We start from the raw sequence: 144,179 nt of genomic DNA, 5'->3' as shown, positions 1-144,179 counted from the left end.
ACACAATCATTCGGAGTCCCAGGCTAGAAGAGGCTCTGCCATCTTCAGCATGTGGTTAAGGTCACCTGAGAATTAACATCCAGCCAGCACAAGGCGGGGGAAAATGAAGAAGTATGCCTAGGAGAATTGTTGTGGACCAGGCCTGGTAGTGCTGCACATTGCTTCTGCTCATACTGCATTGATTGGAACTCAATCCATTGGCCACACCTAATTTTACAAGAGAGGCTGAGAAATATGAGCCAGCTGAATACCCAGGAAGAAAAGAACATCAATTTTGGTTAGCAGCTAGCAGTTCTGTTACACAGGATTACAATATATCCTTTTATGATCCCTGCTTTGGAGGACCCATAGTCAAGCCTCATAATGCTAGGACAAAACTCCCACTCTAAAGATAGGATGTAAAAGACTCCTTTTGGCACAGCCCCTCAGTCCACCTCTAACTTCAGCTTAAATTGAACAGTTCCCAAGCTCAGTGTCCAGTGACCCACACTTAGTGGCCTTGTAACTCTCAGTTATTCTGCTCTGTGTTTTTTTTCCCTGAAGCCACAGGAGCTCCCTCAGCCCATATGCTGGACAGCCCAAAAGTACAGGGAGAATTAACACCATAGGGACAAACCTCAACCAAAGATGTACTGCATAAGGCAGGTAAGAGCCAGTTTGTTGGAAGCCACATAAATGTTTCTTATGATTAGGCATAACTGAAGCCTGTCAGTAACCATATGAACCTGTGATCAATTAAGCAGCTGACCAATCGTTACCTCCTCCTGCTTGCTTTTGTTACCCAATAAATACAAAGGGCTGTAGACGCTCAGGGGCTGCCTTTGCTCACTAGAAGCAGGGAGCTCTCTTCTTCTCCATGCAAGCCTTTCCTTAAAATAGTTACTTTTGTTTTTTGTTATCGTTTTTATGTTCGTCCCTTCATTCAGTCCTGTAATGATGATCTCAAGCAGTAACAGCAGTAACTGCTGTAATGATGGTCTCAAGTAGTAGTAGTGGCAGTCAGCCACAAGTGGCGCCCGAAGAGGGACTAACGGGACAGTATCAGGGACAGTAGACCTGAAGGGACCTGAAGAGGCCTGCAAGGACAAGTAAGAAAGAGATAGGGGATAGGGAAGAGATAGGTAGGGGATACGGAAGAGACAGGTAAGGGATAGGTAGGGACTTGCAGGAAACTGACAGGTGCCATAGGGACAGACAGGGATAAAGGCTAGCAAAGATTAGCAATATAAGGTCAGTGCCCTAAAGAGGTACAAAAGTAGAGACTAGCAGAGATTTGCAGGGACAGACAGGGTCCCATAGGGACTTGAACGAGGAAGGACTGCTGGAACAGAAAAAATTAAAGCCCAGAAAAAAACTAAAACCAACCAGATGAACTAGAAACCCTATTAAAAGTCTGCGAGCAGCAACATAAGGTCAGTGCTCTAAAAAGGTACCGGTCAGTGCCCTAGGGGTATGAAGAACACAAAGTTTTTGAATCAGGGTAACATGAGGAAGAACTTGGTTATTTCTTCTCTTTTGTTTGGAGTTTGGTATGTACCATCTTTTTATTTCAGGGTTTAAGAAAAAATTTTGCCCCACCTACAGCACCTATCAAAAGTGGTGAACAGGAAAGGGAGGATGAAAATTGGCTTGTACCATCTTTTGTGGCTACAGAAAGGCTAACTTTAGCTTTGGCTTTCGTGGATTGTAAACATGCACTGGCACCTGTGAGATGTACAGAGGACTTGAGAGGTTTTCTTGGAGCTTGTCAGGATGTGGGAACTGAGCTTCATTGCTCTGCACTATTGACTCAGGCAATGGCTAAGTTGGTAACTGACAGATCTAAAAGAAGCCAAGGGTCAAGCCCTAAAGTGGGAAAGTGTTATAAGTGTAGAAAAATTGGATGTTTCAAAAGAGAAGGCCATCAGACCTCTGGCAAAAAGAGATCTTGTAACAACAGTTCCCCTCTTACAAGAAGAAGTGTCAGGACTTTGCCCTCATTGCAATAAAGGAAACCATTGGCTAGTCGATGCCACTCAAAATTTCATCAAAATGGCACCCCCCTGTTGGGAAGTGAGAAGGGGGCCTGGACCCGGGAACCTCAAACTAAGAGGACATTCCCTGGACATGTCCAGGCCACAACTCCATCTCAGGGGTTGGTTTCCAAAGGCACATTGATTCCCTCTCCCCAACACCTGGAAACGCAGGATTAGCTCTCCTAGAGAACAAATTACGTTAATTGAAAGAAACTCACTAAGATTCACACTGGTATTTAGGGATCTTTGCCAACAAGATACACGGTACCGATTTCAGTAAAAGCTGTCTTAACTTACAGGCCCAGGAGTTGTTGATTTTGATTGTGAAGGAGAATTCAGGTAGTAGTAATGTCATAAGATCTTTGGGTTTTTGAACCGGGAGAGTGTATTGCTCAGTTGTTGCTTATTCCCTATAAATTATACCCTTCTCTATGCAAGAAGAAGCAAGGAGGTCAGGGATTTGGAAGTACAACTACATGGAAGATTTATCTATCACAACCCATAGCATCTCATAGACCCACTTGTGCAGTGTAGATTGAAGAAAAGTTTTGTGGGTTTATGGATATGGGAGCAAGAGACTGGTCTCTCATGGTAATAGATCTTGAGGATTGTTTACAAGAAGGATAAGCCCTGATTTGCTTTTTCTGTGTCTTCTGTTAATCAGAAACAGCCTGTTTCTTGTTATCAATGGAAAGTTTTACCCCGTGGCAATTAACCAAAGAGGCAGAGGCTGAGTTGTAGCTTGTAGAACAAATCCTTCAGCAATGGCATGCTGCTGGCTACAGCCACAAAAGACTTTTGCTTCTGTTTCACTAGATTTACTAATGTGGGATCCAAGGTATGCTTGTGTTTTTGCAGGACATGAACAAACTGTGTGGGTGCCCTCAAGATATGTATGACTATGGAACAGGAGGCTGGAGGGACCCATGGATCCCAACCATGGACCTGGTTCCCCTAGTATGAGCCACGAGCCAGCTGAATCTGAATGCGAAGACGGAATGAGGCCCGACCAGAGTCATGCTGACATGAACCCCTATAACATGGGGACAGATCAAGAAAACCACACAGGAAGCTGAAAAACTGCTGGAGCACCAGGGTTTCACCTTTTGCTGGAACTCAGAGGTACAGTCGATGCTTAATGGACCAATGCTTTGTGACTGAGCTCCTCTCTACCCTGAATACAGGAGACCCTAATAGTTAGGCTGGAATATCATCGCTCCTATTCAGCATGAAGAAGTTGCAGAAGATGGACCTTCATCCTTCTGCAACCCTTAGGATCAAAGGTCCTCTTGTGAAAGGGAAGGGGGAAATATGTAAGACACATTCAAACCAGAGCAACTCCATTTTGAGTAAGGCCTAAGAAAAATGAAGCTGGATCACCAACTGGCAATTAAGGGCTACACAGCCTGCAATTGCCTTGCTCAATTAATTTAAAAACAAAAAGGAGGAGATGTTGGAGGCTGCACAAATGTTTCTTATGATTAGGCATAATTGAAGCCTGTCTGTAACCATATGAACCTGTGATCAATTAAGCAGCTGACCAATCGTTGCCTCCTCCTTGCTCTTGTTACCCAATAAATACAAAGGGCTGTAGACGCTCAGGGGCTGCCTTTGCTCACTAGAAGCAGGGAGCTCTCTTCTTCTCCATGCTAGCCTTTCCTTAAAATAGTTACTTTTGTTTTTTATCATTTCTACTTTCGTCCCTTTGTTCAGTCCTGTAATGATGGTCTCAAGCAGTAACAGTAGTAACTGCTGTAATGATGGTCTCAAGTAGTAACCGTGGGAGTTGGCCACACAGGTTCATCACAGTTTTATTCATATTAGCCAAAGTGGAAACAACCCAATGCCCATCAGCAGAATAGATACATTCATCATGGTATATTCATAAAATGAAATAGGCAATCAATAGAACAAACTACTGAAATACGCAACAATGTGGATGACTCTCAGAGATATTGAGTGAAAGAAGCCAAATTTAAAAGAATACGTACTGTATGATTTCACTCATACATAGTTCAAAAATATGTAAAACTACTCGATGATAGAAGTTGGAATAATGATTACTTCCCCATGGGGTTGGGATACAGACTGAGAAGCAGCAAGAGGAAACGTTTTTAGGTGATGGGAATTTTCAATATCTTGATTTGTGCGGTGATGACATAAGTGTATACACATGCAATAATTCATGAAGTTATTAGGATTGGTGCTTTGCGTGTATGTGTATTATCCATCTAGAAACATTAAAAAAATTACTGAGGGTTCTATTCACAACAAACTTATTAGGTAAGCAAGGAACAGTATTTGTGATACCCACTTCAGGGGGGCCTGAGAACTCAGGATCTTAGTCTTCCTATACTATCTACCTCCGGGGCCTGTCCCACTGACCCTCTGAAGGAGAAGGATCTACAGAGCATGTTCTCAGGACATCTACCCATGAGGCTGGTGGGACTCTTGTGATTGCTACTTGAATTGGAATAATTAGAACAGCCACATGTAAAAGGAATGCAGAAGGACCAGACAGATCTCTTCAAATTTAAGCCTATGACTTAAAATTCAATTTCATGAGCACCGTGGGAGACCTGAGTTTTTAACTGCTGGAGCCAATAGTGAAGACAGATCTGGAAATGTAATTATCTATGGTAAGCACAAACAATCAGAATTTTGGTTGACAACTGGGAGGCCTCCTTTCCTTCCTGCTGTCGTCATCCTAAGTCTACATTGAAATATGTGGTTCCTAAGGTCTTCACTGGTTGGAACCCAGAAATATCTTCTCATGCATTTTATTTGGTTAGCAGTCTTAATTTAAAGCAGCAGGTGAAGACTTTCTCCTATGAAACGTATTCAAAGCCTCTTCTAAATGACTTCCTCCAAAATACAGACCCATCTGTTTGTTAAACACTTCATTTAAACTTAATGTCTATTTCTCCCTAAAAATGTCAGATTGAGGATTTCTGGGTCAGTATTTTACACAAGACTCAATAGAGTCACAAGTCCTGATACTTCATTATACCCTAATGGAAAAATGTATCAGGAATAATAGATTGTTAGTTGCCTCACTTTTTTCTTGAAATTAAATGGGCATAGCTTTAAAAAACTTAAATAAGAGAATTATAGAGTTGGTTTTTCCTGTTTGTTTTTAACTTACCTCTCTTCTGCCTTTAACTCTGGACAAGAATGACTCTAGGGTAAGCTGCCTGAGCGCAGTATTAACTTCCAGTTGGATCTTCATTTTTTATTTTGAGACAGAGTCTTGCTCTGTCACCCAAGCTGGAGTGCTGTGGTGCGATCTTGGCTCACTGCAACCCACCTGCAACCTCCCGAGTTTAACCAATTCTGAGCAATTTTCCTGCCTCAGCCTCCAGAGTCACTGGGATTACAGGTGCCTACTACTGTGCCCAGCAAATTTTTGTATTTTTAGTAGAGGCAGGGGTTCACCTTGTTGGCCAGACTGGTCTTGAACTCCTGACCTTAAGTGATTTGCTTGCCTCCGCCTCCCAAAGTGCTGAGATTACAGGCATGAGCCACCACGCCTGACCTGGTTCTTGTACAAAATCTGCATTTTAACATTTTAGCAAGAGTCAATATCTGCATTCTTAATAATCTGCCTTCTGGTAAACCAGGTAGCTAGATTGAAGGCCCTGAAGCAGGACTGTGAGTCTGACTCCCACATTTTTTCTGATTTTTTTTTTTTAATGGTAAAAACACATAACATTAAATTTACCATCTTAACCATTTTTAAGTGTACAGTTCAGTAGTGTTAACTATATTCACATTGTTATGCAACAGATCTCTGGAATGTTTTCATCTTGCAACACGGAAACTCTATACCCATTAGACACAAATTCCCCCTCCCTGCCTCCAGCCATTGGTAACCACCTTTCTACTTTCTGTTTCTATTATTTTGACTACTTTGTTTTGTTTTGAGACAGTCTCGCTGTCACCCAGGCTGGAGTGTGGTGGTGTGATCTTGGCTCACTGCAACCTCCAACTCCTGGGTTCAAGTGATTCTCCTGCCTCAGCCTCCCAAGTAGCTGGGATTATAGGCATGACCCACTGCGCCTGGCCTTGATTTTGACTGCTTTGGATACTTCATGAGTGGAATCATATAATATTTGTCTTTTTGTGACTAGTTTATTTTGCTTAGCCTATGTCCTCAAGCTTTGTCTATGTCCCCACGCTTTCTTTTTCACAGCTCTTTGAATGGTGGAAAACTGTTGAGTGACCTGGGTTCATTTCCCTCTGCTGGAGGCATGAACTAGGAATGGTTTTAATGTTGCACAAAGTTGAACTTTTCACAATTGGAAGCATTTTGTGGCTTTTTCTATCTGTCGTGAGTGATTGGTAAAAATTTCTTTGAAAATCTTCCATGCTAAGTCACCTCATTCATGCTCTAGAATGAAAAACTAGGGGGACTTGAATTTGTTCAGTCATGGAAGGCCCAGAATAGGCTTGATCATCCCTTGATTATAGGAACTCTCTCAGTGTACCTTTGAAATGAGGTAGATTGTATTTTACAAAAATGGCTGCAATAGTATTTCTAGCCCTACATGTTCTTCTTAACCCTGCCACTTCCCCATGAACACTTGGAATTACATCCCCTTTCCTTGAACCTGGGCAGGCATTTGTACATGCCTCAGTGAACAGAATGTAGTATGAATGCATTACTTCCAAGGATGGGTCATAAAAGATAATATAACTTCTATCTGATTCCCTCTCTCTCTCTCTTGGACATGCACCTTTAGAGTCCTGAGCCACCTTGTAGGAAGTCCGCTATCCCAAAGTCAGACTGCTGGAGAGATCACATGCAAAGACTACATAGAAGTGGAGTTGTCCAAGGAGCCAGTTGTTCCAGCCCCCAGCTGATTGAGTATTCCTAACCTGGCAGCAGACATGTGAGTAAGCAAGCCTTCAGATGATGCCAGCCCCAACCACTGTCTGACTGTAACTGCATGAAAAAAGCTGAGCAAGAACTACCTAGCTGAGCCATGTCAACCCCCACAACCATGAGCGATAATAATGACCACTGTTGTTTAAACCACTAGGTTTTAGGGTGGCTTCCTAGGCAGCAACAGATAATGAAAATAGAGCGCTAGTCATCCACTTATCCTAAAGAAGGTTAGATGACTTATGTTTCATAAAACCTTGTTGTATTAGTCTGTCTTCCCACTGCTGATAAAGACATACCCAAGGCTGGGTAATTTACAAAGAGGTTTAATGGGCCCACAGTTCCACGTGGCTGGGGAGTCCTCACAATCATGGCAGGAAGGCAAAAAGGCACATCTTACATGGCAGCAGGCAAAAAGATAATGAGACTCAAGCAAAAGGGGTTTCCCCTTATAAAACCATCAGCTCTCATGAGATTTATTCATTACCACAAGAACAGTATGGGGGAAACTGCCCCCATGATTCAAATATCTCCCACTGGGTCCCCCCTGCCCACCCCCCCAACACATGGGAATTATGGGAGCTATGAGATGAGATTTGGGTGGGGACACAGCCAATCCGTATCACTTGTAAAAAAATCCCATTTGTTAACTAAGATGTACACTACCACCTTAAAGCAACAACTCAGAACCACCAGGCTTCAAGAGCATAAACTCCAATGATCTGCTCCCAACCCCAATCAAAGGTTGATATGAATTGGCTGTGACCCCACCCAAATCTCATCTTGTAGTTCCCATAATCCCCACATGTGGGAGGGACCAGGTGGAGATAATTGAATCATAGGGGTGATTTCCCACATCCTGTTCTCATAATAGTGCGTTCTCATGAAACCTGATGGTTTTATAAGGGGCTTCCTCCTTCACTGGACACTCATTCTTCTTGCTGCTGCCATGTAAAGAAGGACATGTTTGCTCCCGCTTCTGCCATGATTGTAAGTTTCCCAGCCATGCTGAACTCTGAGTCAATTAAACCTCTTTCCTTTATAAATTACCCAGTCTCAGGTATTTCTTCATAGCACTGTGGGAAGGGACTAATACAAAGGTCTTATTAAGTGAGGTGATCTCACTGGAGAAGTGTTTGAATGACTTGTACTCCTCTGGATTTTCTAGAAGTATTCTTTGATTTAATGACAATTTTAGAAAGTTTCTGTTTTGAGCCATATTTCCTTGGTCTGTGATAGAATTGCTCTCAGTGAGTTGGGCTGTAGGTTATGCTGCAGGTTTCGTGCTGCAAGACAGCTTTAGGAAAGCTCTGTTGCATTTGCTACAGGATATTCTTACAAATATCATTGAGGACACTGTTTACCACATCCGTCAATGTCCCAGATATAAAATTCCATACTAGAAATTTCTTTTAGAGCTAAGTTCCAATAAAAGCTTGAGAAACTAAGGTGGGGAGTGGTGCTCATGCCTGTAATCCCAGCATGTTGGGAGGCCAAGGCAGGTGGATCCCCTGAGGTCAGGAGTTTGAGACCAGCCTGGCCAACATGGGCAAAACCCCATCTCTACTAAAAATATGAAAATTAGTCAGGCGTGGTGGTGAGTGCCTGTAATCCCTACTCGAGAGGCTGAGCCAGGGGGATCACTTGAACCCAAGAGGCAGACGTTGCAATGAGCCAATATTGCGCCACTGTACTATATCCTGGGCAAGAGAGCAAGATTCTGTCTCAAAAAGAAAAAAAACAAAAACAAAAAAAACTTGAGGACTAGAATGTTTTGCCTTTTGCCTTTGTAGTCAAGAGAATTATGATTAACCTTCATTTTCTGCTTTTTCAGGAAAAAACTCACATCCAACTCTGTGGCTCAGCTTCGAAAATTATGTGGAACCCCATTGCTTGTATATCTCATTTTATTCCATTCACTCACTTTTTTTTCCCTAGTGTATGTTTCTCATAATCCTGGCTTTATTATTTATATTTTATGTTTGATCAAATGTATTATTTTCAGCTTTTTCAAATCCCCTGTAGAAGAGAACATAATACTAATTTTTTTTTAAAGGACAGAATCTCACTGAGATCCAGACTGGATTGCAGTGGTGCAATCACAGCTCACCACAGTCTCGATGTTTTGAGCTCAAGCAGTCCTCCCACCTCAGCCTCCCACATAGCTGGGACCACCGGCAACTGCCACCATGCCCAGCTAATCTTTTGATTTTCTGTACAGATGGGGTCTCCCTATGTTGCCCAGGCTGTTCTTGAACTCCTGGGCTCATGTGATCTTCCCATAATGAGCCATCATGCCTGGCCCATAATAATCATAAAGAGAGATGGATGAAGATATGAATAAGTAAATTACCCTCGTGAGACCTCAGCAAATTATAGGCCTCCCATAGGTCTGGTTTAATGATTTAAATGTGGATTAAGGCTGGGTGCCATGGCTCACGCCTGTAATCCCAGCGCTTTGGGAGGCCAAGGTGGGTGGATCACCTGAGGTCAGGAGTTCAAGACCAGCCTGGCCAACATGACAAAATCCCATCTCTACTAAAAATACAAAAAATTAGCTGGGCATCATGGCAGGGGCCTGTAATCCCAACTACTCAGGAGGCTAAGGCAGGAAAATCACTTGAACCCAGGAGGTCGAGCATGTAGTGAGCCAAGATTGTGCCACTGCACTCTAGCCTGGGCAGCAACAAGAGCAAAACTCCATCTCAAAAAAAATTAAAAAAAAAATGTGGATTAAGCATCTACTTTGAACCAGGCATTATATTAGGGAGTCACAGCTGAAAAGATTTTTTTTTAATGCACAATTTTTGCTCTCAGGGAAACAGAATATCTGAGGGTGGTCCAGAAATGTAGCGCTCAGTAGCAGCAGGTAATGATTTCAAATAGTGACATCTTTGAGGTCCCATAGACGTCATAAAACCAGATCTCTTTTTTTTTTTTTTTTTTGAGACGGAGTCTCGCTCTGTCGCCCAGGCTGGAGTGCAGTGGCCGGATCTCAGCTCACTGCAAGCTGCGCCTCCCAGGTTCCCGCCATTCTCCTGCCTCAGCCTCCTGAGTAGCTGGGACTACAGGCGCCCGCCACCTCGCCCAGCTAGTTTTTTGTATTCTTAGTAGAGACTGGAGTTTCACCATGTTAGCCATGATGGTCTCGATCTCCTGACCTCGTGATCCGCCCATCTCGGCCTCCCAAAGTGCTGGGATTACAGGCTTGAGCCACCGCGCCCAGCCCAAAACCAGATCTCTTAATCTGTCTCATAAATAAGCTGAAGGAAGTAAGTGGGGAGCAGATATTAGATGAATATGATCTTTAGGTTTCTGGCCAGAAACTTCCAGAGGCTACCATCTCAAAAATTCCTCCCAGTTTCAGAGAAATTGTTTAAGTTGTCCCTTTGACCTGGATCACCACTTCTACGCTGACCAAGTTGTTTATGCTCTGTGAGGCCAACACTTGTAACTCCCTGGTTTGTGACCTGGCTGCTAGGTTCTACTTGCATACTGATTCTTTGATTCCTACACAGGTCTTCTGTAGTCTTCATTTGTATCAATTAGGTAAACTTTTACGCCTGTCTCTTAGGACGCACCAAGGTGTCCTCCAAACTTGGGAATTCTCGGCTTCTCCTCTTGCCAATGGTGACAATAAATCTAATCTTCCTTGTTAACCATAAGCGTTGGAGTTCTGGCCCATGTCATTATTGCTGACAGTGTTTCTGTGAAAGTTTCTACTATCCTTCAGGCTCTGTTCTCTTGTCTTTTAAAGTTCTTCCTATTACTTAAGATATTTTGCCCTTTTTCTAAGAGAGCTTTTCTTTACGCACTCTGCAACATTCCTGGAAAGTGTGTTTATTAATTCCATTATTCTAGAATCTAGATTCCAAAGCATATGCTTGATTTGCTAATGCAAATATTCATAAATGCTTTGTAATTAAATTAAAAAATCCCTATTGGCTTCTCTAAACGCTGGGTTCCAGGCACTCATAACAAAAATGCAAATAAGCCTGCCCTTCTGTAGGCCCTTGTCTATGGAGTTTTAATAAACTATAGTACTCTCAGCTAAATTTACATAGGTCTACATTACTTTTTAAAAATATTAATATGCTGTCTTCCATCGACCTAATAAGAGATATGTGACCTCAGCTAATTTCCCTGGCAAATCATTTGTCAAAAAGTGTGACTATTCTTCCTGGCAAATAATTGTCATGGCTGTTATTTTTCTAAATGTAACATAAAAAGAGAAAGCGTTTCCCCTTCTCATATATAGGAAAATCATTTAGAGGTGACTTTAGCAACTGTTCTTTGACACACCCACATCATCTGCCACTGAGCATTCTGTGCTCAGTGATTGCTCGAAGTGATTGCTCGAATTGCAGAATAAAACCACATTCAGGTGATGATGGCCCCATGACTTCAACACACCCCAAAGACTGAGGATACCCCTCTCTAATATGGTACCTTTCATCTGCTCTAGCCTTTCAATAATACCATCTACCCTCCCTTCCCCTAACATTTTGTCAAATTAATATCCACCGTTAAGAACTATCTAAATGACTTTCACTGCTGTTCTGAAGGATACAGTTCAAAAACATAATTTGCATCTTCTTGTCCTCCCAGTTGGTTGTATTAAGAAAATCTTAGAGCAAAACCTCCATGCTGTGCTTCTACAGAGAATAATTAGGTCTATCCCACAACCAAAGCAGATTTTATATACAACTCACTGCATTTCTTTAATCGGAACACTCTTTTTCATAGAAACTGGTTCCACATCTGCTTTTTTCCCTGTATCTGTAAGCGCCCCTATTACCTCAGCAACAGGCCATTACCCGTAGAAGCCATAAGTCATTAGAGAAAGCCTGCAGGAAATCTCTGGGCAAAGAGCAATACGTGTTAATTGCTACTGAGCACTAAGAAAATATATTCAAGTGGTAAACATCTAGTTATTTTTCTTATGCAAACATAATTACCCGTGATAAAACTGAGATGACTGGCACTGGGGTTCCTCAAGATCTTAAAAAAAATATTGACTTCATGGCCTACTCTATCAGCCGGAACACTTTGTATTGCAAGTGACAGAAAATCCATCTTTTTTTTTAGACAGGGTCTCACTTTATCACCCAGGCTGGAGTACAGTGGCACAATCTTGGCTCACTGCAACCTCCATCTCCTGGGTTCAAGCAATTCTTATGCCTCAGCCTCTTGAGTAGCTGGTATTACAGGCACCTGCCATCATGCCTGGCTAATTTTTGTGTTTTTAGTAGAGACGGGGTTTCACCATGTTGGCCAGGCTGGTCCCGAACTCCTGACCTCAAGCGATCCGCCCACCTCAGTCTCCCAAAGTAATGGGATTACAGGCATGAGCTACCATGCCCAGCCAGAAAATCCATCTTTAAATGATTTAAATAACAAAGGCAAATTTTTGGCTCATGAAACTCACAGGCTAAGAGCGAGAACTGGTTCTAAAAAGAGGCTTGAGCCTACAGTACAAACCATGTCACCAAGGGCCAGATTTCTCTCTCTCTCCACTCGGTGTTGGCTTCATCCTCCATTTCCACACCACAGCCCTTGGGTGGTTCTAGAATTTTCTTAATAACAAAATGGCTGCAGCAGTTCCAGCACATTCCATCACAGCACACCATCCAGCCAGATGCACGTAGTTTCTGAAGAACTGAGAGGCTTTTCTAGAAGCTCAAGCAGACATTTCCTTGAGCTTCATCAGCTGTATTGAACATGACCATCCCTAAACTAATAACTGGTACCTAGGAAATGAGGTTGGAGCTGAGGGTAGTTGTCCCCAAAGAAAATCAAAATAAGGAATGAATTTGGGGCAGTGGAAACAATGTCTATCAAATCTTCCTACCCTGTGTACATTAACCCTGTTTTCCATAATTTCCTGCTCTACCTGAGAACCCTTGCTCATCTAAACTGATATAATTTTGCTGTTTTTAACTCAGGGGGCCACTTTCACTAGGTCATCTCATCTACTGACAAGGCCTTAAATACCATCCATGTGACGAGGCCTCTTAAAGAAGTCCTTTCAGTCCAGACCTTTCTCCTGAATGTAAAAAAAGATGTTCTCAACTGTCGACTAGATACCAACATTTGTTTTCCTTTTTTTTTTTTGAGACGGAGTCTCGCTCTGTCGCCCGGGCTGGAGTGCAGTGGCCTGATCTCAGCTCACTGCAAGCTCCGCCTCCCGGGTTTACGCCATTCTCCTGCCTCAGCCTCCCGAGTAGCTGGGACTACAGGCGCCCGCCACCTCGCCTGGCTAGTTTTTTGTATTTTTTTTTAGTAGAGACAGGGTTTCACCGTGTTAGCCAGGATGGTCTCGATCTCCTGACCTCGTGATCCGCCCGTCTCAGCCTCCCAAAGTTCTGGGATTACAGGCTTGAGCCACCGCGCCCGGCCCAACATTTGTTTTTCTCAAAAGCATTTCACACTATTGTGGGGTTTTGTTTTCTTTTTGCGATAGAGTCTCACTCTTGCTGGAGTGCAGTGGCATGACCTTGGCTCACTGCAGCCTCAGCCTCCTGGGCTCAAGTTATCCTCCCACCTCAGCCTCCTGAGTAGCTGGGACTACAGGTGTGTACCACCATGCCAGCTTAATTTTTGTATTTTCTTGGTTGAGACAGGGTTTCACCATGTGTTCTAGGCTGGCCTTGAACTCCTGGGCTCAAACGATCTGCCTGCCTTGGCCTCCCCAAGTGTTGGGATTACAGGTGTCAGCCACCATATCCAGCCACCAAGCTATTGTTTTTAAAAAAGAAGCCTTATCTCTTAAAGGTAGATGGTAAAATCTTTACAGAAGAAATGATAATGACAGTTGGGATTTGCTTCAGAATATTTCAGTGGAAGGAGAGGGAGTGGTGTCAGTATGGCTGAACCTTTAGATAAATTGTTGGAGCTGAAGGTGAGTACATTATGATGTTATTAAACTATTCTTTGCACTTTTGTGTATATTTGACACTTTTCATAAGAAACTTTTTTAAAGGCACTTTGAACTCAACATGTTTGTGAAAGTTAAGGTATAGATTCAGCCTGACACAGTGGCTCACACCTATAATCCCAGCAGTTTGGGAGGCCGAGGCATGTGGATTACCTGAGGTCAGGAGTCGGAGACCAGCCTGGCCAATGTGGTGAAACCTCATCTCTACTAAAAATAACACAAATTAGCTGGACGTGTTGGCAGGTGCCTGTAATTTTAGCAACTTGGGAGGCTGAGGCAGGAGAATTGCCTGAACCCAGGAGGAGGAGACTGCAGTGAGCCAAGATCATGCCACTGTACTCCAGCCTGGGCAACAAAAGCAAAATTCCATCTCAAAAAAAAAAAAAAAAAAGATATAGATTCAGCCACATGAAAAGAGACCTCAAATAATACTACACAGTTTTAGAGGAGAAAAGATCTTTTTCTCTCATGTAAAAGTCTAGTATAGCACTCCCCAGGGTCAGGGGCCCAAGTTCCTTCTATCTTGTTGCTCCACTATTCCTTTGGTCTTCATAGTCTCACATCACTCAATATCATATTTTGACCAGCAAGAAGGAAAAGACAAAGCGGGTATGCCACTCTTTTTTTTTTTTTTTTTTTTCAGAGATGGAGTTTCACTTTTGCTGCCCAGGCTGGAGTGTGATGGTGCGATCTCGGCTCACCACCACCTCTGCCTGCCGGGTTCAAGCAATTCTCCTGCCTCAGCCTCCCGAATAGTTGGGACTACAGGTGCACACCATCATGCCCAGCTAATTTTTGTATTTTCAGTAGAGACGGAGTTTCACCATTTGGCCAGAATGGTCTCAATCTCTTGACCTCGTGATTTGCCCACCTCAGCCTCCCAATGCGCCCAGCCTGCCATTGTTTTTAGAGCACAACCCAGAAGTTGCAAACATCACTTCCACTCAGATCCTATTGCCTAGAACTTAATCATGTGAGTAATCTAGCTGCAAGGAAGGCTGGGAAATACAGTTTTTCTAGGTAGACACATGCCAAGCTAAAGACTTCTAATACTAGGAAGAGAAGGGATCTTGAGAGGCAACTAATAGTCTCCGGCCTATTCTGCCCTTTTAGTCACCCAAATATCCATGTGTACCTTCTTTCCACACATTTATTTCCTCTCTTGGGTCAGAAACTGCCAAACCATCCAGTGTTTGCATCGAGCTCAAAGTTCAGTCTCTGGTTAATTCTGTCCTCTTTCTAATGTCTGTATGCAATTCCTCATGTAACTGGTAGCCTGTAAACTGAAACATGAGTTACCTGCCTCACACCTTACTTTTATAAATTGTGGAGTAGAAATGGGATCGCTAATATTTTTTTTTAAAAATTCTTTGAAAAAGAGAAGAATGGGAAACACACAGCAGCCTCAGGTTCATAGCAATCATCAAACCCCACAGAGCAGTATTCAGAAAGACTTCCTGCCCTGGTAGCGGAGGAAGCCCCTAGATAATCCCACCTGGCATTTGTTCTTCCTGCCCCCTGGGCAGTGGTAAATGGGGGAAGCTGAGACTTCTCTCGTGAATCTTTGTCCTTTGCTTTCCATGGCCCCAAGTTTGTCCTATGGGAAGTTCCTTTTCTCCATTCCTCTCTATGGCTGCATCTGAAGTATGCTTTGTAGAATATACCGTACTTGGTGCTGCCCAGTTTTCAAAAGAGGCTTGTGTGGTACAGGTTTGGGGGCCTTCATGCAACTAATCACACAGCCAAAGGTTTCCCCTAAACATTTAAAAAACTTTTTAAAATTTTTTATTTTTGTGGGTACATAGGTATACTACACGTTTCTTAAGTCAGAAGACTGCTCTTTTATGGAAAAGGCATGGAAACAGATTCTCTGAAGGAATAGTCCTGCCAATGCCTCAATTTTAGGCCAGTGAGATCCATTTCAGACTTCTGACCTGAAGAACTGTAATACGTTTGTGTGTGTTAAGCTATTAGGTGGCTGGGCGCAGTGGCTCATGCCTGTAATCCCAATACTTTGGGAGGCCAAGGCAGGTGGATAGCTTGAGCTCAGGAGTTGGAAATCAGCCTTAGCAACATGGTAGAAGCCCGTCTCTACCAAAAATACAAAAAATAAGCTGGGCATAGTAGCATGCACTTGTGGTCCCAGCTACTAGGGAGGCTGAGGCAGGAGTATCACTTGAGCCTGGGAAGCAGAGGTTGCAGTGAGCCAAGATTGTACCACTACACTCCAGCCTGAGCAACACAGACCCCATCTCAAAAAAAAAAAAAAAAAGCCATTTGGCTTAGTAATTTGTTACAGCAGTTATAGGAAACTGATACAAGAGCTTTCTTTTTCTTTTTCTTTTTTTGAGATGGAGTCTCACTCTGTCGCCCTGGCTGGAGTGCAGTGGCCGGGTCTCAGCTCACTGCAAGCTCCGCCTCCCGGGTTCACGCCATTCTCCTGCCTCAGCCTCCCGAGTAGCTGGGACTACAGGCGCCCGCCACCTCGCCCGGCTAGTTTTTTGTATTTTTTAGTAGAGACAGGGTTTCACAGTGTTAGCCAGGATGGTCTCGATCTCCTGACCTCGTGATCCGCCCGTCTCGGCCTCCCAAAGTGCTGGGATTACAGGCTTGAGCCACCGCGCCCGGCCACAAGAGCTTTCTATTAGTCAACACATGGAGCTGTGATACTACCAAACCCGTAGAAGGAGGTGAGTTGGAGAGATGAGAAGAGGCATGTTTGTGACAGCTCTGCCCTGGCTCTTTTTTTTGTTTGTTTGTTTGTTTGTTTGTTTGAGGCTGGGTCTTGCACTGTCTCCCAGGCTGAGTGCAGTGGTGCGATCACAGCTCACTGCAGCCTCAACTTCCTGTGTTCAAGCAATTCTCCCACCTCAGCTTCCTGAGTAGCAAGGACCACATGGGTGCACCACCATGCCCAGCTAATTTTTTAATTATATTTGTAGAGATGGGATCTCACTATGTTGCTCAGGCTGGTCTAGAACTCCTAGGCTCAAACAATCTTCCTCCTCAGCCTCCCAAACTGTTGGGATTATAGGTGTGAGCCACCATGGCTCTTTGAGCACACCTTCTTTTGCCATATAGAGACAAGCACAATAAGTCCAGCAGTAACAACCTCCTACCAGGTATAATTTGGACAGGCCCAGACTCTGGACTCCTCACTGCATCTATTTATTTTTCTCCACTTTTAGATCTCTGGCGTGTGTGTGTGTGTGTGTGTGTTTTGAGACAGGGTCTCGCTCTGTCACCCAGGTTGGAGTGCAGTAGCATGACCATAGTTTATCAAATCCTGTATCTCCCAGGCTCAAGTGATTCTCCTATCTCAACTTCCCGAGTAGCTGAGACTACATGTGTGTGCTACCATGCCCAACTAAATTTTTTTTTAAAGACAATGTCTCGCTATGTTGCCAGGGCTGGTCTTAAACTCCTGGGCTCAAGCAATCCTCCTGCCTTGGCCTCCCAGGGTGCTGGGATTACAAGTATGACCTACTGTGCCCAGCTTGATTCCTGGTTTTTAAATTCCTGAAACAACTCTCTAATTTCTAACTTTATTTTTTTTAAGAGATGAGTGTCATGTTGTTGCACAGGCTGGAGTGCAGTGCCACTACCACACTCACTGCAGCTTCAAACTCCTGGGCTCAGTTGATACTCATACCTCAGCCTCCGAAGTAGCTGGGACTACAGGTGTACCACTGCACCTGGCTTTTTTTCTTTTCTTTTCTTTTCTTTTTTTTTTTTTTTTGGAGACAGGGTCTTGTTATGTTGCCCAGGCTGATTTGGAACTCCTGGCCTCAATCTATCCTCCCACCTCGGCCTCCCAAAGCACTGGGATTATAGGTGTGAGCCACCATAATATCTGCAGATGCCACTTGCCCTCAGGTTGCAAAGATCCAGATTTCTCTTCTGCTCACTCAGCTTAGCTCTCCATATAGCTGTGTTTGGCATGTTCCCTTGATTTCTGTGACTTTTACAGCTTCAGGCAACAGACCTTCTGCCTCACCATCCTTGGTGCTACAGAACTCCCACCAGCCTGGCTGGTCCTTAGGACTAAAGGAAGCAGAAATTCAGGGGAAAATGATGCACTGATTGGGGGATCGTGTTACCAAGGATTTAGCAGGAAAACACACACAGATTTGATCCATGAAATATTCAAAAAGCACATAAACAACTGTAAAAGTCTATGACAACTAAAAATTGTAATATGCTGCTCAAGCCTTATAAAACATAAATAAATGCCTATCTGCATAGATTTCCTAAGACTGACTGTACTATAAAGATTATAGTCAGGCCGGGCACAGTGGCTCATGCCTATAATCCCAGCATTTTGGGGGGCTGAGATGGGAGGATTGCTTGAGCACAGGAATTCAAGCCCAGCCTGGGCAGCATGGCAAAACCCCATTTCTACAAAAATTAGCTGGGTGTGGTGTTGAGCCTGTAGTTCCAGCTGCTTGGGAGGCTGAGGCAGGAGGATCACTTGAGCCCAAGAAGTTGAGGCTACAGTGAGCCATGATCACACCACTGCACTCAAGCCTGAGTGACAGCGTGAGATCTTGTCTCAAAAAAAAAAAAAAAAAAAAAAAAAAAGAATGCAGTCATTGGGAGGCTGAGGCAGGAGGATTGCTTGAGACCAGGAGTTCAAGACCAAACTGGGCAATGTGATGAGACTCCATCTGTACAAATACATTAAAAAATTAGCTGCACATGGTGTCACATACCTGTAGTCCCACCTGTAGTATGGTGTCACATACTTTGAGGTGGGAGGATCACCTAAACCCAGGAGATTGAAGCTGCAATGAGCCATGATCACGCCATTACACTGCAGCTTAGGCAACAGAGCAAGACCCTATCTCAAAAAAAAAAAAAAAAAAAAAAAGATGGATATAATCAGCCCATTACTGGATATAATCAACATTACTAAGTCATAAATTTGACTTAAGCAAATATGCGAAGTACATAAATATTAATTACTAGTTAGACATTCAATTAATGCTTTGCTGGTGGCTTTCTTGTATTTAAAGTAATTCTGAGGAAAATCTAGGAGACCCAAGTTTTATTAAAAGTTATTCTCAAAAATAATTATTGTTGTAGTATCTGTTATGGATTAATGTCCCCACCAAAACTCATATTGAAATTTGTCAGTGTAAAGGTATTTGGAGGTGGAGCCTTCGAGAGGCTCTGACCCCATGAAGAAATTAATGCCAGTGTCCATGGGAGTAGGTTATTTTGCGATTGGGCTCCTGATAAAATAATGGGTTAAACCATGGGATGATCCTTGCCAGATGCCAGCATCGTGCTTTGGACCCAGGCTGTGATATTCTGTTATAGCAGCAAAATGCAAAGAGAGCACCTATAAGTGAAAAATTGTGAACAACCTAAATATCCAACAATAGAACAATGGCTAAGTAAATTTGCATAGATATAAAATAAAGCATTTGATCATTCAAATATATCTTCTAAAAAATCTTAAAAAGTGTTTTATAGTAAATGAAGAAAGCAAGATGGAAAATGATACACAGCATTATTTCAACTTTGAAAAATTATGCATGGAGAGTTAGACGCTGTAGCTTGTGCCTGTTAATTCCATCTACTCAGGAGGCTGAGGTGGGAGGTTTGCTTGAGGCCAGGAGCTCAAGACTAGTCTGAGCAACATAGAGAGACCCTGTTTCTAATAAAAATTTAAAAATTAGCCTACACGGTGGTTCATGCCTGAAATCCCAGCAAGAGTATCACTTGATGCCAAAATTTCAAGACTGCAGTGAGCTATGATGGCATCACTGCACTACAGTTTGCAGGATGAACTGAGACCTTGTGTCTAAAAAAAAATAATACATTGAGAAATATTAGGGTAAACCATAGAATGGATAATATATATACATTAATGTATGTATTAATATTTATATAATATTGATACAGGAAGATGTCTTACATTGCATCACTGGGTGAAAAAGGGACATATATTAGGATGCTTTTTTTTCTTTCTTGAGACAGTGTCTCACTCCTGTCACCCAGGCTGGAATGCAGTGGCACAATCATGGCTCACTGTGGCCTTGACTTACAGGGCTCAGGTGAGTCCCACTTCAGCCTCCTGAGTAGCTGGGACTACAGATGCACACCACCACACATGGCTAATTTTTTGTATTTTTAGTAGAGACAGGGTTTAGCCATGTTGCCCAGGCTGGTCTCAAACTCCTGGGCTCAACCAATCTACCTGTTGGGATTACAGGAGTGAAGTGCAGCACCCCACCTATGATGCTATTTTTAAAAAAGAAAGTACATGTATACATGTGCATCGAAATATCTGAAAGGTTATACATGAAACAATTATAGGATTATTTCCAGGCATAAAGCTAATTTTTATTTCTTTCTGCTTTCAGCATTGTCTAAACTTCTTTATGATTGTCATATATTAATAGATTAGTTTTCTACAGAATTTTAAAAATATATAGTTATTTCCAGTCAGGGGAAAAAAGCAAAAGAAAATATTAAAACAAAATACCCAACATGTTAACAGTAGTTGCCTCTATACAGTAATTTATTTTCCTTTACCTTATACTTTTATATTATTCATGCCAACATTTTTTTCCTTCTTTTTTCTTTTTGAGAAAGGGTTTTGCTCTGTTTCCTAGGCTGGAGTGCAGTGGTACAATCATGGCTCGATCTCCTGGGCTCAAGTGATTCTCCCTCCTCAGCCTATCAAGTAGCTGAGACTACAGGTGGACACCACCATGCAGGGCTAATTTTTGTATATTTTGTAGAGATGGGATTTTGCATAATGCCCAGGCTGATCTCAAACTCTTGGACTCGAATGATCTTCCCACCTAGGCCTCCCAAAATGCTGAGATTACAGGTGTGAGCTACTGTGCCTGTCCAACATTTCTTTAAAGAAGATACATTTAGTTCTTCAATGTAAATATGGTTAAAAAAAAGAGAAAAGAAATATTAATAAAAATGTTATCTTAAATATATTTTTATTAATAATTACTCCTTAAATTTTCATTTATATGATATTACTATGCCTACGCCACCTTCATTTTGGCTGATATTCGCTTCCTACACCCTTTATTTTTAATCCCCTGTGAGCCTTTGGGCATGTGTCATGTAATTTCAAGATCATATTGATTCTGATCATCTCTGTCTTTTAATTGGTGAGTTTAGCTTGATATGCATTTGCTATGTCCCGATGTTTTCGGACACACTCCCATCTTATTTTGTGTTTTCTATTCACATTTTTGTTTTTCTTTTTTTTCTCCTTTTGTGATTCCTGTTAGGTTAACAAAAGGTTTCCATTAGCCCACATTTTTTTATCCTCACTGATGTCAAAAGCTATAAATTATATCTCTGGTTTTGCACGTTACCTTTAATTTTTAAAGAACATATTTAACTTTATATTTTTAAACGATGTCTGACATTATTCAATAGTTTTGTCATACTCCAGAACAGAACCTTAGCACAGACTATTTCTATTTCACTTTCTTTAGCATAGTCGCTTTTGCCTAGATGTTTATTGCCTCACAGTTACAATATGGAGGCTATAACTCCTTTAAGTATCAAGTTTACATGCAAAGCAGAAAAAAGGAGAAGAAAGGATAAAAGTTATATCCATCCCATTGATTATGAAAGCAAAAATGTCCTTATATGCTACAAGTAGATTTCCAACTAGGTTGCATTGGTCAGAACCAAATCAAATGGCTACCCTAACTGCAAAGGAGGCTAGGAAAGGAAAGGCAATGAAAGTGTTTGCCAGTAGATTAGAATTCCACTCCCACTGAGTAAAACTTGAAAATGGTGCATAAAGATGGAACAAAATACATCCCTTCTAATGTCTTACAGTAAGTCACCTCCCTCCCTTGTAAAATTAACACATTGGATTAGATTATCTTTGCTGTTGATACACGGTAATGAGGGCCTGGATCAGAATAATGATAGCAGAATAGAACGTATTTGAGAAATACTGAAAGGAAAATTCAACATAAACTGAGTGAACCCAGGATTTTCAATAATTTGTACCAGCAGTGCTTTACTATTAACCTTTTTAGGATTCAGTTTCCTCTTCTGTGAAAAAAAAAGGGAGGGCTGGGATTATATGTCCTTTTTAGATCTGAAGTTTGTTGATTCTTTTTAACAATTCAATTCAGCCAACATTTATGAAATACTTTATACACCTAAGACATTCTTCCAGATGCTATGGGTGTATAAAGATGGATAGGATATGTACTCTGACCTCAAGGAGTTTACAGTATAATAAGTATGACTTAAAGATTTATCCACATCATCATCAACTACGTTCAGGCCTGCTCACTTCCAAAGCCTATGTGAACATTGTTAGCGCCTAGAGCACAGACATTTTGTAATTTGACCCTAGCTATTTCCATTTCTGCCTCCGTGTAATTGAGGTTAAGAGTTTTTTGGAAGAGAGACAGTATACAAAAAAGGAGTGGCAAGATTGCTTCATTTTGATAGAGAGCCCATGAAAATGCAATGGAATAGGGGATGCAACAGCCTGTTAGTTAGAACTCATGCTTCACAATGGCTTACCAAGCAAGCTCTTGAGTTGAAACATTTCTTGGTTCTGAGTGAGGAAGAGACTTTTTGTTTAAACTTGCATAAGTGCTCCCTATTTATTGAACAATTTAATAACTAAATAGGCCATGTTGAAGGGTTCACCAAACTTGAATAAATCACTTTAATCACATCACTCCTGAGTTAGAATTTAGAATAGGGCAGGTACTGAGGTAAAGCCCAGCCTGGAATGATCCCTTCTCTGAAGTTCTTAGTCTCCAAAAGCGGATTAAAGCTCTTTGATCCCACAAGTGAACATACATGGGAGGTAAGATTTTCTCATTTCTATTTTCTATGCCAGATATTCTGCTCTGCCTCTCCAGATTCATTTCCCCAGCTTCTCCAGCCTGTTCTCTGCCCCAGGGGGTGATCGTTATAAACTCTATCAATGGTTACCTCGTCCTTTCTGACTTGGGTTCAACCAAGGGGCATGCCTATCAGGAGATCTGAGGTCAAGAGGAATAACGTCAGGTATTTACCTCCCAGGTTCTCCCGACTGTGGGGCTCTACTGAAGGCTGAGGTTGAGTCAGGCATCCCTCTCCTACAATTACAGTTCTCCTGCTGGGTTTTGGTAACTGATTGTTCCCTTTGTCTCTTCAGGCTACTGGCCCTTACTTACCCTACAGAGCCTTATCCTCCCTTATTATTTTATCTTAATCCTGCCCTCATCCTCATAAATGGTTACTCCTTCAAATTCTCCATTTTCCCTCTTCTGTGTGCCATCTGGCTCCTGCCAGGCTCTGACTGATACATTTTCCCAGGGAATTTCAAAATAGCGTCTGTGCTTCCAAGGATCACCAGCTCCCTCATCTCCCACACTACATAGAGTTTGCAATTTGAGTAGGTGCTTATGAGGCACTTATCTTAGGGGCTGGTAGATATTACTATATACTTGATAATTGTTACCTCCTTTCCGTTCCTGTCATCCCCAACCTAATACACAATTTAGGGTATTTATTTGTATTTTTAAATTTTTTGTAGAGATGGGGTCTCGCCATGTTGCCCAGACTGGTCTCCAACTCCTTGGCTCAAGCAATCCTCCTGCCTCAGTCTCCCAAAGTGCTGAGATTACAGGTGGGATCCACCGCACCCAGCTGAGGTAGGTATTATTATCCCTATATATATATTTTAAACAGGTCCCATTGAGGTTAAGTAACGCTTGCCCAAAATGCACAGGAACAGAGTGACAGAGTTGGATCTGAAACCAAGATCTATCACATGGACCCTTATCACACCACTTCTCACCACATCATGATGGAATCTTATTTACATTTCTTTCCCTCTGCACTGCCTCCTACAGTGGTCCCCACAGAGTAGCACATTAAAAATATTTGTTGAATAGTGGAATGAATACATTCTGTCATCACTTACACATTTATTTAGTTACTATATATGTTGAGGGAAAAAATAAACAGTATGATTACTAGTTTTGAATCTCATTAGCAAATAAAGGTCAATTGGTGATGTTGAAAAATAGTCCCACTCCTATTAATGTTACTGTGTTTGCTGATGTCCAGCCCTTCACTTGGACGTGACATTCCAATTTCACCTTCAGTAATTTCCAGAAATAAATTATTAAAAACCACAAAGACAAGTATAATTTTACAAAGCACAAAAAAGACCATTTGTAACAAGCAATATGCTTTAAAGTCATGTTAAGAACTGTTTATTTTTCAAACACATGTTCATACAAGTGCTGAAAAAGTATCTTATGGTACAGTACAGAGTAGCTTTCAGATTATTTTATTTTTTAAATCAGGTGTGTGACTTAAATGCCAAGCTCCATCTTGAGTCCAAATGTATGGTTATAATGCATAATAATATACCAAGTCTATGCCTTTTTATTTTAAATAAAGTTACAAAATGTTTAAATTATAAAGCCAATAAATATATATTGTAACAATACTGAAAACATAGAAATGTGTAAATAAATACAAAAATAAGGCCAGATATGGTAGCTCATGCCTGTAATCCCAGCACTTTGGGAGGCTGAGTCAGGAGATTCCTTGAGGCCAGAAGTTGGAGACCAGCCTGGGCAATACAGTGAGACCCTGTCACTACGAAAAATTAGCTGAGTGTGGTGGTGAGAGCCTATAGTTCCAGCTACTCGGGAGGCTGAGGTGGGAGGATCCCTTGAGCCCAGGAGTTTGAGGCTGCCCTGAGTTATGATCACACCACTGCAATCCAGCCTGGGTGACAGAGCAAGATCTTATCTCTAAAAAGAATTTTTAAAAAAATAAAAATAATAAGAAAATAAAATACCTATAATCACACTGCCCAAAACTAATACTAACATTTGGATGTATTTTTATTCAATATTTTCTTCATAAGAAAAATTTTTCTTTTGGCCAGTATCTGATCACCCTGATAGTGTGTACAAGAGCATGTGATATGGGCTTAATGTTCAGCCTCCAACTTAGAATCTGGGAGAGAATGTGTGAAGGTACCAAATTCAGAGTTACATAAAGTGGCTACAGCTGTCAAAGTTGCAGCAGTCTGGCAGTGAGTGACCACAAGTAGTGGAGTACAAAAAAGTGACATCAAGAGTCCAGTGACAAGATGCAAGTAGTAGTTTTCTAAGCAGTTTATCTCTGTGGCATGATCTTGACTCTATTATGCCTCATTTAGTTTCTGCTTGTTTTCCAAGCTTAGTTCTCAAGCTGCTTAGTCAATTTTGTGAGTTCACTCACAAATATATTATTCTATATTACATATTATAATGTATATATAATATAATATTACATATTATAAATATATATTATACATGTATATAGTATATATTATATAATATATTTTTTATATTTATATAAATATAATATAAATATATAGTTTATATATTATATTTATGATCTATATATATTTTTATCTAATATTTAATATTTCTTTATATATATTAACCTATCCATATATCTCTCAATATCTAATCTCTAATATCTCATTCTCCTCTCTCCCCTTTCTCCTCTCTCCTCTCTAGTCTTCTCCTCTCCTCCTCTCCCTCTCTCTTTTCCTCTTTCTCCTCTGCTCTCTCCGCCCTCCTCTCCTCTCTCCTCTCTCCTCTCCTCTCTCTCTCCGCTTCTCTCTCTTCTCTTCTTAGGCTCTCCTCTCCTGTTTCTCTCTCTCCTCTCCTTTTCTCTCTCTTCTCTCTTCCTCGTCTTTCTTCTCTCTCTTCCTTCTCTCCTCTCTCTTTCTCCTTTCTTTTCTCTCCTTTTCCCTTTTTCTCCTCTTTCTCCTTCTTTCTCTCCTTCTCTCTCCTCTCTCCTTTCTTTCTCTCTCTCTCCCCTCTCGCCTCTCCTATCCTCTCTCTCTCTCTCCTCTCTTCTCTTCTTCCTCTCTTCTCCGTGTCTCTCTTTCTTCTCTCCCCTCTCTCCTCCCTCTTCTCTCTGCCCTCTCCTCTCTCTTTCTCTTCTTCTCCCTCCTTCCTCTCTCTTTCTCCTCTCTCCTCTCTCTCTTTTTCCCTCTCCTCTCCCCGCTATTCTCTCTCTCTCTTCTCCTCTGTTCTCTCTCTCCTCTCCCTTTCTGTCTTCTCTTGTCTTCTCTCCTCTCTCCTCTCTCCTCTCTCTTTCCTCCCTTTGTTCCTCTCCTCTCTCCTCCTCTCTTCTCTCTCCTCTGTCTCCTCTCTTTGTTCCTCTGTTCCTCCTCCCCGGTCCTCTGGTCTACTTCTCTCTCCTCCCCTTACTTTTACCTTCTCTAGTCTCACTTTCTCTTCTCCATTCTCCTCTCTACTCTCCTTCTCACTTCTCATCTACCTTGATCTCCTCCCTTCTCCTTCCCCCTCTCCCTTCTCCTCTCTCTTCATCTCTTTCTCTCTTCTCTCATTCTTCTTTCTTTCTTCTCTCTCCTTCCTATCTTTATATCATCCATCGCACTCTTCTCTCTCTCGCCTGCTCTCTTGGCCAAGCATGGTGGCTCATGCCTATAATCCCAGCACTTTGGGCAGCTGAGGCGGGTGGATCACCAGGTCAGGAGATTGAGACCATCCTGTCTAACACGGTGAAATTCCGTCTCTACTAAAAATACAAAATCCAAATTAGCTGGGCGTGGTGGCAGGTGCCTGCAGTCCCAGCTTCTTGAGAGGCTGAGGCAGGAGAATGGCGTGAACCTGGGAGGTGGAGCTTGCAGTGAGCCGAGATCGCGCCACTGCACCCCAGCCTGGGCGACAGAGCAAGACTCTGTCTCAAAACAAACAACCAAAAAGCTACTCTCTCATATGGTTCAACCTAACAGAATTTGGTAACAGGAATTGTAGTGCTTGAAATGTGGGATTGACTGAATCAAGGAGGGTTAGTAGAACATATGATACACTTCTCTGAGCTTAGAATGTTTTTTAAATTTAGCCATAGTAAAATAATTGGTTTAATCAATTGTCTTGAAGTGAGGTATACACATCTATTCATCAGGATAACAAAAGTTACTTGATTATATACTTTTATATTTTTATTTTAAAAATTAAATAATTAGGCCGGGGCGCAGTGGCTCACGCCTGTAATCCCAGCACTTTGGGAGGCTGAGACGGGCGGATCACAAGGTCAGGAGATCAAGGATCAAGACCATCCTAACACGGTGAAACTCCGTCTCTACTAAAAATACAAAAAAATTAGCTGGACGTGGTGGCGGGCACCTGTAGTCCCAGCTACTCAGGAGGCTGAGGCAGGAGAATGGCGTGAACTTGGGAGGCGGAGCTTGCGGTGACCAAGATCGCGCCACTGCACTCCAGCCTGGGTGACAGACCAAGACTCCACCTCAAAAAAAATTAAATAATTAATATTTAATATATGAATTGACACTAATGTCCTCACTCACTGATGTTAAATGGTTTCACATTGCTAAGGGATGAGGCAGATATGAATCTAGGTTTTATGGGGCCTAATATTTCTATCCTTTGGGGGCTTTCTTAAAGAAAAATAATTTTTTAAATGAATACAAAATAAGGTATGAATATAAATAGTTATTTTACAAAGAAAAACAGAAATTTCATGTGATTTTATCACAAAGAGGAAAAAAAGTGATTATTTTATGTGCCCCATTATTTAGTGTACTCCCTCCACTAGAGATTTCCATTTTGAGTGGGCATTAATGAAAACCATATCTTCCACTTACAGTTTTGTATGTCTCATGATTAAACTGCTTTTCCACCTAGTAATATCTGGCTCTAGACATTTTCAACTGTTTCTCCTCCACTGCACACATACTTCTAGAGTCTACCATGTTGGACATACTCAGATCACAATAGGATCCCTGGCCTTGTATCTTTGTATCACAGAAGCTGTGTGAGTCAGTACAGTGGCAGTAAAAATATTTCTGGGAATTATCACTATACCAAGATGGCTAACAATAACACAGATATTTCCTATTAAACCCAAGTAAATGTATCCCTTATTCAAATTCCACTTAGATACAAAAAGATGCTGCTGCCCCTCCAACTCTACCCTACATGAGAGGATTTATGAAAGAAGAAAGTGGAGTGAAAGGAAACAGTCATCTTAAACAAATTGTGGAAGGTACCCATGAAAGTGAGGAGTTTTGAATCATTAACTACTTTAGCTGCCCAGTAATCCCTCCTCTGGTATTTGCACAATTATAAGGGAAGAGGAGAAGTTCTACAATGCAGAGGATTCTCAGGTGATTCCCTCACACAGGCACATAATACACCTTGTTTGCAGTATAGTATGATACATGGCAGTTTATGAGAGTTCACATACTTAGACTTACAGACCATATTTTCTAGATTACCTAAATTAACCATCACAAAGTACCCATGTCCAAGTGTCTTATGAAGATTCCTAAAAAAACATGGTTCAAAGCTAACACCAATAATGAAAGTACAAGTGAAAGACAAAAAAATGGCAGGGCCAATGCTTGTGCTATTTCTGGTAAGAATTTTTATGATCTACATAATAAGACAAAAATGATAATGTAATCAGATTTAACAAGATTTGGTCCCAAAACATCAAAATTTTAAGACTATTTGATAGAGTGGCTGAATGTATAAAAAACAAGACCCATTGATCTGTTGCCTAAAAGAGACACACTTCATCTGTAAAGACAGACATAGACTGAAACTAAAGAGATGGAAAAAGATATTCCATGCAAATGGAAACCAAAAAAGAGCAGGAGTAGCTATACTTATATCAGACAGAATAGATTTTAAGACAAAAACTATAAGAGACAAGGTCACTATATGTATTAGTCTGTTCTCGCACTGCTATAAAGAAATGCCTGAAAATGGATAATTTATAAGAAAAGAGGTTTAATTGGCTTATGGTTCTGCAGGCTGTACAGGCTTCTGCTTCTGGGGAGGCCTCAGGAAACTTACAATCATGGCAGAAGGCAAAGGGGAAGCAGGCATGTCTTACATGGCCAGAGCAGAAGGAAGAGAGCAAGCGGGGAGGTGTCACACACTTTTAAGCAACCAGATCTCATGAGAACTCACTCATTATGATAACAGCAAGGGGGAAATCCGCCCCCTTAATCCAATCATCTCACAGCAGGCCCTACCTCCAACACTGGGGATTATAAATTGACATGAGATTTGGGTGGGGACACAAATCCAAACCATATCACTATATAATGGGGTATATAAAGGGGTAAATTCAGCAAGAGGATATACTCATTTTAAATGGATATGCATACAACACTGGAGCACCAAGATATGTAAATATTATTAGAGCTAAAGAGAGAGATAGACCCCAATACAATAATAGTTGGAGACTTCAACACCCCACTTTCAGCATTGGACAGATATTCTAGACAGAAAATCACCAAAGAAACATTGGACTTAATCTACACTAGAGACCAAATGGATCTAATAGATACTTCCAGAACATTTCATCCAATAGCTGTAGATTGCATATTCCTTTCCTTACCATATGGATCATTCTCAAGGATAGGCCATATGTTAGGTCACAAAACAAGTATTAAAACATTCAAAAAATTCAAATAATATCAAGCACCTTCTCTGACCATAATGGAATAAAACTAGAAATTTATAAGAGGAATTTTGGAAATCATTCAAATACATAAAAATTAAACTATATCCTCCTGAATGACCAGTGGATCAATGAAGAAATTAAAAGGGAAATTGAAAAATTTCTTGAAACAAATGACAACACAAACAACATACCAAAACATATGGGGTACAGCAAAACAGTACTAAGAAGGAAGTTTACAGCTATAAGTGCCTACATCAAGAAAGAGGAAAACCTTCAAATAAACAATCTAACAATGCATCTTGAAGAACTAGAAAAGCAACAGCAAGCTAAACCCAAAATTAGTAGAAAAGAAATAAAGATCAAAACAGAAATAAATGAAATGAAAACAATACAAAAGATCAATGAAACAAAAAATTGGCATTTTGAAAAGTTAAACAAAATTGACAAATCTTTAGACGAAGAAAGAAGATACAAATAAATATAATTAGAAATGATAAAGGAGATATTAGAGCTGATACGGCAGAAACTCAAAGGATTATCAGTGGCTACTATGAGCAACTCTATGCCAATAAATTGGAAAATCTAGAAGAAATAGACAAATTCCTAGATACATAAAACCTAGCAAGATTGAACCAGGAAGAAATGTAAAACCAGAACATATTAATAACAAATAACAAGATTGAAGCTACAGTAAAAAGACTCCCAGTAATGAAAAGCCCAAGACCTGATGGCTTCATTGCTGAATTCCACCAAACATTTGAAGAATAACTAAGAACAATCTTACTCAAATTATTCCAAAAAATAGAGGAGGAGAGAATGCTTCCAAACTCATTCTATGAAGCCAGTATTACCTTGATACCAAAACCAGGTAATCATCAGAAAAAAGAAAAAGAAGCCCGGGCGCGGTGGCTCAAGCCTGTAATCCCAGAACTTTGGGAGGCCGAGACGGGCAGATCACGAGGTCAGGAGATCGAGACCATCCTGGCTAACATGGTGAAACCCCGTCTCTACTAAAAAATACAAAAAACTAGCGGGGCGAGGTGGCAGGCGCCTGTAGTCCCAGCTACTCGGGAGGCTGAGGCAGGAGAATGGCGTAAACCCGGGAGGCGGAACTTGCATTGAGCTGAGGTCCGGCCACTGCACTCCAGCCTGGGTGACAGAGCGAGACTCCGTCTCAAAAAAGAAAAAAAAGAAAACTATAGGCCAATGTCTCTGATGAATATATATGAGATAAACATATATACATAGATATTTTATAAATATATACACACACACACATATATATATTTTATTTTGAGACAGAGTCTCACTCTGTTGCCTAGGCTGGAGTGCAACGGTGCAATCTCAGCTTACTGCAAACTCCACCTCCTGAGTTCAATCAATTCTCCTTCCTCAGCCTCCCAAGTGGCTGGGATTACAGGCATCCACCACTACACCCAGCTAATTTTTGTAATTTTAGTAGATATGGGTTTTCACCATGTTGGCCAAGCTGGTCTCAAGTGATCTGCTCACCTCAGCCTCACAAAATGCTGGGATTACTGGCATGAGCCACTTTGCCCAACCTCTGATGAATATTGATTCAAAAATCCTCAACAGAATACTAGCAAACCAAATTCAATAATACATTAAAAAGATCATTCATCATGACCAAGTGGGATTTATCCCTGTGATGCAAAGATGGTTCAACATACACAAATCAATCAATGTGATATATCAACAGAATGAAGGACAAAAAACATAATCATTTCAATAGTTGCAGGAAAAGTGTTTGTTAAAATTAAACATCCCTTCACAATAAAAACTCTAAAAAAACTGTGTGTAGAAGGAACATACCTCAACATAATAAAGGCCATATATAACAGGCTTACAGCTACTATTATATAGAATGGAGAAAATCTGAAAGCTTTTCTCTAAGATCTGGGACACAACAAGGATGCCCACTTTCACCACTGTTATTCAACATAGTACTGGAAGTCCTGGCTAGAGCAATCAGCCAAATAAAGGGCATCCAAATTGGCAAGGAAGAAGTCAAAAAATCCTTGTTTGCAGATGGTGTGATCTTATATTTGGAAAAATCTAAAGACTCCACCAAAAAAGTACTAGAATTGATAAACAAGTTCAGTAATTTGCAGGACACAAAATCAACATGTAAAAATCGGTAGCGTTTTTTCATGCCAACAGTGAACAATCTGAAAAAGAAATAAAAAAGTAATTCCATTTACAATAGCCACACGTAAAATATAGAAAGATCTCTATAGATCTTTCACTTCTTTGGTTAAGTTAATTCCTGGGTATTTAATTACATAAAACTATAAAAACTATAAAATGCTGATAAAAAAATTAAAGAGGACACCAAAAACATGGAAAAATATTTGATGTTTATGGATTGGCAGAATCAATATTGTTAAAACATCCATATGATCAAGTGAGTGAATTCTCATGAGATCTGGATGAAAGCATATGACACTTCCCCCTTTACACTCTTTCTCATGCCTGCTGCCATGTAATATGTCTCTTGCTTCCCCTTCATCTTTCCACCATGAATGATAAGTTTCCTGAGGCCTTCCCAGACATGCCTCCTGTTTCAGGAATCATGCCACCCATGATTCAATCACCTCCCACAAGGCCCCTCCCTTGACACATGGGGATTACAATTTGAATGAGATCTGGGTGGAGACACAGAGCCAAACCATATCAGAGATGATTGGATCATGGGGGAAGATTTCCCCTTGTTGTTCTTGTACTTGTGAGTTCTCACAAGATCTGGCATTTAAAAGTGTGTTGCACTTCCTGCTTTACTCTGTCTCTTGCCACCATATAAAGACATACTCACTTCCCCTTTGCCTTTCTGCCATGATAGTAAGTTTCCAGAGGCTTTCCCAGCCATGCCTCCTGTACAGCCTGCAGAACTGTGAGTTAATTAAACCTCTTTTCTTCATAAATTACCCAGTACCAGGTAGTTCTTTATAACAGTGTGAGAACAGACTAATATATGGAAAATCAGTACCAGAGAAGCAGACCATTGCTATAAAGATACCTGAAAATGTGGGAGCAACTTTGGAACTGGGTAATGGGCAGAGGTTGGAACAGTTTGTAGGGCTCAGAAGAAGACAGGAAGATGAGGGAAAGTTTTGAATTTCCTAGAGACTTGCTGAATGGCTGCAACCAAAATACTGATAGTGATATGGACAGTGAAGTTCAGTCTGAGGATGTCTCAGATGGAGATGAATAACTTATTAGGAACTGGAGTAAAAGCTGCTTTTGCTATGCTTTAGCAAAGAGACGGATGGCATTGTGCCCCTGCCCTTGGGATCTGTTGAACTTAGCTTGAGAGAGATAATTTAGGGTATCTGGTGGAAGAAATTTCTAAGCAACAAAGCATTCAAGGTGCCACCTGGCTGCTTCTAACAGCATATGCTCATGTGTGTTCACAAAGAGATAGTCTGAAATTAGAACTTATATTTAAAAGGGAAGTAGAGCATAAACGTTTGAAAAACTTGCAGCAGCCTGACCATGCGATAGGAAAAAAAAAATTTCTAGAGAGGAATTCAAGGTTGCAGAAATTTGCATAAGTAAAGAGAAGCCAAATTTTAATAGTCAAGACAATGGGGGACATGCTTCCAGGGCATTTCAGAGACCTTCGCAGCAGCCCCTCCCTTCACAGGTCTGAAGGCCTAGGAGGGAAAAATGGTTTTGCAGGCCAGGCTCAGGGCCCCACTGCTCTGTGCAGCCTCAGGACGTGGCACCCTGCATCCCAGCTGCTCTAGCTCCAGCCATGGCTAACAAGGGTCAAGATACAACTCAGGCCATTGCTTCAGAAGGTGCAAGCCCCAAGACTTGGCAGCTTCCATGTGTTGTTGGGTTTGTGGGTATGCAGATGCCAAGAGTTGAGGTTTGGGAGCCGCTGCCTAGATTTCAGAGGATGTATGGAAATGCCTGGATGTCCAGGCAGAAGTCTGCTGGAGGGGCAGAGCCCTCATGGAGAACCTCTACTAGGGCAGTGCAGAGGAGAAATGTGGGGTTGGAGCCCCCCACACACACAAAGTCCCCACTGGGCACTGCCTGGTGGAGCTGTGAGAAAAGGGCTACTGTTCTCCAGTCTCCAGAAAGCTTGCACTGTACACCTGGAAAAGCTGTAGGCACTCAATACCAGCCCATGAAAGCAGCCACAGGGGTGGAGCTGCCCAAGACCTTGGGAGCCCACCCCTTGCATCAGTGTGACCTGGATGTGAAACATGAAATCGAACAAGATTATTTTTGAGCTTTAAGATTTAATGATTGACCTGCTAGGTTTTGGACTTGCATTGGGCCCCTTTGTTTTGGCCAATCTCTCCCTTTTGGAATGGGAGCATTTACCCAATGCCTGTACCGCCTTTGTATCTTGGAAGTAAGTAATTAACTTATTTTTATTTTACAGGCTCATAGGTGGAAGGGAGTTGTCTTGTGTCAGACGAGACTTTGGACTTGAATTTTGAGTTAATGCTTGAATGAGTTAAGACTCTGGGGGACTATTAGGAAGGCATGTTTGGTTTCAAAATATGAGAAAGCCATGAGATTTGGGAGGGGCCAGGGGTGGAATAATATGGTTTGTGTCTGTGTCCTTACCCAAATCTCTTGCTGAATCATAATCCCCAATGTTGGGGGAGGGACCTGGGAGGTAACTGAATCACTGGTGGGGTCAGATTTCCCCCCTGGTGTTCTCATAATAGTGAGTGAGTTCTCATAAGATCTGATTGTTTAAAAATGTGGCACTTCCCCCTTCACTTGCTCTCTCCTGCCACCGTGTGAAGACCTGCTTGCTTTCCTTTCATCTTTCTGCCATGACTGTAAGTTTCCTGAGGCCTCCCCAGCAATGCCTCCTGTATAGCCTGTGGAACTGTGAGTCAGTTAAACCTCTTTTTTTCACAAATTACCCAGTCTCAGGTAGTTCTTTATAGCAGTGTGAGAATGGACTAATATAACAACCCACAGAATGGGAGAAAATATTTGCAAACTACCCATCTCTATTATCCAAGGATTAATAAACAGAATATATAAGGAGCTCAAATAACTCCATAGAAAAAATCTAATAATCTGATTTAAAAATGAGCAAAAAGCCTAACTAGACATTTCTCAAAAGAAGACATACAAATAGCAAACAGGTATATGAAAAATTGCTCAACATCACGGATCATCAGAAAAATGCAAATCAAAACTACAATGAGACATCATCTCACCCCTGTTAAAATTGCTTTTATCTCAAAGACAGGAGATAACAAATGTTGGCAAGGACGTAGAGAAAAGGAGACACCTGTACACTGTTGGTAGGAATATAAATTAGTGTAACCACTATGGTCAACAGTTTGGAGGTTCCTCAGAAAACTAAAAATTGAGCTATCATATGATCCAACAATCCCATTGCTGGGTATATACCCAAAAGAAAGGAAATTAGTTTATCAAAGAGATATCTGCACTCCTATGTTTGTTACCGCACTATTTACAATAGCTAAAATTTAGAAGCAACCTAAGTGTCCATCACTAGATGAATGGATAAAGAAAATGTGATACGTATATACAATGAAGTACTATTCAGCTACAAAAAAAAAATGAGATCCTGTCATTTGCAACAGTATGAATGGAACTGGAGATCATTATGTTAAGTGAAATAAGCCAGGTATAGAAAGACAAACATTGCATGTTCTCATTTATTTACGGGATCTAAAAATCAAAACAATCGAACTCATGGATATACAGAATAGACAGGTGGTAACCAGAGGCTGGGGAGGGTAATGAGGGTTTGGGGGTCAAAAGTGGGTATAGTTAATGGGTACAAAAACATAGAAAGAATGAATAAGACTTACTATTTGACTAGGGTGAGTATATAGTCAATAATAACTTAATTGTATATTTATAAATAGCTGAAAGAATGTAATCAGATTGTTTCTAACACACAGGATAAATGCTTGACCATTCTCTCCATGATGTGATTATTTCACATTGCATGCCTATATCAAACATCTCATGTACCCCATAAATATATACGCCTACTATGTACACACAAAAATTTAAAATGTTAAAATGTTAAAAAATCAAAATGAAAACTATTCAAAATATGGATTAAATCCACTAATAATAATCTATGGCCTTTATGCATGGCAAGATACTAAAAAATCTCATTTCATGATTTAAAATTTTGTATTTGTACTGTGTTCATGGTGTTAGCATAAAAAATTTTAATAAAATAATGTTTACATTTACATATATTATGGCTGCATGTTTTCAAATGTTATACTGATATAGGTATTTTAATTAAATTTTTTTCTTTTTTTTGTTTTTTGAGATGGAGTCTTGCTCCGTCACCCAGGCTGGAGTGCAGTGGCATGATCTCAGCTCACTGCAACCTCTGCCTCCCAGGTTTAAGAGATTCTCCTGCCTCAGCCTCATGAGTAGCTGGGATTACAGACATCTGCCACCACGCCTGGTTAATTTTTGTATTTTTAGTAGAGATGGGGTTTTACCATGTTGATCAGGCTTGTCTCGAACTCCTGACCTCATGATCCGCCTGCCTCAACCTCCCAAAGTGCTGGGATTACAGGCATGAGCCACCGTACTCGGCCAATTAATTTTTTTTCTTTAATTTTCTTTTCTGTTTTTAGAGAAGAGGTCTCACTTTGTCACCCAGGCTGGAGTGCAATTGTGTGATCACAGCTCACTACAGCCTCAAACTCCTGGGTTCAAGAGATCCTCCTGTCTCAGCCTCCTGAGCAGCTGAGATGACAGGTGTAAACCACTGCGCCTGACTAGAAGAAAGTATTTTTTAAAGTTTGGGGACCACTGGGCTAAACTATGGCCCGTAGTATATTGGAATGCAAATCTTGTTCCTATGGATATTATGGCATTGACTTGTTTGGCGTAAATTGGAATGATAGCAAGTGTAAAATATTCATGGATTTGCATTTGTCTTCCCTAACCATGATGACTTTATATATTGTCGTCTAATAAGTAGAATGTGTTAGACATTCTTTGAAATGTCTGTCTGGCTCAAAGCTACCATCTTTTATGGAGAATTCTCCACCAATTCCTGACTTACAGGGTAGGATTTGTCAGCCATGTTTTTACTCTGGACTCCATTCCCTTTAAAAACCTTGATTGGCATGGGAGTAGAATCTCATAAAAATTGGGTTGCAATCAGTTCCTTTTTCCCTAGTTTTTTTTTCCAGCACAGAGAACCTTACTTTGACATTCCTTAGATTTTGTAATTGAAACTAAGACTGCTGAATATTTGTTTAAATAGTGGTTGTTTGAACCCTGGAACTTGCATTGAGGTTTCATCATTGCATTGCCATGCACACGGAAAAGAAGAGAAAGTTCTTCTGTATAGAGAAAAAGCAGACATATGGAGAACCTTAGAACATTACCTGCCTTCCAACCTCTTTCCTGCTCTTCTTAAATATTTGAGTTTACATTATTTTGATTGCTGGAAGTGAGCCACAGTCAGAATATATAACACATAGCAATCCCAATGGAATTCCAGATATGGGAATTATCAGAGACCCCAGATTGTAAACCAATGATGCCTACTATATTCAAAGAGATGAAAGCCAAGACTGACAATTTTGGCAAATAATTAGATGCCATAAAAACGAACCTAAGAGATTTTTAAAAGAATCAAGTAGAAATTCTATAATCGAAAATTATAAAAAACACAAAATTAATGTCTCAGTAGATGAGATTAACACCATAGGAGGAAGAATTAGTAAACTAGAAAATATATCAGAAAAATGAATGAAGCATGGAGACCTACAATGAAGCATGGAGAGACAAACGGATGGAAAACTTTTAAAAAGAGGGTAAGAGAAATAGTGCATAGAATAAAAAGATCTAACATACACACACATATGTATGTATATGTACATTTTATACTAAAATATATATAGCATATATTATATATTAATATGCATAGCGTATATATGTGTATATATATATTTTTGAGATGGAGTTTCGCTCTTATTTCCCAGGTTGGAGTGCAATGGTGCAATCTCGGCTCACTGCAATCTCTGCCTCCCAGGTTCAAGTGATTCTCCTGCCTCAGCCTCCTGAGTAGCTGGGATTACAAGCATGCACCACCATGCCTGGCTAATTTTGTATTTTTAGTAGAGATGGGGTTTCGCCATGTTGGTCAGACTGGTCTTGAACTCCTGACCTCAGGCAATCCACCTGCCTTGACCTCCCAAAGTGCTGAGATTACAGGTGTGAGCCACTGTGCCTGGCCACATATATTTAATTGGAGTCAGGAAAGGAGAGAAGAGAGTGGGGGCAGAAACAAAATTTGAAGAGATAATGATTGAGAATTTTCCAGAACTCATGAAACACATCTATATATATATTCAAGAGGTTCAGTGAATCCTGAGCATCACAAGTAACAAGAAATACACTTCCAAGCACACATGGTAAGGGAACAGAAAACTAAAGTCTAAGAGAAAAATCTTAACAACCAGAAAAAATAGGACCAATTAACTCCAAAGAGGCAATAGTCAATTGACAGCTGACTTTTTACAGACAACAATAGAAGTCAGAGCCTTGAAATAATTTTTTTTTTTTTTTTTTTTTTTTTTTTTTGAGACAGGGTCTCACTCTGTCACCCAGGCTGGAATGCAGTGGTGCAATTATGGCTCACTGCAGCCTCAACCTCCTAGGCTCAAGTGATCCTTCCAACTCAGCCTCCTGAGTAGCTGGGACTACATGTGAACACCATTATGCCTGGCTAATTTTTTTATTTTTTTGTAGCGACAAGGTATCCCTATGTTGCCCAGGCTCATCTCAAACTCATGGGCTCAAGCAGTTTTCCCTCCATGGCGTCCCAAAGTTCTGAGATTACAGGCATGTGCCTCCATGCTGGCTGGAATGGTTTTTAACTGTATTGAAAGAAAATAAACTGCAATAGAAATCTTTGCATCTTTTCTGATTCTACTGCCTCCCTCTCTCACTTCTAAAGACCCTTGCAATTACTTTGAGCCTACTGGGCAATCAAGGTATCGCTATCTCTCTCTCAAGATCCTTAACTTAATCATATCTGCAAAGGTAACATATTCACAGATTTCAGGGATAAGAATATGAACATCTATGGTAGGCCATCATTCTACCACACCACCAATCTAGAAAATGCTCTCATCTTTAAACTTCAGTGTCTCTTTTCTTCTATAATGCCCTATGAAAGAAAGTGAATCAGTATTTAAGTACTGATTCTTGGAACAGGACAGGGCACTTTGCATATTAACTCATTTAAAGTATCACCAACCTTAAGCCTTGGTGAGGTAGGTATTATTGCCTGGATTTTAAAGATTCTGAGATTGATAATGAGAGTTGAAAACTTGACTGAGGTCATCTGGCTGATAAAATGTCTGATTAGAAATGGGTATCCAGATCACCAGACTGGTCTCCATGACTGCAACCAAGCTTTTTCCACCATACCAAGTGCAGATTGAGTCTTTTTTATGCAAAATCTTTGGGACTAGAAGTGTTTGGATTTTGGATTTTGGTGGATTTTGGAATATTTGTGTATACATAAGATACCTAGGAGATGGGACCCAAGTCTAAACGAAATTCATTTATGTTTCACATATACCTTATACACATAGCCTGAAGATTATGTCATACAATATTTTTAGTTATTTTGTGCATGAAACAAAGTTTTGATTGCATTTTGACTACAACCTGGCACATAAGATCAGGTGTGGAATTTTCCACTTGCGGCATCATGTCAGTGGGCAAAAAGTTTCAGATTTGGGAGCGTTTCAAATTTTTGGATTAGAGATGCCCAACCTTACAGATGTTGTTTGGGTTATTCTATGGATGATTTCTGGCCAGTTTCTCAGGAAACACGCTCTACTGTAGTATACTTCTTAATGAGTGAAAAAGAAATAAAGAACGGAGGGGAAAGTTTCAAATTGGAGAGACATCCTTGAGCAAAGTATCGTGGCTGAATGTTCCTAGCTTTATTGACCATGTGACCTGGTTAAATCACTTAGGTTCTATTAGGCTTCAGTCTTCTCTTCTGTAAAATGAGATGTTTGGACCTAAGGACACCTTTCCTGTTCCCTTCCCGCTGGGACATTCTAGGATTCTGAGAAAGAAGCCCCTGGCCTCAAGAGACCTCCACTCTCTTGGGTGTGCTCTAAGATGACTGCATTCATTTTACAAGCATCTGAACTATGCCAGAGACAACCTACTGTAGATCTAAGGAAGAAAAAATGAAGGGCAATGAATGCGAGAGGAAGGGGAGAGGAAAGAAGCCCATGAAGATTAGAGATGGAAATGGCAACATAAACAGCGTGCAAAATATAACCACTGACGGGTATCTAGCGTTTACATGCAAATAAAACTCTGCTTGTCTCTGAGGATGCAGAAACAACACATTGTTTTTGGTCTTAAGCCGCTCACAGAATGCCCGGGGGTTACACTTTGTATTCAACCATAAACATATAACTTCCACCTTTAGAGGTCCTGCATGTGTGAAAGATAAGAAAAACGGATAAATGAAAATATTAACAAAACGTTTGAGTATGCCAGAGGCCACGTGAAAAGACGGTGTGTGGAAACAGGTGGGACCCACTGGTAAGCTGGATGCGCGAGTAGGACAAAGAAATTGCCCCGCACTCCCGGGCCTCACCCAGACACAAAAGAAACGCCCTCTGCCCTTAGAGGCGCAGCCTTTCCTCAGCCAGCCCAGCGGCTGGGTTGCACAGTCCCCGCCCCCGGCCGGCCCCTGTCGCTCCCGCCTCCATCCCTCGGGCCTCGGAAGTGACGCAAGCGCCCCCCCACCGCCGCTAGATCCGCTGCTGCTGCCGCGGCGGGCGGACCTGCAGGAGGCGGCGGCGGCGGAGGCGGCCGAGGCTGAGGGAAGATGGCGGACGGCGTGGACCACATAGACATTTACGCGGATGTGGGCGAAGAGTTCAACCAGGTACGTGAGAGCCCGGGTCCCCGTCGCCGACGCGGGCGGCGCTGTGGCTGGGACGCTGACCCGGGGCCCGCTGCGGCCGCGAGCCGAAGCGACTGCAGACTGTGCGCCCTTGCCGCCTCTGGGCCGCGCCGCCGACCCCCGGCGTGGCGCCCCCCCCCCCCCGCCCTTCGTTCTACCGCGTCGTTTCACGGGCCGCGGGCGCGGCGACCCGTCACGGGGCCCGGAGCGCGGATGCGGGCCGCTGTGCAGCTGCCTCCGGCACCTCCCTTGCCGGAGCTGCCTCGCTCCCTATTGTTGGCGGCACCCGGCTGGCGCTTCCCGCCGCGCTAGGCCCGGGCGGTGGGGCCGCGTGTAAGCGGCGGAGAGAACTGGCCGCCGCCGCGCCCCCTCCCCCGTCGCCGGCCGGAGGAGGAAGCCCCGACAGGGCGCGCGCCCGCCGCCGCCGCCCCTTCCCCGCCGCTGCCGCTCGGGCTCAGATTCCTTCCATTGCTCCATTTTGTCTCCCTGCCCGCGCACTGTCGCCTCATGGAAGGCCGCATTCACGGCCCTTTGTATCCCGCGCGCCCAGTCCCTGGGGCTCTCCTCGGGTTTGCGACAGGTTTCGGCGTGGCGCCTTCCTCCTCCCTTCACACTTTATGAAGGCGGCTGAGGTGCGGGCTTATTTGCAACAAGTCATTTGACTTTTGGAGCCACAGATAAAAGTCGGTGCGCTGGTCCTGCCTTGTTAATCCAGGGCTTGCAGTGCCTTTGAAGCCCAGCCGTTTTTGGCCTTTGTGATGAAAATACCTGTGAAGATGGGTGCCCGGGGACCAAAAGGAAGATTGGAAGCGCGATGTTTGGATGGAACAGAAAGATGTTAGCTCACCCACAGGTCTCATAGTGATTAAAATGAAAGAACGTTCACCCCAAATCCTATGATGTGGTTTAAAAATAGAGTTGTAGATAAGACCCTATTTTCGAAAACAAAGTGTTAAATCCCCCGGCCCTGCGTTACCTTTTGAAAGGTTGAGCGAAAGTGAGAATGCAAGGTTTTCCTGAACGACGTTGCTTAGAGGTAACGCGGAGCTGTGATGTCTGATAATGGGCATCCTTGCAAAAGATGTCGTTTGTTGCTAGAGTAGTGACGTTTAAGGTTTGAACCTGCTGGTCGTATCTTTACTGCATCTTATGTAGTAACACATTTAAAACAAATTGTGCCTAACTGCGGTGTTCCTAAAAGGTTTATTTTTTTGTATTTCCCAGGTCCTTATGAGAAGCTTAATAAAATAATACTGGTTTAATGTGTTTTTTTCCCCCTCCATTAACCGTCATATTCGTGACTAGTTGCTTAGGCTTTTTAAAAACAAGGAAACTCAAGAGCTCTTTACTGTTTTATTTTTCAGGAATGACTTTGTTCTGGTTTAAATAGTAGAAAACAGAAAACTACCAGTTGGCTTTAAATGTTTGCTACTCCGTTGAAGACTGGATTTGTTTAAATGTAATACATTGTAATCAAAGGTTAAGTTTTTAAATCTTTGTGTTTTTAGAATTGTGCTTGTTTTAAATAATAATGCTTGAATTGTGTCAGTTACAAATCAGATACATTCCTCGAGTGCAATACAGATTCTAACGCTTATAAGACCTCTAGGAAATTTTTTTCCTTTTATTTATCAAGTGAATGTAACAGTGCGTTTAGAAGAGGGCCGTAACTGCAAGGAACAACGATTAAGTGTTCAAGGCTGCCCTTAGTAGCTTTTCTTACAAGAGAATACATTGCTTCACCTTTCTATGCACAATAAAAGAAGAATTGGGACGCAATTTTAGAAGTTAAGCATTTTTCAGTACCTCTTAATGAAATATGTTTGGGCTTTTGCATACTTAATTTGAGAGGGACATCTCCCTTATCCGGATAGCTGGGTGGATTCTTATCCCTGTGCAGTAGCAAATGCTGACTGGGCGGGAGGTAAGAGGAGATGAGTTTTGTGGACCCAATGAGGGACTCCTTTTAAATGTAACTTTTCAACGATTTGTATAAGGTACGTACCACATATCTAACACAGTTGTATAATTTTACCAGTAAAATCTTTATATGTTTGAATAGATTAATGGCGAGTATACATAGAGGCATTGATTTTGCTACTTTGCATATCGTTGGCCAGTCAATGATTGATTGATTTGTATATCCTTTTGCAGTACCACTGCTTGCTGTGGTAGTTCCTGCACCAAAAAAAAAAGTCACAAAAGGATAGTTGGTTATTTTCAGAGCTTATCCTGCTTTTAAAAATGTTACTGTCATTGAAATATTTTTCCGAAATCTTACCACCATTAGAGGCAACCACAAAATAATTTACAACTGATTTAATCTTTACTAGCTGGTGACCTTATTTCTACTAGTTGCTATAGTAGACTAGACCTCTTGTTTTATTGTCGTTGAGTAAAATACTTTCCTAAGTATTTGCCAGTTTTGACTTATTTTGGCTTCAAAACTGTTGTAAACATTAAAAAAAAAAAAAACTTTGTTTTCCAGTGTAAACTGCAGTTCTAATTGGATTTGTGTACTTTGAAATTCGGCATAGTCTTTATTTCCGTTTTCTACTATTTTTTTGTCTGTATCCTGCTGAGTCTCCTGTTTTAAATGTCATACTTTTATGAAGCTTTTTTATATTTTGGTAAGGCACAGTATTATTTCAAAAAGTGAGTTGCATCTATTGTAGTAGAAAAAAGTGAGGCATTCAGCAGTCTTAGCAGAAACTAATTTGTTGGGAGATAGATGGATAATAATAATTTAGTGAAGCTCTAATAGAGTTCCTTTCTTCACCAGGTGAACTTAAGAATGGAGAATGAAGGGGGAGGAGGCACAAGGGACTGACTAATCCTTATGGGTTCTCTTTAGTTCTTAGAGGTCTTTGGATGTCACCAAGTTGAGAACAGTTGGAAGGGCAATTTGAACGTCTTCCAAACCTCCATATTACTTGAAGTTGAGAAGAAAGTGATTCTGTCTCACACTCAATAGTGTGTCAATTCAGTTTAAACTGGGATTTATACTCAAGTGTAGTAATTACTAGCCCAATATTTAGTAATTGTAGATTTTAAAATTCTGGCCAAAACTAAATAATTTAGAAGTTGAATTGTTTAGGACGAGTGTGGTGGCTTATGCCTGTAATCCCAGCACTTTGGGAGGCCGAGGTGGGCAGATCACTTGAGGTCGGGAGTTCCAGACCAGCCTGACCAACATGGTGAAACCCCATCTCTACTAAAAATACAAAAATTAGCTGGGTGTGGTGTCATGTGCCTTAATCCCAGCTACTAAGGAGGTTGAGGCAGGAGACTCGCTTGAACCTGGGAGGCAGAGGTTGCAGTGAGCTGAGATCAGGCCACTGCTCTCCAGCCTAGATGACAGAGCGAGACCCTGTCTCAAAAAAACAAAAAAAAAAATGTTGAAAATACATTTTTTAAGTGTCTGTTATGTGCCAGCAACGAGGGATACAAAGTTTAGGTAGTCTCTACCCTTAAAGTACACTGTAGGGGAACTGAGAGATACCTACATACAGTAGTCCACACATATCCACAGTTCCACTTTCTGTGGTTTCAGTTACTCGTGGTTCTGAGGGCTGAAAATATTACATACAGTAAGGTACTTTGAGAGATGCTATATTTAGGTAACTTTTATTACAGTAAACTTATACAATCGTGTCGCTTCACGATGGCGATATGTCTGAGAAGTCCGTCTTAGGTGCTTTCATCATTTGTGATCATAGAGTGCTTTTGCATTTCAAACCTAGAAGGTACAGCCTGCTACATATGTAGGCTGTATGGTGTAGCCTGTTGCTCCTAGGCTACAAACTTGTACAACATATTACCGTACTGAACACTGTAGGCAGTTGTAACACAGTGGTAAGTATTTGTGTATCTAATATATCTAAACATAGAAAAGGTAAGTGAAAATCTTGGTAAAAAGTGGCACACTTGTATGGGGCACTCATCATGAACCTGCATGACTGGAAGTTGCCCTGGGAGGGGCAGCAGGTGAGTGGTGGATGAATGTGAAGATCTGGGACGTTACTGTACGCTGCTGTAGACTTCATAAACACTGTACAGTACACTCAGGCTACACTAAATTTATTTAAACTTTTTTCTTCAATGATACATTAACCTTAGCTTACTGTAGTGTTTTCACTTGATTGATTGATTGGTTGATTGAGTATTTTCTCACTGTCATCCAGGCTGGAGTGCAGTGGTGCAATTGTGGCTCGCTGCAGCCCTTATCTCCCAGGCTCAAGCAGTCCTCCTGTCTCAGCCTCCAGAGCAGCTGAGACTGCAGGCGTGTGCTACCATTCCTGGCTAATTTTTATTTTTTTATAGGGATGAGGTCTCACCGTGTGGTCCCAGGTAGTCTGCAACTCCTGGGTGCAAGCTGTCTTCCTGCTTTGAACTACAAAAGTGTTGGGATTACAGACGTGAGCCACTGTGACTGGCCCATTTTTACTTTATATACCTCTTGGACTCTTCAATAACAGTTTAAAACACAAACACATTGTATAACTATATAAAATCTTTATATCCTTATTCTATAAACTTTTTTCTTACTTGTTTTGTTTTGAGATGGAGTCTCGCTCTGTCACCCAGGCTGAAGTGCGGTAGTGCAATCTTGGCTCACCGCAACCTCTGCCTCCTGGGTTCAAGCACTTCTGCCTCAGCCTCCCGAGTAGCTGGGATAACAGGCATTCACCACCATACCTGCCTAACTACTGTATTTTTAGTAGAGATGAGGTTTCACCATGTTGGCCAGGCTGATCTGGAACTCCTGACCTCAAGTGATGCTCTCACTTGGCTTCCCAAAGTGCTGGGATTACAGGCGTGAGCCACCACGCCTGGCCTAAACTTTTTTCTTTTTTTTTTTTTTTTTTAAACTTTTAAAATTAATTTTATTTTAGAAGAGACAAGGTCTTACTGTGTTGCACAGGTCTCAAACTCCTGGCCTCAAGTGATCCTCTTGCCTCACCCTCCCAAAGGAGGCTGGAATTATAGTCATGAACGACCACACCTGGCCTTTTTTATTTTTATTTTTTAACTTTTGTTAAAAACTGAAGACACACACACACACATTAGCCTAAGCCTGCCCAGGATCAGGATTATCAATATCACTGTCTTCCACCTTTGCATCTTGTCGCACTGGAAAGATCTTCAGGGGCAGTAAGAAGCATGGGCTCTCCTCCCAGGAAAACAATGCCTTCTGTAATACCTCTTGAAGGACCTGCCTGAGGCTGTTTTACAGTTAACTTTTTACAGTAGGAAGGATACACTCTAACATAATGATAAAAAGTATGGTGTAATTGGCCTTGGTGTGGTGGTTCACGCCTGTAATCCCAGTGCTTTGGGAGGCTGAGGTGGCAGGTCGCTTGAGGCCAGGAGGTCGAGACCAGCCCGGCCAACATGTCGAAACCCTGTCTCTATTAAAAAAAAAAAAAAGTAAAAGTAAAAACAAAAAAGTATAGTATATATAGTATATATAAACCAGTAACACAGTCGCTTGTTGTCAAGTATCATGTACTGTACATAATTGCATGTGCTATTCTTTTATATGACTGGGAGCACAGTAGGTTTGTTTACACCAGCATTACCAGCCCAAACGTGTGAGTAATGCATTGGGCTAAGATCACTAAACAATAGTAATTTTTCAGTTCCATTCTAATCTGACCACCTGGACCAAAAACCTTGTCATGCATGCTATAATTGTTCTCTTTTATTAGTTATTTTTTACAGTGCCTACTTTATAAATTAAACTTTATCATAGGTATGTATAAGGAAAAACATTATACAAGGAAAGGTTCCTTGCTTTCCTTGGCTTTAGGCATCCACTGGGGGTCTTGGAACATATCACCCTCAGATGAGAGGGGACTACTGTAATTATAGCACACTGACAGGTCCTATATTATAGTTACCATACCTTTATGTTTAATCTGTAGAGTTTTGTTGATCTGGAGAGGAAAGTCAAAGAAATTCTGTGAACTTTACACTGTGTTCATTGAAGTAGTGTATTTTGTTGCTTGTTTGGGAGTCAGAAACTCTTAATGTGGGATTTAGTTTCTGGCCTGTCAGGCAGTTGGTCGCTGAGCACAAATTTAGTAATCTGACCACCCATCTTTAAAATGGAAGTGTAGGCCAGGTGTGGTGGCTCATGCCTATAATTCCAGCAGTTTGGGAGACTGAAGTAGGCGGATCACTTGAGGTCAGTAGTTTGAAACCTGCCTGGCCAACATGGTAAAACCGCTGTCTCTATTAAAAATAAAAAATTTAGCCGGACGTGGTGGTGCACACCTGTAATTCCAGCTACTTTAGAGGCTGAGGCAGAAGAATTGCTTGAACCTGGGAGGCAGAGTCTGCAGTGAGCTGAGATCAGGCCATTGTACTCCAGCCTGAGTAACAGAGCAAGACTTTGTCACACACAGAAATAATTACTTTTTAAAAAATGGAGGTGTATAGAGGTGGTAGTTGAAACGAAAAATTCACTTAGGAGTTACGGACCTGAACATCCGATAAGTCAGTTTTTATGTCATGAATCATTTTGCTTTACATTCAGTCATTATGTGTGTATTCTAGCCAATTGTTTAGCCAGTTAATGAAAGTAAGTTTCTTGGACAAATATCAGAGAAACATCGTTTATGATTTGTTTATGTTTACTAGGAAACCATCTGAAGTAAAGCTGTCAGGTTGAGATGAGCTAGTTAGAATTGATTCAGAAAAATGGATAGGAATGTTCAGGGAAGCTAGAACTCTTCTCTGTTTTGTTATTTATGGGTACAGTTAATTTAGTTGCCTATGGATTGTCCACTATGGTTTATGTGGCATATTTTTAGTACCAAATTGGCTTCCTTACCATTAGTTAAGGAAGGGATTTTTACGGGGATTACTAGCCAATATTAATGCCTACTCAGAACATAATTAGATAAAATGTTATATTTTCTTTAAAAATATATGCATTAGGTTATTTGCTATTGGATTCTGCATACTAGTGTTTCTTTTCCTAGGTACAGGATATATTTTGTAAATGCAAAATGTAACTTCCCCCCTTGATAATATTTCTCTAAATGGAAATAATTTAAAATACGCTTTGAAACAAGTGGCCTTTGCTGTGCATTTACTGATAGTATCATATAATGCACGAAATATCTGTGTGTGTGTATATATATTTGGGGAGGGGCAGGTAGAGATGGGATCTCCGTAAGTTGGCCAGGCTAGTCTTAGACTCCTGGACTCAAGGGATCCTCCTGCCTTGACCTCCCAAAGTGGTGGGATTAACAGGCATGAACCACCATGCCTAGCCTCGAATGATGTTACTGTAATTTTAGAACCATCAAAAAAATGTCAGGTCTGTCAGGGAGAATGATGAATATTTTGACAGCTAGCAAGTTCATCCCAATAGTGGTATACAATATGTATCATGTATCTGTGATATTAAAATTGTAAGACAGGTAATTAGGGGAAAAAATGTCTAAAAGTAACTTCTTGAAGGGAGGGAGTAGACAGGGATAATGAAAAGGTTGAGAAGCCTTACTTTAAGGGAACTAATAGGATTTTGGTCATTTTACCATCCATTTTCTCTGGCTTGGCAACAGATACTTGTATGTCATGTAGAACGTAATCTTATTTCGTAAAATGTTGAGAAAATACCTTGCCTTTAGAATGATTGTAGTGATTTAGAATGGTAGGGAATGAAAAAGATTAGTGAGTTTTTTTTTAACCCTAAGAGCTGTTGTTTATTCCCATCTTTATGTAATGTAGCTAGCTAGCTACTATGAACAGCCGATAAGATTGGGCAGCATTTGGTATCAGAGATAACTAGAGGGATGATGATATTTTCTTGTTTTTGAATGTCATTAAAATTAAAAGTAATAATTGAAAAGACTATGTAATAAAAAATGATACTGTTAAATATTTCTTTAAAACTGGAAACCTTTTTTTTAGTTTGTTCAGTAGGCTTGCAGAGCTCTATTTCTGTATGACCTGTGATATACATTTTTCATAATTTCTCATGCAAACATCATGCATGTTTTCTCACTTTCTGAAGTAAGAACAAAGTTCAGTGTGTTCTGTATTTTTTTACTCTGGAGGATTGACATGATATGAAGCTGATTAAAAGGAAGATTACTGATACTACATGAGAGTGTGCTTTGAGTTTCATTTTTAGTAATGGCAGCAAATGTATTCAGATTCATTATATTTTTTCCACAAAGTTTAAATGTATACCATTGGGGCTAAGTGTACAGGCTGTGGCGTTGGAACAGAGAAGCTAACTAGTCCACATGGACCCCGGGACAATGGTCTTAATTAGGATCGTACTACAACCACTTGGAAGCAGTACAACTGCCAGACAAAATGGCTGATTCTAAATATTGGTAGAATCATATCAATGTGGAAAATTGGTTTGTGTCAACATAGGAATTCATGGATGGACAAAAATAGTGATTGTGGTGTACCAGGTTAGTGTAGCTGCAATTATGCTTGTAAATTTTTTGTCTACTTATGTAAACATTTTCACAGGTTTGTAGCTAATAGAAGAAAAATAATCTGTTCACCTATTTATGTAAGTGAAAGTGTAAATTTAAAAATACATTTAGTGCTGCTGTTAATAACCCTTCCATTCTTTTTTACTTTCCCTCAGACCATATATTGTGATTATAGTTTCTGCTGAGGAGGATGGAAACTCAACTCCCTTTGAATAATATTAATAATTCTACTTGATGTACAGAATCGGATTTCAAGAGAGATTAAAGTGCCCAACACCCCTTGTGGGAAACTTTTTAGTATCTTAAGTGCATGGAACTACTGCTGCAGCCACACCGCCTGAAGCTTCAGCTACACTGAAACTTCATAACAAAACTTACCCTTTTTTCCTAGTTTCTGTGGTCATTGAAATTTGAGCATGTTACTTTGTTTAACAAAAACTCATTTCTTAAAGATTATTTTAGATTGCTGTACAAACAATAAAATTATGGCATTATTCGGTGACTTGTGGTCTTAGTTTCTGCCCTTTGTTAAATTTAGCTTTGTTCTCTGATTTAACCTTGAGATCCCAGACCCCTTATTAAATAAGTCTTTTAGATATTCTACCTCATAACAAGTAAAATTGGTATGTAAAGATCCTGTAACTAGTAAATTGGATACATCATTAATTACATAGATTACCTGATGATTACTTGAGGTCCCTTTATGTATATAAATGATATTTCCCCTTCTAGGCTTTTTTCTTTTTCTTTTAAAGAGATCGTATTCTGGCTGTCTTTTAAATAACAAAACAGTAGCCCGGGCCCATAATAATATCTTGTTGCTCTGTTTACCATCATATAACAAATGCTTTTTTCTGGGTCATTCTCTATCCATTTAGGGACTATTTTGGCTCATGGCCCCTAAAACCATTAGCTCCTCCATATGTGCCATTTGTATATTTCTGTAGTAAATTGTATTAGTGGGAGAATCTGTAAGTTATATATGAACTTTTAAGTTGTCTTGTAATTGTCTTTTTCCTTATGTCAAATGTTCTACGTCATAAGAATAGAATGGTTCACACCAATACAGGTACTTAGTTGTGGAAAGGGAGAGTAGAAGATAAAAATGGAAATTTTCCTGTGCTACAGGCTCAGTCAAGCTTATGGTCTAGTAATGGTTATCAAAGGCAATTAAATAGTATTGAGTATTCTGCTTTTACCTACATTTCATTTTTCATGTACTTAGTCACAAATTGAACCCTCTTTTCTATTTTTTTCCTGCTCCTATGTCTGTTTCATTTTAGTTTTCCTTTTCTCTAATTATCATTTAGGCATGTGACACCCAGTAGCATTGCTTTAATTCTGTTGGTGACAGTGCCAGAGCTTTACTCTTTGTTTTGTGGTCTGTTGCTTTTCTCTTGCTAATTTACTTGACTAGATAACTAAGAATTCAGGTAAGCATTAGCTCTTTGTTCACTGAGAATGATACAACTTGGAAAATAATTAATTTGGATAGTTCTACATGTATTTCGTTTGTTATTTCTCTTTCCCTTGTTCATTATGACATTTTGAATTATTTACGTGCCCATATTTCTTCTTTCCTATGCCTCAGCTCACTATGCTTTTTAAAAAAATATTAGTAGATTCCTCAAGGTTGGAAAACAAGATCTGAATACTATAGAACATAATAACTATTTTTCTGTGATCAAATATTATAGATATAATGGCTTTGGATTTTGGGGTGATTTTTCTAATGTCAGTTTAAAAAAAACTTGTCTATTTGCATTTATGTGTTATTACTTAAGAGTATTTCCAAGGAAAGTTTCATGTTATTTGTCTCCATGTCTTTCTTTTTCCAAAAGAACTTATTTTTTATATTATAAGTATCAGTGGAAAAGTAGGATTCATTATATGGAAATTAACTTTAGGCTGGGTGCCGTGGCTCAAGCCTATAATCCCAGCACTTTGGGAGGCTAAGGCAGAAGGATTGTTTGAACTCAAGAGTTTGAGACTAGCCTGGGCATTGTAGCAAGACCTGGTCTCTACAAAAAATAAAAATAAAAAATAAAAAAGGAAATTCACTTTTTTATTTTTGAGATGAAGTCTCGCTCTGTCACCCAGGCTGGAGTGCAGTGGCACCGTCTTGGCTCACTACAACCTCTGCCTCCCAGGTTCAAGCAATTCTCCTGCCTCAGCCTCCTGAGTACCTGGGATTACAGGCGTGAGCCATCATGCCTGGCTAATTTTTGTATTTTTACTAGAGACATGGCTTCACCATGTTGGCTAGGCTGGTCTTGAACTCCTGACCTCAAGTGATACACTTGCCTTGGCCTCCCAAGTGCTGGGATTACAGGTATGAGCCACCATGCCCAGTAAGAAATTCACTTTTTAGGCCTGTTCAAGAATACATCTATTGCATAAAATGGAAAAAAATTGGTACTGAAATCATCCTTGACCTTTTTCTATCAGATATTTAAAACAAAAAGTTGAATTTGTGTTCAAATCTGTTTTAGTAGTATTTTGACTTTTGTATAATCTAGAACATTATTTCTGTATCTCAGGAAGCTGAATATGGTGGGCATGATCAGATAGATTTGTATGACGATGTCATATCTCCATCTGCAAATAATGGAGATGCCCCAGAAGACCGGGATTACATGGATACTCTCCCACCAACAGTTGGTGATGATGTCGGTAAAGGAGCGGCACCAAATGTTGTCTATACATATACTGGAAAGAGAATTGCGCTATATATTGGAAATCTAACATGGGTGAGTGAAGTTAATACATGAATTAAATTATTGGTAATTGATTTTGAACTGCCCTAGTAATTGTTTTTCTCCAGATTTTTATAAGTTTGAAGTTACTGTGTTTGTTTTTCTATACGTGTTTGCTTGTCCAGTGAGGAGGGAAATACAGATATCTTTGCAACATCATTAATTCCAGTTCTTCTAGTTTTGAGTTTTGTGGTCATTCAGCTTTTCTTGGTGGAGATACTAGTTAAATATAGTTAAATTAGTTTTGTCTTCAGTTACCTTTTTTATGCTACCACTTTACCTTGCTTCAGATAGCGCAGTTTCACTAAAAATAATGCTCACATGGGGTCTCAAACCAGGATTCAAGTGTAAAAGGCAAGAGACATAGTATCATCACTCCTGGTTTAAAAATAGTGTCCATTATTTAATTTGTATTACAAATTTGAGTTTTATTTCTGCTCTTAAATTTGAAATCTGATTTATAGAAGCACTGCTGTATGTATTATATTTTAATTTGGGTTGTCATGAGACTAAGATTATTGATTTAGAGCTTCATTAAATGCACATATGTATATTTATATTTTTATTAACATTACATTTTAAATATCATTAAAATAGTCCTATAGAATTTTTATATCTCTATTTAGTTATTATGTATACTTGAAAGTTAAAAACTTGTATATCCAAAAATCAGTAAAATTTGGCACCGTTGCATTTCCTTAGTAACACTGTGTTTTTAACCTTTTTATTTACATTTCTTTTTTTGGTGGGGGTGACAATTTGCAAAACTATATATCACCCAGGCTGGAGGACAGTGGTGTAATCATAACTCACGGAAGCCTCAAATTCTTGAACTCAAGTGATCCTCCTGTGTCAGCCTCTAAGTAGCTAGGAACACAGGCATGTGTCACTACACCTGGCTAATTAAAAAAACAACAAAAACTTGCAGAGCTGACTTCTTGCTATATTGCTTCAGGCTGGCCTCAAATTCCTGGCCTCAAGCTATCCTCCTAACCAAGCCTGTTAAAGTGCTGGCATTATGGTGCCCAGCCTATTCACATTTCTTTTAAAACTAATTTGTAACACATCTCCCAACACCCAGTCTGAGTATTCTATAGTATTGGAAACAGTAGCAGTGTAGTTATGTAAGTATGGTTGCTAAGTAAGTATTTGGATCTTAGCTCCACCATCTATTATTAATTTTATCACCTTGGGCAAACTCTAACTTCTATTGTATCATGTGTAAAATGAGGATAATAATAGGGCTTATAGGGTTGTTAGAAGAGTTAGTTAATACATAAAGTGCATGGTAGATATTAAATACATGTTAGTTTTTTCTTGTCTACGTTTTAATTCAAAAACAAGATGAAATTCAAAATATTTTCCTTTAATGGGAGGAAATGAAATTGGTTTTATTCACAATTTAAAATCATAGCAATTTAAAGCTGTACCAGAAACTCTTGAGAGTCAAATCCTATTGTAACCCCAAGGGTACCTTCTAGTTTCTGAAATACGTATCGGGGAATGAAGTTAGGTTCCCAGATGTTTTTTGTGCTGTTTAAAAATTGGAGCCTGACTGGCCCTAACTAGACTTAGATTTGCACTCAGCATTTATTTTGTATGTCCTAAATTTCCCCTTAAAAACTAAACTGGGATAATAAAAATCTTGGTTATATTTTAATGGTTAATGAGGGGAAAAATATCTTGCAGTGGACAACAGATGAAGACTTAACTGAAGCAGTTCATTCTTTGGGAGTAAATGATATTTTGGAGATAAAATTTTTTGAAAATCGGGCAAACGGCCAGTCAAAGGGGTAAGATTTTTTTCTTTCTTTTTGATTTAGTAGCTAGTGATACAGTTTTTAACAAGTTAACTTTCCTTTAAGTTAATGTTAATTACACGTGCATACAACACATGATTGTTTACATTGGAAGGAGGTTCTTGAGCAGAGATTGATACTGTTCATTTTATGTACCCTATTACCTAGCACACTAAAACCAATAGAATGGAGATGTGGACAGATCTGTTTTCTAATTTTCCCAAGTTTTCTCTATCTGTGGTTGAAATGGTTGTTGAAATCACAGTTTAGGAACCATTACTCTCCCTGTGATTAAGAGATGGGAGGGCAGCTGAATACTGTGTGTTACATGAATGTTTTGCTGTATTTCACTAGTAAACTATACAAGTGAGATAGGATCAGAATGAGAACATTATAAAATATAGATATCCAAAAGTAAGAAAATAAAATGCCACTATCCTACCATCCGTTGATGTTTACTTTTAACATTTTAGTGAAGATTCTTTTGGGCTTTTTCCTAAAAATAAATAAATAATGGAATTATAATTCATGTGTTTATATGTTTGATATAAGGAATAAAAATAAATACGCATCTCTAATGTCTAATTCTTTCGCATCATAGCTGGTATGCTACCGTAATTTACCTCTTATTTTTGGTTATCTCCACTTTTGCCTATTGTACATAATGTTGCAGCAGACATCATTTTATATAAGTCTTGGTAAAGATTTTGGATTTTCTTTTAAGGATAAATTGTTAGATGCAAAATGATAAAGAATATGCTTATTTCATATATTGCTTAGTTATCTTAGAAGGTTATACTAAACTGAGAATATTTTCAAAATGTATGCGGAGTCTGAACACTTCTCTTACACCACTTCACTAACTTCACTTACACCACTTGGTCAAAGCCACTATCATCTCTCACTTAAACTTGGCAGTAGCTTCATAACTGGAAGTATAGACTGCCCCCTACAGTCTATGCTCCACATTATAGAAGTTCTAAAAAAAGATGACATTCTTTCTGCTCAGAATCTTCTCATGGCTTCCTTTCTGTCTCAGTCTTTACCATTGTCTACAAAGTACTTTGTGATCTGTTTTCCCACCACCTTTCTAACCCTATCCTACCACTCTCTTTCAGCCACATTAGTCTCTTTGCTGTTTGCCAGACCAATTTCTACCTAGAACCTTTAGCTGTTTTCTCTTCTTGGTTTACTTTTCCCCCTTAAATATCTACATGGCTTACTCTTTCACTTCATTCAGGACTCAAAATGTTCAAGAGTTTTCTTCCATGACCACCTTGTGCAAAAGTAGCACCTTCCTATCCTGTTTCCTTTATTTCTGCTCTGGTATATTTTACTTGTTTGTTGTCTCTTCCAAGACTTTAAGCTTAATGAGAGCAGAGATTTTTTGTTCGCTATTACATCTCCAGCTCTAGAATAGTACGTTGCGTATAAGAAGTGCTTAATAAATACTTGTTAAATTAATTTAGTTGTTCATAAATGCTATGACCCAAGATAATCCTGGTGCAAACAGCAGAACTTGTTGACTAGAATAAGAAGTATAGTTTACAAGATCATATTGAACATTAGGGGGAAAAGAGCTTAAGCTTCTTAAGCTACTAAGACCCTCCCTCCCTCAAATAATTTAGAATATCCTGTAACTGTACAAATTGGTAATCATTCTGATTATTTTAAATTAATTTTTCTTATTGAGGTATAATTCACATGTCATAAAATGCACCCTTTTAAAATGTACAATTCAGGGATATTTATTATATTTAGGAATTTGGCAAACATTACCACTGTCTCATTCCAGAACATTTCATCACCTCAAGAAGAAACCTTATACCCGATTAGTAGTCACTCCCATTTCCTATCTGCTGGTAACCGCTAATGTGCTCTGGATATGCCTGTTCTGGACATTTCATCTAAATGGAATCATAAAATACGTAGTCCTATATGACTGGCTTTTTTCCTTAGCATAATGATTTTAAGGTTCATCCATGTTGAAGCATGCATCAGCGTTTGTTTTTATGGCTGAATAATACTCCACTACACGGATATAGCACTTTCTTCTTTTAATCTATCAGTTGATGAATGTCTAGGTTAATTCCACCTTTGGCTGTTAAGGAAAATGCCCCTGTGAATATTTGTGTACCCATTTTGCGTGAACGTGTTATTTTCAGTTCTGTTGGATGTGTACGTGGAATGGAATTACTGGGTTATATGGTAACTCTGTGTTTAAACTTTTGAGGAATTACCGGATTATTTGCCAGAGCCATTGTGCCATTTTATTAATACGTGCTCATCAGCAATGTGCAAAGGTTACAGTTTCTCCACATCTTTATTTATTTATTTATTTATTTATTTATTTATTTATTTATTTATTGAGACAGAGTCTCACTCTGTCGCCCAGGCTGGAGTGCAGTGGCAGGATCTCGGCTCACTGCAGCCTCTGCCTCCCAGGTTCAAGCGATTCTCATGTCTCAGCCTCCTGAGTAGCTGGGACTACAGGCGTGTGCCACCACGCCCGGCTAGTTTTTGTATTTACAGTAGAGATGGGATTTCACCATGTTGGTCAGGCTGGTCTTGAACTCCTGACCTCATGATCCGCCTGCCTTGGCCTCCCAAAGTGCTGGGATTACAGGCCAGCGACCGCACCCAGCCTCTCCACATCTTTAATACTTGTTGTCTTTTTTATTTTTGCCATCTTAGTGGGAATGTGATGGTATCTGTGGTTTTGATTTGCACTTGCCCAATGGTTAATGGTATTGTACATCTTTTTATTGTAGCAAAAATTGGAAGCAACCCAAATGTCCATGTACTGATGGATAGATTTCTTTTAATGTTGTATATTTATAATGGAAAATTATTCACCCATAAAAATAAATGAAGTGGTGATGCATGCCGTAACAATGGGTGAACCTTGAAAACATGCTAGTTAAAGAAAGCTGGTCATAAGGGACCTCCTATTGTGTGATTCCATTTAGATGAAATGTCCAGGATAGACCAGTCCAGAGACAGAAATTAGGTTTAGTGGTTCCATAGGGTACAGGGACGGGAAGAAATGGGAGTGATGGCTAATGGATATGGAGTTTCTTTTTGGGGTAATGAACATGTTTTGAAATTGATTATGGTGGTGGTTTTAACACTGAAATATTAAAAACCACCAAATTATGTATTTTGAATGACTGAATTCTATGGTATGTTATAGAATATGAACAAAAATGTGTACTCATATAGTTTTAAGAAATATTTTCAGTTTTTAAAATTATTTATTTATTTTTAGAGACAGGATCTTACTCTGTTGCCCAAGCTGGAGTGCAGTACTGTGATTATAACGTGCTGTAGCCTCAAACCGCTGGGCTCAAGCAATCCTCCTGCCTCAGCCTTCTAAGCAGCCAGGATTACAGGCATGAGCCACTGTGCCCAGCTGTTTTTTTAGATAAAAGCAGATTAAGACCTTTTTACAGAAGAATAACAGTAATAATATTCATCTCTTTTTACTTTGTATCCTCGCCCCTTAAACACCGTTTAGGTTTGCCCTTGTTGGTGTTGGATCTGAAGCGTCTTCAAAAAAGTTAATGGATCTGTTGCCTAAAAGAGAACTTCATGGTCAGAATCCTGTTGTAACTCCATGCAATAAACAGTTCCTGAGTCAATTTGAAATGCAGTCCAGGAAAAGTAAGCAGTCCTCAGAGGCTTTTATTAAAATATGTACATTTTAACCAGTGCATTTGTTAGGTGTTTTATACTAGAGAAGTCATCTTAATACTTGCTCACTAGAAACTCCATTTCACAAAGTCCATGCTTTGAATTAAATTTAATCACTGGTTATGACTGTGGGCCTGTGTACTAGAAACCTACCCTTGTTCCATTTTTCTCCAGATATAATAACAGACCCAATACTACACAACAATGTGCAAGTTCTGTAGCCCTGCCATTCTTGTCCTATTATTTCCATCTTAGATACAGAAGGAAACTACATTCTCATTCTTAGATTAAAGGAAAGCTATGTGGATGTGTATTATGGAGGGGGAGAGATCACTGACCAGAAAATGTTCATTGATTTTTCTGCTTGGCAACAAGACCTTTCACCACTTAGTAAACTGAATATAGAAAAGATTTGTCATTACACATTTAAGGATGTTATTATGTAAAGAGATCAGATGGATGATTATGTAATTAACAGAAATTCAAGTGGTTCCTTTTCTTTTAATGTTTTAGCACTTAAGACTTAAGAAGAAGTATGTTACAAAATTTAAATGATGTAATGCTGAAATTAAGATATCTATTGAAGAATTTCGGTCTTGGCTGCTGCAGAGTGCTGGTATTTTGAAAGTAACTCGTGATTACTTATGGAAAATATATTTAAACCTGAAAAATTTGAGTCTTTAAAAGTACCCAAATAGATGTGAATGTTTTTCCTAACCTATACTTCCTTATGTAGTTTGCATAGGCACAAGGCATTTGCAAGTTAATATGTTAGAAATAGAGTTGTTTTTAATAATAGTGGTTACATTTCAGAATACTATTTTTAATAATTGCTATTTATGAGTATTTGGATATTTGCAGCTACACAATCAGGACAAATGTCTGGGGAAGGTAAAGCTGGTCCTCCAGGAGGCAGTTCCCGTGCAGCATTTCCACAAGGTGGTAGAGGACGGGGCCGTTTTCCAGGGGCTGTTCCTGGTGGGGACAGATTTCCTGGGCCAGCAGGACCAGGAGGGCCACCCCCACCTTTTCCAGGTAAAACTTTTCTTAAATTACCATGGATAAAACATGTCTACCTAATACCTCTTTTCCTTTTCTCTCTTTTTCAAGTAATGCATTATTAATGTGACTTACTCTCCTTGTTATGCTATTTTTGGAATCCAGGAAATTTGATCAAGCATCTTGTTAAAGGAACTCGGCCTTTGTTCCTGGAAACTAGGATTCCATGGCATATGGGGCACAGCATAGAGGAAATACCCATTTTTGGCCTAAAAGGTCTTTATTTTTCTCCAAACTTGCTTGACTTATATATAGAATATTTACATCCGTCTTATATTCTTACCTCTTAAAAAAAGCCTTTCAAGATCATTTTTCCTTGTTTCACTTTCTAGCTTGGCATCAGAGTAGAATATAAGGTGGGTGATTTCACTGTAAGAAGTGTGTGTACACTGAAAGATGGAAAATATCTCTAGGCATTGTAATCTTTTTTATTAAAGTTTTTGTTTCAGTAATTTTTCTTAAGCATAAATGGAGCTAGTTAAGTTTGTAAGGATATACTTCATTGTAGTTGGTAGTGTAATATTTACCATACGGGTTTTATTTAAAGACAAAGACTTGGTGTATGCTTTATGCTTTTAAAGTATAATCTTGGCATATGAAAGAAAATACCTTATTAGTGAAGTGGTTTTTTTTCTCTTTCTCCTTTGTTTTTTAGCTGGACAGACTCCACCACGTCCACCCTTAGGTCCTCCAGGCCCACCTGGTCCGCCAGGTCCTCCACCTCCTGGTCAGGTTCTGCCTCCTCCTCTAGCTGGGCCTCCTAATCGAGGAGATCGCCCTCCACCACCAGTTCTTTTTCCTGGACAACCTTTTGGGCAGCCTCCATTGGGTCCACTTCCTCCTGGCCCTCCACCTCCAGTTCCAGGCTACGGCCCCCCTCCTGGCCCACCACCTCCACAACAGGGACCACCTCCACCTCCAGGCCCCTTTCCACCTCGTCCACCCGGTCCACTTGGGCCACCCCTTACACTAGCTCCTCCTCCGCATCTTCCTGGACCACCTCCAGGTGCCCCACCACCAGCTCCGCATGTGAACCCAGCTTTCTTTCCTCCACCAACTAACAGCGGCATGCCTACATCAGATAGCCGAGGTCCACCACCAGCAGACCCATATGGTCGACCTCCACCATATGATAGGGGTGACTATGGCCCCCCTGGAAGGTAGGTTAGTGTGTATCTGTGCAAGTACTTGATGATAAAAGATAGGAACAATGACTAAATAATTAGATTGTAGCTATATAAATGTTATTTCTGCCTTCCAAGAAGATGAGGTGTTTAAGCTGCTACTCTGTTTTAGCTGAAAGATACTGGTATAGGAGGATTTTTAGACATGTTTTCTTTGTAGCAAAAGTAGCATGCTTCAATATGGAAAAGTAACTACTATCGCTAAAGCACATGTCAGAAGCAGCTAGTATAAATTGCTATACACTATTGTGACTAACTTAGGAAATCTCTTGAGTATGAGTTAAGATTTGTGTGTTTATTTTACAGGGAAATGGATACTGCAAGAACGCCATTAAGTGAAGCTGAATTTGAAGAAATCATGAATAGAAATAGGGCAATCTCAAGCAGTGCTATTTCGAGAGCTGTATCTGATGCCAGTGCTGGTTTGTATATTTCTTGTATTAATAAAATTTCTTATTTATGTTATTAGGAATGACCTAAAAATGTAAGTACAATCTAGAAGATAGGTCATTTACATGTTCTTTTTGTATTCCAAAATCATTACCTGTGATTTATTTAAAAAGCATTGAAAAAAGCTGTGTGTCACAGTGTAGTGGGGAAAATCCAAATTTTAAGTTATTTGGTATAGATATAAGTCTTACCCTTGACATTTAAAGGTTCCGGGGCCTTATGACACCTTATTTATTCTTATATTTGCAAAATGATAATGTGCTTTACACACCTGTAATAATAAGTTGAGTTAATATCATGACCATGAAAGTCTTTTGCAAATGGTGAAACAGTAAAAGAAGACATTGCCTTGCATAGTTATTTTATAGCACAGTACTTTTGTAAAATGCCTTATCACTCTTATCTCAAGTGGTTTGATGGTATTTTGAAAACAAAATTTGTTTGACTTGAATCTCTTTCCTTTCCCTCACAGGTGATTATGGGAGTGCTATTGAGACATTGGTAACTGCAATTTCTTTAATTAAACAATCCAAAGTGTCCGCTGATGATCGTTGCAAAGTTCTTATTAGTTCTTTGCAAGATTGCCTTCATGGAATTGAGTCCAAGTCTTATGGTTCTGGATCAAGGTAAAACTTTCCTGTCTCATTTCCATTTAAAAAAACTGTTAGTTTACAAATTGAAAAAATACTGTGTTTGAGACTTTAAAAAGAGGACTTTGCTTTTACTTACTGATTATTTAGCATCTGGAGTGTTTTTTCTTTTTTAACTCTAAATATTAGTTGCTTGCTTAAAACCCTTCAAAGACTTTTACTCAGTCTTAAAACAAGACTGTAAAGATTGAGGGACTGTGTGATAAAGCCCCTGCCTATCTTTTTAGCCTCATTTGTACCTCTCCCTTACTGTTCTCCAGCCATATTTCTCCTTTTTCTCTAGATACATCAAATGTTTGACCACCTCACTTTATATTCCTTCTCCTGGGAGCAGTTTTCCCTGTCTCTTCACATAGCTGACTCCTTATTCTTCACGTCTCCTTCTAACTTCTTAGGAGGGGGCTTCTCCCAAGTTAGTCTGTTATATTGTTCTTTTTACTTCTTCCATAGTACTTACCGTAACCAATGCTTGTTATCAAGGCATATTTTTTCCTCATTAGAGCACATGTTGAATAAACACGTGCTGTAATGAGATAAAGCAGGGGCTTTATCTATCCTGCTCACTGTATTTCTTTTAAGAGATGCGGTCTTGTTAAGTTACCCAGGCTGGTCCTGAACTCCTGGGCTCAAGTGATCCTCTCAGCTTGGCCTCCCAAAGTGCTGGGATTATAGGCATAAGCCACTGTGCTCACCCATGCTCGTTATAATATTTCTAATGCCTACAGAGTGTCTGGTATAGAATGAGTGCTAAATAACAATTTCTTGAATGAGGGAGTGACTGAAAAAATTAATGATCTATCTTTTAGGTAGTTCCTTTTTTTTTTTTTTTTTTTTTTTTTTAAGCATTGCTGCTAACTTTTAAATTTTATATATTTTTGAAAGGCAGACCTTTAAGCTTCACCTGGTATTCTTAGATGTGTCTTTAGTGTACTCTATCTGGTAGTCGTCGTCTTTAAGAGAAAGGAGCCTGCCTTTGACATGGTCCCCAATTTTGTAATTATTACCTTTTTGACCCAGTGTAAGAATCTTTGTGTCTGAATAAATTTGTCATAGATATAGGTATCTTGTATCATTTTTTTAAGTTTTGAAGTCCAAAGTAATAATTGTTAAATCCCAACACTTTGGGAGACCAAGGCAGGAGGATCACGTGAGCCCAAGGAGTTTGAGACCAGCCTTGACAACATAGGGAGACTTCATCTCTACAAAAAATTTTTTAAAATACTTGGGCCTGGTGGTGCATGCCTATAGTCCCAGCTACTTGGGAGGCTGTGGTGGGAGGGTTGCTTGAGTCTCAGAGGTCGAGGATGAAATGAGCTGTGATCGTGTCCCTGCACTCCAGCCTGAGTGACAGAGAGAGACCCTATCTTGAAAAAGTAATAACTTAGGCCTTGATCAAGGAGCTGAGCTGTCTGGTGTAGAAATATAAGACATAAATATTATTTAATAGACAGTTATTATTTCCTTACTGTAAATTTAGCAGAATTTGTAGAAGTCTTTTAGGCAGTAAGCTTTGGTTAAATTATTTCTTTTTAAAAAATGGCAGTTCATGAAACATTTCTACATATTAAATACAGTGTGAATACTATATCAATTCTTGCTACTGGTCGTAATTGTTAGCCCTCTCCTGTGCCTCTTCTCCTTCCCTGAATATAACATGCGTATTAGAAAGTTTCTTTGTGTTGAACGCTGCTCCTCATGAACCGTATGTTAATAGGTTGTCATTTTCATATATTTAAGCCCCATCATATGTTACGACTTCATGACTCTTATATCTAAAAAATCGTATTGTAGATGTTGTTTAGCTTAAAACACGAGTGCTTTGAGATTTTCCCTGTACCTTTCTATTTGTTCATTCAGTAAATACTACATGTCTGTTTTAGGCTACTAGTTTAAATAGATGATGTGATGCATTTCTGTGATGTGTTCGGTTGCTGATTTTTTGGTAGTGTTTTTAATAATGAAATTTCTGGTTCATGCTTACTGGTGAGTTGGTAAATCATTATTGGCAGCTCAGGATAGTAAGTTTAAACCAGATTTACGAAGAATTTTTTGCTCCCTTAGATTTTTTTAGACATGAAAAAATTGAATATTTTTAAGCTATCTAATTATGGAGAGCATTAATCCAGTAATTTCTTTTAGAAGACGTGAACGATCAAGAGAGAGGGACCATAGTAGATCACGAGAAAAGAGTCGGCGTCATAAATCCCGTAGTAGAGACCGTCATGACGATTATTATCGAGAGAGAAGCAGAGAACGAGAGAGGCACCGGGATCGTGACCGAGACCGTGACCGAGAGCGTGACCGAGAGCGCGAGTATCGTCATCGTTAGAAGGTGGGTATTCCTTGTTCCTGTTAAATGTGTGTGTATTCTTAACAGTAACTATAACTCCAAGGCTACTGTTTGTACAGTATATACCTACATTTTAAATGGTCCAACTACTTGGGAATGTAATCTTCTGGAAACATCTGAAACAAATTATGGGTAAGTAATGACAGGTAAATTTTTGACCCTTTTATCTTTGAATATTTTATTGCTGAGTTATCACTTTTAGGTTTCAAATAGTTAATGGTCTTAACAAAGCAAGGAAATAATCAAGAGGACTCATTGTGTACTTCTAAAATCTAAAAATTGGGATTCTTGTAATCACATACTTAGGTTGTGTGTAATTTAGAACACAAAATACAGGGAGTTATTTCACATATATATTGTGTGTTTGGATTTTTAAAAATAAATGGAAAGTTACTATTCCTGAACTAGTTTTATTTGTCCCTAAAAATTTATGAGAAAATCTGACACAATAATAGTTTATAATACAGGAGGATGTTTTCTCAACATTCAAAGAGACTTTTCCTTAAAAAAAAAAAGAAAAGAAAAGAAAAGAAATTTTTTTTTTTTTTAGAAGAGACACTATCCTGACATCTGATTTTTGTTTTTAAAAGAAACAGTATCCTTTAATTTGCAAAGAAGATGTAAAAGTTATTCAATTAAAATGGGTTCAGGTGCACCATATCTAAAAAATTTTAAATTGTGTCAAGCCATATACCCAAGTTTAGAATAACTGGAAATAATTTTCTTTGATGTTTCATTCATAAATCATAATCATTGTCTTTTTTTCTGTATTTTAAAACTATTTCTTGTGTACATTTTTCATAAAGTGGGAAGAGTTGTCTGTTTATGCTTCATTTTCACATGTAATTTTATTTTTTATATTTGTTAACAGCATTTATTCATGTGAAGAGCTGGGGGAGGGTACTATAAGGCTTATGCATGTGACACAAAGGTTATTCTGTAAATTAAAATATTTTTTTCTTTATGTGTTGGTTGGCATATTCAAATTAAATTAAGGCTAAACAAACCCCTCATAGGTAAATACTCTTTATATGATTATTTTCAGTAATCATGGGAAACTTACTGAAAATTCAGTCATGGTAATTGTTAGGATTTAAATTGTTATGGGCAAAGTTAAAGGCTTTATCAAGTGTATGTAATTCTGTGACAGAATAGCAATTTCTTTAACCGTAACAGATATGCAAATGAGGTCCTTAAATGCCTAGAAAATAAGCGTGCTATTTTTATGGAACACAAATAAGCTCTTAACACTATTTACAATTTTAAGGACTTTTTAAGTTAAAAAGCTGGTTTTGATACTTTGCATTTTGAATATGCAGATTGAATATCAAAACTTTGATTTTTGTATAGTTTTCCATGTATTACAAAATTTAATATAAATCTCAAAACATTCTTTTAATATGAGGCAAAAAATATCTTATACTTTTAAAACTAAGCTTATTGAAATTGATATTGTTTTTGAATGTAAAAATTGAATATTGTGTTATGTAAATCTAAACACTAAATTTTAAAGATGTAGCACTTTTTCCCCCTGAGTTAAATACATCTGATCCCATCTTAATGAAAAAAATTCTCAGTATCCATCAGTTGCTTAAGGTGGATTGTGACTGGGTTATTAGTTGAAATGCTTATCTATGTCACTCATTTCCATTATAGAAAGGTACAGGTTCTGTAAGTTCCCTATTTTTTTTTTAGACTTTATAAGTTATCAGCAAGCTTCTAGTTACTAGACATGATAATGAAACTTGAATTCATCTGCAAAATTGCATGTGCCCATCAAGGGGCCTCCAAACCAATTTAAACCCAAAGTTAACTAATTACAATTTCTTACTGGTTTTAGTAAAACTAGCATAGTCAGCCAAGTAAACAAAATCCATTGTTAATCTTAAAGTATTTGAGTTAGCTAACATTACATTCTAGTAATGGGTACACCTAACTATATCATGACTTGAGTTTCATTCCATTCAGACATTAGCTACAAATTCCTAATGTGCAAACTATTGTTGACATTTTTTCTTAATCACTGATGTACCATACCAGAATTTCCATGTTTTGTTTGTACATTAATCAGAATTGAGTTGTAATACTGTATGTGCCTTCATCCAAGCAAAATTTTACATAAGCATTTCTAGTGCAAAAAATTCTGTTATCCTGGATTATTGTACATTTGCTATATCAAACAGTATTTATTGTGGATGTAGACATGAATAAAGGAGTGGGGACTGGGATTAAATATATTCAAGTAAAACTTTTTAATAAAAACAAAAGCTATCTGCAAATTTGATCACCATCATAGTAAGGTCTGTTGACCTTTTTAGAAGTTTTAAAATATGAGTCCTTTTGAGCTTTCATGTAAATCTTAAATGGACTAAATGGATTGAGTGATTTGAAAGCTAAAGTGAATGTCACTAGTAAGGCTGTATACAAAGAAAATACTAATGTAATCTATTAAAGTGATGATGAATGGCTAAAAGGGCAAGTTCTTAATTTTTTAACTGGAAACTTAATGATCTTGGCAAGCTGTTAATGTCTGTCCCATCTTAATTTTTTTTGTGTTTGAACTGTTGGTAATGTTAATTGCATTCTCTCATTTTAAAATGTATTGGTTTTTCTAAAAGTATTCAATATCTAAGTTCAAATAGATAATATTTTAATGAGAAAATACCAATATTGTAAATTTCAGTATGTAAATACATTGTGCTTCATATTCTGTAATTTCTGCCTCTATTCTCAGACCACTCTGAGCAAAATAAAAGTAGTTCAATGCTTTAAGATTGTACATTTCTTACTGAAATAATTTTAGTGTCATAGTTGAGTTACTTAAAAGGTTGCATTCCTCTTGTTACTTCTTTGGAACATCTCTGCTCAGCAAATTTGTGTTAACAATTCAGCTTTTCTTTGTTTACTGAAACCAAATTGTTATTATTTTTTAAAACTCTTTATTCATGCTTTTCCTCTGCCTGTTTTATGAGGTTTTACAATTCTCAAATCTTTATTATCCATGACAATTTTTAAGCATTGCGTATGGGGTCTGGATTAAATAACTTGCCTTTGCTGTCCAATTACATTTTTTTTTTTTTTGAGAGGGAGTCTCACTCTCGTTGCCCAGGCTGGAGTGCAATGGTGCGATCTCAGCTCACCGCAACATCCGCCTCCTAGGTTCAAGCAAATCTCCTGCCTTAGCCTCCCGAGTGGCTAGGATTACAGGCATGTGCCACCATGCCTGGCAGATTTTGTAGTTTTAGTAGAGACAGGGTTTCTCCATGTTGGTCAGGCTGGTCTTGAACTCCCGACCTCAGGTGAATCGCCCACCTCGGCCTCCCAAAGTGGTGGGATTGGTTACAGGCATGAGCCACCATGGCCAGCCTCGTCTGATTATCTTTCTACTACCTTAAATTTGATCTTAGGATCGTAGATTTTGTTATTGCCCAAGATTAGGATGCTTTGCATTGTGTGTTCAGCTTATTAACTTTGTGTTAATTTGAATACAACCAAAAAAAGCCAAAAGAATAAAAAAAAATTCTTACGTGTTGAAGATGTTTCTTTTTCTTCTTAGTGTTGCTTTGAGGCTTATGTGAAAATTAAATTATCTTAGTTACCTGGTGAATGATACTGGTTGTAATAAGATTTTAAAATTGTTTCTGCAGCTCTTAGGTTATGTGAGGTCTGCCTTATAGCTCCCAGCCCTGTTTCCGTATATTTTCTAATATATCCTAACTGCTCTGCTTCCTCTGGATATGTATGCTAGCTTTCATTGCTTTACCTCTGATTTTTCTTGCTTTGAGTATTACAAAACCTGTCTCACTGCACAGCTGAGTTAATTGAAGTTACAAGAGGGAGTAGAAAGTGATCCCTTGAATGGATGTATAGTGTGTTTTGCTCACTGTGGTTTAAGAATATAGTTTTGTTTACAAATGATTAATGTTCCCTGTTGAAAAGAAAATTCAATGCCAGTGTGAGTCATCTTGCTCTCTCACCTTCATCTCAGTGTTAAATTTACTACCATTGTTTTAGTTTGTAAAATAGATTGTTTTGAATAAATTTTGTCTTGAATGAATATTTAGTTAACGTTGTTTAAAGAAACCTAATAACCAAAAAGGGGTAAGGGTGCCATTTATGCTATCTAAATTTTAGGACTTTTTCTTTTGTGGTAGCATGTTTTAACTCTCCATGAATTATAAATAAGAGGTTATTTTGAGATGTTCATTTTGTAAATATTTTGGGAACAACGCTCATTTTTCTTTGAATGTGATTAAGTTTATTTCTACTATTTTACTGGGTTGTAAGAGCAACAATTATGTATGTGTTTTATAGAGTAATAAAATGCTTTAGTTAAAATGAGGTAAGTACTATGTACAGAGGTAGAAAGATGAAAATATGAATGTTTGGGTAGCAAGAACTTGTAAATATCTACAATAACTAGAATTGTTTTTATGTAATATGTTCTAGTCAACACCAGAAGGAATTTTAATTTTAGAGTTAACTCGTGTGTAGATAATTATTTCTCTTGCCCACCTCATTTCCATTCCTCTTATTAAGGAGAAGTTTTCAGATAGAGAAAAGTGAATTTTACTTCATTAATAGTACATCTCTAAAATTATATGAGAATCCTTTTAATTCAGTATATTAATGTGAAAATCTATAAAAGTGCCCTATCAAGTATTTATTTGAATCTTAGAAGATGAATTTTCGATTAATTTAAAATACTAATTCTAGCAAATGTGCGTAAATTTCTAACAGAAACGATTATAATTTGAGTTGTTAATAATGGCTTGATATATTAAAATACAGGTACTTCTCTGTGTGTTGAAATTTTATTTAGTGTTCACTTTAGTTTACAGACTTTATTAAAAAGGTGTAGATTCCATTTATCTTTTAGTTGTTTTAACATCTGTTTACATAGGCCTTTCTTTTATAATTAATAGCAAGTAATTGTGTGGCTTTGACGTTACAGATTTTACCAAATGATACATTGAAAACATGGGCATTGAATGTATTTGTCACTTTTAAGCTGCTTTTTGCTGTCTTTGTTGATGTAGTTGCCTACTTAGACGTTTGAGAGTATAATATGGAATTGGATTATTGGAAATGGGTTGTATTGCCTTCAAAGTCACTTTCGTTTAAGACTGTAAAATTTGTATTTCCAAGTGCCTAAATGTAAAGTGTTTAGAAATAGAAATAAAAACGGCTAGACTATCCCCCATATTTTATGTCTGTATGGTGAAAATTAATTTATTAATAGAAAAGATCTATCTATAAAGTATCAAACAAATGAGTGCATTAGTCCTGGAAAAAGATGTGTGTTGCAATTTTACAAACAGGATTCTCTATATAAAAATAGTATTAATTCTCCACTGGAGTGATAATGATACAAAGATGCAGTGTATGTGATACGTTTTATGGAAGAATGGAATATTTTTGTTTTGCTGTGACTTTAGTTTTTCACTCTTAATGACCTGATCTCTTTTTATCCCTTCCAGCACAACAGAAAATTTAGGGAGATAGCATTCTTTCGCAGTTAAATTTATTAATTTCCCAGTAATTATTATTTAAGATTAGAACATATGCCTTGTCTTTCTTTAATACATAAACCAGTTTTTTAAAAGCATATTGCACATAATAAAAATAAAACATTTGAAAGCTACCATTTTAGATTTTTTTCCCACTAAATAATTTTGCTAAATAGCTTCATCAATATAAGATGAAGATGCAATAAAAGATAACAATAGCAATGGCTGAAGTTATCTGAAAAATATGGGTATATAGAAACTATTATATATAAAATAGGAAGTCCTGGATTGTACCATCTATTTTTTTTCTTTTGCAGTTTTAAAATTTTAAGTTATTAATGCTAGGCAGTGTGAATGCATCTATGTACTGATGTTCTTAAGATACTTACAACCTAGTTGGGGAGGAAAGGACATAAAAAAAAATTTATAGCAGTGGCAGAAATAACTTTTAATTGTAGAGCAGAAAGTATTTTTCAGTTATTTTTATGGCAAAATACCACTAAACTGTGCCCTGTGAACATATTCAAATTGCAAAAAGTTTTTTTGAAAAACCTTCTGCCCTCTTGACTCTTAAATCACTTTATTATTGAAGTGGTTTCTTGTCATTTATACTTTAATTACCTAATGTTTCAATGGTTACTTATATCCAAGTTAATTGAATGTTTCTTGTGAACCTCTACCTGAAGTTTGCATATATATGTATTCTTGAAATTTTAATTTATCAACTTTATTTTTCTAATTTTATGTGAGTTTTAAATGAACTTTATCATTGTAGATTCCCATTTAGCTTGTTTTGGTTAGTTTATACTACATTAGGTATTTCTATATAGGTGGAATAGAGTAAAAGTAAATTAAATGTTTTAAATTTGTATTATGTCTAAAGATTTGTACGTGGATGTCATTAATTTAAATGTCCATACTCTATTTATAAATCTTATTTATAAATTTTGTAATATGGAACACCATTTGATTTATAATACTTGCAGACGTTCCTGTATGCTGTTAAATACATTAATTTGTAAAATAATTTTGAATTTTATATTTAGTTCAGCATTTAATTGTTAAATGAGTTTATAGACTTGATAATGTGGGTGAATGAAAAATATTTACATTAAAATCATCCAAGCATTTTCCATTTATTTTTGTAGCTTGCATATTTTAGAAAATGCCTTATGAATGTTTCCATCATCACAGAAACAGTAGCTGCTATGTTTTCATTACTGCTTCAGTCATTAAATTTATAAGGCAATAATATCTAAGGAGAATGAAATCAGAATGTCTCAGTTTAATCATCAGGTAAATTGGAACATTTCACCACCACAAAGGCAGCTACTGTTTCCGTTAATTCTTACTTTGTGTTAGAATACGTAACAGTGAAGTAGATGCACGACTTGTGTATGTATAGTTAAGCCAGCGTTTTTCTGTGTATTTTGGGGAATAGCAAAATCTACATCACAAATTTTGACACATTACAGCTGAAGGAAGAGGATCACCTTCCAAGAGAAAACAGTCTTCATGGGGGAAAAATGACGCTTGTCCAGCAGTTTGCTTCTTGTGATTGAACTGAACCTGTAAGGATTCATGGATAAAATGAACAGGAATAGATCTGAATAAAGCAAATCTGCATAAATGGTAACCAGTAGCTCTACTTTTATTTTTTATGTTGCTTAACTGTTTTATTTGAAGGAAACCTGTGTGATTTAAAAAGTTATAGCTTTTGCAACTTTATTACTGGTTATATGCATTTGGCCATTATAATGTGCAAGCAATTGGAAAAAAAGTCAAGTAAATGCTTGTTTTTGTAGTAGTTTGTTCTTGTTAAAAATGTTTATATGATAATGTCTGTAAACAGCATCACTTTGATTACAATAGATGTAGTGTTGTAATAAACTGTTTAATGGGGCTGATGTGTAAAGCTGTTCAAGTTATTTGATGTTTACACCTCAGGGAAAGTCTTGTGTTCAGCAATATCTAAAGATAATGTTACTATGACAACATTTTTACTGTCCTTTAAAGCATTGCAATAGCGTTTTTGGATATGCATCAATCTAATCTTGCGTTCAGCGAATTAAACATAGTAATTAAGTGTCTTTTGCCCTTGATTTTGATATTAGAATAGGCGATTACATGGATATTTAATATTTCTATATTCTGCTTTTCTAGCTGTTTTTACCTAGTTAGCTTGTGACTTTGCTTAATGGTATGTAAACTTGTAAAAATTGAAATTTGACGGACATAGCAATCCAGTCAATGTGTAAGGGGTCAAAAAAGCAGAGGTTTTAATACATAAGTAAAAACCCGTACATATTTGATGTGTAATGCAGGTTAATTACAACACAGATGTACTGAAACACTTAATTGTGAACTGCTAACATTGAAGAAATTTTGACAATTCTGATTTGATGCTGCAATTACTTGCTGTTTTTATTGATCTTATGGTTTATTTCTTAAGCCATAAGCAGTGTAAATACAGCCCTGCAGCAGATTAAATGTGAGTAAAGAGAACCTTAGTTTTATTTTCCAATTGGTATAAATTTTTGAAGGATGTGATGTTCATTAACATTCGGTTGTATTCCCCAGTATTTGTAATGGGAAATTACAGATAAACCGTGTCTGCATAGTTTAAGGAATACTATGTGCATTCATGCAGTGTATTGATTCATGCTATAGTTACTTAATCAAAGATTTTTCTCAAACCTGCCTTACATACAGGCCCACTTTAAAAGCACCTGGCTAGCATGTGTTCTTGATTGCAAAATTGGCAGAGGCAGGGTGTGAACTTGATTAGGTGTTTTTATGGGAATGTCATTTGAAATCACTACTTCAGAAATTTGAGTTAAAATTCTTGAGCACGTTAATATATTTTAAAGATCTGATTATCTTTGAGAGATCTTCTGTTGATACACATTGGTTGTTAAAGTATACCCAAATTCTAGGACAATGCTTAAAGTGTTAAAATACCCTAGATACTATGTTATGTGCAACTGTAGAAACCCTCCAGAAATTTCCACTGCTGTTCTTCACTTTCATCTTGTCTGCTACCAAACCGCTTCTGACAAAATTAGCTGTTTTGAATTACCCATATCACTGCCAGTTTTATTTTAAAATATTTTGTGTTTGAAGTATCTGCATGGGATCATTGATATTTATCAGAACTGTTCGCTTTCAGAAATGATTTTTTAAGCGTTTTGTTGAAAATGCAGTTGCTTTTTTAACATTATTTTACAGTTGTATCAAAACTTTCCTGTTTTCTGTATATTGTTTTTGTCATTTCTTGGCTTTTTAATATTTTGACTACAATACCCTAATGCGAAGAAGTATGGACATGTAAATATTACAGGAGAAATTAGTTAATAGTAAGGTTAAAAGGTAAGTAAAATGTCCATGAAAATAAAATTTTCTTTGAACAATTTGAAAATGTAATCACAAAAATCTAACTGCACTTGAAACTGGAAATTTTATACTAATTAAATCCTTTATTTACCTTTTCATTTTTTATCAGTGGAACCTTTTAATTGCTCCTTCTATATCACTCTTCTCCCTGCTTGGCTGATCTCATTACGTGACTTCTGTTGCAGACAGTGTGAGTGGTACTAGATTTGTTTGCTGCTAATCTGTTATTTTAAGTGTTGTCAGAAGGAAATAACTTCTTGGTTTGACCAAGTAATTTTGCAAAGTCCTTCTCTACCTGATAACACATGAATGTACAGCAGTAAAAGTGAAAATTGCAAGCCTTGTTTCATTCTTCATACCCCCTTCAGTTGTTTATGGGTTGATGTTATTTGAAAACTCTTCCGTTTTTTTATGTGTAAAAACAATCCAAAGAGATAAATCCTTGCATAGACACCAAAAACAGTGTCTCAGAGACCTTTTCATTTTTTCCTTAGTTAATAACTGTAGTGGATATGAAAACGAGTTGAATTTTAAAACATAGCATTTATTAATGCTATACAGTCACATTCCTTTCAGCCAGTAGTAAAGTTAAACAGATGAGTGATACGGTATCTGAATGGTACTGCTTCTCAGACAGCACTTTGGATTGAAAGTGCTGCTTTTGGTTAAAGGAACTATGTTGTGGAAAGCATATTCCAGTGTAAATTTGCAGATGTGTATTTTATTTTGTCAATTTTCATAAGATTTGGAGTAAGTTGCGGTGGCTTTTGATCATAGTTTAGCCCGTTTAATGGTCCTTTTTCCTAGAATGTTCTTAAGCAGTTAATGACAATTTGGAATATACAGATAACTTGTAGCTTAAGATACTATTTTCATTTAATTCTCCTGTGGAGAATATTGCTTTATTTTTTACTAGTTCAGGTCAGTTATTAAAATAAACATGGAGGTTTTAATGAATGTTGTATAATATTTTATAGTGAAGGAAAATTGTTGAAAGGGTAAAGACTTTCTCTTTCCCTTATGTATTTAACTGTGCCAATCTAAATACATACTGTTTTATACAATGAGATGCATTACAAGACTTTTCTGTTGGAGTGCTCTCGACATTTTGGTTTTCATACCTGAATGATCACTGCATTTTCTGTATTTTCTACAATGGCTCCAATTTTGTGTTTTAAGCTTCAGCTTAAGAGGAAGTTTATGTTCTAATTCTTGACTGAGAATACAGTATTGAGATTCTCGCTGTTTTACAGATAACTGGTTTTTAAATTTTACTCATTAAGTTCATTTGCATCCCATAGCCCTCTGTAAATGTTTCCCCTAGTTGTATGTATGTAAATGCACGCTTATCCACTGTGTATAGTAGACATTTTTGTGCTAAAATATATTAAGTGGGATTTTTGTAGCAAAGCATTCTATTTTTCTGTTCTTACTGTGTGTGTGTGTGTGTGTGTGTGTGTGTGTGTGTGCGCGCGCGCGCGCGCTTTTTTTTTTAACCTTAACCTTCAGTTTAAACACTGGCGTATTTATTTTTTTTTTTAAGCAACTTGACTCTTAGAAGCCTTAGACTGATTTTTTTCAATAAATATTCAACCAAAAATTATAAATTTATTAAGATGTGGCCTTAAATATGGCATTCCTTGTGTTCGTAATGTGAGATTTTTGATTTAGAGAAATCAAGATTCAGTATTAAAGTTTCATTGTAAGTTGAAATAGAAAATGTATTGAAATGTCTAGGCTTCTGGGAGAAAGTTCTTACACTCTTCTTTCTTGGCATTAGAAAGAAGCAATAGGAATTTTTGTGAATATTCTAAATATTCAGGCAACACTGTTCAGATTGATTTAGGTTTGTCTTAACCAATGTTCTTTTTTTAGAATTTCAGGTTGTTGGCATTCACTGAGTATGCAGCTACTATGGTTTTTGTATGGGACGTATACTTGATTATATACATTTTAATGTCTTTAAAGACTTCCTGCTATGTTAGTTAACATATTGTAATGGGAGTCTTAAATATTAGGTTGAATTTAATTGAAGTCACACACACCTTGACGTGGTAACTGTGCATAGTAAATACTACCAAGAGTTTTATTCATGTGGGAGTATCCTAAAATTCTGCCATGGGTGTAAATGTTTTACAGTAATTTCATAATTGGACAGACCCTTCTGCGTTTAGCAAAAACATTTTATTTTGAAAGTGTGTTCTTTTTGTCGCACTGTTACTGCGTAACACTTCTCAACATTCTGTAATTTAAATTATTTTAAAATACTATGGTGAATTCATGTTTATTTTTTTACTTTGAAAATTGTACTCAGGTGGTATTTAATGGGAAAGGATCCTTTGGGTATAAATCATAATGTATTTTAAGGAATGCATCTATAATATTGATAACTTTAGCCTTAATAAAAAGGTCTATTATTCCTTCCTCTGCATCCCATGGTATATTAGCAAAGTAGTTTACAGCCCTGTACAGCCTTACAAAGTTGTTTTACAATTTTTAATGGAAAGCCCTTAACAAAATTGTATCATATTACCAATATCCGTGAATTACTGATCACAGTTTGTAAATAATTTGTTTAATATCAGAAGGCCAAAGAAAGTCTTAAAATTTTAGCTATTGACTCTATGGTGACTTCACAATAAGATTTCTGTGCAAAAAGGTAAGGTGATAATTGATCAAATAGACTTTTTTTTTTTTTTTTTTTTTTTTTTGCTGTCCATGAGAATTAGACTTCATATTAGCTTCCATTAAAAAGTTCATTCCATTTTATTAAAATGTTTGTAATTGCAATTTTGTGTTTAATGTTTACTTTGTCTTTCCTTTCTTTAGCATTTAGGTGACTTTTCGGCAGTTTGATATATGGCCATTGTCGGCCTTAAACTGCACTGGTAACAAGCATGGTGTTATCTTGTATTGAAAATAAAATCAACTTTTGATAAGACTTTGCAGTTTGTCCTTTTTGTTTGATTTGTGATTTGGTAACCATTGTGTATGGTTTAAATAGTTAGTATTTATTGGCAGTATGCAGTATAACATAAATTGGACTGTTGTCTATATTTTGTCTGTAAGTCAGCCCCCTAGATAGTGGTTGTTTTCTTGTGTATTGACATTTTGGTGCTCTTGAAAGCAACTGATAATTGGGCTAAAATTAGGATTAAGAGGCCTGACAGATTTCCAGGCTGTTATATTGTTTTTAAATCAAAGATTCAGAAAGCATTTGTCTAGTTTTAGAGGATCATTAACCTCACTAGACTTTAATCAAGTAAAAATGTTTGCAGCAAAAATATTTTACTAGTTAGCTTGGAAACATGGTGTACTTTTGAAACAGTAACAGACTTGTGATTTCAATAGATATTTCTGTTTCAGGTGTTAATATCAGGTCTCAGATTTCAACCTGCAAGCTTCAGAGTAGTATGTTAAAGGTAATATAAACAAGTTAATATGAACATGAGAAATAATATTACCATCACTGGGACCCCTTTCCATGCCTCCACTAAAATTATGGTTCAGGTTTTTGTTAGATTTCGTATTACTGTTTGTTACATCTTTCCATTGATCAATCCCCATTTGTATTGAATTAGTTGAGACTCTCCGTCCCTGCCCTGTGAGGGCATTTAACTTTAAGAGAAGATCATTAGGAATATTTTTTGGCCAGATGCCACACTACGTAAGACTCAGTTCAAGACCTGATTTGGTGAAAGAGAGAAGCTTTTTTTTACAAAAGATTTGTGGACAGATTTTTCCCAGTCTTCCTAGTTTTGTTTCAGAGCCATTACCATGAAACAATAATTATTAGAAGTGATTTCCAATGCTGTTCTTGGTCGTTCATAGTTCATTAACAGTTCTTGGATTTTCTTATGGTACATCAGTTCTGATAAGCTATTGTCAGTTTCAGATAAATGATATATACTTTACCTGTCAAAAATCTATATTCATTTTATAGAAAAACTTTTTAAAAATTTACTGCTTTAATGTAATACTGAGATCTGTAGGGAAAAAAAATGACTTTACTTGGTGAATGGGAAAGGGAAGTACCTTTTAGGCACAGACTTGCAAAAAGGGCTTTTGGCAAGAGGAGCATTCTAGTAGGAACTGAAAGAATGCCAGTTTGACTGAAGCAGGGAGTGAGGAACATAGCCTTATGTGTGGAGCTCAAGCAGTTGGCAAGGCTAGGCTCTCCAGAGCTTGTAGGTCATATTAAAGATTGTCCTAAGAGTCATGTGGAATCACTGAATTGTGTGAAGTGTCACAATCAGCATTTCAAAAAGCTTCCTGGCTGCAGATTAAATTGGTAAAAGAACAGATAAAAGAGAAACACCCCTTCCTGTCAGGAGAGAAGATAAGGGTAGATAAAAATAGAAGTTTGTGGGCTGTAGGTGCGTGGTAGAAATTTTAAGATGTCATATTTAGTGACTTATGTTTTCTTTGAAATAGAAATTGAGGGCATTGTGGTGTGGGCATGGCTTAGTTTAGAAGTAACGGTGTTGATCTGTGAGATTGTCAGGATTTGCTATCTAAGATTCAGCGCCCATTTTTATGGTGGCAATCCACCTAGTAACACATTCATCCCCTGGGAGAGGGTAGATGGATCAAGCTATGGGACGGAGACAGCAGTAACTTTCTTCCTCAGTTTTCAGTTTAACGGTTGTCAACCCAGCTGAAGAACACAATCACTGCTGCTGTCCTGTTGTTTTTAAGGGATTGCCATTAACACTGTTTTTTGAGACAGTCTTGCTGTCTCACCCAAGCTGGAATGCAGTGGCGTGATCTTGGCTCACTGCAACCTCTGCCTCCCAGGTTCAAGTGATTCTCGAGCCTCAGCATCCCGAGCAGCTGAGACTATAGGTGTGAGCCATCACACCTGGCCAATTTTTTTTGTAGTTTTAGTAGAGATGGCTTTTCATCATGTTGGCCAAGCTGGTCTTGAATTCCTGGGCTCAAGTGATCCGTCTGCCTTTACCTCCCAAAGTGCTGGGATTACAGGCGTGAGCCACTATGCCTGGTCACCCATCAATGTTTTTAAAAAATTGTGTTTGTACCTATTGCTTCATTAGTTTCTTAATTATCCTATAAGACAGTATTCTTTTTTTGTTTTTCTTTTTTTGAGACAAGATCTTGCTGTCACTCAGGCTGCAGCGCAGTGGTGTGATCATGGCCCACTGCAGCCTTCCCCACACTCCAGCAGTCCTCCTACCTCTGCCTCCTGAGTAGCTGGGATCACAGGTGCATGCCACCATGCCTGGCTTTTTTTATAGTTTCGGTAGGCATGGGGTTTTGCCCTGTTGCCCACGGTGGTCTCAAACTATCTCAAGCTATCTTCCTGCCTTGGCCTCCCAAAGTGTTGGGATTATAGGCGTGAGTCACCACACCTGGCCAGTGTTCTAGTCTTAAAAGGGAGGCGGTGGGCTCTGAAAGGTTATGACTAGCAGAGTATAGTGAGTAGAAGTTAGAATGATTTTCAATTATTTACTGAACGTCATGATACTAAGCTGCCACCACCATAAGATTCTAAGCTTTACTGATACCCAAACCATTTAGGAACACATGACTTTAAAATGTTCATTTGCACAAATGTTGAGTACCTACTCTACAAGATACAGTGTTAGATACTTTTGTGTAAGATAGGCCATAGCATTTTAGTGTGGTATCTTGTAGTCTCCTGTAAATACTTCTACAGGTTCTACCTACACAATTACTATGGCTGTCATATTAGATATGAGGTAGGTGGGTATAACGTGTGGGAAATGTTGGCACTGATCTAGAAATTGGACCCCTCCCCAGTACAGTATAGGAACCAGCCCTGTGTACCACTTTAGCTCTTTATTCCCCCTGAAATAGATTAATCGTTTTTACATCATGACCTCTTCAACTTTCCTCAAGTGAGGGGAAAAAATTAGCTTAACACAAAATGCAAGAATCTTCCTAGGCATCTAACCTAAGAATACAGTCAAAAGTGATTTGCAGAATGTGAAAGCTGGAGCTAATAAGTTATTAAAGGGTTTTAGTGATGGCTGCCTCTTCACAATGGTGTATCTTAGATTATCTATCGTAAACACTTTTCTGATGAAGTCATTTTTATACAACTCAGAAATTGATCCAAGGATACTGGCAGCCCATTCTACTCCAAGTATGTAAACTTGAGCCTTTTATATTTCACATTGTAAACACATGCTATGTATGTCTGTGCACAGTGAGAGACTGCCTACCTATAAACTTCTATAGCAGTCCATTTTATGTTTTCCTTGACTTACTACATCTATGAATGAACACTGAAAGACGAATGGCCCAACTTCTCATCTCTATTACGCGTACCTGGGCAGTAAGTTGTCTAGAGTAATTTATCTTCTAACAGTTGTTTGTTCTGCTTACACACACGTGGACAGAATGTGCCCTCTAATTATTAGATTTGGCCAAGACTAGTTATTTGATCGGTTAATAGAAAAGGTTAAAAGCAGGGAGTCCAATTTATATTCTTTTTAGTTTCCTTTGCTGTTTCCCCTAACCTTTTAATTTGGAGGGCACTTCCAGGGGACTTGTCTCTACACTTGCTTTTCTTATCCAGTCTCATGGCTGTAGGATTTATATGCTGTCAGTTTCCAAATTTATATTTCCAATTCAGATGGGCTAGTATTTCAGCCCCTCCTCTCCCCTACCACCTACCTGCTCAACCCACAGTCTTACCCAACAACGAATATAAATACAACCATTTCATTTGTGTAGACCCAAAACATCACTCTTGACTCCTCACACCCTACATCTACAGGGAAATACTTTGTACCACCAGAAGATACCTGGGACCTCTTACTAATGCTGGGGTTGCTCTCTGTCTTTGCCTCTGCACAGTGTGTTGTCAGTATAGCTTTCAATCTATATTGTTTCTTAAAAATCCTGCAGTGGCTCGCCATTTATTTAAGAGACAAGATTTCTGTCACCCAGGTTGGAGTGCAATGGTGTGACCGTAGCTCACAGCAACCTTGAACTCCTGGGTTCAAACGATCCTCACACCTCAACCTCCCAAGCACTAGGATTACAGGTTTGAGCCATCTTACCCAGCCCGCTCTTCATTTCAGAGTAAAGCTGCATTCCTGACAGAAGTTCATGATTTGCTCTCCCTTCCTCCCACCTTTTTTTTTTTTTTTTTTTTTTTTTTTTTCTGAGATAGAGTCTCTTACCTTGGTTGAAGTGTAGTAGCATGATCTCAGGCTCACTGCAACCTCCATCTTATCACAAGCAATTCTCCCACCCCAGCCTCCTGAGTAGCTGGAGGTGCGCACCACCATGCCTGGCTAATTTTTGTCTGTTTCGTAGAGATGGGCTTTTTGCCATCTTGCCAAGGCTGGACTCAAAACTCCTGAACTCAGGCTCCTCCTGCTTCAGCCCCCCAAAGTGGTGGGATTACTGGCATGAGCTGCCGCACCAATTTGGCTCCTCTTACCTCTGACCAGATCTGCCAGTACCTTTCCCCATGCTCACTCCATTCTAGCCACTCTGGCCTTTGTTTTTCAAACAGGCTAGGTATCATCTTGCGTCTGAGCCTTTGTGTGGGCCATTTCCCCTGACCGGAATGCTGGAGATAGCTGCCTGAGAAGAATCTCAGTGAGGTTTGTTTTTACCATTCTATTGAATGGAAACTGCTACCTCCCTTGACTCTGTTTTATTCTTTACTCTTCAGAAGCATTTACGACCTAACTATATATTTTGCTTATTCATTCAAATATAAAGTCCCATGAAAGCAAGGATCTTATTATAGTATCTTAAATCCCAAGTGTCTACATCAGCGTGGGGCAAGCAAATGTTAATATTTGAATGACTGATCTTGATTTGTAGTTCTGCCTCACTGTCTTGTTAGCAACTATTGTAAGAGCTGTGTCAGCATGTTTAAAATTGTAAAACATATAGAAGTTGGCATTCTAACCATTTTTAAGCATACAATTCAGTGACATTAAATGCATTCACAGTGTTTTGCAACCATCACCACTATCCATTTCCAGAACTGCCATCATCCCAAACTCTACCCATTAAACAGTAACTCCCCATTCCTACCCTAGCCCCAGCCCCCAATCATCTCTATTGTACATCTGTCTCTGAATTTGCCTGTTCCGGGTACATCATATAAATGGAATCATACAATATTTGTATTGTGGTTTTTTGAGATGGAGTCTCACTCTGTTGGTTTTTTGAGACAGAGTCTCGCTCTGTTGCCCAGACTGGAGTGCAGTGGTGCAGTTTCAGCTCACTGCAAGCTCCGCTTCCCGGGTTCACGCCATTCTCCTGCCACAGCCTCCGGAGTAGCTGGGACTACAGGTGCCTGCCACCACCCCCAGCTAATTTTTTGTATTTGTAGTAGAGATGGGGTTTCACCATGTTAGCCAGGATGATCTCAAATTTCCTGACCTCGTGATCCGCCTGCCTGGGCCTCCCAAAGTGCTGGAATGACAGGCGTGAGCCACCGGGCCCGGCTATTTTACTTAGGTTTTTAAGATTCATTCATGTTGTAGCATGTGTCAATATGTGGCTGAATATCATCCCATTTTATGTACGTATATGCCACATGTTTATCCATCTGTCAGTGGACAGCTTGTTTCTACCTTTTAAATATTGTGAATAATGCTACTATGAACACAGGTATACAACTATCTTTTAAGTCCCTATTTTCAGTTCTGGGTATATAGGAGTGAAATTGCTGGGTAATGGTAATTCTATGTTTAACTTTTTGGGGAATCGTGAAACTTTCCCACAGCCACTATACCATTTTACGTTCTCACCAGCAGTGCATGAGGATTGTAGATTCTGTACATCCTCAACAATACTTGTGCTTTTCTTTTTATCTGATAGTAGTCATCCTAATGGGGACAAGTGGTTATTTCATTGTCAATGGCAGCTTTTAAAGCAGCTCATTTTTATTGAGACTTCAAAAAGTACTTGCCAGGCACAGTGGCTCATGTCTGTAATCCCAGCACTTTGGGAGGCCAAGGCAGGTGTATCGCTTGAGCTCAGGAGTTCTACCCTGGGTAACATGGTGAAACGCAATCTCTACAGAAATACAAAAATTAGCTGGGTGTGGTGGCACAGGCTTGTGGTCCCAGCTACTCGGGAGACTGATGTGGCAGGATCGATCACCTGAGCCTGGTACGTCGAGGCTGCAACAAGTGAACATTGTCCCACTGCACCCCAGGTTGGGCGACAGTGAGACCCTGTCTCAAAAAGAAAAGCCAGAGTAAACTTAGTTTTCATTGAACCAATTCTCTTTTGCACTCAGTGTTTCATTGGTTTACATGATATTGTGATGAAATTACGGCAAAATTACATTGACATTGTTTAGAAATAAACACAGCTGGCTCTAAATATTACTAGTAGCATGAGTTCTTGGATATGATGTATTTTGTGTGACTGAGTCAGTTTTATAGAGAGAATGTAGTTAGGTTATGTGGGGCCAACTGAGGGCTTTTAGAGTATTGACATTTTCTTAAATGCTCTAAGTTTGCTCCTGAAAGTATGGTCTACAGGGTAGCAACATTGGCATCACCTGGTCTGGGAACTGGTTACAAGTGCAGAATGTACCATGTGAAATCAAAATCTACATTTGAACAAGATCCCCAGTGATTTGTATGCACATTAAAGATTGACAGATTGTGCCTTTAAACTACTTTTAATGGCTACCTGCTGTTTCAACTTGTAACATAATTTTAACCAGTTCTTGCCACTGGGTGTTTGGGTTATTTCACTAGGTTTTTGAGTATTATAAAGGATGCTACAATGAATTTCCTTATAGGTAAATCTTAGTGCAAATACCTGTTTTCCAATAATGAATTTCTTGGAGTGCTTGATTTAGAGTATGAATACTGAGTTTTTTGACACATTAAATTGCCCCTGATTTACTTTTACTCTCACTGTATGTGAAAATGTGTATTTCTCCACATTCTTTTCATTAACTAGTGCTTTAAAAAAATCTATTTTAGTGGTGGAAATTGGGTATCTTATTTTTCACTATTTCTTGATTTTACAGTGGCTGAAATATTTTTAAATGTTAGTTGTGTGCTTCCATCTAGAGATAGGCATATATATAAAATGAATCAGTAAATAATGATTTGGTAATTCCATTTTAATAATTGAGGAAATAGTTCAGTAATACAACCAGTAAAGGGCAGACTCAGGAACTGAAGATCTGATATAGGAACCAAGAAAGATTTGAAAGATCCTTTTCTAATCTATCAAACCAGAATTAACCTAATAATATTTTGACTATTATGGTGGAGTCAGCTAATCAAATCAAACCCTTTTTATTTCCATTCTTAAACTGAAAATGTTTCTAAGTTTACTTAGTGCACACAATGAGACTCATTTAAAAAGTTATTTTGCATTTAGATTGTTACCTTAGAGAATCCTTAGATAATACTTATTTTTTTGTAGGGTCTCACTCTGTGACCCAGGCTGGAGTAGAGTGGCATGATCATGGCTCATCGTAGCCTCAACCTCCTGGGCTCAAGCCTCCCACATAGCTGGGACTACAGTACAGGTGTGCACCACCACACCCAGCTAATTTTTGTATTTTTTGTAGAGGCAGATTTTGCCATGTTGCCCAGGCTGGTCTCAAATTCCTGGGCTCAAGTGATCCACCCTCCTCGGCCTCCCAAAAGTGCTGGGTTTGCAGGCGTGAGCCACTGCACCTGGCCTGAGAATACATTTAACTTTTTTTTTTTTTTTGAGGAAATTTATAGTATCTTAACATTCTGAATAGAATTCTTGTGGTAGGTGTAAGAAAGTGGTCTTAATTTTATTTAGCTGTGTCATGCTGCTTTTTGTTTTTGTTTTTAGCCCTAGGTCAAAGCATATTATAGGCTGTATATATATATTATATATAGCATTTGAATGTCTGTGTGTGGTATTCAGGAAGGAGATATAAAGCCAATGAATATTACTTCTGTTTTTTTAGGAGCCAGGAAATGAAATAATTTTCATTCAGTGAGTAACTCAAAGTGATTACAATGTGCAAAATACCTTGAGCATACAAAGAGAAAACAATGTCTGGAAGAAAGGAACTAAAGAGACTAATATATGCTGGTCACTTTCCCATATGTTGTTTCATGTAAGTGTTAAAAACAGTCCTATTGGGGTTCCTCGTTTACAGGTGAGGTAAGGTATCTTGTAAGATTCAGTAGCAGAGCATTAATCCACGTTAGGAGTCAGAAAAGCCAACCCAGAGAATATGACAGTAGAACTGATTCTTAGAGGTCGTTATTTGAAGATATGAGGTGATATATGTATTGTGAATCTACAGATATGTTAATAGACTTAAAAATTTAGCAAGATCAATTAATATAAAGTCAATTTGGAAGCCAGATATAATGTAACTAGTGTTTAATAAGAGGTGTGCAAAGTTCTCTTTGTAGAAAGTTTTAAACCTTTACTGAAAGACATTAAGATAGACCCAAATCAACGGACATCTGTTTGCTCCTGAAAGTGTGTTCTACAGACTGGCATTGTTGACATCAATATTTCTGTTGTTGGGTAGGAGGAATCAGTATCATTAAATGTGACAGCTCCTCCCGAATCTATAGCATCAATGCAAATCAGAATAATATCCTAAGAAGTTTGTTTTTGTTACTGAATATGCCTGTCTGGTTCTAAATTTTATACGGAAGCTCAAAAGCAAATATAACCAAGAGGGAGATGGAGTGAGACTTGCCTTATCAGATACTAAGCTGTATTGTAAGAAAGATAATACAGACTTGATGCAGGAATAGACCATGGAACAATATACAGAGACTAGAAACCACATATTATGAAAAACTAGATTTGTGATAGAATGGGAATCTCATATGTAAATGTCAATTTTAGGTGGATTAAATGTGGACTTAATGTAAGAGGCAAAGCCAGACTCTTTTAAGAATAAAATATAGGAAATAGTTGTATGACCTTGGATTGGAAGAATTCTTAAGTCATAAAAGTACAAATTATAAAGGGAAAAATTGATAAATTTGAATAAAATTAAGAACTGATTATTAAAAGAGTCAAACGAAAAGTCCCAGACTGGGAGAAGATATTGGAACACAGATAATTGACAAAGGACTTTTATCAAGAATAAGTAATAAACCATACATGTATGAGAACAATAGAAACCCGACAGAAAAATGGTCAATTCGGGCCGCCGCCGCCGCTGCTGAATTATTTGGGCTGCAGTGGGCGGTTTCGGCTCGTGGCCACGAGCCACTTCTGAGGCTGCCCAGAGAACCAAAAGTCGCCGATCCCATGTCGTCTTCCTTTCCGCCCCCGCAGGAGGAGCGATAGGGAGCCGCGGCTGATGTGAGAAATAGACTTTCGGGAAATGGCCTCTAAATCCTAGCTGAATTTGTTAGCCGCCTTCTGTGGATCGGCAATAGGATTTTTTGTTTTTTTAATGTTCTCAGCTATTTAGTATTTTGTTGGGAGAATAGGGTGGCACCCAGCCTAATGCGCTTCATAATGATCCTCATGCAAGGCATTCAGATAATAATGACACAATCATCTAGAAGGACAAATGAACTTCAATGCAGATTCTAGCCAACACCGACATCGCTGAAAACCTCTATCAAAAAGTTAAAATTCTTTGCTGGGTTTTGACAAGCCCTTAAAACCTAGAGAAAAAGGCCTCAAAGTTACGTGGGCCTAGCATGGTCACAAAGTGTTGTTATGAGTTCAGAAGAAAATAAAGACTTCCCTACTGTGAGACTGAAAACCAAAGAAGGCAGAGATCAGCTATACTGGAAAACAAAGCTTTTCAGTATGTTCATGAACATTATTTAGAAGATGTCGATTGGTGTTTGAAAGCAGATGATGACACGTATGTCATACTAGACAATTTGAGATGGCTTCTTTCAAAATATGACCCTGAATGAAGGACCCATTTACTTTGGGAGAAAATTAAAACCCTATGTAAAGCAGGACTACATTGAGTGGAGGTGCAGAATATGTACTAAGCAAAGAAGCCTTGAAGAGATTTGTTGATGCATTTAAAACAAGACAAGTGTACATTTAGTTCCTCCGTTGAAGACAGCACGGGGAGATGCATGGAAATTATAAATGTAGAAGCAGGAGATTCCAGAGGTATCACTGGAAAAGAAACTTTTCATCCCTTTGTGCCAGAACATTTAATTAAAGATTGTCTACCCAGAACCTTTTGGCACTGGAATTACAACTATTACCCTCCTCTAGAGGATCCTGGTTGCTGTTCTGATCTTGCAGTTTCTTTTCACTATGTTGATTCTACAACTATGCATGAGTTAGGATACCTTGTTTGTCATCTTCGTCTACATGATTATACAGATATCAACCTACCTTACCTGAAAATATACTAAAGGAAATTAGTCAAGCAAACAAAAACGAAGATACAAAAGTGAGGTTAGGAAACCCTTGAATGAAAGTTATGATGGACAAAGGTAAAATGTCTAGCATTGCACTGAAGAAGGACTTCTGCATTTCTAACGTAGAACACTGGAATCCCAGTGAGGAATTCTAAGTGAACATTCCATGTAGAAATTTTTCACATGAATGACTATAAACTGAAGGTTTAAACGACCTGTGAAGTCTTAAAATGCGTTTTGATACAGTAATATATAAATATATCTATATGAAGAATTTGTGTTTTTAAAATGGTGGCCAGGTAGAGGAACTAGAAAAGAGATTTTGTTGCCTATTTTTGACCATTTGTATTGTCACTGAGAAACTAAAACAATTAAATTTGCTAAAACTACACTGCACCATGTTAGTAATAAACAGATCTGCCCCAAAGAAAATTTTTAAAAAATGGACGACAGACATGAACTGACATTTCACAGAAGAAAGTTTATAAATATATGAAATAAAATTTAATTCTATTCTGGCAAGTGCATATTAAAATCACAGGTGCCATTTTTTACCTACAATATTGGCAAAAAAATGTTCAAAATGTAATCTATTGGCTAGTATGTGGTGCAAGGGAAAATACTGCTGGAAGGGGTATAAATTCATACGACGATTTTGGAATCTAGTAACATTACTTGGTAAAGTAAATGTGCATGTATCCCCAGGAGAAACTCATATCTTTATACTAGAAGACATTTACAAGAATGTTTATAGCAACACCATTTGTAATAGCAGAAAACTGGAAACACCTCAAATATCCAATAGAATAAATAGTAGGACATTCATACAATAAAATAGTGTGGAATCTGAAAATGTAAGAACTATTTATACACATGAACATAAAAAGATCTTAACATTGGCCGGGTGCGGTGGATCACGAAGTCAGGAGTTCAAGACCAGCCTGGCCAAGATGATTAAACCCCATCTCTACTAAAATGACAAAAATTAGCCGGATGTGGTGGCAGGCACCCTGTAATCGCGGCTACTCCGGAGGCTGAGGCAGAGGCTGCAGTGAGTTGAGGTCACGCCGCTGCACTGCAGCCTGGGCAACAAAGTGAAACTCTCAAAAAAAAGAAAAGAAAAAAAAACTTCTTTACTGGAATAAGCAAGTCACAGACGAATTCACACAGTATTCCATTTATATTAGAGATTCTAACATTAGAGACATATTAGAAAAGCAACATAAGAAACCATTAATAAAATTCAGCATGGTTTTCTAGGGACAGGAGGGTAGAGGGATGTAATCAAGGAGGAGGTCTCACAGGGCAGCTAATGTGCCATAACCAACCAGAATGGCTGGCACCCAAGCCTTTTTACTCTTTGGACAGTATATATTTTAATACACAAGTATGATGTATTTTATAATCAATACAATAGAAATATGCTTACTATTGTATGTCTAGCTGAATTCTAGAGTTTGACCATCATACCTAGAAGGTGATAGTAATAAATACTTAAAATAATGCTTAGGTATTTTTCCAAAAACATGACAAATACTACTTTAAAATGATTTTCTATTTATATTATCTGAAATTTTGTTTTAGTACATTTTACTTGAAGTAGGAGATAATAGTCCAATGAGGGCATGGAAGTAACAAATAGTTAATGTTATAAACAGTCTTCTGCTCTCTCAGAGAATCTCAACATGAGAGAGAGGAACATGTAGTTTGAAAAAGCATATTTTGAAACTATTACTGCTTTGATATATTTTCTTTCAAATAATACCAAAGGAGAGTATAAGGCTTATATTTATCAGAAGTGAGCATATAACGCCACTTCTCTCCAGACAACCATAAAAATTAGTCTTCATACAGCACTAGGTGGACAAAGCCAAGTGCCTGGTCACCAGCATCCCAAGTACTGGACTGGGGGTTGGGAGGACTTCAGTTACCGATTATGGTATCTCTAGGTCCACAACAAGGTAAACAGTTTGAAACTTTGATTTGCAGTTGATGCCACACAAAAATTTCTCTATTTGTTGTCTTGATTGGGACATAGTGATCAGTACAATTAATGTACCTGAATGGGGACCTAACAGTCATCCTCCCTTATGAAGCAGACAGCTGTAGAATTTCACGCAACTTGGGGCCACTCTGCTGAGCCTGTATATCTTCCTGACATGTTTGCACCTGTTGGTAATCTACCTGTGCCAAACCATTTCTGCCCTTATGGTGGTGTGGTATCTCATTTTTTCAAATACTTTTTAGAATCCTAACAGCTCTCAAATCTCAGAATGATGACTTCAATTGGCGCCTACTTCCTGGAGAAATTGGCCAAGGTAGAGATTACCAGAACCAGTCTTTCTAGGACAGATTAAACCTTAGCATTGTTGAAAGCAACTACGATTACATGACAGCTTGCCAAGATGGGTTGGGGAAGCCAGGATTTTGGTGATGATGAATAGTGTCTTCCAACATTTGAGAAATCTTAGGTACTATTGGGTTCTGTGCATTCATTCATTCAGAATTACTGAGTTGCCCATTAGATGTCAGGCACTGTGCTAGGGTCAAACTAAAAAGTCCACCTCAAGATTAGCTAATATTTGCATGAAGCAGTGAATATTTTAACCTTTTTAGAGACAGGGTCTTACTATGTTGCCCAGGCTAGACTTGAACTCCTAGGATCAAGTGATCCTCCTGCCTCAGACTCCTGAGTAGCTGGGACCACAGGTGCGTGCCACTGAACCCAGCTATTTTGCTCAGTCTGTAGGGCTCCCAATCTGCTATGTCTGAGATCTTGTTGAATCTTATAGAGATAACTTAGAAAAGATGTAGCTCAGGAATTTCATTTTTTGGACTTTCACATATATGCACTTTTCAGGGTTAGCCAAAAAGAGGTGGTGCTGCAGTATTCAGGATGTCATATGTCTTGGAAGAAGAGTTTATGTGAGGTCATTATGGGATCTGAATCAGATAAGATATAGTTAGTATCTCTCTTCAGGTAGGATTCATTTAACAAATATTCTGGTCACATATCCAGGCGCCAAAATGAACATAGCTGTGAATATAACATAACATCCCTCATCTCTTGAAGATTATTTGTAGTCAGGAAAGGCAGACAATGATCAAATACACAGTTTGTGTTAAAAATTATTAAGCAGTGTAAAGCAAGGTATTACTATATATGTTTGTCATGGAAGATCCTTACAAGGTGTGATTTGAACAGAGCTGAAAAGAGAGAGGGAGTGATAGTCATGTGGCTATCAGGGAGAAAACCACTTTTTTTTTTTTTTTAAGATGGAGTTTCGCTCTTGTTGCCCAGGCTGGAGTGCAATGGTGCGACCTCGACTTACTGCAACCTCCACCTCCTGGGTTCAAGCGATTCTCCTGCCTCAGCCTCCTGAGTAGCTGGGATTACAGGTGGCCGCCACCATGCTGGCTAGTTCTTTTGTATTTTTAGTAGAGATGGAGTTTCACCATGTTGGCCAGGCTTGTCTTGAACTCTTAACCTCAGGTGATCCCCCAACCTTGGCCTTCCAAAGTGCTGGGATTACATGTGTGAGCCACAGTGGCCAGCCACAGAAAACATTTTCGCAGAAGTAATAGTGCAAGTGCCCTAAAGTGTAACTGAGGCAGCAAAAGACTGATAGAATGAGGGAAAAGAAGAATGATCAAAAATGGGTTCAAGAAGATATTTGGGGACATGATTTTGTAGGGCTTTATAGGGAATGGTAAAGATTTCAGGTATTTTCATGGTATGACAAAATTTGGAAGCATATGAGCAGATAAGGTATAATCCTACGTTATATCACTGGTTACTATTTGAAGAATAAGCTGTTAGGGAACAATTCCAGAAGCAGGTGGACCAATTGGAATTAAAGCAAAGGCTTTAATATGGGTAAGAGAAAAAAGTATAGTTTCTTAGATTAGGATAATAGCAGTGGAAACAAAGATTCCGAGTTTATTTTTAAGGTAAAGCTAACTTCATCCGTTGCTGTATAGGTGAATATGAGAAAAAAATATCTCCAAAGTTTTTGACCTAAGAAAATGAAGGAAAAAATAAGTCATCTAATACTGAAAGAAGACTGGGGAATGGGGTGGAAACTTCTGAGGGGGTAGGTATCAAAAATTTCATGCTGGATATGTTGAGTTTGAGAAAACAGACCACCAAGTGGACACATCAGGTAGTCCTTTGAATATACATATTGGGAATTCAAGGTCAGTGTCAAGGCTAGAGATAGAATTGTGGGAAGTATAGGGCCAGGCGCGGTGGCCCAAGCCTGTAATCCCAGCACTTTGGGAGGCTGAGACAGGCAGATCATGAGGTCAGGAGATTGAGACCATCCTGGCTAACACGGTGAAACCCCGTCTCTACTAAAAATACAAAAAAATTAGCCAGGCATGGTGGCGGGCACCTGTAGTCCCACCTACTTGGGAGGCTGAAGCAGGAGAATTGCTTGAACCCAGGAGGTGGAGGTTGCAGTGAGCCGAGATGGCACCACTGCACTCCAGCCTGGGCGAGAGTGAGACTCCGTCTCAAAAAAGAAAAAAAAATTGTGGGAAGTATGGGTGTATAAATAGTATTTAAAGCAGTGGGACCAGATGAGGTCACTGAGAGAATGATAGTGAAAAGGTCAGCAGGCTGAACCCTGGGGTTCTCCTATGTTTAAGATAGAGAAAATTAGACTGACTCAATAAAGAAGACGGAGGGGACAATCTGTGAGTTAAGAGAGCTGAGAGAAAGAGAAAAAAATTTAAAGTTGTGGAGTGGGTGGCCTTGAAGCAAAGTTTCATAAAAGAGGGAGAAACATTAAGTGTCTGGCATACTACTGAAGGATTGACTAAGATGAAGACTGAATTGACCATTTGATTTGACAATTAAGTTCACTAGTGGCTGAGTAGTATGGTTTGAGTGGAGTGGTGAGGACAAAAGGGTGATTTGAGTGAACTGAGGAGGGAATAAGAGGGGAGATAGTGAAAACAGTTTTGTTGTTTGCTTGTTTGTGGAGATTGGGTCTTGTCCTGTCACCCAGGCTGGAGTGCAGTGATGTGATTATGGCTCATTGCAGCCTCAACCTCCTGGGCTCAAGCAGTCCTCCCACCTCAGCCTCCCAAGTGACTGGGACTACAGGTATTCACCACCAAGCCTGGCAATTTTCAAAAATTTTGTAGAGATGAGGTCTCACTATGTTGCCCAGGCTGGTCTTGAACTCCTGGACTCAAGTTATCCTCCTGCCTTGTCCTCCCAAAGTGTATTACAGGCGTGAGCCACTGTGCCCATCCCAGAAATGGTCTTTAAAAGACTACTGTAGCATGTCAGCAAGGCGATGGAACAGGAAGCCCAAGACCCTTCTTCTGTCATGGATAAATGAATTTAACAATGATAGACCAAATTCCTCTATGAGAAGTCCAGAAACCAGTTACAGGTTGCTTTACCACAGGTGAGACTAAAATCAACGGCATCAAATCCAGGTAGGTAAATTCAGCAACCTGTCGCTTGCCAGAGACTCCCAGCCCCCAACCCCTTACACAGCATGGAGCAATTGGGAGGAAACCTTCAAACTTCTACTGCAGAGGGAAAGGTATATATAGAACATACATATATAGAACAGATATATATAGAACATATATCCAACTTTCTGTTTTAGGGGCCTGGCTGAGGGACCGCTTTCTGTATTTTTGCCTGAATCTTAGCACTAACAGTAACAGGGCACCAGCTGTAATCTCTGGGAGCAAACTGCTCTGGAGTCTGCAGTACCACAGACAGACACTAGGCGAGGCTCCAGTTCCATGACTTGCTATAGCACCCAAGACGCCACGGTATTATAGGGGAACTTCTGATTAGAACTGCAAACCTCTTCAAGTAGAATTCACACACAAGCCACAAGAGGATGCATTCCCAGAAAAGGCTTAAGAAGCCTCTGGAATCTCTAGCCAGGCTGAATGGAGAAAGTCTTTGATACAGAAAACGAGATGAGAAAATCTGGGTGAGTTGGCTGATTCTTCAATATTAAAATCCCAACAAAAATTAATGAGACATAACAAAGAAATGGAAACATGGCACATTTAAGAAACCAATTAAATTTCCACAAACCAACTTGAAATAAATGGAGGTAAATGAGGTGCCAGAGAATTAAGAAATACCATTATAAAAATGCTTAATTAAAATAGAGCATAGATAGCTAAACAAAACCAAGAAAATCATGCATAAACAGATTGAGAGTATCATCAAAGAGGCAGAAACTGTAAAGAAGTACCAAACAAATTCTGCAACTGAAGAATAACTGAATAGAAAAAAAAAAATCTCTAGAGGGATTGAACAGGCTTGGAAAGGCAGAAGAAAAAATCAGTGAACTCTAAGACAGGACTTTCAAAATTGCTGAGGCACAGGAGAATGAAAACATATGAAGAGAGCCTAAGGGGCTTATGGGACACCATCACATAGAACCACATTATGGGAGTTTCGGAAGGAAAATAGAGAAAAAGGCACAGACCTATTTAAAGAAATAACAGCAAAAAATTTCCTAGATATGAGAGAAACTGACATATAAAAGAAACTGAGAAAATGCCAGCAAAGATAAATCTCAAGAGACCACACCAAGACACATCATAATAAACTATCAAAAACAGAGAATCATGAAAGCAGCAAGAGAAAAGCACTCATCATGTACAAGAGGGCTCTTAATAGCAGGTTTCTCAGCAGAAACCTTGCAGACTAGAAGGTAATGGGATGATATATTCAAAGCATAGAAGTTCCTGATAAGGTAAATGCATAGAAATATATGCAGTCCTATAATATTGTAATGTAGGTGTCTCAAAGAAAATACCTACAAAATATACACAAAGGGAAATGAGAAGGGAATCAAAGAATGTCACTACAAAAGAAACAACACAACAAAACAAAAAAGACAGCAAGGAAAGAAAGTAGGGACAAAAAAGCTACATGACATACAGAAAACAGCAAAATGGCAATAGTGAGTTATTTCTTATCAGCAATTACTTTAAAGGTAGATGTGATGAACACTAATTAAAGACATAGATTGGCTGAATGGATTAAAAAAAAACACACACAAGATCCAACTATATGCTCTTTACAAGCGACTTACCTTAGACTTAGGGACACACAAAATCTAAATGTGAAGGGATGGGAAACAGTTCCATGTAAATAGGAAGATAAAAGAGAGCAGGGGTAGCCGTATGTAATATTAAACAAGATAGTCTTTAAATAGAAACTGTCAGGAGGATAAGAAAGGATGTTATGTAATGATAAAGGGTCCATTCATCAGGAACGTATAACAACTTTAAATATATGCACATCTAATGTTAGAACTCCCACATAGGTGAAGCATTGACAGGACTGAAAGAAGAAATTAACAGCAACACAGTAATAGCAGGAGACATAATACTCTTCCATTTATGGCCAGAACAACCATACAGAAGATCGACAAGGAAACAGAAGACATGAACAATAGTATAGATCAGTTGGCTCTAACTGATGTCCACTCAATAACAGCAGAATACACATTCTTAAGTACTCGTGGAGCATTCTCCAAGATAGACCACGTTAGGCCATAAAACAAATCTTGACAAATTTAAGGAGATTGAAATCATACAAAGTATCTTCTTCAATCACAATGAAATAAAAGAAGAAGTCAATAGCAGAAGGAAAACAAAGTTCACGAATTTGTGGAAACTAAGCAGTGCCCTCTTGATGAATGGTCAGAGAAGAAAACACCAGTGAATTTAGAAACTATCTGGAAATAAATGAAAACAAAAAGGCAACATATCACACTTATGGAATGCAGTGAAAGTAGAAGTGAGAGAGAGGTTTATAGCAGTACCCTGATACTGAAAACAGGCAAAAATACAACAAGAAAACTATGGACCAACATTTTGGATTAATACAGTAGCAACAAAATAGGTAGATAAGGAATTCACCTCAATCGAATAAAGGTCCCTTGGGCATGGTGGCACATGCCTGTATTCCTGGCTACTCGGAGACTGAGGCAGGAGGATCACTTGAGCCCAGAAGTTCTGGGCTGTAGTGCACTATGCTGATCAGGTGTCTGTACTAAGTTGGGCATCAATATGGTGACCTTCCAGAGTGGGGGACAACCAGGTTGCCTAAGGAGGGGTGAACTGGCCCAGGTCGGAAAAGGAGCAGGTCAAAACTCCTATGCTGATCAGTAGTGGAATCACGCCTGTGAATAGCCACTGCGCTCCAGCCTGGGCAACATAGCGAGACCCTGTCTCTTTATATATATGTATATATAGGTCATATATGACAGAGAAAGATTAAAAGGTTTTTCTCTAAGATTAGGAATAAAGCAACATTGTCCACTGTCATCACTAATACCGCTAATATTTTGAAGGGGTGGCCTGCCCCTCCACACCTGTGGACGTTTCTCGTTAGGTGGAACGAGAGACTTGAGAAAAGAAATGAGACACAGAGACAAAGTATAGAGAAAGAAAAAGTGGGCCCAGGGGACCGGCACTAGGCATACCAAGGACCCACACCGGCACCGGTCTCTGAGTTCCCTTAGTATTTATTGATAATTATCTTTACCATCTTAAAGAAAAGGAAGTGGCAGGATAATAGGATCATTGTAGGGAGAAAGTCAGCAGTAAGACATATGAATTAAGTTCTCTGTGACTTGAATAAGTTTAAGGAAAAGTGCTGTGCCCTGATATGCATATGTAAACATCTCCATAAACCTTTTTAGTGCATAAAGAGCAGCATTGCGCTAGCAAGTCCCACCTTTCACCCTAAGGCGGTTTTCTCCTTTCTCAGTAAACAGAACATACAATCGGGTTTTATACCGAGATGTTCCATTGCCCAGGGACAGGCAGGAGACAGATGCTTTTCTCTATCTCAGCTGCCAACAACCGCCAAGAGGCCTTCTTTCCTCTTGTACTAGTCCTCCTCAGCACAGACCCTTCACGCGTGTCAGGCTGGGGGACCATCAGGTCTTTCCCTTCCCACGAGGCCATATTTCAGACCATCACATGGGGAGAAACCTTGGACAATACCTAGCTTTCCTATGCAGAGGTCCCTGCAACTTTTGGCAGTGTGCGTATCCCTGGGTACTTGAGATTAAGAGAATGGTGATGACTTTTAACCAGCAAGCTGCCTTCAGGCACTTGTTTAACAAAGCACACCCTGCACAGCCCAAAATCCTTTAAACCTTGAGTCACCATAGCACATGTCTCTTGCAAGGACAAGGTTGGGGGTAGGGTCACAGATTAACAGCATCTCAAATACAGAACAAAATGGAGTCTCTTATGTCTACTTCTTTCTATATAGACACAGTAACAGTCTGATCTTTCTTTTCCCCACAATATTTAATGTGGGAAGTCTGGCAAGAGCTATTAGGCAAGAAAAAGAAGTGTAAGACATCCAAATTGGAAAAGAGGTAAAACTACCTCTGTTTGCTGACAGTATGCTCTCATATTTAGAAAATTCTAAAGATGCCACAAAATTACAACTAATAATTTCAGCAAAATTGCAAGACACAAAGTCAACACATAAAAGTCATTTGAGTTTTTATGCACTAACAGTGACCAATCAGAAAAGGAAATTAAAAATACATACCATATACTGTAACATGAAAAAGGATAAAATACTTAGGACATGAAAGACTTGTATACTGAAAACTACAAAACATTGTAAAGAAATCAAAGAAGATTCAGATAAGTGGATTAAGAGCCCATGCTCATGGCTTGGAAGCCTTAATATTGTTAAAATATCCATACTACCTAAAGCAATCTACAGATTCAATGCAACGTCTATCAACAATCCAATTCATTTTTTACAGAAAATAGAAAAAGTTCTAAATTGTATATGGATCCTCAAGGGACCTCAAATAGGCAAAACAGTCTTTAAAAAGGACTGAGTAGAAGGCCTACACTTAAATGATTTCAAAACATACCACAAAAACTGCAATTAAGATGATGTGATGATGGCATAAAAATAAATATGTAAACCAATGGAACAAGTTAGAGAGCCCAGAGATAAGTGTTTGTACATATGGCCACATGAACTTTGACAGTGTATCTATGACACTTTTCCACAATAGGGAAAGGAGTATCTCCACTAAATGGCATTGGGGAAACTGGATGCAAAAGCATGATGTTGGATCCTTACCCTGTACCACATACAAAAATTAAAAAGGATGGATCAAAGACTGAACTCTTAAGACTTGCAACTATAGGCCGGGCGCGGTGGCTCAAGCCTGTAATCCCAGCACTTTGGGAGGCCGAGACGGGTGGATCACGAGGTCAGGAGATCGAGACCATCCTGGCCTACACGGTGAAACCCTGTCTCTATTAAAAAATACAAAAAAAAAAAAAACTAGCCAGGCGAGATGGCGGGCGCCTGTAGTCCCAGCTGCTCGGGAGGCTGAGGCAGGAGAATGGCGTAAACCTGGGAGGCGGAGCTTGCAGTGAGCCGAGATCGCGCCACTGCACTTCAGCCTGGGCGACAGAGCGAGACTCCGTCTCAAAAAAAAGAAAAAAAAAAAAGACTTGCAACTATAAAACTCTAGAAACTATAAAACTAGAAAATTATGGGAGGAAGTCTTCAGAAAATTGGATTTGACAATGATTTCTTTAATACAACACCAAAAACAGGCAACAAAAGCAGTAATTGATAAATGGAACTACATCAAACTTAAATGCTTTAGCACATTAAAGGAAACAGTGAAAGACAACCTATAGAATGGGAGAAAATAATTGCAAATCATGTACCTGATAAGGGGTTAGTATCCAGAATATATAAGGAAATTACAACTCAGCGACAAAAAAAAAAAAAAGTTAAAAATGGATAAAGGACCTGAACAGACATTTCTCCAGAGGTGATATGCAAATAGCCAATAAATGCACAGAATGATGCTCAATATCACAAATCATTAAAGAAATGGAAATCAAAACCACAACGAGGTATTACCTCATACATATCATTATGGCCACTATCAAAAGAACAGGAGTAGTATATGTTGGAGAGGATGTAGAGAAGTTGTAACCCTTATGCATTGATGGTGGTATAATGTACAGCCACTGTGGGAAACAGTATGGAGGTTCCTCAAAAAATTAGAAAAACCATATTATCTAGCAATTTCATCTCTGGGTATACATGCAAAATAATTGAAAGCAAGGTCTCTAAATGATACTTGCGCACCCATGTTTATTATGGCATTATTCACAATAGCCAAGAGGTGGAAGCAACCCTAATGTCCATTAACAGATGAATGGATAAGGAAAGTGTGGTATATTTATACAACGTAATACTATGTACCCTTAAAAAGAAATTCTGTCATATGCTACAACATGAGTTATCCTCAAGGACATGATGTCAAGTGAAGTAAGGCATTCATAACAGGACAAATACTATATGATTCGACTCATATGGAGTATTTAGAGTGGTCAGAAATCATAGAAACAGTGTAGAAAGGTGGTTTTTAAGGGCTGTGGGTGGGGGAAGAGGACTTAGTGTTTTGTGGATATAGAGTTTCAGTTTTGCAAGATGAAACATTCTAGAGATCCATTGCACAATAATTTGAATATATTTAACACTATCAGAATTAATCATTTTAGGTAAAAAATGATTAAAATAGTAAAGGTAACATGTGTTTTCTTTTTTACTACAATAATAATAGTAATAAGTGTATTGTAAAGAAGAGCTGTGAATCTGGCCATGGAGTCATGCACTTACAGTCTGTGCTACACAGGACGCTGAGGAGGAAGGGTTTCTTGAGCCCCGGAGTTCAAGTCCAGCCTGGGCAACATAGCAAGACATCATCTCTAATTTTTAAAAATTGAAAAGAGAAATGGGAAAGTAACTAGAAGGGAATGTTATTATTAAGCAACGGGTGTTTAGAATTTGCACAAGCCAAGTGTCGTGATGATAGATTCAGAACAGTCAAGCCACATTTGGAAGGCCACCTTCCACTTCTTGCCTTTCTTTATATAAAGTTGAAGCCTCAAGAAGTACACATTTTTACAAAATATTCACCCTCCAATGAGCTACTCCTTGTGGGGAGTAGTGGGAGTGTAAGAAAGGTATGGAACAGTGAATAAGTTGAGGCCTCCAGAGTCTTCAATGGAAAACATTGTCTCCATATGGGACTGGGAGGGCATATGTTTCCATATGGGACTGGGAGGGCATCATGGACTTTTAGCACAACTTGGTTATATTTACTTACAGGTAGCCTCTGTTTCTAAGAATGCAAAAACTTTGCAAGGACACAAATGATCTCACAATAATGCAAACACCTTCCATATTGCAGTCACATGCTATGGAGAAGTTTAGTTGCCTCCATATATGAAAATTCTTCTCATATATATTTATTCAGGATTTTTGTGGGTTAATAGATGGAATAGAAACCCATTCCTTTTAGGGCAATCATGTAGACAATTCTAATCTCATAATGCTGCAAATGTGGCGAATCATTGACACTAGTAACTTGATGACACCTTGGATCCAAAGTTTGATCTTTTAGAAATGAACCACAGCAACAAGAGACAGGTAAAACACACTGTATAAGTTTCTTAGTGTGGTCATAACAAAGTACCACAAAACAATAGATACTCATTGTCTCTTCAGTTCTGGGACCTAGAAGTTCAAAATCAAGGTGTAAGCAGGGCTATGCTTCCTCTGGAAACTCCAGAGAAGTCCTTCCTTACCTCTTTCCAGCTTTTGGTGGTTTACTGGCAATTTTTGGTGTGCCTTGTTTGCAGTTGCGTAACTCCAGTCTTTGCCTTAGTCATAACATGGCATTTTCCATGTGTGTCTCTGATCTCCCTTGACTGTCTTCTTATAAGGATACCATTAAGATTGGATCAGGAGCCTACTCTATTCCAGTATGACCTCATATTAACCAATTACATCTGCAATGACCCTAATTCCAGATGAGGTCACATTCTGAGGTACTAAGAGTTAGAACTTCAACATATCTTTTACTTACATGGGAACCCGATTCAGCCCATAACACCAAGCAAAACTGGATACCAGATGAAGATCCTCAAATGTAAAAATAGTTAAGTAGTGTTGACAGGTGGTGTGAATGGACTGTTGGCATAGTGGGCTGGGGAGGGATCGTAGCAGCTCCTAGAAAGAACCAATGAGGATATATGATCTGAGATATTGCCATTGCACTAGTACATAAGGATACTAGAGGAAAAAAATGTGAAAAGAGCAGTCAAACATGGCATCAGACAAAATTAACCAGAAAAACACGGTATAGAGAAGATGGAAAGTACCAAATACGAGTATCACCCGTCTACCCAGGAAAAAGGAGCCCCTGCTCTGGGTTCCACACTTCAGAGGGACCCATATATCACAAGCACATGTATTTATTAAAGAACACGTAGGCAGCTCTGTCACTTTTGGATTTGAGGCCCAGTGTCAGCACAGCATGACTAATAGTTCTAAATTTTTGTGAACAATGTCATTGGGTCCTCAGAGAAATGCTTCTCCAAATCCTTTGCCCAGTACCTTTAAAACAATGGGTAACTCTGCCCAACTATTATTCAGGTTTATGGATTGACTGCTACTGGCACTGCTGCATAGATCAGCCAGGACTGGAGTGTCAGAAGTTTCAGGAAGCAGAAATGACAACCTGTCATATTTTGCCTCAACATAAATGCAAAAGATTTTTGCATAATACAGTATTATTTTCCACTAAGTGCCCTACTGATTTTATTGCTTCTCTTTGTGTTCAAAGTGTACACATTTTTTACCCCTTTGTGGAAATTTGGTACGCTTTGAATAAAATGTTTCTTTTGTAATCATTTAGATCATTTCTGCCAATGCAACAGAAATTATGTGAAAACATTATAACATCTGTTGTGATATATTGTGATTGTGCTAAAATGAAGGCAAAAAATAACATATAATTTATGAAATGCATGTGTTTTTTATGCAAACATTGCTTATCCATGAACAGAACACCTAGACATGTGCAGTAATAATTAAATTTAGTTCTCTTTTGTATTGACTGCATTTCAATCATATAAAAACCATCTCTCTGCATATTTTAATCTCATAAAGGTATATTGGCCCAAGTAAGAGAGCAGGATGTGGTTTATTTAATAGCTCCAAAGCTTGATTTATAACCTTTACATTTAGACATGTGGCTGGGGGTTCCCTTTTTACTCTTGCCCCAGGCCCTGCAAATGTAAAGAGTGGGGCCGCCAAACATTTTTACTATGAATTGAAATCGGTAGACAATGAGACACTTACTGCTGTTGTAAAAGAACACAATGCAAAAATACAACATATATGGTCAGATAATTGAAGGAGATGAAATAAGAAATGACAGATGGAGGGAGGAAATAAAAGAAAAAAGGAAAACCATCATAGAAATGAAAATAATTTTTTTTTTTTTTTTTTGAGATGGAGTCTCGCTCTGTCACCCAGGCTGGAGTGCAGTGGAGCCATCTTGGCTCACTACAGGTGTGTGTCACCATGCCTGGCTAATTTTTTTTTCTATTTTTAGTAGAGATAGGGTTTTACCATGTTTGCCTGGGTGGTCTCAAACTCCTGGCCTCAAGTGATCTGACCATCTCAGCCTCCCAAAGTGCTTAGATTATAGGTGTGAACCACCGTGCCTGGCCTAAAAACATTATTGAAAGAAAAGTGAGTCAATTTTTTGTTTTTGAGTTGGAGAGTCTTACTACATTCACCAGGCTGGTTTCCGTTTCCTGGCCTCAGGTAATCCTCGCACCTCAGCATCCTGAATCCCTTTTTAAAAAGCAATAGTTCTTAAACCTTTTTTAAAAAGTAAGCTGAGCACCATTGAGTTACAGAAATACAAGAAGGTAGGCAAATGAAATCTAACAGTCACAATTAAAATTCTTAGTAGAAAATCCAAATGTAATTTTGCAAACTGAAGGCTCAAATGTATACATTGAAAAGGTGCACTATAATAGGAAATATTGACCCAGAATGGTTGCCACAAAGAGAGCTCTGTTTCAAGCTATGGTAAAATTGATGGTTTAGGCTGCCTCTCTCACTGAAGACAACCAGAAAAGCTGGAGAAAATATATCTGCCTGAAGCCTCAGAAAGCAAGTAATGCATGAGGAATTGTGGGGTTAGTATCTAGGAAAGGAGAGAACCCCAAAGATAAGAGTCTGGTATTTGAGGCCACCTCTTCCTGCCAATTCTGAAGGAGGCCAAGAGATCTAGAAGCTCAATAGGGGTTTCAACAGATGCATGGTGCTGAAGGAACAAAAATTGAAGATGAAGGCTGCTAAGAGAAGGTGTACACCTCAGGTTTTCATTTGGAACCCCAAAAGACTCATTTAGCTTCAGATTGTCTCAATCCCTGTTGGTTTATGGGAATTAAGAGGAACTGCTAGTGACATTGTTCTACCTGCCTACCAAAAGCAGAAGTAAGTTATCTGGAGAAGATTAACATCATACAGAGTTTCAAACTATCTACATTTCTTCAAATGCTATTCTGACACTCAATAAAAAATTATTGGATTTACCAGAAGACAAAACATGGATAAAAGCCAAGAGAAACAATGAACAATGGAAACAGATCTATGAGGGATCTAATGATGTAAGCCAGGGATCAGCAGAATGTGTGGCCCATAAGCCAAATCCAGCACCCTACTAGTTTTTGTAAATAAAGGTTTATTCTCTATGAGTGTTTTTGTACTCTGACAGCAGAGTAAGTAACCTAAAATATTTACCACCACAAAGCCTAAAACATTTACCATCTGGCCCTTTACAAAAAAAGTTTGTTGATTCCCTGATTTAAGCATTTCCTGCAGTAAGATATCAAAAGAATAGCAAATTTTTAAAAATTAAAGAAAATTGTAGAGATAACAGCAGAAATTAGTGAAGTGGTAAACCGAGATCCAACATAGTGAACCATTGGTATACTTATCCTGCCCCAGATTTTCTTTTTTTTTTTTTTGAGACGGAGTCTCGCTCTGTTGCCCAGGCTGGAGTGCAGTGGCCAGATCTCAGCTCACTGCAACATCCGCCTCCCGGGTTCACGCCATTCTCCTACCTCAGCCTCCCGTGTAGCTGGCACTACAGGCGCCCGCCACCTCACCCGGCTAGTTTTTTGTATTTTTTTTTTTAGTAGAGATGGGGTTTCACCGTGTTAGCCAGAATGGTCTCGATCTCCTGACTTCGTGATCCGCCCGTCTCGACCTCCCAAAGTGCTGGGATTACAGGCTTGAGCCACCGCGCCCGGCCTGCCCCAGATTTTCAAAAGGATTTGATCATAGATGAATCTGTCACATTTTTAAAAATCTATGTGTGTCAATAGAGTGAATAAGAATGTTTATATTTGTACATCCATATTCATAGCATTAGGCACAATAGCCAAAAGGTGGAAGCAACCCAAGCGTCCATCCAGGGATCAAGGGTTCACAAAATGTGGTAAAGCATCTACACTCAAGTGGAATACTATCCAGCCTTAAAAAGGAAGGAAAATCTGACACATGTTACAACATGGAATAATCTTGAGGACATTCTGCTTTGTGAAATGGCAGTCTCAAAAAGACAAATAGCTGTATGATTCCATTTATATGAGGTGAGGTACCTAGAGTAGTCGAAATCATAGGAAGTAGAATGGTGGTTGCCAGGTGTTAGGGATGGGGAGGGAAGAATTGAAAATTATTGTTTAATGGGTAGAGTTTCAGTTTTACAAAATAAAAAGTTCTGGAGATGGATGGTCGTGATGGATGCACAACATTATGAATGTATTTAATGCCACGGTATTGTACAATTTGTTAAGATGGTAAATTTTATGTTTTGTATATTTTACCACAATAAAAAAAGGAAAAAAGAAAAGAAAAGCCGTGTACCCTTTAGCTATTACCCACCTATCCTCTAACACTCCTCCCACACAGACCTAGACGACCACTAATCTATCTTCTGTCTCTATAATAATTTCCCTATTTTGCACATTTTACAAGAATGGAATTGTACAATATGTGGTCTCTTGTGACTGACTTCTTTCACTTAGCATACTTTTTTCAAGGTTTATGCTTGTGGTAGCCTGTGTCAGTACCTGTACTGATGAGTACAAATATCAGAATTGAGTAATTTTGGTGGGGTTTTTTTGTTTGTTTGTTTTGTTTTGTTTGTTTTTGACACAGGGCCTCGCTCTGTCATCCAGGCTGGAGTGTAGTGGCATGATCGTGGTTCACTGCAACCTCCCCTTCCCAGCTCAAGTGATCCCCCAGCCTCAGCCTCAAGTAACTGGGACCACAGGCACGAGGCGCCACGACCGGCTCATTTTCGTAATTTTTTGTACAGATGGGGCTTCACCATGTTTCCCAGGAGGGTCTCAAACTCCTGGGCTCAAGTGATTAGCCCACCTTGACCTCCCAACGTGCTAGGATTACACACATGAATCATTGCACCCAGCCCTGTACCTTGCTTTTTAATGTTTAAATATATATTGCAAACATACTATATCTGTATATAATTAACTTCCTTAATTTTGTTTATGACTACATATTATCTCATTGTATATATGTGTGACATAATTTATGTAATCAGTTTGCTCTTCAGTGCATGTAGGTTTTTTCCAATAATAAATGATGCTGAAGCGGAACCTTGTGCATGTCATTTTACACATGTGAAACTGTAGTGGACAAAATCCTAGAAATGAATTGGCTGAGGAAATGTGTAGTTTTGACAGATAACAACATAGCCAACATGATATTGAGGAGACTGAACATTCTTCCACCAGCCATGTATGAAGGTGTCTGTTTCTCTATATCCTTGCTAACATAGGATTTTGTCAAGCCTTTTGATTTTTGCCAATGTAATAGACCAAAAGTGGCATCAGATTACAGTTTAATTCACATTTCTTGTATTATGAATTTAATTAAGCATCCTTTTTATCCTTTTAGGCACCCAAATTTTTATTTACCAAACTCCTGCTTTATTTTAATATTATAAACATTATATAGACATTATAAACCAAATTACTCTTTCTGACTGAGAGTTGTGATAAGAACCATTCTTGTTACAAAATTGTGGCAGGTCTGTGCCTGCTTTTATGTTTTTCTGGCCTCTCTCAACCTCAAGCTGTCACTTCCCTGTCCTTTCTTGGTTGTCACTTAACTATTCTAACCCCTGTAAAATGGGGACTAAAAGTACCAACCTCATTGTAAGGAAGTTTAAGGGAAGGCCCAGCACTAAGCCAGGCTCTCAGGAACAGTTCTTCCTTGCCCTTCAGTTCTCCCTTGCCCTTCAATATATATAGCTCTCTCTCACCTGTCATGGGCTGAGGAACCAGTGAACCTATAAACCAAGCACCATGGGCGTAAGTCTGTAGACTAAGTGAAGCACTGGATGGTAAAGTACATTGGCTTTGTGACCCCACTGCCAACTTCAGGCTAAGGAAGGACTGACTTAGCAGTTCCAAGACCACTGAGCTGGTTCCCAATAGATATCTCCTTCATACCCCCATCATGACCAGGGTTTGAGGAGGTGCCTCTCAGCTTCCCCTGTCACACTTGGAACCATATGAGGGATGCAGTAGAGGTCAAAAGCTGAGGAATCAACCTTAGGGAGTCAATGGGGGACACTGACAAACACATCTCAAGGTTGGTGTCATTTGCTCTTGGGGAGGAAAGCTGGGGCCTGGGTAAGGACAGCAACTGGAAGGTGAAGGGCAGGCCTGCCTTTAAGCAGTAGTAGTGATCAGGCTTGAAGGGCCATCATGGGTCATGCCCAGCTACTGGGCCTGCTTCGTGGTCAACTTGGTCAGCTTCATGTTCAGCTTGCACAGGCGGGCTTCAGTCACAGCCTCATCCAGCTGGGGCTGGATGTTCACCTTCTCCACAGCATTCTCGTTGAGCTACTTGACATTGATCTCCATGTCAAACGGTCCAGTGTTACTCACTGGCAACATCCTTCATCTGCTCAATGTGCCGGCCAACGATGATATTGAAAAAGTCTGGTGGTGTCAAAGATGTTGCCATCCTGGCAGGCCTCCTCCATGGTAGTCACCTCATAGCCCTCAGTAGCAGCCTGCAGTGTGTTGAGTGAGTCGATTTTGGTGATGATTATGCAAGCCCCAAAACCCTTCAGGGCCTGGACACAACCATTGCCCACATCACCACAGACCACCACCGCAGCTACCTTGCCAGCAATCATCACATCTGTGGCCCACTTGATGTTATCTATGTGGGACTGCTGGCAGACATAGAGGTTTTCAAACCCGCTCTTCTTGATGGAGTCATTGACATTGATGGTGGGCATCCTTATGATCCCACTGGCCATCATCCTGTGGACCCAGTCATGGTTTCCTCAAAGATGCCTCAGCTGACTGACAGAAGCTGTGGGTACCTGGTGTAAATGAGGTTGGTTGAGGTCACTAGCATCATCCAGAATCATGTTGAGGGGCCTATCTTTGAAATACAGTATCTGCTCGATGCACCACAGGTACTTGTCATCTCTTTCACCCTTCCAGGTGCACACTGGAATGCCAGCCTTGGCTATGGCAGCTGCCACATGGTTCTAGGTGGAGAAGATGTTGCAGCTGGACCACTGCATCTCAGCACTTGAGGTAATGAGGGTTTCAATGAGGACAATGGTCTCCATTGTCATTTTCAGGCAGCTAGTGATGTGAGTGCCTTTCAGTGGCTTGGAGCCAGGAACAACTCCCTCATATACATCAGGCCCACCATGTCAGCCTCCACAATGTCCAGGGCCTTGTGTCCCCAGGCGTGCAGGCTGATGTCAGTGACTGTGTAGGGCAGTTTGTCAGACATGCTGGTGGTGCTTCTGCATGGAATGATGGACACAGGCGAAGGGGGCTACGACTCTGACATGGGGCAGGCAGTGCTGGGCAGGCCTAGCAACTTTTTATATGCTTAAAATCCATATGCATTTCCTTTTTTGAGTCGTGTGTCTGTTTGTTACTCATTTTTTCATAGGGTTGTTTTTTTTGTTTTTGTTTTTTTGTTTTTCTTATCAATTTATATTTGCTCTTCCATCCTGGGCAACATAGCAAGACCTCATCTCTCTCCAAAAAAAAAAAAAAGGAGCCAGGCATGGTGGTGCATGCCTGTAGTCCTAGCTACTTGGGTAGGTGAGGCAAAAGGATTGCTTGAGCCCAGGAGGTTGAGGCTGCAGTGAGCCATGATCATATCACTGCACTCCAGCCTGAATGATATAATGAGACCCTGTCTTGAAATAAAATTGAATTTAAAAAAATTAGAAGTAATTATGTATGTATATTACTGGATACTAATTATAAAAAGAGAAAATTTGTGTTATTAATAACATAACATGAAGAGGGGCAGGATGTAAAGGAGCAGAGTTTTTACACATGAATGAAGGTAAGTTATTAGCAGCGTAAAACAGAATGTTACAATGTTAAGATGTTTTATGTAATTGCAATGGTAACCACAAAGAAAATATCTACAGAATATACACAAAGGGAAATGAGAAGAGAATCAAAATATGTCACTACAAAAAAATCAACAAAACGCAAAAGGAGACAGCAAGGGAAGAAAGAGGGGCAAAAAGCTACACAACAAACAGAAAACAATTAACAATCTGGCAATAGTGAGTTCTTTCCTATCAGCAATTACTTTAAATGTAAATGCATTAAACACCCCAATTAAAAGACATAGATTGGCAGAACGTATTTTAAAAAACAAGATCCAGCTATATGCTTTCTACAAGACACTTACTTTACACTTAAGGACACACATGGGCTAAAACTAAAGGGACAGAAAAAGATTCCATGTAAATGGGAACCTATAAGAGAACAGGGGTGACCATATGTAATATTAGACAAGATAGTCTTTAAGTAGAAACTGTCAGGAGGACAAGAAAGGATGTTATGTAATGATAAAGGGTCCATTCGTCAGGAACGTATAACAACTATAAATACATGCACATCTAATGTTAGAACTCCCATATAGGTGAAGCATTGACAGGACTGAAAGAAGAAATTAACAGCAACGCAATAATAGCAGGAGACGTAATACTCCTCTTCCATTTATGACCAGAACAACCATACAGAAGATCGACAAGGAAACAGAAGACATGAACAACAGTATAGATCAGTTGGCTCTAACTGATGTCCACTCAACAACAGCAGAATATACATTCTTAAGTAGTCGTGGAACATTCTCCAAGATAGACCACATGTTAGGCCATAAAACAAATCTTGACAAATTTAAGGAGACTGAAATCATACAAAATATCTTCTCCAATCACAATGAAATAAAACAAGAAATCAATAGCAGAAGGAAAACAAGAAAGTCCATGAATTTGTGGAAACTAAGCAGTGCCCTCTTAATGAATGGTCAGAGAAGAAAACACTAGTGAATTTAGAGAATATCTGGAAACTAATGAAAGCAAAAATGCAACATACCACACTTATGGAATGTAGTGAAAGTAGAAGTGAGAGAGAGGTTTATAGTGGTAAACACCTACATTAAAAAAGAAGAAAGATCTCAAATGAACAATCTATACCTCAAAGAACTAGAAAAGAACAACAAACTAAACCCTAAGTTATCAGAAGGATTAGAGTATAGGTAAATGAATTAGAGAATAAAAATACCATAGAAAAACATCAAGGAAACGAAGTTGTTGTTGTTGAAAAGATCAATGAAATTGTCTAACCCTTAGCTAGACCAACTGAGAAAATGGGGTCCATTGCCCTGCACAGCCTCAGGACACTGTTCCCTACATTCTGGCCACTCTGGCTCAAGCCTTGGCTCAAAAGACCCCAGATACTGCTCATGCCACCACTCTGGAGAGTGAAAGCCACTATAAGCCTTGGTGCCTTCCACATGGTGTTAAGCCTGTAGGGTAAAAGAGTGAATGAGGTGTGCCAGCCTTCATCTGTGTTTCAGAGGATATATGAAAAAGCCTGGGTGCCCAGGCAGAAGCCTGCTACAGGGGCAGAGCCCTCAAAAAGAACCTCTGCTAGGGCAGTACTGAGGGGAAATGTGGAGTTGGAGCCTACACAGAGTCCCCACTGGGGCACTGCCTAGTGGAGGGGACCACTGTCCTCAAGAACCCAGAGTGGTAGATCCACTGGCAGCTTGCACCCTGTGCCTGGAAAAACTGCATGCACTCAACAACCTGTGAGATCAGCTGTGGGACAGAACCCATAAAGCCACAGGGGCAGAGCTGCTCAAGGCTTTGGGAGCCCAACCCTTATATCACTGTGCCCTGGATGTGGGACATGAAGTCAAAGGAGATTGTTTTGAAGCTTTAAGAATTAATGCAGGATTTCTAACTTGCATGGGGCTTGTAGCCCCTTTCTTTTGACCGATTTCTCCCTTTTGAGATGGGAATGATTACCCAATGCTGGTACTTCCATTGTATCTTGAAACTAAATAACTTGTTTGATTTTACAGGCTGGCTTATAGGTGGACACGACTTGGCTTGTCTTATTTGATTTTGGACTTTTGAGTTAAAGCTGGAACAAGTTAAGAGAGACTATTGGGAAAGCATAATCTTATTTTACAATATTAGAAGGACATGAGAAGGGGGATGCAGAGATGGAATGATATCGTTTGGACATTTGTCCCCACTCAAATCTCATGTTGAAATATAATCCCCAATGTTCGAGGTGACCTTGGTGGGAGGTGTTTGGGTCATGGGGGCAGATCCCTCATGAATGACTTAGGCCATCCCCTTGGTGATAAGTGAGCTCTTGATCTGAGTTCATACAAGATCTGGTCATTTAAAAGTGTGTGGCACCTCTCCCCACAGTCTTGCCCCTGCTTTCCCCGTGGGACATGCAAGCTCCCACTTTGTCTTCCATCATGAGTAAAAGTTCCCTGAGGCCTCCCCAGAAGCCAGCTGATGTCAGCACCATGCTGATACAGCCTGCAAACTGTGAGCCAATTAAACCTGTTTTCTTTATAAATTACCCAGTCTCAGGTATTTCTTTATAGCAACACAAGAATGGCCTAATACAAGATGATAAATACAACACTGTGTGTGTTTTTTTTTTTTTTTTTTTTTTGAGACGGAGTCTTGCTCTGCCGCCCAGGCTGGAGTGCAGTGGCCGGCTCTCAGCTCACTGCAAGCTCCGCCTCCCGGGTTCACGCCATTCTCCTGTCTCAGCCTCCCGAGTAGCTGGGACTACAGGCGCCCGCCTCGTCGCCCGGCTAGTTTTTTGTATTTTTTAGTAGAGACGGTGTTTCACCGTATTAGCCAGGATGGTCTCGATCTCCTGACCTCATGATCCGCCCGTCTCGGCCTCCCAAAGTGCTGGGATTACAGGCTTGAGCCACCGCGCCCAGCCAGACTGTGTGTTTTTTTAACCACAATAATAATGGTAATAAGAGTATTGTTCTAAGGAAGAGTAGAGAAGCTGGGCATGGTGACATGCACCTGTAATCCATGCTACTCAGGAGGCTGAGGCAGAAGTTGCTTGAGCCTAGGAGTTCAAGTCCTGCCTGGGCAATATAGCAAGACTCTATCTAATTTTTAAAAAATAATAAACAGGTAAAGAAGAGGAGAGAAATGGGAAAGTAGCTGTCAGAGAATGTTATTATTAATCATTGGATGTTTGGGATTTGCACAAGCCAAGTGTCATGATGATAGATTCAGAATGATCAAACCACATTTGAAAGACCACCTTCCACTTCTCACCTTTCCTGATAGAAAGTTGAAACCCGGGCCTGGCATGGTGGCTCACGCCTGTAATCCCAGCACTTTGGGAGGCCGAGGCAGGTGTATCATGAGGTCAGGAGATTGAGAGCATCCTGGCTGACATGATGAAACCCTGTCTCTACTAAAAAATACAAAAAATTAGCCAGGCGTGGTGATGGGCACCTGTGGTCCCAGCTACTTGGGAGGCTGAGGCAGAATGGCGTGAACCCAGGACGGGGAGCTTGCAGTGAGCGGAGATCACACCACTGCACTCCAGCCTGGGCCACAGAGTGAGACTCCGTCTCAAAGAAAAAAAAAAAAGTTGAAACCCCAAGAACTACACATTTTTACAAAATATTCACTCTCCAATGAGCTACTCCTTGTGGAGAGTAGTGAGAGTGTAGAAATATATGGAATAGTGACTATGTTGAGGCCTCCAGAGTCCTCAGTGGAAAACAGAATTTCATGTTTTTCTGACGTCATAAGCCTATGTCCCCATATGGGTCTGGGAGGACATCTGAGACTTTCACCATGACTTGGTTATGTTTACTTACAGGGAGCCTCTGTTTCTAAGAATGCAAAAACTTTGCAAGGACACAAATGATCTCATAATAATTCAAACATCCTCCAAATTACAGTCAAACTTATGCTATGGAGAAGTTTAGTTGCCTCCATATATGAAAATACTTCTCATGTATGTTTATTTATTAAGGATCTTTTGTGGGTTAGTAGATGGAATAGAAACCCATTCCTTTTAGGGCAATCATGTAGACAATTCTAGTCTCACAATTCTACTGCAAATGTGGAGAACTGCTGACACTATGAACTTGACTGACATCTTAGATCCAAAGTTTCATCTTCTCTTAGAAATGAACCAGAGCAACAAGAAATGGGTAAAACACACTGTGTATTAGTTTCCTAGTGCGGTCATAACAAAGTACCACAAAACAATAAATACTCATTGTCTCTTCAGTTCTGGGACCTAGAAGTTCAAAATCAAGGTATAAGCAGGGCTACACTTCCTCTGGAAACTGCAGAAATGTCCTTGCTTGCCTCTTCCCAGCTTTTGGTGGTTGACGTGCAATTTTTGGTTTGCAGTTGCATAACTCCAGTCTCTGCCAGATGAGGTCACATTCTGAGGTACTAGAGTTAGGACTTCAACATGTTTTTTACTTACGTGGGAACACGATTCAACCCATAACACCGAGCAAAACTGGATACCAGATGAAGATCCTCAATGTAAAAATAGTTAAGTCGTGTTAACAGGTAGTGTGAATGGGCTGTTGGCATAGTGGGCTGGGGAGGGATTGTAGCAGCTCCTGGAAAGAGCCAACGAGGATATATGATCTGTAGTATTTGCTGTTGCACTGGTAGATAAGGATACTAGAGGAAAAAAAATGTAAGAAAGAGCAGTCAAACATGGCATCAGATGAAGAAAACTAACCAGAAAAACATGGTATAGAGAAGATGGAAAGTACCAAATACCAGTATCACTCATTGACTCAGAAAAAAAGGGGCCTCTGCTCTGGGTTCCACACTTCAGAGGGACCCATATATCACAAGCACACACATTTATTAAAGAACACTCTTATTAAAGAACACTTATTAAAAGCAGTTCTGTCACTTTTGGATTTGATGCTCAGTGTCAGCACAGCAGAACTAATCTAAACTTTTTGTGAATAACTCCAGGGAAATGCTTCTCCAAATCCTTTGCCCAATATATTTAAAACAATAGGTAACTGTGCCCAACTGTTGTTCAGATTTATGGGTTGATTGCTACTGACACTGCTGCATGGATCTGCGAGGATTGGAGCGTCAGAAGTTTCAGGAAACAGAAATGACAAATTAATTAACCTGTCATATTTTTCCTCTCAAAACAAAAACAAAAAATTTTTGCATAATAAAGTATTGTTTTCCACTAAGTGCCCCACTGATTTTATTGCTTCCTTTTGTGTTCAAAGTGTACACATTTTGTACCCCTTTGTGGAAATTTGGGACACTTTGAATAAAATGTTTCTTTTGTAATCCTTTAGATTGTTACCTTCAATGGAACAGAAATTATGTGAAAACAGTATGACATTTGTTGATACTGTGATTGTGCTAAAATGAAGACAAAAAATAAAATTCATGGAATAAATGTAATTTATAAAATATATTTGTTTCTTTTATTTATTTGTTTCTTGTATTGCTTATCCATGAACAGAACACCTAGACATGTACAGTAATAATTAAATTTAGTTCTCTTTTATATTGACTGCATTTCAGTCATATAAAGATCATCTCTGCATATTTTTATGTTGTTTTAAAAGTATTTTGGTCAAAATAAGAGAGCAGAATGTATTTTATTCAGTAGTTCCAAAACTTGACTTATACCTTTTAAATTTAGACAAGTGGCTGGGGGTTTTGGTTTTACTCTTGCCCCAGGCAAATGTTTGGGGCTGCCAAATATTTTACCATGAACTGAAATCAATAGACAATGAAGCAATTGTTGCTTTTGTGAAAGAACACAGTGCAAGAATACAATATAGATGATCAGATAATTGAAGGAAATGAAATACTAAATGACAGACTGAAGGAGGAAATAAAAGAAAGAAGGAAAACCATCACAGAAATGAAAATAATTTTGAAAGAACAAGTGAGACCATTTTTCTGAGATGGGGAGTCTCGCTACTTTCCCCAGGCTGGTTTTGAACGCCTGGGCTCAGGCAATCCTCCAACCTCAGCTTCCTGAGGAGCTAGGATTCTGGGCACACACCACTGTGTCCAGCTTACTTTTTAAAAACGTTTAAGAAATATTGTTTAAATGCATTCATCAGATAATGAACATTTGAGTTTATTTCTCTTTTTTGCTATTATGAATCATGCTGCAGTGAACATTTGTATATGAGTTTTTGCATGATGTGCGTTTTCATTTCTCTCTTGAATTGAAACCTATGAGTAGAATTTCTGGATCATAGGGTAACTCTATGTTTAACTTCTTAAGAAACTGCCAGACTATTTTTCCAAATAACTGCACCATTCTATATCCCTACCAGGTGTGTATGAGGGTTCCAGTTTTTCCACACCCTTGCCAGTGTTCCTTATTTATCTTCTTTTTAATTCTAGACATCCTAGCCAGTACCACACTGTCTTGAATACTGTTGCTTTATGTAAATTTTGAAATCAGGGAATGTGGGTCTTCCTACTTTGTTCTTTTCCAAGTTTGTTTTTGCTATTCTGAGCACCTTGCAATGCCTTATCAATTTTAAAATCAGCTTGTCAGTTTTGCAAAGAAGTTAGCTGGGATGCTAATGGAGATTTGATTGACTCTGTAGATCAGTTTGGAGAGTGTTGCTATCTTAACAATGTTAAATCTTTTGATCCATAAACGTGATGTTTTTACAGTTGTTTAGATCTTCTTCAACTTCTTTTGACAATGGTTAATAGTTTTCGGAGTATAAGTTTTGCAGTTTTTGTTACATTTATTCCTAAGGATTTTATTCTTTCTTATGCTATTGTAAAAGGAATTGTTTTCTTATATTCACTTTTGAGTTGTTTATTGCAAGTATCTAGAAATAGAATTGAAAGTTATATATTGATATTGTATTCTGCAACCTTGCTGTACTTGTTTAATAGTTTATAAGAGGTTTTAGTGGATTCCCTAGGATTCTCTAAAAAACTAGCATCTAGTTTTTTACCATTAAGTATGATGTTATCTGTGGGTTTTTATGGATATCATTTAACAGGTTGAAGATGTTCTCTTCAATTTCTAGTTTGTTGAGTATTTTCATCGTGAAAGGAGGCTGGATGTTTTCTCAGATGTTTTCGCTGCATCTGTTCAGATAATTATGTGATTTTTCCTTTTTATTCTATTGATGTGTTATATTACATCAATTGACGTTCAAATGTTAAACCAATCTTGCCTTCCTGGGATGAATCCTTCCAGGTCATGGTCTATAATTCTTTATATATGTTGCTGCATTCAGTTTGCTTGTATTTTTTGAAGGCTGTTGCATCCATCTTTGTAAGAATTATTGGTCTGTAGCTTTCTTTTCTTGTGATGTCTTTGTCTGGTTTTGGTATCAGGGTAATATTGGCCTTATAAGACCTGTTGGGAACTATTTCCTTGTCTTCTGTACTTTGGAAGAGTTTGTGAAGAATTGTTATTAATTTTTTTATTCATTTACATTTAGTGTTATTATTGATATAATTGAATTACATATGCCATTTTCCTTTTTGTTTTCTTTTTTTTTATTTTTGAAATGTGCATTTCTTTTTTTTTCTTTTTTTTTATTATTATTATACTTTAAGTTCTAGGGTATATGTGCATAATGTGCAGGTTTGTTACATATGTATACTTGTGCCATGTTGGTGTGCTGCACCCATCAACTCGTCAGCACCCATCAATTCGTCATTTATATCAGGTATAACTCCCAATGCAATCCCTCTCCCCTCCCCCCTCCCCCCTCCGGTGTGTGATGATAGGCCCCAGTGTGTGATGTTTCCCTTCCCAAGTCCAAGTGATCTCATTGTTCAGTTCCCACCTATGAGTGAGAACATGCGGTGTTTGGTTTTCTGTTCTTGTGATAGTTTGCTAAGAATGATGGTTTCCAGCTGCATCCATGTCCCTACAAAGGATGCAAACTCATCCTTTTTTATGGCTGCATAGTATTCCATGGTGTATATGTGCCACATTTTCTTAATCCAGTCTGTCAGTGATGGACATTTGGGTTGATTCCAAGTCTTTGCTATTGTGAATAGTGCCGCAGTAAACATACGTGTGCATGTGTCTTTATAGCAGCATGATTTATAATCCTTTGGGTATATACCCAGTAGTGGGATGGCTGGGTCATATGGTACATCTAGTTCTAGATCCTTGAGGAATTGCCATACTCTTTTCCATAATGGTTGAACTAGTTTACAATCCCACCAACAGTGTAGAAGTGTTCCTGTTTCTCCACATCCTCTCCAGCACCTGTTGTTTCCTGACTTTTTAATGATTGCCATTCTAACTGGTGTGAGATGATATCTCATTGTGGTTTTGATGTGCATTTCTCTGATGGCGAGTGATGATGAGCATTTTTTCATGTGTCTGTTGGCTGTATGAATGTCTTCTTTTGAAAAATGTCTGTTCATATCCTTTGCCCACTTTTTGATGGGGTTGTTTTTTTCTTGTAAATTTGTTTGAGTTCTTTGTAGGTTCTGGATATCAGCCCTTTGTCAGATGGGTAGATTGCAAAAATTTTCTCCCATTCTGTAGGTTGCCTGTTCACTCTGAAGTTAGTTTCTTTTGCTGTGCAGAAGCTCTTTAGTTTAATGAGATCCCATTTGTCAATTTTGGCTTTTGTTGCCGTTGCTTTTGGTGTTTTAGACATGAAGTCCTTGCCCATGCCTATGTCCTGAATGGTACTACCTAGGTTTTCTTCTAGGGTTTTTATGGTATTAGGTCTAACATTTAAGTCTCTAATCCATCTTGAATTAATGTTCGTATAAGGGGTAAGGAAAGGATCCAGTTTCAGCTTTCTACTTATGGCTAGCCAATTTTCCCAGCACCATTTATTAAATAGGGAATCCTTTCCCCATTTCTTGTTTCTCTCAGGTTTGTCAAAGATCAGATGGCTGTAGATGTGTGGTATTATTTCTGAGGACTCTGTTCTGTTCCATTGGTCTATATCTCTGTTTTGGTACCAGTGCCATGCTGTTTTGGTTACTGTAGCCTTTTAGTATAGTTTGAAGTCAGGTATCATGATGCCTCCAGCTTTATTCTTTTGACTTAGGATTGTCTTGACAATGTGGGCTCTTTTTTGGTTCCATATGAACTTTAAAGCAGTTTTTTCCAATTCTGTGAAGAAAGTCATTGGTAGCTTGATGGGGATGGCATTGAATCTATAAATGACCTTGGGCAGTATGGCCATTTTCACGATATTGATTCTTCCTATCCATGAGCATGGTATGTTCTTCCATTTGTTTGTGTCCTCTTTGATTTCACTGAGCAGTGTTTTGTAGTTCTCCTTGAAGAGGTCCTTTACATCCCTTGTAAGTTGGATTCCTAGGTATTTTATTCTTTTTGAAGCAATTGTGAATGGAAGTTCATTCATGGTTTGGCTCTCTGTTTGTCTGTTACTGGTGTATAAGAATGCTTGTGATTTTTGCACATTAATTTTGTATCCTGAGACTTTGCTGAAGTTGCTTATCAGCTTAAGGAGATTTTGGGCTGAGACAATGGAGTTTTCTAAATATACAATCATGTCATCTGCAAACAGGGACAATTTGACTTCTTCTTTTCCTAACTGAATACCCTTCATTTCTTTCTCTTGCCTGATTGCCCTAGCCAGAACTTCCAACACTATGTTGAATAGGAGTGGTGAGAGAGGGCATCCCTGTCTTGTGCCAGTTTTCAAAGGGAATTTTTCCAGTTTTTGCCCATTCAGTATGATATTGGCTGTGGGTTTGTCATAAATAGCTCTTATTATTTTGAGGTACGTTCCATCAGTACCGAATTTATTGAGCGTTTTTAGCATGAAGGGCTGTTGAATTTTGTCAAAAGCCTTTTCTGCATCTATTGAGATAATCATGTGGTTCTTGTCTTTGGTTCTGTTTATATGCTGGATTACGTTTATTGATTTGCGAATGTTGAACCAGCCTTGCATCCCAGGGATGAAGCCCACTTGATCATGGTGGATAAGCTTTTTGATGTGCTGCTGAATCCAGTTTGCCAGTATTTTATTGAGGATTTTTGCATCGATGTTCATCAGGGATATTGGTCTAAAATTTTCTTTTTTTGTTGTGTCTCTGCCAGGCTTTGGTATCAGGATGATGTTGGCCTCATAAAATGAGTTAGGGAGGATTCCCTCTTTTTCTATTGATTGGAATAGTTTCAGAAGGAATGGTACCAGCTCCTCCTTGTACCTCTGGTAGAATTCAGCTGTGAATCCATCTGGTCCTGGACTTTTTTTGGTTGGTAGGCTATTAATTATTGCCTCAATTTCAGAGCCTGCTATTGGTCTATTCAGGGATTCAACTTCTTCCTGGTTTAGTCTTGGGAGAGTGTAAGTGTCCAGGAAATTATCCATTTCTTCTAGATTTTCTAGTTGATTTGCGTAGAGGTGTTTATCGTATTCTCTGATGGTAGTTTGTATTTCTGTGGGGTCGGTGGTGATATCCCCTTTATCATTTTTATTGCGTCTATTTGATTCTTCTCTCTTTTATTCTTTATTAGTCTTGCTAGCGGTCTGTCAATTTTGTTGATCTTTTCAAAAAACCAACTCCTGGATTCATCGATTTTTTGGAGGGGTTTTTGTGTCTCTATCTCCTTCAGTTCTGCTCTGATCTTAGTTATTTCTTGCCTTCTGCTAGCTTTTGAATGTGTTTGCTCTTGCCTCTCTAGTTCTTTTAATTGTGATGTTAGAGTGTCAATTTTAGATCTTTCCAGCTTTCTTTTGTGGGCAGTTAGTGCTATAAATTTCCCTCTACACACTGCTTTAAATGTGTCCCAGAGATTCTGGTATGTTGTATCTTTGTTCTCATTGGTTTCAAAGAACATCTTTATTTCTGTCTTCATTTCGTTATGTACCCAGTAGTCATTCAGGAGCAGGTTGTTCAGTTTCCATGTAGTTGAGCGGTTTTGATTGAGTTTCTTAGTCCTGAGTTCTAGTCTGATTGCACTGTGGTCTGAGAGACAGTTTGTTATAATTTCTGTTCTTGTACATTTGCTGAGGAGTGCTTTACTTCCAATTATGTGGTCAATTTTGGAATAAGTGCGATGTGGTGCTGAGAAGAATGTATATTCTGTTGATTTGGGGTGGAGAGTTCTATAGATGTCTATTAGGTCTGCTTGGTGCAGAGATGAGTTCAATTCCTGGATATCCTTGTTAACTTTCTGTCTCGTTGATCTGTCTAATGTTGACAGTGGAGTGTTGAAGTCTCCCATTATTATTGTATGGGAGTCTAAGTCTCTTTGTAAGTCTCTAAGGACTTGCTTTATGAATCTGGGTGCTCCTGTATTGGGTGCATGTATGTTTAGGATAGTTAGCTCTTCCTGTTGAATTGATCCCTTTACCATTATGTAATGGCCTTCTTTGTCCCTTTTGATCTTTGATGGTTTAAAGTCTGTTTTATCAGAGACTAGGATTGCAACCCCTGCTTTTTTTTGTTCTCCATTTGCTTGGTAGATCTTCCTGCATCCCTTTATTTTGAGCCTATGTATGTCTCTGCATGTGAGATGGGTCTCCTGAATACAGCAGACTGATGGGTCTTGACTCTTTATCCAGTTTGCCAGTCTGTGTCTTTTAAATGGAGCATTTAGTCCATTAACATTTAAGGTTAATATTGTTATGTGTGAACTTGATCCTACCATTATGATATTAACTGGTTATTTTGCTCGTTAGTTGATGCAGTTTCTTCCTAGCCTCGATGGTCTTTACATTTTGGCATGTTTTTGCAATGGCTGGTACCGGTTGTTCCTTTCCATGTTTAGGGCTTCCTTCAGGGTCTCTTGTAGGGCAGGCCTGGTGGTGACAAAATCTCTAAGCATTTGCTTATCTGTAAAGGATTTTATTTCTCCTTCACTTATGAAACTTAGTTTGGCTGGATATGAAATTCTGGGTTTAAAATTCTTTTCTTTAAGAACGTTGAATATTGGCCCCCACTCTCTTCTGGCTTGGAGAGTTTCTGCCGAGAGATCAGCTGTTAGTCTGATGGGCTTCCCTTTGTGGGTAACCCGACCTTTCTCTCTGGCTGCCCTTAAGATTTTTTCCTTCATTTCAACTTTGGTGAATCTGGCAATTATGTGTCTTGGAGTTGCTCTTCTGGAGGAGTATCTTTGTGGCGTTCTCTGTATTTCCTGAATTTGAATGTTGGCCTGCCCTACTAGGTTGGGGAAGTTCTCCTGGATGATATCCTGAAGAGTGTTTTCCAACTTGGTTCCATTTTCCCCCTCACTTTCAGGCACCCCAGTCAGATGTAGATTTGGTCTTTTTACATAATCCCATACTTCTTGCAGGCTTTGTTCATTTCTTTTTCTTCTTTTTTCTTTTGGTTTCTCTTCTCGCTTCGTTTCATTCATTTGATCCTCAATCGCTGATACTCTTTCTTCCAGTTGATCGAGTCAGTTACTGAAGCTTGTGCATTTGTCACGTATTTCTCGTGTCATGGTTTTCATCTCTGTCATTTCGTTTATGACCTTCTCTGCATTAATTATTCTAGCTGTCAATTCTTCCACTCTTTTTTCAAGATTTTTAATTTCTTTGCGCTGGGTACATAATTCCTCCTTAACTCTGAGAAGTTTGATGGACTGAAGCCTTCTTCTCTCATCTCGTCAAAGTCATTCTCTGACCAGCTTCGATCCGTTGCTGGTGATGAGCTGCGCTCCTTTGCAGGGGGAGATGTGCTCTTCTTTTTTGAATTTCCAGCTTTTCTGCCCTGCTTTTTCCCCGTCTTTGTGGTTTTATCTGCCTCTGGTCTTTGATGATGGTGACGTACTGATGGGGTTTTGGTATAGGTGTCCTTCCTGTTTGATAGTTTTCCTTCTAGCAGTCAGGACCCTCAGCTGCAGGTCTGTTGGAGATTGCTTGAGATCCACTCCAGACCCTGTTTGCCTGGGTATCAGCAGCAGAGGTTGCAGAAGATAGAATATTGCTGAACAGCGAGTGTACCTGTCTGATTATTACTTTGGAAGCTTCCTCTCGGGGGTGTACTCCACCCTGTGAGGTGTGGGGTGTCAGACTGCCCCTAGTGGGGGATGTCTCCCAGTTAGGCTACTCAGGGGTCAGGGACCCACTTGAGCAGGCAGTCTGTCCCTTCTCAAATCTCAACCTCCGTGTGGGGAGATCCACTGCTCTCTTCAAAGCTGTCAGACAGAGTCGTTTGCATCTGCAGAGGTTCCTGCTGCTTTTGTTGTTGTTGTTGTTTAGCTGTGCCCTGTCCCCAGAGGTGGAGTCTACAGAGACAGGCAGGTTTCCTTGAGCTGCTGTGAGCTCCACCCAGTTCGAGCTTCCCAGCAGCTTTGTTTACCTACTTAAGCCTCAGCAATGGCGAGCGCCCCTCCTCCAGCCTCGATGCTGCCTTGCGGTTAGATCGCAGACTGCTGTGCTAGCAATGAGGGAGGCTCCGTGGCCGTGGGACCCTCCCGGCCAGGTGTGGGATACAATCTCCTGGTGTGCCCGTTTGCTCAAAGCGCAGTATTGGGGTGGGAGTCACCCGATTTTCCAGGTGTTGTGTGTCTCAGTTCCCCTGACTAGGAAAAGGGACTCCCTTCCCCCTTGCGCTTCCCAGATGAGGCAATGCCTCGCCCTGCTTCAGCTCTCGCTGGTCGGGCTGCAGCAGCTGACCAGCACCGATTGTCCGGCACTCCCTAGTGAGATGACCCCAGTACGTCAGTTGAAAACGCAGAAATCACCGGTATTCTGTGTCACTCGTGCTGGGAGTTGGAGACTGGAGCTGTTCCTATTCGGCCATCTTGTTCCGCCCCCTGCTTTTGGTTTTCTATGTCTCATATCTTTTTTTTTATTTTGCTATTTCTTCCCTACTGCTTTCTTTTGCCTTGGTGTTCCAACCTGTGCCTGTTACCCAGTTCCAAAGTTGCTTCTACATTTGTGGGTATCTTTACAGCAGCACCCCACTCCCAGTATCGATTTACCGTATTAGTTCATTATGCTGCTAATAAAGACATATCTGAGACTGGGTTATTCATAAAGAAACAGGTTTAACGGACTCACAGTTCCACATGGTTGGACGGGCTTCAAAATTGTGGCAGAAGGCAAAGGAGGAGCAAAGGCACATCTTAAATGGTGGCAGCAAGAGAGCATGTGCAGGGGAACTGTCCTTTATAAAACCATCAGATCTCATGGGACTTATTCACTATCATGAGAACAGCATGGGAAAAACCGGCCCCCATGATTCAGTTGCCTCCCACTTGGTCCCTCCCATGACAGGTGGGGATTATGGGAGCTACAATTCAAGATGAGATTTGGGTGGGGACACAGCCAAACCTCATCAGGTATATACCCAATAATTGTATTGCTAGGGATAATTTTGTTTTGAGTTCTTTGAGGAATTATGGCACTGCTTGCCACAATAGCTGAACTAATTTACATTCCCACCAGCTGTGTATAAGTATATCCTTTTCTCTGCAATCTCACCAGCATCTGTTATTTTTTCTTTTTTAATAACAGCCATTCTGATTGGTATGAGATAGTATCTCATTGTAGTTTTGATTTGCATTTATTTAGTGACAGGTCATTAACATTTTTTCATGTACTTCTTGGCTACATGTATGTCTTCTTTTGAAAAGTGTCTGTTCGTGTCCTTTGCCCAGTTTTTGTTTTTGTTTTTGTTTTTGTTTTTTTATGGAGTCTTGCTCCATTGCCCAGGTTGGAGTGCAGTGGCACAATCTCAACTCACTGCAACCTCCACCTCCTGGGTTCAAGCAATTCTCCTGCCTCAGCCTCCTGAGTGGCTGGGACTACAGGTGTGTGCCACCATGCCCAGCTAATTTTTTGTATTTTTAGTAGAGATGGGGTTTCACCATGTTGGACAGGATGGTCTTGATCTCTTGACCTCATGATCCACCAGCCTTGGCCTCCCAGAGTGCTGGGATTACAGGTGTGAGCTGCCATGCCCAGCCTTCTTTGCCCACTTTTTAATGGGGTTGTTTTTGCTTATAGATTTAAGTATTGTATAGACTCTGGATGTTAGACTTTTGTCAGATGCATAGCTTGCAAATATTTTCTCTATGCTGTAGGCTGTCTGTTTACTCTGTTGACAAGTTTATTTTGCTATGTAGAAGCTGTTTAGTTTAATTAGGTCCCATTTGTTAATGTTTGTTTTTGTTGCAATTGCTTTTGATGTCTTCATCATGAAATCTTTGTCAGGTCCTGTGCCCAGAATGTTATTTCCTATGTTATCTTTCAGGGCTTTTATAGTTTTTGGTTTTACAGTTAAGTTGTTAATCCATCTTGAGTCTATTTTTGTATATAGTGTAAGAAATGCTACAGTTTCAGTATTCTGCATAGGGCTGTCCAGTTATCTCAGCACCATTTATTGAATAAGGAGTCCTCTCCCCATTGTTTGTGTAAGAAATGCTACAGTTTCAGTATTCTGCATAGGGCTGTCCAGTTATCTCAGCACCATTTATTGAATAGGGAGTCCTCTCCCCATTGTTTGTTTTTGTCAAGTTTGTCAAAGATTAGATGGTTGTGTGTGACATTATTTCTGGGTTCTCTTTTCTGTTCCATTGGTCTATGTGTCTGTTTTTATACCAGTACCATGCTGTTTTGGTTACTGTAGGCTTGCAGTATAGTTTTTGCTGTTTTTTTTTAAAGACAGAGTTTTGTTCTTGTTGCCCAGGCTGGAGTGCAATAGTGCGATCTCAACTCATCGCAACCTCCGCCTCCCGGGTTCAAGCGATTCTCCTGCCTCAGCCTCCCAAGTAGCTGGGATTACAGGCATATGCCACCACACCCGGCTAATTTTTGTATTTTTAGTAGATACAGGGTTTCTCCACGTTGGTTGCTGGTCTCGAACTCCCGATCTCAGGTGATCCACCCCCCCTCGGCCTCCCAAAGTGCTGGAATTACAGGCGTGAGCCACCACACCTGGCCAACCTTGTAGTATAGTTTTAAGTCAGGTAACATGATGCCTCCAGCTTTGTCTTTTTTTTTTCTTTTTTTGAGACAAGGTTTCACTCTGTTGCCCAGGCAAAGGTGCAGTAGTGCAGTCTCAGCTCACTGCAACCTCCACTTCCCAGGTTCAAGTAATCCACCCACCTCAGCCTCTTGAGTAGCTGAGACCACAGGTGTGTGCCACCATGCCCAGCTGATTTTTGTATTTTCTGTAGAGATGGAGTTTCACCATATTGCCCAGACTGGTTTCAAACTTCTGAGCTCACATGATCTGCCTACCTTGGCCTCCCAAAGTGCTGGAATTACAGGTATGAACCACGACACCTGATTCCCAGGTTTCTTCTTTTTGCTTAGGATTGCCTTGGCTATTCAGGCTCCTTTTTGGTTCCATATGAATTTTTAAATGTTTTTTCCTCACTGTGATGAGTGTTATCGCTAGTTTGATACACATAACATTCAATCTGTAAATTGCTTTGAGCAGTATGACCATCTTAACAATATTGATTCTTCCTATCCATGAGCATGGAATGTTTTTTCATTTATTTTTGTCATCTCTGATTTATTTGAGCAGTGTTTTGTAATTCTCATTGCAAAGTTCTTTCATCTCCCTGGTTAGCTATATTCCTATGTATTTTATTCTTTTTGTGGCTATGAGAATGGTGTTACATTCTTGATTTGGTTCTCTGCTTGGATGTTGTTGGTGTATAGAAAGTCTACTGATTTTTGTACATTGATTTTGTATCCTGAAACTTTGCTGAAGTTATCAGATCTAGGAGCTTGGGCAGAGACTATGGGGTTTTTCAGGTATAAATCATATTGTCTGCAGAGATAGTTTGACTTCTTCTCTTCCTATTTGGATGCCTTTTCTTTCTTTCTCTTGCCTGATTGCTCTGCCTAGGACTTTCAGTACTACGTGAATAGAGGTGGTGAGAGTGGGCATCCTTGGCTTGCAGTGGTTCTCAAGGGAAATGCTTCTAGCTTTTGCCTATTCAGTATGATTTTGTGTATGGGTTTACCATGGATAGCTCTTATTATTTGGAGGTATGTTCCTTCAGTGCCTACTTTGTGGAGGATTTTTAACATGAATGAATGTTGAATTTTATCAATAGCCTTTTCTGCATCTATTGAAACGATCGTGTGGTTTTTAGTTCTGTTTACGTAGTGTATCACGTTTATTAATTTGTGTATGTTGAACCAACCTTGCATCCCAGGGATAAAGCCTACTTGATCATGGTGGGTTAGCTTTTTGATGTGCTGTTGGGATTCAGCTTGCTAGTATTTTGTTGAGAATTTTCGCATCTGTGTTCATCAAAGATATTGGCATGAAGTTTTCTTCTTTTGTTGTGTCTCTGCCAAGTTTTGGTATCAGGATGATGCTGTCTTCATACAATGAGTTAGGAATGAGTCCTCCTCAAGTTTTTGGAGTAGTTTCAGTAGGGATGTTACCAGTTCTTTATCCATCTGGTCCTGGGCCTTTTCTGGTTGGTAGGCTTTTTATTACTGGTTCAATTTTGGAACTCAATATTGGTCTGTTCAGGGATTCAACTTCTTCCTGGTTAAATCTTGGGAGGTTATACGTTTCCAGGAATTTATCAACCTTTCTTCTGGGTTTTCTAGTTTGTGTGTTTCCAGGAATTTATCAACCATTTCTCCTAGGTTTTCTAGTTTGTGTGCATAGAGGTGTTCGTAGTAGGCTCTGAGGGTTTTTTGTATTTCTGTGGGGTTGGTGGTAGTGTCCCCTTTGTCATTCTGATTCTGTTTACTTGGATATTTTTTTCTTCATTAGTCTAGCTAGTGGTCTATCAATCTTGTCGATTCTTACAAAAAAATGCCTGGATTTGTTGATCTTTTTAGTGGCTTTTGAGTCTCTCTTTTTTTCAGTTCAGCTCTGATTTTGGTTATTTCTTGTCTTCTGCTAGCTTTGGGGTTGGTTTGCTCTTGTTTCTCTAGTTCCTCTAGGTGGGATGTTAGATTGTTAATTTGAGATCTTTTTAACTTTTTTATATGGGTGTTTAGTGCTACAAACTTTCCTCCAAACACTGCTTCAGCTGTGTCCTAGAGGTTCTGGTATGTTGTATCTTTGTTCTCATTTGTTTCAAATAATGTATTGATTTCTGCCTTAATTTCATTGTTTACCCAAAAGTCATGCAGGAGCAGGTTGTTTAATTTCCATGTAACTGTATGGTTTTGAGATAATAACTTGTTTATTGTTTAGAAAGGAGAGCAGACTGGGAATGGGAAGAGGAAGAGCTATCATTTATTTATTGTTTCAATGTGCCATGGTCATCATGGTATGATTTCAAAAAAGCCACAAAGTAGATATTAATATCCTTATCTTCTGTAAGAGGAAGTTGAGTTTCATAGTGTATGAATAACTGGCCAGAATCATAGAGATGAGTGCAGCTTCTTAACCTTTATTTTGGAGAGGTTGCTTGGGCAAGTATCGGTGAGGCATCTGGACGCAAGTTCATATCACTTGCAGGAACTGTGAACTCTGATGGTGTGAATTCAGCCATGGATAATCTCTTTATAGTAGGATGACTTTGGAAAGGAAAGATATTTATGCAGTTTCCATGGGTTTCATAATTCTGTATTCTGAATGGTGCCCTGTCTTCGTGTCCCACTTTGCCATTCAGAGGTGCTTAACTAATTAAGGCCTCATTTGGCCACATTAACAGAAAATTATGTTTTTTCTTCTACAAGTACCTTTTTCTTTGATGTTCAACGATTCCAGTGGTGCTTACTCAGTCCAGAGCATCAATCTTGTTTACTCTTACTGCATACTGAAGCTGGACAGCCCAAACAACTCAGAAAAATGAACTGTTCATTGTAACTATCGCAACTGTTGCTAACCTCCATCTTTTTTTTTTTTAGATGGAGTCTCACTCTGTCACCCAGGATGGAGTGCAATGGTGTGATCTTGGCTCACTGCAACCTCCGTCTCCTGGGTTCAAGCGATTCTCCTGCCTCAGCCTTCCAAGTAGCTGGGACAATAGGTACCCACCACCACACCTGGCTAATTTTTGTATTTTTAGTAGAGATGGGGTTTTACCTTATTGGCCAGGCTGGTCTCGAACTCCTGAGCTTGTGATCTGCCCACCTCGGCCTCCCAAAGTGCTGGGATTACAGACATGAGCCACCACGCCCAGCCTGACCTCAGTCTTTGTTGAGGAGAGGCCAATACTGCCCTTTTGCCAGCCTGGACACAGTTGTTGGTGAAGCGTGTAGCTAAATATGAGCAGCCCAGTCAGAGGGAATAGATTTTCTAGTTGTCTTCTCTGTTGCCAGGATGCTGATGCATGGTAACCCCAAATCAACCACTCATGGGGCTTCAGACTGAGAATCCCTGTCTTTTATCCTGAAAATATAGAGATCAACCCCCAACAAAGCTGGCCCCTTCCAGATGACTCTTCTTTTCTAGTCCTGCCCCTGCCCTAACAGAATCTGGAAGGGCTGCCTCTTAATGGGGCTCTCAGCCTTACCCAGGCATGGTCCATCAAGATGTAGTTATGACAGGGAAAAACCAAGGCCTGGGTTATCCAGACAGAACTACTGAGAGAAAAATCTTCCAGAAGCTGCTGAGGTGAGAGAAAGACAGGCAGGATTATGGAAGAGACCACCACTCATGAAGCATGTACTAATATGCCAGGAACTGAGATAATGTATTAATAATAACTTTCTGTATTTCTGTGAGATGTCTGGTTTGACATCTTAGGAGCCCTGCTGGCAGGGGAGGGACTGCTCCTTCCAGGGCTAGTTAACTCCTAGACACAGTAAATAACTTGCCTGGGAGAACACCTTTCATATACAACACAACAAATCCAAAGCCACCCCCGCAAACCTTTGGGGGTCGTGGCTGTATCTATCTAACTATTACATACCAAGCCAATATTTGTCCTGCCCTAAATCACCCCTGGGCCAGATACCTAACAACTAGAGCCCATCGCTATAATCCAGAGTCTGTGGAAATTATTCAAACTAGCAAATTTTAAACTATTTACTCTGTCTTGTTCCTTCCTTCTCATGGAAATCACAATAAAGTCTTTGAGCCATGCTTTCCTCCTGCTCCTTATGCCTTCTGACTGACCCAGGTGCTTCCACATGTGGTCCTGAGTGGAATGGCATGTCCCTTTCTCTAGAGAACAGAATTACAAAAATCTTTCAATGACATTAGCCTCTCTCTGCAATCACTCAGTCACCTCCAAAAGTGAAAATCCTACAAGTACAATCATGACACAAAGGAACTTTATTTATCTAATACCATCAAACTCTCACATCTCCTAGGAAACTGAGGCTCACTGAAGACCCTTCACAACCTCCTACAGTTTTAGCGCAGAGCCAAAATTTAAGCTCAGGTTTTTTGGACTTTACAGCCTATGCTTTTTAAATTACAACATGACACTGAGTCCCTTGGCCCCGCATTTACCCTGTAAGTCCTCACCCTGGAGGGACTAGAAATCAAAAGTGTTGGATTATAATTCAGCTAGGACCCTGCTATGGACTGAATTGTGTCCCCCTTCACTATACCCCCAAATTCATATGTCAAAGTCTTAACCCCCTATGTGACTGTATTCGAGATGGAATCTTTAAGAAGGTGATTAAGGTTAAATGAGTTCATAAGGGTGGAGCTCTGATTTAATAGAAATGGTACCCTTATAAGAAGAAGAAGAGACATCAGAACTCTTTCTTCACCATAGGAAGATACAGGGAGAAGGTGGCAGTCTGCAAAGCCAGGAAGAGAGCTCTCACAAGAACCTAATGATGCTAGTCCCAATCTCAGACTTCTAGCCTCTAAAACTGTGAGAAAATTGATTTCTGTTGTTTAAGCCACCCAGTCTATGGTATTTTGATATGGCAGCCCTGAGTTGACTAAGATAGCCCCTACCTCATTTCTATACCTTGGCCAATCACTTCTCTCTGAACGTTAGTTACTCATATAACCATGAACAGTTTTATCTGTAAAGGTACAGTTTTCAAATTATTAAGACCAAATCTCAGTTCTTCTTCTGATTCTATTATAGAAAATCACAAAAGGGTGTCAATCTCATGCTAAAAATAAAAACAAGCCAGACATAATTTTTTAAAATGCTTCAGAGAACTGAAGGGCCAGGTATGGTGGCTACTAGGGCAGCTGAGGCCAGGAGTTCCAGACCAGCCTGAGCAAGAGAGGAAGACTCTTATCTCTATAAGAAAGAAAGAGAGAAAGAAAATAAAGAAGGGACTAAAGACACAAAGGAATCTAGAAAGAAAAAAAAAAAAACTTCAGAAAGTAGCCCTTATCTGGGAAAGATAAGACCCACAGCTGCTCTCATCACTGTAGCAAGAACAGGTTGGGGGGAAAAAAACACCATGGATGGGAATAATGAGAAATTAGCTAGTTTTTCACCAATATATAATAATGGGCTAGTGAAACAGATTAAATCCCAAGGATACCCAGCCACAGAGCGAGTCTGCATCCACTCATTCACTTTTTCCCATGGGTCATTATACAACAGTAGTGGGTAAAAAGTTGGAGAGAAGAAACGTTAAGAGAGATTCCCTGTTGGAGTGTGTGGAGTCTTCTGAAAGTTCATAGTTCTTTCTGGAAGCAAGGGAACAGGGAAGATGAGTGCAGAGCAGTCCATCAGAGGTACTCTAATGTCCAACTGTGAAAGTTGAGATAGGTCAGGAATCCTCACAAGCAATGCAGACTTTTGACTACCAAAGCCTAAAGACTCAGTAGGAAAGCTAAGAAACTCCTCTGAAACATTCTGGACCTTCATGGAGAGTAGAGAATTTGTCCTCCAAAGGCCAGAGTGTGGGCAGCAAGACTTCAAGAGACCTCTACACACACAAACAGGAGGCTAGACTGAAGAACAAAGAAAACTCCCAGCAACCCATAATCTGACAGGTTGGCTGTAAAGCAGGAAGAGATTCCCCCAAGTGACATGGCTGTGAAGCACAGGTGGATCTCTAGGATATTGTTAGTTCTCAGATCCCAGGCTCTGCTGAAGAGAAGCCCTCATTCCACTCCATAACACTTGAAGTCAGTGGTGAACAGAAACTAACTAAAACCACAACACAGCCAGTCACAGCTCAACTACACATCAGATAGACTTAGTTCCATTCCAATAGCCTGACACAGAAGAGGAAATGGATCTAGAGATGGTCTTTAATGGAGATCACCACCAAGAAATAAATTTTTTTTGTTGAGACTACAGTTTTATCTCGTGTTGTTTACTAAATGTAAATTGTGTGTTTGGATGTATGCATATATTTGTGTGTGTATATATCCATATGCAAAAAAATCTTGGATCTATACATTGTACCATTTCACCATACATAAAAATTAACTCAAAATGGATCATAAACCTAAATGTGAAACGTAAATCTATAAAACTTCTTAAACATAGTAGAAAATCTTTGGACCTTGAGTTGGGCAAAAATTTCTTAGATACAGCACCAAAAGCACAAACCAGAAAAACAAATCAATAAATTGGACTTCATCAAAATTGAAAACTGCTGTTCTTCAAAAGACAATGTTAAGAGACTGAAAGACAACCCACAGGTCACAGACTATGAGAAAATATTTACAAAGCAAATATTTGATAAAGAATTTGTATCTAGTCTGGGCGTCGTAGCTCACACCTGTAACCCTAGCACTTTGAGAGGCTGAGGCGGGTGGATCACCTGAGGTCAGGAGTTCGAGACCAGCCTGGCCAACATGGTGAAACCCCGTCTCTACTAAAAATACAAAAATCAGCTGGGCATGGTGGTGGGCGCCTGTAATCCCAGCTACTTGGGAGGCTGAGGCAGCAGAATTGCTTGAACTGGGGAGGCGGCGGTTGCAGTGAGCAATTACACCACTGCACTCCAGCCTGGGTGACAGAGCGAGACTCCGTCTCAAAAAAAAGAAAAAAAAAAAGAATTTGTATCTAGAATATATAAAGAACTCTTAAAACTCAGTAATAAGAAAACAGTGTTTTTTATGGGCAAAATATTTCAACAAACATTTTACCAAATAACATACATATATGGCAAATGAGCCCATGAAAAAAAATGTTCAACATAATTAGTCATTGGTGAAATGCAAATTAAAAGCAAAATGAGATACTATTGCATACCTAGTAGAATGGCTAAAATTAAAAGGACTGACCATATCATGTGTTGGCAAGGATATGGTGGAACCTGAACTCTCATATGCTGGTTTTACATATGAGACACATACGATTGTAAAATGGTAAAACCTTTGGGAAACAGTTTAACAGTTTCTTAAAGAGTTAAACATACACCTACTATGTGATCCAGACATTCTACTCCTAGATATTTACCCAAGAAAAAGAAAATAGATGTCCCTACAAAGGACTTGGGACCCGAATGTTTGTAACAGATTTATTTACAAATATAGCCCAAAAATGGAAACAAATCAAATGTCCATCAACAGATGACTGGAATAACAAACGAATATAGCTGTACAATGGAATAGTACTCAGCAAAAAAATGGACTTTTGATACATGCGATGACATGGGTGAATCTTAAAATAATTATGCAGAGTTAAAGAAGCTAGACAACAAAGAGTAGATACTATGTGATTCTGTTATATAAAACTAGAAAATGCAAACTATCATCATGGAAAGCATATCAGTGACTGCTTGGGAATGGGGAAGTGAGGCTAAAGAAAGGGAGGAATTACAAAGGGGCACAGAAAACTTTTGGAGATAATGGGTATGTTCATTGTTTTGGTGGTAATCATTTCATGTGGTATATATATTTTAAAACACCAACTTGTGGCCGGGAGCGGTGACTCATGCCTGTAATCCCAGCACTTTGGGAGGCTGAGGCAGGTGGATCACAAGGTCAGGAGATAGAGACCATCCTGGCTGACACAGTGAAACCCCATCTCTACTAAAAATACAAAAAATTAGCCGGGCGTGGTGGCAGGCACCTGTAATCCCAGTTACTTGGGAGCTGAGGCAGGAGAATGGCGTGAACCCAGAATGCGGAGCTTGCAGTGAGCCAAGCGCCACTGCACTTGAGCCTGGGTGAGAGTGCGAGACTCTGTCTCAGAAAAAATAAATAAAAGAAAGAAAAAAACATCAACTTGTATACTTTAAATGTGTGGTTTATTTTATATATATATATATGTTATATCTCTAAGAGCTAGTTAAAAAAAAAATAACATACCACTTCCTACACACCAGATAGACTACAATTAAAAGTATGGGCAATACTAAAGGTGTGGAGAAAGAAGAACTTTCATCATTGCTGGTAGGAGTCTAAATATGCCCAATTACTTTGGAAAACTAGCAGTATTTACTGCAGCTAAACAAACACCTGTTCTATGACCCAATAATTCCATTGCCTGGACTATAGTCACAAGACACGAGTGCATATGTCTACCAAAAACATGTATAAGAATATCCATAGTAACTATTCATCTTTACCAAAAGAATGAAAAAAATCCATCAGTAGTTGAATCGATAAATTTTGGCATATTCATGCAAAGTAATACTACACAGAAAAAAATGAGCCACTGCTACAAAGTGGCAACACATGGAAGAATCTCGAAGACATAATGTTGAGTGAGATGAGCAGACATGAAGAAAACGTACTGTCCGATTCCATTATTATGACACCCAGAACAGGAAAAAACTAACAAATGGTGACAGAGACAAAAATACTGCCTACCTTTGAAGAAATGTTGATTGGAAGGAGGCACAGGGAGACTTTGGGTTACTGGATATATTCTGTATGCTGATATTATGTTTTACACATCTGTATTTCCCTTATAGATGGTTAACACAGGAGTTACACAGGAGTATGTAAAAATTCTTTCAACTGTGCATTTAAAATGTGTTAACTTAGTAACTATAAAACACCAATGAAAAGTAAAACAAAAATAAATAAATGAACGGACACTCAAATTCCATGATTTAACAAGAGAGACTGGTAAGGAGAAACACAGATATGTAAAACATAATTTCAAGAAATTAGGCAGTGGAAATTTCATGAATAATTTTAAATTATAAATACAGAGTTGCTCTTGTTATTTTTTCAGGAATTCTTAATTGGCTCTGACTTCCTCCTCCCAACCTAGTTGTCTCCCAAACCTAATTTGTCTGTGAGTTATTAAGGATTACTGAAAATTTGTTTTCATAAACTAAAATTAGCACATTAATAGGGTTTACTGATTAGTAACCTACAAAGTATCCTACAAATTAGTATCCTACAAAGACGTCTGGCTGCGCGCAATGTTAACTGTACATAAATAGTTAGAATTCCCCTAATTTTCAGAAAGGATGTTTTGCTATCAGTCCCATGGTTTTTGGTTCCTGCCTTTTTGTTTTGTAATGATCATTTCCCATAAGTGTAGATTTACATCACAATGCTTTATAATTATATTAACATATGCATTTTGCTTCAGATATTAATATTCATAAGCATAATGCTAAAGTAGATGTATATAATTCAACAAAACTTGACTTTTTAAGTGATAGGTCATCATAATTACTCAGTACTTTTTCCTCAGAAAAGTAGCAACAGATGGAGTAAAGTAAGTTATGTGGTAGTTTTCTGAGGTATTGCTCCTCACACTTAAGGGCATTAGCTGCAGGGGTCTGCCCTCAGACCCTGACCCAAACGACAGATGAATAAAACGTACATTGACACATAGATATTGTTAGAAGCTGGAAAGGGAGTGCCTGCCTAGATGACAGGACTGAAGAAAGGCAGATTTAAGAGATGAGCCTAATAGAGTGTAGCAGGTATAGGTAGTAGGCAAAGTGAGAGAATTAAAAATGAATAAATTATCTGCCTTAGCCTTTTGCTTCTTTAGTATAATGCCTGCGAACTGTGTTGTCTGTGGAAGCCACATGGTTGAGGCTGCAGGTCCTGTAGGGTTTTTCTCAGGCTGACTTGAGTTTTTTTCTTCTTTCCATCCTTTGATGAGGATGTAGTCTCCAGATTGGTGCTGGTGTACTGGAAATTCTAGGGGTGGTGCCTGTGCTGAGAGACTTTTTACAATCTTTAAAGAGCAGGTTAATGTTTTAAGAAAAACTTGTTGTAGTTTATTTTAATGTCTAGTTTACAGAAAAACTGGATGATCCCTTTTTTTATTTTAGCCAATATGTTTACACAAAGAATTTTTTTTACAATTAACGTTTTAAAACTTGTTTAGACCTTCAAAACAAAAATTATACAACAAGCCAGGCACAGTGGCTCATGCCTGTAATCCCAGCACTTTGGGAGGCTGACACCACCGGGCGCCGTGGCTCATGCCTGTAATCCCAGCACTTTGGGAGGGCTGAGACGGGCCCGAACCTGAGGTCAGGAGTTCGAGACCAGCCTGACCAACATGGAGAAATCCCGTCTCTACTAAAAATACAAAATTAGCTGAGCGTGGTGGCACATGCCTATAATCCAGCTACTAGGGAGGCTGAGGCAAGAGAATCGCTTGAACCTGGGAGGCGGAGATTGCGGTGAGCCGAGATCATGCCATTGCATTCCAGCCTGGGCAACAAGAACGAAACTCCATCTCAAAAAAAAAAAAAAATTATACGACATTGCCTGCATGAATTCCTTTTTATAACATTCTTCACGACTTTCACAGACAATCTTCAACATGCTTTAACTTTCTATGTTTTATAACCTTCCTTACTAAAGGTGCTCTCTTATATCTATAACTTTAATCTTTCCTTTCTTCCTACTTTATTTCTCTCCTTAGTCTTTCTTTTTGTGTCTGTCTCTGATCTGTCTTTTCTAGTCTCTTTCTTACTCATTCTTTCCCTTTATTTCTCTTTTTAATGTGCACTAATTAGGTGAGTGTTGGTATTAATGGATACATGTATATATCCCAAATTTAGGGATGTGCGTAACATTTGTTTGCCACAACTAATTAGGTTCCAATCCTCTAGGGTTAACACCTCTTGGAAAAGGAGCTGTGCCTGTGAGCTGGCAATCTGGGCATTGTTGAATAATTTGTTTAGCCAGTCTCTGTGTAAATTGAAATTATTTAGATGAGTTTCTCTAATTTTAGTGGAAAAATTGATGCAATTGGGTAGCTTGGTCTAGCAGTGATGTTATAACCTGAAGATCTGCTTGATCATTGTCATAAGCCAGTGGGCCAGGCAGAGAGCCGTGGGCTCGAATGTGTGTAATAAAGATAGGATGTGTACGTTAGTCTAGCAACTGCTGAAGTCGGAGAAAAAGAGCACACAGAGTGGGCTCCAGAGCAAACTTAATGCTGTAAAAGTTCGTTAATAGGCCGGGCGCGGTGGCTCAAGCCTGTAATCCCAGCACTTTGGGAGGCCGAGACGGGCGGATCACGAGGTCAGGAGATCGAGACCATCCTGGCTAACACGGTGAAACCCCGTCTCTACTAAAAATACAAAAAATTAGCCGGGCGAGGTGGCGGGCGCCTGTGGTCCCAGCTACTCGGGAGGCTGAGGCAGGAGAATGGCGTGAACCCGGGAGGCGGAGCTTGCAGTGAGCTGAGATCCGGCCACTGCACTCCAGCCTGGGCGACAGAGCAAGACTCCGTCTCAAAAAAAAAAAAAAAAAAAAAAAAAAAAAAAAAAAAAAAAAAAAAAGTTCGTTAATAAATAAACAGAGTAACCTCAGCTCTCTGAGTGCTAGTAAACTCAGATTGAATGATGGAATTGTGTGGTCTCTACTAGACTGCTGCTTTTCCATGTTTACCAGACCCATCAGTAAACAGTGTTAAAGCATTAGGTATGGGGGAGTACAATACCACTTCGAATTTACTTAAAGGAATCCTGATGATATCAGGGTTACAGCTTAGCAATTGACTGCTTTAATCATTAAGATGGCAAATTGAAATAAGTAACATGAAGTTTATAAAGAAAATCTGAAAGCATCTCTAGAAGCAGAAACTTAAATAATATACTTCAACCATGTGCTTAAAGCCACAGGCAGAATAGCTTAAATCTTGCAATTGAGTTTTCAGGCTGGTCAAGTTTATGGACTTTAATCTGGCCAACAGTCTTGAAAACAGTGACTCACTAGTTGGGGAACTCAATTCAGGCCTCTTTTAGCAAGTACAAATCAAAGACTATCTGTAATTAGTGGGTTAAGACAGTCATTCATGAATATGCTTTCACTACACTTACATACAACTTTTCTTCTAATTTAACAAATATGATTTAGTTAGGTTTAAAGGTCTCCTTTAAAGGGTAATGTGTGGTTTTATATGCCTAGCTTTTAATTACTCTTTAATTCATGGGCCTTCTGTAATCTCTCTCCCTTCAGAGGTTACTGTTTTACCTAATCTGGATTTGGAGAGCTACGTCAAGGATACGAGAGAGACAGCAACAGTGGCCATTATCAGAAAAGAGGTTTTTCAAATTCTTACATTTCACTTAAATTTTAGCAGACAATTAGAATCTGGGATGTCCCTTGTAAACAAGCAGCACACGAGATTTTTGCCTTGGATCACCTGCAGAGCTAGAGAGCTGAGCCGGCGGGTCCCTGGGCGGTAGCTGTTTTACTCGTAAAAGCGCTGCCTTTTGCCTGTGCTGGCTCTGTTTCTGTGAACTTCCGGGCTGCTGAGCCTTTCTTTTTATTTACTCCTTGCTCGGCTGCATTTCTTTCAGCTCCTGATGCCTTTTTTCTTATCTTTTTATAAACATACACCTGATTGCCTTGCTGATTCAGCATTACTGGGCAGGCTAAGAGCGCTGCTTCTCATGCTGCCTGCTTAAGACAGGGACTGATAGCTGTAGCATATCCTCTGTCTTTTTTCCTATCTATTGGAGGAGGAGGCTCAGGTAAAACCTCCGTTTCCTCTTTGTTATTTCGGCCTGGTGATATTAGGGTCGAGGGAAGAGGAAGTGATAAGGCAGGTGACGTTTTCTCCTCCTGGCTCTTTTTAGGCTCTTCAGTGTGTAACAGAGCTAGGGCTGCTCTAATTGAAGCCTGTAACATTAAAGCTGTTACTGGAACCTGTTGCCTTTGCACATGATGTTGTTTAAGATTTCTCCCCATTTGTTCCCAGAGTTCTACATCTAGCGTTCTTTCTTCCAGGAACCATGGGCTTGGGATCACAACAGTTTGCATTACAACAGTTTCTCTAACATGGATGATTAGGTCCCTTAATGGAGCCTGCAAAACTGAGGCTCCGCTAGCCTTGAGCAACTCTTTTAATACTTTTATATAATGTTTCTGCTGTGCTAATAACTGTTGTCCCGTGATGAAAACTCAGTTTGACCCAGCTTCCCCCAGAACTTGGTAACCTTTAGTGGGTACCAATGACTTACTGATTACTCACTGACTTGACCGCGCGGTTCCTGTCTTCACCTTTGTTTTCCGGGGGGGTCCGTCGCTTTTCCTTCAGGCTTCCTTGGCAGCTTTCCTCATGAGGACGGTCCTCACACTTCCTAGGCAGCTTGCTTCATGAGGAGCTCCAACTGTGGGGAGTCTGTTTCTGCAGACCCCTGACTGGCCTCACACGGCTTTCCTCCCACGGGTTTCCTTACACAGGGCACCAGGTGAGGCATTGCTCCTCACACATGAGGGCATTAGCTGTGGGGATCTGCCCTCAGACCCTGACACAAATGACGGATGAATAAAACATACACTAACACACAGATATTCTGTTTTACCAGTCCAGCTAAGTATCTGGCCACCTGCACACCTAGAAAGGTTTATCACTGATTTGTTTTCTAAGACCACCAGGGCGAGTACTAAAGAACCAGTGAGTAGGCAAGGCTAGGAGCAAAACTGCAAATTTATTTTTGGTCATCCAGCTTCAGGGAAGAAGGTGTGGGGGTGAGGTCCGTCGGTCTCCAGCAAAGGAGGCCGAGGGAGTTGCCCGGTGGAGCTCTGGGGCGAAGTTCCTGGTGCAGCCCCGACAAGAGTGGGGGCTGAGGAAGTTTGCGCCTGGCATCCGTCGGGTGTGTCCTTTTATGTGCTAGGTCTAGGGTGGGAGATCTATGGGCAGGGCAGGGGTGAAATTTGGGCGGGCCAGGGGTGGAGCAGGGGGCTGGGCTTGGGTAAGTTTCTATTTCCCCAGCTAAGTTTCGGTTTCCTTGGTTTTTCGTCATGCTCGCGCCTGCGCCGTGGGCTGGCACTCTTCCCGGAGGCGGGAAGGTTAGTGGTGAAGAACCCGGAAGTGCGCCATCTTGCCTCCGTTCGTCCAAACAATCACCGTGGCCAGCACTGAGCAGCTCGAATTCCAGTATAGTATACAATTAACAACAGAAGCTTTGAGTAAACACACTTGTGGGTAATTAACATGGTTAAGAGTAGTTCTAGGAATGATGAAAGCTCAGGTACCCTGGTCTAAGGTAAATACTGTCAGGCCTCTGAGCCCAAGCTAAAAACCATCATATCCCCTGTGACCTGCACGCATACATCCAGATGGCCTGAAGTAACTGAAGATCCACAGAAGTGGAAATAGCCTTAACTGATGACATTCCACCATTGTGATTTGTTTCTGCCTCACCCTAACTGATCGATGTACTTTGTAGTCTCCCCCACCCTTAAGAAGTTTCTTTGTAATCTCCCCCACCCTTATGAAGATTCTTAATGTACTTTGTGAGATCCACCCCCTGCCCGCAGAACATTACTCCTAAGTGCACCACCTATCCTAAAACCTATAAGAACTAATGATAATCCCACCACCCTTTGCTGACTCTCTTTTCGGACTCAGTCCGCCTGCACCCAGGTGAAATAAACAGCCTTGTTGCTCACACAAAGCCTATTTGGTGGTCTCTTCATACGGGTGCGCATGACAAATACCATTGGGGGCAATATCCTTGGTTGACCTCCCCAGAGAAGGCCATCTGGCTCAAAGGTTAGTTAATGGAAGTAGGGTAAACAGGTAAACAGACTTAACTGGGGAAGCCTCTGTTGTCCCTTGTATTTACTCTATGACTTAATGCTCTAAGGTAAGAGCCAGCTGCCTTGGCCTGTTCAATTATTACAAGCTACGTAACCTTTCGGCCTTCTAAAAGGTTTGTGACTATTTCCTATAATTTTCCCTAATATTTCCCTTTACCCTTTCTGCCACCAACCTGAGTGAATCCCAACAGTTTTCTCCCGTTGCAAAATGTACCACGTTCAAAAGTTTGAAGATCACTGTCTTTATTATCATCTTGCCTTTAATTTTGGCCTTCCTTCTCCAAACACGCGCACATCCACCCACACACACAAAATCACTTTAGTCTGTACTAGCAAAAAGTGAGCTATATGGTCCTTTTTAGCACACAAAAAAATACAATTGTGTCATTTCTTTTACTCAGAAGACTTCAGTTTTTACATTGCCTTCAGCAATGATTATTAACATATTTTAGGTACTTACGCTTTTGAGAATAAATAATAAAGCTTTTTACTTTCTTCTGAGAAAAATATGCAATATAATTTTATATAATTTTAGAGGTTTAGCAACACCTCTGAAGCCTATCCATAGATCTTCTAGGGATCCTTCACCTAACCTATACAATAAAAATGGAATATCCTTTGAATAGCATAAAAGATTCTTCATTTACCTAGCCAGCCTCTTCACTTCCACTTCCTACTTTGAAAGGAACTTCCACAGCATACCACGTTCTTTCTTATTGTCAGACCTCTGAGCCCAGCGACCTGCACGCATACATCCACATGGCCTGAAGTAACTGAAGATCCACAGAAGTGGAAATAGCCTTAACTGATGACATTCCACCATTGTGATTTGTTTCTGCCCCCGCCTAACTGATCGATGTACTTTGTAATCTCCCCCACCTTTAAGAAGGTTCTTTATAATCTCTCCCAACCTTAAGAAGTTTCTTTGTAATTCTCCCCACCCTTGAGAATGTACTTGGTGAGCTTCACCCCCTGCCCCCAAAACATTCCTCTCAACTTCACCGCCTATCCCCGAACCTATAAGAACCAATGATAATCCCACCACCCTTTGCTGACTCCTTTTTTGGACTCAGCCCGCCTGCACCCAGGTAAAATAAACAGCCTTGTTGCTCACACAAAGCCTGTTTGGTGATTTCTTCACATGGACATATGAAACACACCTTTTTTTCCTTTCTTTTCTCTTTTCTTTTTTTTTGAGACAGAGATTCCTTCTGCAACCCAGGCTGGAGTGAGTGCAGTGGCACAATGACGGCTCACTGCAGCCTCTACCTCCTGGGTTTAAGTGATATTCCTACCTCAGCTTCCAGAGTAGCTAGTAAGGGAGACCACCCCTCATATCATCTTATGCCCAATTTCTGCCTCCAAAGAAGGAAGAAGTAAAAACTAAAAGGCAGAAATGAAATCCACAGGCAGACAGCCTGGCGCTGCGCCCTGAGCCTGGTAGTTAAAGATCGACCCCTGACCTAATTGGTTATGTTATCTATAGATTACAGACATTATATGGAAAAGCACCGTGAAAATCCCTATCCTGTTTTGTTCCGATCTAATTACCTGTGCATGCAGCCCCCAGTCACGTACCACCTGCTTGCTCAATCACGACCCTCTCACGTGCACCCCCTCAGAGTTGTGAGCCCTTAAAAGGGACAGGAATTGCTCACTCGGGGAGCTTGGCTCTTGAGACAGGAGTCTTGCCGATGCTCCCAGCCGAATAAACCCCTTCCTTCTTTAACTCAGTGTCTGAGGGGTTTTGTCTGCGGCTTGTCCTGCTCCACTAGGACTACAGGCATGTAACATCATGCCCACCCAATTTGTTTTTTTAACAGACAGAATCTCACTATGTTGCCCAGGCAGTGTTTATTTTTAAATAAACTTTTAATTTTAGCATAATTCGAGATTTACAGAAAAATCCTGAAGATAAGACAGTTCATTTCTGTATTCCCCACACCCACTTCCCCTATTACTAACATCTTACATCAATAAGGTACCTTTGTTACAATTAATGAACCAATATTGATATGTTATTATTAGCTAAAGTTCATAGTCTATTCAGATTTTTTAGTTTTTACCTAATGTTCCTTTTCTGTTACAGGATCCTATCCGGGGTGGCATATAACATTTTGTTGTTGTATCTCTTCTGGTTTCTCTTGGCTGTAATAGTTTCTCAGACTTTCCTTGTTTTTGATGAGCTTGGCAGTTTTGAGGAGTACCCATTAGGTATTTTGTAGAATAATCTTCAGTTGAGGTTTGTCTGATGCTTTTCTTATGATGAAACTGGGGTTATATGTTTTGGAGAGAAAGACCACAGAGGCAAATACCATTTTCATCATATCATATCAAGGATGCATACTTATCAACATGCCTTATCACTGTTGATGTTAACGTTGATCTACTCACTGAAGTAGAATTTGTCAGGTTTCTGTCCTGTGAAATTATTCTTTTCCCTTGTTTCCATACTGTATTCTTTGGAAGGAAGTCACTATGCACAGCCTCAATACTTCCTTTAGGGCAGAGTATCTACGTAAAGTACTTGAAATTCTTCTGCATGAAAGATTTGCCTATTCTTCCTTTCTTTTATTTTTAAATATTTTTACCTCTACCTGGAATGCTGAAATAACACAATTTCAAAATTTCGATGACTTAGCACACATTTTATTCCTTATTCATTCCAAAATGCCTATCACACTTTAGCAAGTGGCTCTGCTCCACATAGTCACTCAGACGCTCAGGCTGCCAGAGGTTCCACCATCAGGTAGCTACACTTTCTGAAACACACAACTTCATCAGTTGCCAAGGAAAAGTAAGAGCACTGGAGTGTTTTGTACCAGCAATTAAATGTTTCAACTTAGAAATGACATTTCTATCCATAGCTCATTGCCTAGATTTAGCTACATCACTCTGCCTAACTCTACAAGGGGACAGGGAAGTATAATTCTCCCCTGTGCCCGGAAGGAGAGGGAACTAGATATGGGTGAGTACTGGAAGTTTCTACCACAAGTCTTCTACCCTACTTGTCCACTAAACAAAATTCTATTCTTCCCCCAATTCTCATTCAGCTGAAATGCTATGAAGCATTCACCATCTCTTCCAGACAGACTTCAGGTTCCCTCCATGCTCTGTCATCACTTTGTGGCTATCACCATTAAAACTATTATATTGGATTATAATTGTTGGTTTGCATGTTCTGTAGAAGAAAACAACCATGTTTTTTCACCTTGGTATCCTCAGCATCAATACCGTGCCTCTTACATAGAAAAATATTCAGTCAATGTTTATTATTGGCTGGGCACAGTGGTTCACACCTGTAATCCCAGCACTTTGGGATGCTGAGATGGGAGGATTGCTTGAGCCCAGGAGTTTGAGACCAGTCTGGGCAACATAGTGAGACCCTATCTCTACAAAAAATGAGAAATTAGCTGGATGCGCTGGTGGTGCACCTGTAGTCCCAGCTACTCAGGAGGTTGAGGCAGGAGGATCCCTTGAGCCCAGGAGGTTGAGGCTGCAGTGAACTATGATCACACCACTGTATTCCAGTCTGGGCAATAAAGCAAGACCCTGTCTCCATTTTAAAAAAAAGCTTTTATTGTATTGAATTAATGAATAGATAAATTCTTAAACTTTGTAACCAATGTTACACAGGACCTTATTCTATAATAAGATTATAGTGTTCTTGGCAATGAAAGTGGAATTCTTTTGGTCCATATTAACTTTATTTATTTATTTATTTTTGAGACAGGGTCTCACTCTGTCACCCTGGCTGGAGTGCAGTGGTACAATCTCAGTTCATTGCAATCTCTGCTCCTCCTGGGCTGAAGCAATCCTCTTGCCTCAGCCTCCCAAGTAGCTGGGACTAAGGTGCATGCCACCACACCCGGCTAATTTTTTGTATTTTTTGTAGAGATGGCATTTTGCCATGTTGCCCAGGCTGGTCTCGAACTCCTGGGCTTACACAATTTGCCCACCACGGCTTCCCAAAGAGCTGGGATTACAGGTATGAGCCACGGCACCCAATCCCTTATTAACTTTTAATGAAGTATTGAATCATACCTTCAAATAGTTTCTACCTAGATTGGTATGAGAAATCCTGTGCCTCAAACATATGGTCTTATTTCTAATGTATTCCAGAGGACAAAATTAACTGTGTATTTTTTAAAATTATTCTCTCGGCCAGGCACAGTGGCTCACGTGGTGGATCACACCTATAATCCTAGAACTTTGGGAGGCTGAGGTGGGTGGATCATTTGAGGTCAGGAGTTTGAGACCATCCTGGCCAACATGGTAAAACCCTGTCTCTACTAAAAATACAAAATAGCTGGGCATGGTAGTGGGCGCCTGTAATCCCAGCTACTCGGGAGGCTGAGGCAGGAGAATCACTTGAATCCAGGAGGTGGAATTTGCAGTTTGCTGAGATCGTGCCACTGTACTCCAGCCTGGATGACAGAGCGAGACTCCATCTCAAAAACAATAAATTAAATAAATAAATAAAAATTATTTCCCTCTTTTTTTTTAACTCTAAGCTATATTTTGTAATTATTTTCTAATAATAAAAAACCCCCACATCCCTCTGTAGTTTGTGGTTGGCTTTTATTTAGAACTCTGTGTTACTTCATTGCATCATGTGTAAAGTCACAATCCTGTTTTAAAACACATGTTCAAAAGAGAAGAGCAACAATTTAATTGTAGGTGGGATGTATTTTTTATACAGTGATTTTACCAAATTTGTTGAGTGTCTACATTGTACAAATGAAGGCTTCCTACTGGGAAGGCAGAAGAAAAGGTTTAAAGGAGCATAGTAAGCCCTCAAAAAGCTCATGATAGTAATTATAAAGACAATACAACAGCAAACAACAATAATAGAAAATGAAGTCATAGATGGCATGTAATGACATATGTGTGTTTTAAACACTAAGTCGTCTGAGTTCAAGAATGGCACGCTCTGGGTGTGGAGTGGGTCAGAAGAGAGAAAACCTGGAGTTAAGGGGATTAGTAAGAAAGCCATGTACTAACATAAAGTTATCATGAAGTCCACACCCTTTAGGTCTAAAATAGATTCTACGCTCCACAGGGGAGCTTTAACTTGCAGTGTGATTGAATTCCTTACATAGGGATGATAATTCTAAGTGTAGTTTTTATGTGTTTAGGTTTATTTTACTACCTTTTTTTCACAAATAAATAGTAGTCAAGGGTGTGTATGTGTGTGTATAAACTTTTCTGTTTTAGAAGATGGCACACTTACTGTGGAAACTTAAAATATCTTTACTTCCTAGATGTTAAAAAAATTCATTTCTTTTCTTTAGCAGATTAGGGTTTAGCATCCTATTTTTAAAATAACATTTCTAATTTACTAAGTTACTCTTCAATTACATGTCAGTTTGAAACAGCAGTCAAAGAAATTATTTTCTAAAATAAATGTGTGATCTCAACACAGTGTTTCTGGAACTAAGAAAACCCACACAAAATAGATGTGTGAGACACTGATACTACCCTTCATCCTCTTTGGGTCAGGCTGACTTGATTGCAAGGCCTGGGTGTAAATAGCACTACATTTGTGGGTTCAGTTTCTACTTGACTGAGGTGGAAATTGAGTATTTCCATGCTGGCAAGCAGCCACCTCACAGAGCTATTGTGTACTGGAGTTGGGGGAGTTGGGGAGGAAAAAATAAGATAGTGTAGCTGTACCCAAAACAACTTAGAGTGATGCCAAAAGGGAGACCAGCATCCTCTTCAAGTAAATGTGTATATACAAATCATCATTAAAAGGAAGTTAAGTATTTTAACTTATTTGCTTTCTAAGGGTTGCAGTAAAATATTTGTCAAGAGGGAGAAAAATGCAACCCACATATATGATCCCATTATCCTATTTACAAACCTCTTTCATCAACATTTTGTGATGTTACCAGAGCTCATTTACAGATTGAAATCACTAGTTCAGTGAGAGGGAATTTAATAAATATGCAATTAGATAGGCACAAATGAAAAGATTATATAGAACCTAAATTATAAAAACAAAATGGTAAAAATAAAAACAAAACTTTAAAAATACAAAATGAAAAGATTATACAGAACTTATATCCAAAGATCTTATTTAATACAGAAATGAAATCAGAATGCCCTTCTAGAAAGAGGAAGTTAAAATGGGAACACTTCTGTTTCTTTGCAAACAAGACTGCATTTCATCAAGCCTGAAAAATCAGTTGATGATTTCATTATAATTTCTCAATGTTGAATGCCCAGTTATTGTGTAAATTGGGGAAAGATCTTTGAAACTTGACCAAAGTGGGAAGAAAAATGTTTTCTTTATAACGGGAAAGGAGGAAGTGAGATCCAGCCAAAGTTCTAATTACTTTGACCTTGGAAGCTTAAAGATAATGGAAATAATAGAGCATTGAGAAAGAAATCAAAAGTCCTTCAGAATGATTTCATCAGTTGTTCAACATCAAGGATATTGAGTTTTTTAAATAGCCTCTAAGCGTTCAATGGCATTGCCTGCTATTAGACCAACCTCTTACAGAAAACTCACACCTTTAAAATAAATATATAAATGAGGTGTGGTGGTGTCTGGCCTATAGTCCCAACTGCTAAGGAGGCTGAGGTGGAAGGATCACTTGAGCCCAGGAGTTCAAGGCTGTAGTGTACCATACCCATGCCTGTGAATAACCACTGCTCTCCAGCCTGGGCCACATAGCAAGACCCGTCTACAAAATATAACAAAATAAACTAAAATAAAAATTAAAAAGAATATAATGGGTTGGCACAATTATATCAGAACTGAAATCAGACAAGGGGTAGGCAAAGATGTTACAGCTTGTCAAAGCATGAGAATTGAGTCTCAACAGAATTTATTCCTTTTTCATTTCAATTTTACAAGGTAGTATGGTAGACTGAAAAAAGGGTATAACTGAACCTGAATCCAAATCTCTGCTCTCGCATTTATTAGCTATATTTCTTTCTTTATTTGTAAAATTGAAATAATACTTATAAAATCCCTGTAAGAATTATAGGTAATGTTTATTAATGGACTAGTGCTTTGTAAATATGTGATAAACAAAAGCTTGTATTGTTTTCTTTCCCTTTTTCATTAATCTCCAAATAGTCTAAGTAATCGCCAGTTTAGTAGGCTGACTATTCAACCTCCTAAATATCTCTTGAGCTCTCTCAGTTCTCTCCATAGGCAATCATCACCTGCCATCCAGATTATTTGTCAGTTCTCTAGCAACTGTCTCTGAAGCCAATCTAGAGTTTAAAATTTTTGAGCCTGTTACTCTCCACTTTAATAGTCATGAATAGTTTCTCATTGTCTTTGGGATTAAGTGCCTAGATGTGGCCCTGCCTCTCCCACCCTGACCTCAATCTCATTTTTCTTTGCCACTTTATCCAGTGGCAAATGTCTTTTACCAGACATTCTAGCACTTACAGATTTAAAGTCCAAATGTCTTTTTTGTTTTTTAATTTAAAAAAAAAAAATTTTTTTTTAATTTTTTTTTTTTTTTTTTTTTTTGAGACAGTCTCACTCTGTCGCCCAGGCTGGAGTGCAGTGGCACGATCTCTGCTCACTGCAAGCTCCCCGTCCACGCCATTCTCCTGCCTCAGCCTCCCAAGTAGCTGGGACTACAGGCATCAACCACCATGCCTGGCTAATTTTTTGTATTTTTTAGTAGAGATGGGGTTTCATAGTGTTAGCCCGGATGGTCTCGATCTGCTGACCTCATGATCTGCCTGCCTTAGTCTCCCAGAGTGCTGGGATTGCAGGCATGAGCCACCACGCCCGGCCAAGGCCAAATGTCTTTATCAGACATTCTAGCACTTCTTTTTTTTTTTTTTTTTTTTTTGAGACGGAGTCTTGCTCTGTCGCCCAGGCTGGAGTGCAGTGGCCGGATCTCAGCTCACTGTAAGCTCCGCCTCCTGGGTTTACGCCATTCTCCTGCCTCAGCCTCCGGAGTAGCTGGGACTACAGGCGCCCGCCACCTCGCCTGGCTAGTTTTTTGTATTTTTTTTAGTAGAGACGGGGTTTCACCGTGTTAGCCCGATGGTCTCGATCTCCTGACCTCGTGATCCACCCGTCTCGGCCTCCCAAAGTGCTGGGATTACATGCTTGAGCCACCGCGCCTGGCTCTAGCACTTCTTTCAGGTTCTTCATCAACCTGTTCTTGCCTTTTGCCTCTGGGTTTTAGAACATGCTGTTTCAGCCCCACTCTCTCTCCACAATTTTCCTACCTCTCTCATT

The 144,179-nt window shown here is 39.4% G+C and overlaps 1 protein-coding gene and 2 pseudogenes across 4 annotated transcripts; 2 read left to right on the top strand and 1 right to left on the bottom strand.

Annotated features, from left to right (window-relative positions):
- Positions 1 to 40,095: 40,095 nt before the first annotated feature.
- CPSF6 (cleavage and polyadenylation specific factor 6) lies at positions 40,096 to 74,534 on the top strand. 4 transcript variants are annotated; one of them, XM_010358743.2, is made up of 11 exons: positions 40,096 to 40,265; positions 51,292 to 51,501; positions 53,197 to 53,300; positions 56,824 to 56,969; positions 57,861 to 58,034; positions 58,164 to 58,274; positions 58,714 to 59,218; positions 59,549 to 59,664; positions 60,165 to 60,318; positions 62,485 to 62,674; positions 69,678 to 74,534. In XM_010358743.2, exons 1-10 carry the CDS (start codon positions 40,206 to 40,208, stop codon positions 62,669 to 62,671), a joined length of 1,767 nt encoding a protein of 588 aa, XP_010357045.1. In that variant the 5' UTR covers positions 40,096 to 40,205; the 3' UTR covers positions 62,672 to 62,674; positions 69,678 to 74,534. The 4 variants fall into 4 exon arrangements, with proteins under 4 accessions (XP_010357045.1, XP_010357044.1, XP_030794665.1 ...); XM_010358742.2 differs by having other exon boundaries at positions 62,482 to 62,674; XM_030938805.1 differs by lacking the exon at positions 58,164 to 58,274 and having other exon boundaries at positions 62,482 to 62,674.
- Positions 74,535 to 83,920: 9,386 nt separating this feature from the next.
- Positions 83,921 to 84,988, top strand: LOC104658664 (annotated as a pseudogene).
- An 18,410-nt stretch (positions 84,989 to 103,398) lies between these two features.
- Positions 103,399 to 104,664, bottom strand: LOC104658685 (annotated as a pseudogene).
- Between the last annotated feature and the right edge of the window lie 39,515 nt (positions 104,665 to 144,179).

The sequence above is a fragment of the Rhinopithecus roxellana genome, chromosome 10 (genome assembly GCF_007565055.1).
Source record: "Rhinopithecus roxellana isolate Shanxi Qingling chromosome 10, ASM756505v1, whole genome shotgun sequence".
NCBI lineage: Eukaryota > Metazoa > Chordata > Mammalia > Primates > Cercopithecidae > Rhinopithecus > Rhinopithecus roxellana.
Note: the sequence above shows the minus strand (reverse complement) of the source record. Positions and strands in the feature narration are given on the sequence as shown.

Coding starts and splice junctions, on each gene's coding strand:
- CPSF6 (XM_010358742.2), top strand. CDS start 40,206: ATGGCGGACGGCGTGGACCACATAGACATTTACGCGGATGTGGGCGAA. Junction 40,266..51,291: donor TGGGCGAAGAGTTCAACCAG/GTACGTGAGAGC, acceptor TCTGTATCTCAG/GAAGCTGAATATGGTGGGCA. Junction 60,319..62,481: donor TCTTATGGTTCTGGATCAAG/GTAAAACTTTCC, acceptor AATTTCTTTTAG/AAGACGTGAACGATCAAGAG.